Genomic DNA, 142,747 nt, shown 5'->3' with positions numbered 1-142,747 from the left:
AGTGGGATGGTGGAGAGAATTGGAAGAGTAAGAGTGAGAAACGGTCCTGTGTTGAGACAAGAACAGTTTAATAATTGAAACAAAATAATGTACAATAGTAGTAGTAATAATAATAATATTATAATAACAATAATAATAATAATATACTAAGCAAGTGATGCACAACGCAATTGCTCACCACCCGCCGACTGATACCCAGACAGTTCCCCAGCAGCAATCGCTGTCCCCTGGCCAACTCCCCCCAGTTTATATACTGAGCATGACATCATATGATACGGAATAGCTGTTTGGTCAGTTTGGATCAACTATTCTGGCTGCGCTCCCTCCCAGTTTCTTGTGCACCTGGCAGAGCATGGGAAGCTGAAAAGTCCTTGACTAGCACAAGCAGTACTTAGCAACAACTAAAACAGTGTGTTACCAACATTCTTCTTATTCTAAATCCAAAACACAGCACTATGCCCGCTACTAGGAAGAAAATTAACCCTATGCCAGCCAAAACCTGGACAGTGCAAAAGGATTTCTCCACAGACATAAATACACTACCTGGCATGTGGTTCACACTCCCCCAGGACCTGTCTCTGGGCATTACTGAGTAGCATCACCATTTCAGCTCCATCACCATTTGGCAAGTTCTTGCAGCAACATGGCTTTCAAGTTCATTATTATTGCACTTAACTGCAGGCATCGAATATCTAGGAAAAAAAATCTGAGTGCTGCACAAGACTTTAGATCTGACCGAGTAATCGTCCATGAGTCCACGAGTATATTACAGCATAATACACTCACAATTGCTGCTGTGCATTTCTGTGGCCATTTTACAGGTTCTGGGTGTAAGCTCTTCCGCTGCACATAACAGATTGATGTGCTATGGGAGATGGTCATTTCATGAGAATTTGGAGGAAATATTTGTGTGCTCCCCAGTTTGTAAGCACACGACCAGCATTGTGTGCACCAATTTATGCCAAGGACCACTGACTAACTTAAATAGCTTTTAGACGGTTAAACATTCATGTCAGAGCATCAGGAAAGCCTGTGCAGTGAAGTGCAATTCATGCCACTCAGAAGGATGTCATTTCATCAGAGCCAGCAAGCATTTCAGAGCACAGTGCAGCTTGTCCACTTGAGATGAATCTGCATCTTTCTCTGCAGGAGCAGCACATTGCTGCTGCCACTGTTGTGAAGAGCCACTCAAGCAAACTTACTTTTCTGTGTCTTGAGGAAGAAGGAATTTAAGGCACTGTGCCCAGCCCTCACTAGAATCCTTGCCCCAAACCTGCTGAGAAATTGGCAGACAGAAAGCCAACCAAGCCTTGTCTTCACCAGGCCTACCACTGGTTCTGCTAAACCAGTAGGAACACATTTTGCTGAAGCTCTTTGCAACCAACACTTAGAGCAGCCAGGTGATGTTGTTAATGTCTCTGGCATCCCTCAGGGCTTTTCTTTACTAGGGCAACAATTAAAAAGCAGGTCAGACAAAAAGTTGGTGTGTCCCATGAGGGAGGAGCACACCACCTTCCAACAGCCTGTGTCCTCTGCCAGCACTTAATGCTGCACGTCAGTCAGTACCCAGCATGTCTGCTTCCCCAGCTCCTTTTCTCCTGATTCTTTCACTTCTTACGTTTCACATTTTGACTGGGAAAAAAGGTCCAGTCTTCCCCTCTCCTCTAGTTTCAAATACAGCCAATATGCAGCCAGTTTCCTCAGTTTCTTTTTCTTCTTTCCCCTTCTCTTACTTAACCTTATTTTGACTGATTCTGTTGTAATTTTGTTCTCAGGTCTCTTTATCTGCTGTTAAATTAATAACTTCTGGGGATCTGCAGCTTACCATCTTGTTCTTTGAACTGCCTCAGGTATTCTCCCTCTCTGGTCCTAATTTATCAGGATTTCACATGTGAGAGAGTGTGTGTGCATGTGCGCACGCGTGTGTGTGTGCGCGCGCGCGCGCGTGTGTGTGTTTATGTGAAACCTGAACATTTCTTCTGAACTTGACAAGGTCAGGTATGTGAACATCTCATGCTGGTGGTTTAAACAAGCATCCCTTTTCTGTAATCAGAGTGATACTTCTTAAACTTGTCCCTAATACATTCAATACTCTATTGGGGAACACGCAAGAGGAGCAGGAATAGGAACAGTGTCAAAATTGACCTGTGTAAGTAAAAGCCACTGGTTTTGTATAGAAGGGGTGTGTAGCATATCAGTTACGTGAAGCTGTAATAAAAAAAAAAATATTTTTCAAGGTGATCTGACACTCTGGAAGCACTACTAGTTAGAAATCCAGAAGGACACATAGTAATTTTTTCTCTCCTATCATTTCTCCATTCTTCAGTACCTGGCAATTTGAATGTATGTCAGGTCTCTGCTGGTTTTAAGCCATGGTAAAACATCAGAAAAGGTTATCAAAGACTGTCTACTGAAGTGTGAATCTCCCTCCTCCATTCTGGTGCACTGCAAAGTCTCCAGAGGTTTGTAGTTGCTGGGGCAAAAGACAATGCAGAAGCACTGTCATTGTAAACCCTGCTTCTCAAATCTGAGACCGAATGGGAATTTCTGCACGTACAGGAGAATTAAACAGCAAAAATGTATTAAAAATAATTAAATAGCTTTATCCACACCAAATAATTGTCTGTCTTTACATGCACACACACGTGTACACATACACAGAGTCTACCTTCAGGTTTAGATACTTTGGAGACCATGCTGCAGAGCTTATAGGATTTGAGATTGAAGCAGCCAGGGGTGAACTGAAGAAGATAACCCCTGATAACCCCTGATGTGGTAAGCTGTAGGAAGTCAAAGTCTGGGCATTTTCTATAGACTGCAGACTTGCTCCTTGCTGCAGTATGAAATTACTTGCTTTCAAAGGGGAAGCAAAGCTGCAGAGCAATAGCTAATTGAAGAAGAGGCTGCTTGTTAGTTTCCCCCAGAGCCCTGCACTCAAAGCTTATACTGCTTAGTAGCAGTATCTCTATCCCCCTTTCTCTACACAGGGTTGTACAGAGATGTAAACAGTTATTCCTGCTTAAGAAAGCCCTGGCTTTAGAACTGCATTTGTGCTCCCAACCAGGCAGGTTCTCTGAGAGCTGCAAGCATAGGCTGTGATCGCTGAGCCTGATCCCCACATGGGCTGCTGTGTGGGGGATCTTGGGATGCTCTGAACCAATGTTACTTTTTCATTCAGTCTAAATGGGCTGGATAAAACACAAATTAAAAAGAGTAAGTCCTCAAGGAAAAATTCCAAAACCATTTAAGTAGATGGACTGATTCTGGTGGTATAAATGTCTGAAACCCCTCAAACGTCAGCAGACTCCACCAGCTAGAGTAATGCCAGCCATCTAGCCTTCAGGGCAGGCACAGAGAGAAGGAGCCAAATCAGGACACAGCTGAAGCAACAGCTGCACATGAAAACTGACCAAAATCCCTCCTCCTTTTAATTTTGCCCCCTTATCTTACTGTCTCCTCCTTTAATCCCATTTCCTTTCCTACTCTACATCCTGTTCCTGAGGAAAAAGCTTGTGCAGCCATGCTCTGTGTTTGACAGTCTCTCTCCTGCTCTTCCTGACAGCCTTAGCTCGTTTCTAGAGAGGCAGTGAAAAGGCATCCCGGTGATACTAGGTTCTTCCAGGTTTAATGAGAACCTGGAAACAGCACACAGACTCTATCACTGCCCCCACCAAGAAAACCCTCTGTGGTGTAAGCTGACACCTTAGCAGGTGCCAATGAATCCACAGGGCAGTGGGAGAAAAGGGATATGATATGAATGTCCCAGCAAGGAGACATGCAACCACCATGTTTGCATCTTGGTCACCAGGGAATCCAGCAACTGCACCCTGCAGCTGCAGGAAGTGGGGCTGCCTCTTTTCCTGCTTAGCTACTCCCTCTCCATGACATAAGGACATTTGTCCCCAGCGTGCAAGTGATGACTTCAGCCCCCTCCAGCCCTCCTTGTTTGCCTGATCTGCCTAGTGCTATTAGGCTTTCTTTAGTCACATGGTCTTTGTCCTACTGAGAACTTCTCATGGTGCAGAATCCTCTTTTTCTGGGTCCCTATGAACAATGGCGATAAAAAATTACAGTGCTGAAGTAGGAAATGTAGTTACAGTGTTCCATGACATACAAATTTACTGAAATAACCACCCTAAGCAAGAAATCCTAGTCAAGCTCTTTTTTATCTTTATAGCCTTCTTGCCCCACATCTCTCCTTCTTCTGAGCCCAAGTCTTCATTTTAAAATGAACCAAAATTCACCTGCAGGTGCCAAATGTTCAGTAACACTGTCTTTGATTTACTTTAAGCCTAGATATTTATTAATAGCTAAATGCCACATTCTTTATGTTAAAAAATACCAATATGTAATGTAAGTACTTCTTGTTTTAGAAACCGGCTTCTTCTCTGACACTTCTTACCACCGAATACTTGTTTCCAGGAGAGAGGTCTTTATGTGTTGCTTTTCACTGCTGGCAAATGCCATACTGTACAACCTAGCATCATAAACCTGCTTATCTTAATGCTCAGGCACTATTCAACTGTTTAGCTTAAGAAAGAAGAAAATGAGAAAGGCTAGCAGGCATTAAGAGTGCAGGCTGTTTGCCCATTTGCTAACTGAAGTGTGCACTTTGTTTGTCAAATCTGATGCTGAATAGCCAAGCTATCACCAAGGGAGAAGCTGAACCTTTACAAGGGTCCTTAATAAGATGCGTCAGTGGCTGCAGAGAGGTCAGGAAATGCTGCTTGTTACTGTGCAGGCACAGGAAAGAAGAATGTGTCAGGGGGCAAATTATTAAAAGCAAAAGTGTCTGTGAGGGATGAAGAAACAGTCACTTAGCTGTCTTCAGTCACCTAAGGTGACAGCATCGTCAAACTGTGGCATCAGTAAATTCTGAAAGGTTTTCCAGTGCTTATATTTTCAGGATAGATCTCTTCCAATACCCTGTAGCTAGAACTTCTTGCTTTGACAGCTTCATCACCTATTAACAGCCTGCCAGGCAGACGTACCCACTTCCTCCCCTGTGGGGAAGGGCTGGCTGCTCCTGTGTGGGCCAGAGTCATTCTGTATCATACCTGGGCCCACTCTCCTCCATGCCCCAAATCAACTAAAGCTCCAAGACCATTGCTGGGCAGGGGGTTGCCCAGGTTGCTTCTCCAATGGCAGAGTGTTGCGTTTTCTGCGGGGTGACACTGAGAGTCAGCTGTGGCGTGACCTGGGAATGAGCATAGGGTAGCAGAGGGAACTCAGCCTGCCTGGATGTTCATAGGGAGGCAAGCCTGGTGCAGTGTCACCTGATGGAAGCTGGTCCCTGAAACAGACTATCTGCATCACCACATCTGATTTACCTGCTTCACTTCAAGAGGGAACATGGGAACAAATCAAAATACATGTGAGTGTAGATTGTCTGGGACCGAGACCCAGGAGGTGGGGTTTTTGTCAGTGTGGACATTCCTGAGCATGTTACCTGGGCAAGGAGACTCCCTGGGTTTTGTCCCTATGTTCACACCTGCCCACCACAGCTTGGCCAAGAAAACAGTGATTTGCCAAGCAGAAAAACAAAACCATCTAGGTTTTCTACAGTTTCCTCTTGCTTCCCCTACCATTGAGGCATTTATGAAGTCTCATGGATTCCAAAGGTCTAGTAAGACAGAGTTTGCTTTACTGCTTCCAGCCTTTCATAGGTCCTCCCCACTTTACTCAGCCACCTGTTTCCTTAAGTCATGCAGCATTGCTCCTTCTCTGCCATGTTTCTTTGTACTTGACAAGGGGATTAAAGCATTCAGATGGACTGACACTGACATATAGAGACACTATGAGCCTGTAAGTCCTATTTCTAGAGTAAATCAGGCAAGGAGTCCTTACATCTGACCACAGGCTGTTAAGCTTATCTGCAGTAGTAAAATGACAAAGTTTCCTTGTCTAAGATTTCTTTTCATTTCCAAAACAGCTTCTGGCACATCCATCAAGTGAAACAAGGCTTAAGCAAGATCTTTCCCTTACTTTAGCTATTCTCAGTGCCTATTTTCTAAAAGTGTAGATGGAGAATGAGGTTTGGGTCACAGCAACACTGAAATTGGCAGAGGTTTTGAAAGATTTTCAAAGGTCACCAGTATTTCTGATAGCAGAAAAGAAAAAAAGCTAGGAATATTTTGTGTCCATTTAATGACTTTTGAAAGCTTTCAATGAGCACAAGAATCACTGTAACTAAGAATCAAGAACGCTCAAGAAGATGAGATTTCTATATAGCCCTTAGTAAGAATGGTTTTCCATTCCTTGAATGCCTCTACTGTTAAGACAGGCAAATGAGAATTCTCTTCTACTGCAACAGAAGTCTTCCGTTACCCACTCCATTTTAAACTGCAGCAGACTGAACTGTGAGTTTAATTATCAGCATACCCAGAACACCAAAACCACAGAGTATAACAGCTACAACAGGAGGTCAAGATTTTTTTGGTTTTCTCTCTGGTTTGTGTGGGTTTTTACTTGTAACAGTGATTAAGCTCAGTCCCAAAAAGCTGTCTGGTACAACTCTACAAGGAAGAACTAATTATGACAAATCACATCTCTTTTTTCAAGCAAAATGACACAGGAAAACAGATGAAGAGGGCACCCCTCAGCCACTGAAATCATCCCTTTCTCATTGTCTTATATGCTGTCTCCCACAAATCTGCCATATTCCATCTTGCTGTTATTCAGGCTTCTTAGGCTGTTCCAGAAAGATGACTTGCTAGAAAGCTGCTAATTTCCACCCTCAACATATTGGTGATCCCTTGCTGATGTGCCAGCATTGCATATCATCCAGCTTAGCTCCTCTCACTCCCTGCTGCTTTTCCATCCCCCTGCACTGATGACTTTGTAGAGGATACTGTCATTGCACCTTGGCCCCTTTTGGCTGTGCTGCACCTCCCAAGATTATGATTTGTCACACCAGGCCTCATTCCAATATTGCAAGTGACCAGCACTGTGCACCATGTTTCACAGGAGGCCTCAACAGGTCACTTGTGACTCTGAGAGTCTCTTTCCTCTCTGCTGGCAATGGCCATGACATAGCTGAAGAGCTTCTCCACAGCTGTGCTGCATCGGTAGTCTGATCATCTTGTAACTGGCATGCCCTCACATGTTTCATTTCTCCTACACCACCTCTGATGTATTCCCAGCTGATAACAAAGATTCTGGCTGCTGGTTCTGAAGAGCATAGTCTTACCACTTTAGGTCACTGAAACTTATGCTATATCATCTCTCTCACCTCCTTAAATATTTCAGTTCTAATTCTTGTGCCAAAAGCCATTAGTAAAAATGTAAGCAAGTAACAACTCAGAGGACATCACAGATCGGTCCTGTCTGTGAATGAGTTATTGCAGTCAGCACCTACAGCCTCTGTCCTTCCTTCTCTAAATCAGCTATTCCTCCACATCCCAAACCAAGTAACAGTATGTCTGTCTTCCTCATTTTGTTGTTTGAACATGACATTACTAAACAGACATTTTCTTTCTTTCTGAACCTCACCATTTCCCTTACTAGATGAGGAACATCACCCTCTCCACCTGAGAACAGGTTTCACTGCCAGTACACTTCTCTCCCTGAACATTTCTGTCCATTGTGTTACCCTGGTTTTACCTGCTCCTGTATCCCCTTCTTGAGTACTGAATGCAACAATGAAAATTATTCTTTGGCTTTTCCTCAAACTATAGCAGTAGCAATCTTAGTAGTTATTAACAGCTTAAAGGTCCCTTATTAGCTCGTGACTCTATCTGGAGAAAAATGTACTGAAGTGCTAAGTCATCTTGGTTTTCTTTAAGTAGTTGAAGTATGAGTTAGCAATGGAAGCAGTCATAAAAAGACATCAGAAAAGGGAAAGAAACACAAACACCCTTGACAGTAGAAGGATGGAAATTTAGAGCTGCAAAGAAAGATACCAGGTTGTGAGTATGATGCTTCAGGATATACCACCTATCCAGGTACAGTAACATCTTGCTATCAGTTTCTTGCTGCCTGCAATACCTAAAGAATATTCAAAGGTGAGAGAGGAGAAGATCTGTCATGGGAGGAAGGGAGTTGAGGAGAGCAGAGCGTTGTGAAACATTGACAGTCAGAAAGAACGAAGCCATTTCTGTGGGGGAGGCTCCAAAAACACGAAGAAATAATCAATCCCATCAGCAAGCCATGGTTCCTAGGAAGCAGCCCTTCCTTCTACATGGAAGAATATAGCATTTCTTCAAAGACTCTACACTGCCTATGAACTTTAAAAAAAATAAAAGGCGAACAAGAAAAAAACACAAAATGGCCAAACAGTGCCATCTGGGGACTGCTGCCATAAGAATAGAATGAGAAAAAGATCAGTAAAATTAACCAAGGACCTGCTTTTCCTACTCCAAATGAGCAGAACTTTATTCTGTGGGAGGTTTCGATTATCTGCATGAGGCCAGTCTCAGGTCAGGCACAGACCGATGCACGCTGCTGCATTAACAGCCAGGACTACTCCAGGAAAGGAACGCCAACACACCTCTAAATGCAAGAACAATAGTCAAGTGGCAGCTCTGTTATATTTTCTCAGTACAAAGAATTTTTGCATTTGACATTTGTAGGGAGCAGGAGACTACATGGAAATCAAGCAAAGGACAATATGACATAGCACCAAGGGAGAAATGCTTTCAGAACTTCCCGTTTTATTGTGCTATGAAACAGGATTTTATTTTAGAAAGCCTCCAGAGCACAGTGTTCCCCCATTTAAATGAAATATTTTCAAATGAGTCCCTGAGATTTTGTTTAAGGACAGCAGTGAAATGGCAGCAGCTGACAGGTATCTTTTTTGAGAAGAACAGGATTCTGCTAGAAATCCTGCACTATTTTATCACTGCTGGGAGTTGCTGCAATGAAGGTGGTCCACTTCTTGCACAAGGCACAGGTGTTTACATCAGTGTCTCACACTATACAGAGATGGGACACAGTGAGCACCACCATGTAGCTGTTTTTACAAACAGCGGGAATATGCTTATTTTCCGGGCTGGCACAGCTGATACTAATGGGAGCAAAGAACTCTTGGGAGGACAGTTGTGTTGTTTCAGAACTGGCATGGAGCAAAGGAGGGTGGGGGAGCAAAGCACCTGGTAGTTCCTTCAGTCAGCCTGAGATCCCATCTGGGCCCTTGCAAGAATGCAAGCTTGATGGCTGCCTGGAGAATGCAGGGAAGGTTTGCAGGCTTTTCAGCAGAATGTAGAAGCCCCAGAGACGGACCAGATCTGCTGAGCTGGGTGTTGTGCAAACACAACACAGAGTGGCTGCTTTTATCCCAAAGTTGTATATACAAAAGGAAGTAGGAAAGTAACAAAGGCAATAATTTTTTGCATTTCTTTTAGAGGCCTTAGATTTCTTTGAAGGATTATGAGCTGGACTCAATAATCTTAAAGGTCTTTTCTGACCTAAATGAGTCTATGATTCTGTTATGTTAAGACTTTCAGCCTAAGCTGGATCAAAGAGAAAAGAGGAACCAGAGAACATGGTCTTCAGCAAGAAGCTGTAGAAGTAACATAGGCTTTTTGTTTGTTTTACTCTCTAGTAGTTGAAATTGACTACAAGATAGAGAGCCAGGCTAGTTTTTGTAAAACAAAAGTAACAAAACTAGGCTGCATCAGAAGTCTGTGCAATGTTTGGCTACCCATCTGTGGTATTTTAACATCTTCAAGCTTTCAAAATGTTCAGTACAAGTATTCCCTTCTGTTATATTTATAGAATTTATATCACATGCTATTTATTCTGTTTAATATTTATATTGCATTCATTTCAATTCACCTGCTGCAATACACAGTTCATTTTCAGTACATTACTTCTAATTTCAGTTCCTTTGCAAAGTCTGCCTTCTCTTGAGCTAACCCCTGGAACTCAGTTCTCATCTAGAGACCAGGGGCTTGGAAATCTGCTTAAACAACAGCACGTGCTCTGCGTCCTCATGAACCTGCCTGACACTTAGGGTCACCACAGAGCTGATGTTATGCCTGCTGAGTCTGGAGGGAGAACAGTAGATACCAACCTCCTTCCCTCTTACCTGTGCAAGGAAAGCAGAACAAGTCACCCAACCATTACTGTTGGAAATAAACACCACTTTCCCACCTTCCCACTCAGTCTGAACAAACAAACATAAGTGATGTTTTGGCCATCTCTCTGTTGTGGCCACACTGGCCATGGTGCAGCCCTGAAGATACCATGAGCCTTACTGGGGACAGCTCTTTGTTAGAACAGGCACTAGACAACCTGCTCTTGAGGAAACTGATCATCAGTGAAACAGAAATAAAGGCATAGTAAATGAATTCCATCCAGCTCATAGCACTTTGCAGGCAGGGCAGGCAGTTCCTGAAAGGCACATGTGTCCTCCCAGCACTCAGTAATTCCCCTCAGCTACAGCCAGAGCCTCCCTAGGTCCTTGGGGAAAGTTTCTCTCAGCATCTTCTCTAAGGCACAGCTGTGTGTCTGTTCATGGTGTTCTTAAGCTCACGCCTAAGCTCTGTTGCACAGTCTGTTGCTCTCCTTTCTGGCACCCAGCTCCCTGGACAGATTGACCCCCCTGCAGCACTTTTGGCTGTTGTCACATAGATGCTGCACCCTCTGTTTTCACAAAACAGTGTTCTTTAAAAGGTGTGTTACCACAGACAAGATAGATGCACACCCATGGGCAAAAGATGTCTTTTGCTGGTAGAGCTTCTTTGCTTGCTGGAGTTGCAAAGTCGATGCAATGCAGATATACCAGGGGAACTAGACTAACAAGAAGGTTTTAGGTGGGGCCCAATATAGAGTGTAAAAAAAATCACCATCTCTTTATTCAGTTCTTCAGATGCAAAAGAAATACATATTCAGTTCCTTTCGGAATTAAACCATTGACCTCTCTGAATGCCAGAGAGCCTAGAAGTAGAGCAGAGGGAGTAGAGATTATCATATCATTAAAACAGCATAACTCCCAAATCTAGTTACTGTTAGACCTGATGGTAGCTGGGGAGAAGGAGGAAGACAGGATGCTGTTGTTAGAGCAGAATCTGTTTGGAGGGGTGGGGGGTGGTTGCACAGAGGATCCAGGCTGGCACAGCTTTCCTTGACTTTTCGTGAAGCATTTGTTATTTCTGCATGATGCCTGAAACAAGTGGCGCTCTACTAAGGTTGCTTCCGAAATGCAGGAAGCAGCAGTGACCGGAATCAGGAGGGTTTTCTCCTTGGGAGAACCCTCAGAAATGTGTTTCTGGGAGAGGCACTCAGGCGTGGCGTGTTTTCTCCTGGGCTCTGGAAGTCCCCATGGTGGTGGGACACTGAGTGGCACACACGCTGCTGTCAAAGGGGTTTGTCTCAGGGAGCAACCTCAGCTCCATGGCAGGCTGTGCAGAGCCCTTCACCTGCAAGGGGCTTCCTCTGGCCGCTGCAAAGCCCTTTGAAAGGGCATGTGCAGACTCCCCTCATGATTCATAGCAGGTGTACAGGCACCCCATGACAACATAGACCCATAGAATCATAGAATGCTTTGGGTTGGAAGGGACCTTGAGAGATCATCGAGCCCAACCCCCCCTGCAGTAAGCAGGGATTGAACCTGTGAACTTGGTGTTATTAGCACCATGTTCTAACCAACTGAGATAACCCGGCTGGTCACACCTGCAGGTCCCTCTCCCAGCCCACTGCTCGGGAGAGGGTGCAGCGGGCACTGCTTGAGGACACCACTTGTGCTTGGCAGCCTTTGATCATCCATTTAAAGCCAATTTCCTCTCCAGGACCTTTGGAGTTAAAAGAGCTTGGTCTGTGCCTGCGTTTTAAGTGGCACAAGAACATCCCTCTTTAACTGTGTAGGTGTGGACAGCCGTCACCAAAGATGACGCAGCGTTGCTGGTGGCTGCCTTAGCCTGGGACCCAACCTCGTGGTTCACTTGGTGGGACTTGGGGCCAGGCCAGGGCTCAGCTGCTGGAGGTGCCTGGTTTCTGTGCAGGGTGGAGGGCTTTGCGCCTGGTGACGGAAGCAGGTTTGATGCCCAAATATACAAGGGGCAGAGACTCTTCAGAAACTTGCCTTCCCCAGACAGCCCGTGGGTCAGCATAAGCCAACTTCTATAGTGAAGGGAAATGTGGGAGGAAAGGTGGGGAGGAGGCAGCATTTTTGGGAGCCCATTGCTAAGGTGACTGCATGTTCAAGCCAGTAGCTCCATGCACTAGTCACTAGATTGCAGGATTACAGCTGAAAACCAAGCAGACACATGAGCCGCACACTACCTGGTAATGTGGAGTTGGATATAGTTGGGTATAGGCTGTATCAGCACGAACAAGTTTTTCCAGTTTGCAGCTGAGTCTGCCTGCCTGATTCATCAACATATTGGGAGCAGCAAGGACAGGACAGGTGCTTCGTACAGCAAACAACCACAGCTGTAGCTTTCTGCAGAGCGCAGTGGCAGACCAGGGTGCAGCTGCTTGCAGAGATGAGGACCTGTGCCATTTTCATTTTGAGAGCATCCCACATGCTGACAGTAAATGTCCTACCAGGACTGAACTGAAGCCATTATTGGGAGCCATCCCAACTGCTGTGATAAGGCAGACATTTCCTTTCACAAGCCAAGAGCTGGTCATCATTTATTTATAGGTGTCTTCTGTATTGCTGTATTGCTGGTAATCAGATGACATTTATCAAAGCGACTTGGCCCTTGTGCCTTTTTTAAAAAAAAAAAAAATTCTTTCTGCTTTTACCTGTCACCTGTCCCATGTGAGAAGGCATGTCCTAGACAGGCCCAGGACAGCAACAAGGATCAGCTATTTTCACAGGAAGATTTGACCATCTACATTTCATGAAAACTAAAAATATTTTGGAAATTAAGGACTGCTAAGGAATTTTTGTTTCTGCTTCCAAAAAAATAAAACCTGTGTTTATACCCAGTGAGGCAACCAGATTCCTTTACCAACAATGGTGGAATGTATTTCCTTTGGAAGAAACTGGAGTGTACAGATACTAGCGGATACATCCCTACCCATTTCTAGGCTGCCAGGAAGCAGAGCATGGCGTTTCCAGCATACGAAAAGCTGTTTCCCAGGGTTTCTGTGAATAACAATTGCCAGTCCAAGCTGCAGTCCTGCTGACTTGACAGCAGAGGGGTGTTCACAATGAGAAGCTGCTGTGTCACACTCGAAGAGGCAGAGCTGAGGCAGAGCTGAGGCAGAGTAAATATTCAGACTCACCTGTGCCTGGTTTAACAACTGACTCTTGCTTTGAAGGGAGTTGTCTGAAATGCTTACAGGATACCCCAGAGGGGTCCCTCCAGGTGAGAACTGCTGAATGCCAGGGTTCAAAATGCCTGAACCCCTTGGTCGGGGAAAAAACGCCGTGTCCAAATTCACTGTTAAGCAGCTCCCTTTTTTTTTTTAAAGTTACTTTGTTTGATTAGGGTTCGGTGATTCTTGCAGTATCTCTTACGCTAAGTGCTCAAACACCAGCATGAACCAGAGACACGAGAATAGCTTTTGCACTCCTAAGACAGTTTCTGGGAGTCTGCTGAGGAACTGCGGTGTCTCACAGCACTGAAGTTTGTCCTTATCTCGTCTTCTCACTGCCGTGTATTTCCAAGGAAAAAAAAAAAAAGCAAAAACCCAAAAAAACCCAAAAACAAAGCCTGTGATACAGTCACAAGGGGGAAATTGTCCAGATCATCAGTAATGTTGCATTTGGGTTGCCAAAGCTGAGGGAACAATGTCCCACATCCCAGGGTGCATGCAGGGAGCACTCTCCATTCAGGAGCTGTGGTTCACACACTTCTGTGCATTGCAACAGAGGTGCTTAAGGAAGGGCTGCCGGTTACCCTGGAGGTCAGTTTCCTAAATGAATATCCAGCGCTTCTGAGATCTTGTGGTAGTGATAGCTGCAGGTACCAGCTACCAAGGCATGTTTCAAGGCAGATTTGTGTTTTTCTGCAGCTATACTGCCTGAGGATGCACAGAGAGCCTTTGCGTGTCCCTCCCTCCCAACTGCTGTTTGCTGATCTGCTCTCCGTTGCAGGTGTACCCAGCAATGTACTTGTACTGTCTTCCTGCATCAAGATTAGGTCAGGAACTTGCATGATTTTTGTTTCTGTGCAACTAACTCCTACCCAGAAACCTACTGAAAAGACATAGAAACAAAGTGTCTTTATTCCCATCAGCAGAAAGGAGATTTTGTAAGCTACTAGGTAACAGGTGTGAGGGGGTGGTGAGGAGTTACTGCCTTCATAAGATTTTTTTTTTTTAACAGCTGTTGGGCTTGTAGTGTTGCTTGGAACAGCTGAACATGAGTATTAGTGCTGCTCCCTGGGGCTCCCAGTGATTAATCCACATACAGGGATCCAGAGCAGAGCTAAAGACTTGTCTAACAGCTTTAAGCTTTTCCTATATGATGAATAGAAACTTCGTCTCAGGGACTATTGTGGTATCAGTACAGCTCTAGACCATTTGAGACCTGCAAACAGGCCCCCACAGAAAGCACTGAATATCAGCTGGTCGCAGTGCTTAACAGGAGCTCAGAGGACAGCTGCCAAGTTGAAGAGGAGCAAGCCTCTGCAGGTATGTTTGTTGGTCCACAGTGTCCAGCTCTTCACTGCTCTCATTTACAGAATCCCTTCCCAAGAAGAACCTGGTTGTGTTTCATGGATGCAGCAGCTTTCCATGTCTTGAGCACCAGCTTGGACACTGTGTTTGTGCCTGCTTCCCTGCCATTCTGCAACAGTATTTTAGGTATGTGGCGAGAAACATGCTGCCCTGAGTTAGCCAAAGGAAACAGTCTCCTGTTTGCCTGTAAAGTAAATCCAAATCCCTGGGTCAAACACTGTCATCAAGCAGGGAGGAGAACTCCCAGTTCCCAGGGGAACTGCATCAGCAGTAGCATAGAGGACAGAGATTGTATGGATAACCATATCAGAAATACAAAACTTAGGTATGGATGTAGCAAAACTGGAACCAGTGGAGAAGCAGTAATTTGGAGGGATTTGTTTATTTGGGAAGGGATTGAACTGAGAAAGGGAAGGAGAAGGGCAGCAAAGAGGAGGATCAAGTAACAGAATACTAAGGTATGCAGGTCAGGGCTGTCCAAGGGCAACTGCCACGCAGCCCTGCACTTGACCACTACAGCCTGGGGCAGAAAAATAAACCAAACCTTCTTTCTGATCATACCATATTGACTGACTGCATCCAGGAGGGTGAGGAAGAAAGCAGGGAGCACAGGCTGGCTAGCAAGGGGGAACCCAGGACAGATAGATCAGACCCATTCCAGACCTGATGGCCTCAACATCTTCCTAACACCTATCAGACTCCTGTTGTTATAGTGTTAAATCTCCACTTTTTCTTGTGGACACATCTGCATATGAGTGCCTGCATGCTTCCCACCTCCCCATGCACGCATAACCCCTTGGCAGCTTGAAATGCATCTGCAGGGAAGCAGGGAGACCTTCATACTGTAAGATGCTCTTCAAAGATCCAGTTAGGTTGATCATGTCAAATGTTGCAGTGATATAAAACCATTCCTCTCAGGTGCAACTTCAAACTGACACTCTAAAAATGGATTAGAAGAAAAATAGGCACTGTTACCAAACTTGTCAGGAAAGCTGAAACACAGAGAAAAGAGGTCTGCTTGCATTAACCAGGAACAGAAAAAGCAGATGACCAAAAGGAAACCTGGAGTCAAAGCCAGTTGATGAGAGAGGAGACTGATTATAAAGTCTTTCTGAAGAAAAAAACTGAAGTGTGAGCAGCAGTAAGCACCTCTTTAAGTCAGCCTTCAAATGTTCCTATTTTCCATACACAATTAGGCTCACTAGAGCAGTAAGAGCTGCCTAAAGTCCCCTTAATGTAATCATTGCTTGTGAAAAATTTCCTCTTGCATCTTTGTTACAGTTTCTCCCACAACATTTCTCTCTGAATAGGTGATCATTTCAGTCAGAGAGTGGGAGAAAACATCTGGGCCCATCTGGCTCAATTAAAGTGCCTTGTTCCAAAAGTATAACCCATCATTTTCTGTTCATCTTGTTGTATTTTCACTTTTGTCTGAAATTAGGACACACTTGGAAACGCTAATTATTTCATGAACCATCTAACATCAGACTTAATACATCTTTTTTTGTTGTTGTTGTTATGCAGAACCCTTACTTTTGATTCTTTTGTCCACCGATACCAACGTAACACCGTTCAGCTTATCTCATTTCACAGCCCCTAAAGCCTTCCTAGCAGTAAAACTGGCGATGTGTATGGCAACGTGCTCTGCATATCCAACACATCTGGTTGCTAGCAAATTAAGTCTCTGTGTGCTCCAGCATACAGAGAACGAGCGAGGAGGAGGCAGATCGTGCTGTGCAGATAGCAGAAAGGAGATGCTGTCAGCCAGTTCCCACCACCCAGACACCCCAGCTGACTGGGTGCATCGCCCCAGGGCTCTGCATCATTTGCAACCCAACAAGCCTTGCACCCTGATGTGCAGCAGGTCTCCAAAGCACATATGTAAAACATTCTGGGGCCAAACACACTCAGTGCCAGGCGTAGACCTTACAATCTCAGGCCCAGCTGCTGGGCAGCTCCTCAGGCAGAGGGTGGGAAGCTTTAAAAGGTGCCATGCCCCACAGCTCAGACATCAGGGAGCAGGAAGGAAGCCTGTGGGAAGCACCAGCCCTCTGCAGTGCCAAGGAAGTATGGGGCTGAACAGCAGAGCCTCTTGTGTTGTTGCATTAGGCAGCAATGTGTCTGTTGCAGAAGGGCATGTAGAAGACTTAAGAAGTGCAACTTTGGACTGTAAGGAGAACATTGTGTGCCACGCTTTCTAGCTTCTGTGGCAGGAAGAGGAGCAGGGGCAGGGATCACCTCTCTCTCCAGGACATCTGGGACAGGATTTTTGGGACACACAGCAATGGGCTGGCTCCTCTGGTCTCCTGCCCAAGCAGAAGGTATGGCAGGGGGAAGCAGCAGGAGAGCATGTGTCTCCAGAGGGCTGCCTCTCAATTCCTTTTACTCAGTCCCTTGCCCCATGGCACAAAAGGGTACTTTGCCATGACATAACCCACTGGAGAATGGCAGATCCCTTCTCCGATGCTGAATGATTAAACCTGCATTTGCATGGTCAACTGTTCCAATGCTTCAGGCTCTTACCATCACAGTGTATCAGGGAGCTTTCCAGAAGCTCTGATCTGCCCTAGAGCCACAAGAGCAAATGCACCAAGGCCCTGTTCCAGGGGCCCAGACCTGGCCAGGCAGGTGGATCTAGGATGGGGTCCTTGGGGAAGCAGTGTGCAGATCCCCAGGTGTCATATGCCATGTTTCCAAAATATCTGCCCTGAAGTCAGTGGTTCAGGACTACAGCAGGTACCTAGCATCCCAGAGGCTCCCTGCAGCAGCCCCTGCAAGCCCCAGAGCAAGCTCCTGCAAACAGTCCTCCCTGCAGAGACGCTGAGCCAGCTCCCTTGTCAGATTTCAGTGTTGAGTCTGCAGTGGCAGGAGCAGAATCAGTTCTGCCTAGCAAGGTATTTCTGCCAGCCAGCACACCGCAACCTGGTGTCTGTGTAGCTGCAAGCTGCTCATGCAGAGTCCCATGGTTCAACTGGCCAGCAGTGGCTCCCACCACACAGGATGCACCTAATCCTGCTGACTATGCAAACCATGATGTTGGTTTAGTTAGCAGAGAGGAGGGAAACAGCTCATGCCATCTCATCCTCCACAACCCTACAGCTGAAACGTCCCTACTGGCATATCTGAAAGCAGGAAAGATGCTAAGTGGATGCGTTATTTGCTAGAGATCAATTATGGACCAGTGTAAACAGCTGATCTCCTACTGAATTCACTTCTTTATTACACAATTTATTAGATGATTATTCAGATGGCTCAGCTGGATCTTACTAACACTTCAATATTTATTCTGCACTCTTGCAAAAAGCAGAACTGCAAAGCGTAAGCTTCTTATTAAACTCTCCTCCTAGGAAAACAGCATGTCGCTAATGGGGCAGAACCCCTCTCTCTCCTCCACAAAGGCTTATGGCCATCCACAGACCCATGCCTGGGCCCAGCTCAGGGGCACATGCTCGGATGCGCCCATGCATCACCAAGGAAGCACATCTGCCCAAGCCATACCCAACTGCACAGGCTGGTCTTCACTGCAGAAGCCTGAGTTGTAGCTAAAAAGGTAAGTGGAGGTATGACTGCACTTACACTTAAGGCCAAGGGAACCACTTCAGCTTTCCAAAAAATGCCCTAGTGAGAAAAATAGAAAAATCACCACTATTTCAGATGACTCCAACACTGGAGTTGCAGAGAGGTTGATAAGCAGATAATTCTATGAAAGCTGCAAATCTGAAAACAAGGCTCTGCCTCAGTGCATGTTTGCCAAGAGCACCAGGTTGCTTGCTTGTTCATGCTCATTACTCCAAAAGGGAATGGCTTCAGCATCGGTAACTGGACACATAAAACAAGGCCAAACATTATCTCAGATACAGTTAAACATCTGAGTATAGGAAACACACAGGCCTGTAGGACCCATACTAAAGGTACCAAACCTGAGATTTTTTTAGAAGCTAGCTAAATAATCAGAAGTATTGACCTCCCATTGCAAAGTCCATGGCAGTGTAGGTTGTTTGAAGGACTTCATTCCTCCTAACTCTGGGAAGTTCCTTACAGGGGAAGGTGGGTGTTTGCTTGCCACAAATGTATCACTGGCACACAAGAATTTCTGAAATTTCAGATTTTAAGAGGCCTTGGACTTGCCTTTCCTCACCTAGAAATTGTAGCTTTGTAGCTCAGCCATACTCATAACAGACCTTAAGCTTTATAACACTAATTTGCTGTACTAGACCTCAAGTCTTATCAAGCCTTAAACCTATCTTTGCTTGAGTTCAGGCACCTCTGCGAAATAGTTGATGCATCACCTGCACCTTACCGTATGATTAGACACATATTGTCTAGCTTGTCCTAGCTGCAGCAGCAAAATTGTCTGATGGCCAATGTCTGCTCTTGTCCTGTGGTTTTGAGCTTTTTTTCTTTTGTGCTATTGTCTTTAGCAAAAGTTTTGTGCAGTTGTGTGGTTCTCCCTTCCTAGGAAGTCATGTCATATACAAAGAAACAGCAAACCTGAGTAATTGTGGTGTATATATAAAACCCTGTGAACACACAGGAGAGGAGAAAGTATAACCTATTAGCAAGTGTGGGGTTGAAACATACAAAGATCATCTTAAATGTACCCAAGAACATGAAGGAAGAAATTGCCTGCTATCAACAGAGCGTTTCTCCTGGCAAAGGACATAGGATGCCAACGAGCAATGCACAGGAAGGGCTAAGGCAAGATGTTGACACAGTAACTAGTGCTAGAAGTAAAGCATTGTACTTTTTAGGGTAAACATTTTAGTCCTCCTTTTCTCATTTTGGAGGAAGCAGCTCAGAAGCAAAGCAGTGCCCAGAGATGAAGCCAGGACACATCCAGGTTCTGGGGCTCTGAGCGAACACATGCCTTTGGGTTCACACAGGGACTAGCAGCAGCACTGCTCCCGTGTAGACTACCCCTGGCACCCTTTATAATGCTTTCCTCCCAGCCACATGCACCTTCCCCAAGCTCTCCTATACAGGCTTCAGGAAATTTGCATTCGTAAGACTCAAGCCATTTCTAAGAAAAGCGTAGAAGAAAAATGCTTGGTTTTGCTCACGTTGAACTCTAGCAGGGATGGGTCTGGCAGGAGGATGCAGGTGGATGTGTGCCTTCTCCTGTGCACTGTCCAGTAGGGATTATTAAAAATTATGCAACCTTTGTCCAGTTAAGGGATGCAAAGGTCCCCCAGTGTTATGCAGACCTGGAGCTTAATTTCACATTCCTGGGTAAGTGCATAGTCTTTTACTGTCTCCTTCCTTGTATGCTTCTGCACACAAGGATGCTTCTGTTCTGTGCTAGAAGTACCTTTGGGAAATGCATTTGCATTTCAGTCTGTCTATGGAAAAGAATAAGAAGTATTAAAATGCCATCATGGATCACAGCAATAGATCTTCCAGCCTATGCTAATCTTCCAGCAGATGCTGATCTTCCAGCATCAGGAGTAATCTTCTAATACTATTTGCATAGCACTGAAATTAAAGAACTGCATTTATCATTTCTCAGTTGAAGCAGACACATTACACTTGACAGCAACAGAATTAGAACTTGAAGCTCATCTAATTTTATTTACCGTACACAAGATGCTTGATCATATTAAAGATGCAGTTTCCAACCATTCCTCCAGGTAGAACTCAAACTTCACTTTTAAGGTCTTGTCAGTATCAACTCCTTGTGAATTGCTGTCATTTAGGCTGACTTTTATACCTTCCTGCATAAGGGTAAATAAATGCAGATCAAATTTCCTTTGAAGCTGCTGACATCTTTCTTCAGACAGGAAATTTCCCAGGGCAGAACTTAATTCAGCACCTGAGTTTAAGTAGTTAATGTTCTGACCAAATGAATTTTGGGGTATTCATGGTGGGGCACAGGAATACTGGTGAGAGACTGGTCTTCTCTATCAGAGCACGTCAAGGATGCCAACCCTAGTGCTTGACAGTGCAGGCAGGCACCCTTTGCAACCACCCAGGAACAGATGATGGCTCAACAACCTCACCATGGGTGAAACAGCCTAGACTGAGCAGTCACTACAGCCTCATTTACTGGGGGCTTGCAGCAGGTATTGGGACAATATAGCAGATTTCACTGCCAGGAAGCTGTTTAGTCTGCTCTTCCTCCTGCCATTACAGGCAACTGTGTCTGAGTATCTGCACTCTAAATACTTGCACATCTGTACTGAGGTCACATCTACTTGCCACAGCCTGAGCACTTGCAATGCACAGCCTGGTGATCTACCTGCTTACTCCTTAGCCCTTTGCTTTCCTATGCTGTTTTCAGTCGTGTGTCCCATGTCCCCCTCCAATTCAGAGATGCCTCTGGTGTATGTCTCCTTTTCCCCTTTTCTCCAGCTCTAAGATGACAACAGGAAGGTAGATTACTTGCTTCTGCTTCAAGTAGTGGATCACCTGTTGACATGGGGTAGCAGTTAAAAGGCAGCAGAGGCAGAGCCTGTAGACTCCTGGAGGGGGAAAGCAGGCAGCAGTGCCCAAGCTTGAAACGGGAGCAGCTGCACAGCACATTCCCCAGCAGAGCCTGGAGAGATGAGCTGGGTGCCTCTGCTGCTCTTCCAGCTCCACAGACAGCTGTGAGCCATGGCTCAGGCATCATCAGCTCTATGAATTCAGACATCCAAAAAGCAGCCCCATTTCTGCAGCATTCACATACAAAACACAAACAGATGCAAAATGATTAGTGTGGCACAGGTTTGGTTAAAAAAAACCCAAACACAAAACTGTGTGGTACAAGTGGGAAATGCCCATGAACATGTCCTTCTGCCAGCAGATGGCAATCAAAACAAAGAAACATAATTACTTCTGATAAATAATTCCACTTGCAGTCAGGTGCATTTTATTCACAGAAGCAATGTAGCTGCCACCCACCCCGAGGGGGGCATGGCAGAGGGTTGGTGCTCCTTGCCTCCCACCTGCTGCCCCCTCCAGCGGGGACTGCAGCTGCCTCTTCTCCTGGCAGAGCTGCACTGGCCGAAGCCCTGCCTGCCATCAGAAGGGCTGGCTCAGGGCAGGCACCTCCCTGTCACCTCCTCTTGTGGAAGGATGAAGAGGATTATCAGCTTCTGTGGAGCCCACAAGGCTGAGCACAGGCCATGAGGAGCTGTCTGCATTAGGAAAAGCAGAGCACAGAGGAGTCCCTTCTGCCTCTCCCCATTCGCTGAATTCCTAGGAAGATTTTATAGTTCTAGGAAGTCCCCAAACACCCTTTTTTACATCTGGAGATGGTAAACAATTGCACCTCAACTCTCCACAAGAGATGTGCTCCTCATGACGCCCCACGCACTGGAGAAGAAATAGAGGTCTGAAAGCAGCCCATGCCCTGCACATGTGGGGAAGCAGCAGCAGTAGGTGGGCACGGAAACAGATGAGGAACTTCCAGGTCTAATAGGTGTTAGGCTCATGCTGGTAGGAGCAGCAGAAAAGCCTGGTGAGAAGCAGAAGTGGGAGAAGGAAGAGGGAGGGCAGCTTCCATGGTGAAGCAAGACAGTTGTGAAAAAAAGATGCTGGTAATAAAACCCCTGCATTCATCCCAGGTTTCATGATGAGTCAGTAAGGGCAGCAGAGACAAGTTTAGCCATAATATGCAAAAAAGTCTCAAAGTGAAATTATGCACTTAATAGAACATGCACTTAATAGAACATGCACTTAATCCACTGAAACTCTTGTTTGTCAGGGAGGCAGCACACTGACAATCCCATCTCGGAGCGCAACTTGCAGAGTGCTTCTCCTGTCTTGTTGCTCACCAAAACCATGCACAAGGAAGCAAGCAGTGAAGTTCATCAATTGGTAATGGCCAAGTGAGGCCTTACTAAATGTGAGCCCCCAGACACACACACAAAGACAACTACTTAATTCTTGGGTCTGCCAGCAGCATTGCACACCAGAGAACTTCACAGCCATTATTTTGTGTGTGCCCAGACCTTTATGAGCAGAGGCCACCCCAGGAGAACAGCCAGCACTGATTTAGGGATTACAGGAGATAAAGAATCCCTTACAGTTTGTACTAAAAGGGAGTTATCCTTCCAGATCAAGTCTTCACCTACTACATGCTCCATTTTCCCTTCTTCAGTGCTTTTTGCTCAGTTCTGCCAAAGAAGGTAAAAAACTGCCAGAAGTCCTTCTCTCACCCTCACAACAGAGGCAGTGCTGAGGCAGGGCAAATCATATCCTCTTCAGCATTCCTGCATCCACATCAGGTGTCTCCAGTGCAGACTTGGAAGGCTTTGGCTCAGATTGCTACAGGCTGCTCTGCACACCACAGTATACACAGTGTTCCTGCTGCCTTTTTTTATCCCGCATTCACTCTTGCCATTTTGTTTGCTCTGCTTGATACTGAAGTTAAGGCCAATGCTATTTCTAACACATTCTGCCTACCTGGTGTAATTACTTACTGACACCCGCCAGCTTGATACTGCAGATTTCCATCTGCTGTGGATTGTACTCCCAACTGTCTTTTTTGAATACATGTCAGAGTAGCCAGAGGCTTTGTACATGGCAAAGAAAGAAGCAACTGACTACATTATCCTCCTTTGCTGCAGCAGTGCAGGACTGGAAGTAGGTATCAATACATTTTTCAGCAGCTTTGCATGTTAAGAGTAAACAGACTAACAGCAAAAGTAGCAGCATGTTCTGTGTGGGATACAGGGAGAAAGATTATTTGATGAGAAAATGCTAGAAGACCTATCTTAATATTCAGTTCTTATAAACCCCCGAGACTGTTCAAAGTAGTAAGCAGAATATGAAAAACATTACCAATGGCAATGGCCCTTCCCTAACAGAACTTAGCTTTGCTTGCTTCTCAGCTTGCTAATGCTTCTTTTTCCCACCCCATGCTTACCCCACCCATCCTCCATTGGTCATACCCATCCATTCTCCCCATCCTTCCTCCCTGTTTTCCACCCTTCTCCTTGGGGATTCCCTATGGTAATCCTACACCGCTATGCTTTTATTTTTTTAAAGAAACTTTCTCAATGTCACCAAGTGGCTTGATCCCAACTATAAAAGACCCCGCTTTCTGCATTCTTGTTTGAGAGCATGGAGTCCAAAGATGCTTCTGGGCACCTTGTTAGTACTGTCCCAGCAGCAACTCCCTTTCTCCAGCATTCCCTCACAGGTTCCCCAGATCTGCACTCTTTCACCACCATATGTCCCACTCCCCCACCCTCCCTACAGGATGCTCATTCCTCCCTCCTGCCTCAGTCTTGTCCACTTGTTCCTGCACTCCTCGCCTTTGATTACTGTCATGTAATTTGAAAACTGTCATTACTTGCACCTATGCAAGAACTTCCTGTGGGGGACAGGATGGCATTGCATTGCACCAGGTCCTGTGCAAGAACCCCTCACACCCCGACACAGGCAGCAGTCTAAGAAATTCAGCTGCCAAACCACAGAGCACACTGCAGGGGCTCCTCTCCACCAAAGAGACTTCTGAAGAGACACTTGGTTTCCAAGAGGTTCAGTCAAGCTCAACATACTAATGAGAACCATTTCTCCAGCACTTGCATATTGTTCTGAAAGATGCAGTGGAAATGCTTTGGGTATTGAGGTCATTTCTCCCTTGCTAAAGAAAGAAACATACAAAGTAATTTTTTTTGGTTTAATTGATCACAGATTAAGTCATAATACATTTCAAAGCAAAATATTCTGTTTGAGGACATTGTGCCAAACATTAAATCTAACTTTTAAACAAGGCTTAATTTGACTATTACCTTTATATACATATAGGTATAATTTTCATTTCACTAGTAGCAAAATTACTCAATACATTGCATTTCCTGAAAGATGGCAAAAAATAGGACTTGACTATTTCTTCTGTCCTTCCACACACCCCAAACCAGAAAAATCACAAGTATAGAAAGTACAATCACAACTACAGGCAAATACAATAAGGACCTCAGAGCAAGCTCAGTCCTTATCAAAGATGACAATTGCTTCTAGAAGTCTACATTGCAAATATACAGTACATTCCACTAAAGAGAGTTTCAGGAGTTCTCACAATGCCTCTTAATCCTCTTTTGGTAATAAAAGCTTTTATGACAATACGTATCCTTCATAAGAATGACTGAACTTGTATTTTTGGAGCATATGTTAGAAGTTTAATGCAGTCTAAACTGCAGTCTACAATAAGCTCATCCAAACAGAGCTCTGCAAGATTGAACAAGATCAGAACCACAGCTCAGCTGAGTCACCCTTTGCTTCTAGTCACTGGGCATCTGGTAGGTAGAGGTACTCTGCGCCAGGGACAGACTCAAGGGTGGGAAAGGGATACATTCCTTCTACAGCTTTTGCAGGTCAATCGCCTGCAAGTTCTTGACAGAAAACGTCAACTGACTCAAAGCACAGGCAACTGTACAAGACTAATTTGAACTTATTTACAAAGCATTCATTACATTGCAATTGTTACACACAGCTAAGGAGTAACAAGGTTTCCACTTTTATGCAACCCCTGAAATATTCCTATGAGCAGCAGAGAATGCAATGGGCAATGACTATGCAGACATACGGCCACTGCTGGGGAAACTGCACTCTGGCCTTGGGAGGTGGAATGGTGCACATAGCAGCAGTCCCACAGGGCAGCAGTTTTCAGTTACGCTCAAACTCTGCTTTGGTTTGTGCAGAATACTAATCCTGTGCATGCAGCTTTGAGACACAGTCTGCATTCAGGAAGGAACGGTTACTCTGTGCTCAGCAAGACAACGTTGGAGGAACTTTCTAGAATTAGCAAGAAAATGGAGATAAACAAGGCATTTTTCATGAGCACTAGTTACCCTCACAGGTGCAATACCAAGGACTTTGCCAGTGTTCCAAGGAAATGTACTTCATCAGCACTGTTGTAGGTTTTCCATTCTGCACTTGCTGAAGCAAGCTACCATTGATTAGCAAACTACCTTCACTTAACTTCACTCAAGTGACAAGGCAGAGGAACTTTTCCTCCCCAGGCTTGATGTCTACCCACTACACTACTAAGCATAACCCCATGATTTAATACGAATGTAAGTACTTAACTGCTCATTCTCTTCCCTGCTGTTAAGGTCAAGGAAATCTGACAGCACTAGGAAACACCAAACTTAGGCATGCCCAAGGGTAAAGACATCAACTGATTTCCCCCCCAACATGGCCAAAACACTCTTCTCTTATTTCACAGGTTCTAGCCACACACACTCTTAACACCAGTTCTTCACAGATCTCTATTTTAAAAGAGAAGTTGCCTGGCTCTCCACATCTAACCGCGCTGTAAGATAAGCAACTTATTTCAGAAATAACTAGTGGAAACCTGCCCTATCATTTTATAAGCCCTGCTTTGTAACAACTTCTGAAAAAAAAAAAAAAAAGAGCCAAGCACTTGGTGCTGTCACTTGCCTATAGCCAGTCAATAGCACTTCTAAAAGGGCTGGAAAAGCTGGCTACAAACCAGGTTCCTTCTACTAGTCTAGACCTGTTTTTAGCAGAGGTAGGTAGGAATAGATCAATGAAGAGGGAATTAGAAAACAGCATTGAAGATGTAGGTCAGAGTCTGTATGTTCTCTACCCTTCCCTTAATCTATGCTGCATTGTTTTTCTTTGCTCTTGCAACAACCATGTCAAGCTACTCACTTTTAAGAACTGAATCCTGGTAGGCTTCAAAGACAGCATGGTATTAGTTGTCATTAACAGACAAAAGAAATACAAACATGGACCAAAAGGCACAGTGATTTGCTCCAAGAGTCAAGGAGATGCTTCACAATAGAACTTCAAGTGCCACATGTGAAGTCTGGTAGACACAACATCAACCTACTGGCAACACTCAGTCACTCAAGCTTTGCAATCAGCAGAAGCAGATATAAAGTCTAAATTTCAGGACATGATTTCACTTCAACATTTCAAAATTTAACTGTGCAATGAATAATAAGCATCAATGGAAAATATACATTTTAAGCCCAGAGAGAATTCACAGTATCTAATCAAGTCTCAGCTTAATCAATTTTTCTGTACCCTATTCAAAAAGCTTTTCAGCTTGTGGACATGAAGAATACAGCTACAGTGAAATGTGTGTAATAGTTTGAGTGCAGTCCTATCCCATACAGCAGACAACCAATTAACAATAAAGTACAAAGCATGAGAAAGGTTGAAAAGCCCCCATTCCCAGGTTTTAACCATTTTTTATTACTGTTTCAAGATTAATTCAAACAGAACTTCTGGACTTTTTCTTCCAGATGATCCTCTCCTTTAAAAGCAACATTAAGACTCAATATATGTTACATAAAATTTACCTTAAGTTCCCTCTTCTCAGATTCCTTTAACTAAGAAAATTAATATAAGCCTTACATTACAAAACACCTTTCATGGTCCTCATGCTGCTTTATCTTCTGAAGAAAACAAAACTTCAGTTTACTGTGGTCATGTTCATCACTTGAATAGCTGAAGTTTGCTTACAGGGCTTTACTGAAATCCAACTTTTTGCACATTCTTGTAATGCAACACAGCTAAATGACAGAGTTAAACAAAAAACCAAAATAGTTTCATTGTCAAGATTTGAGAGTTTACCAAACTGACCCTCTCCCAGATTCCTAGCATGAAAATTCAGCTACATAGAAAGGAGCAGAATAGAGGAATCAGCCAGTTCCCCCACTGAGGGCCAGAACTGATTAAGCCATAAAATAAGTTGAGGGGTCCTGTCAACCTGACTGAAGTTTCAGTAATTATCAAATGGCTTTTGGAAGAATCCACAGCCAAACTTAATGATTTTCCGTAATTTTAAAAAAGGGGGAATCAATTCAAGAGATCTTCAGTTCCAAACAAAACACTTGCATTCATGTTTCCCTGCTCATGTAAAATCACATTGAAGGTTCTTCTCCACTATTAAAGAACATTTTGCAAACAAGAGTAGACAAAAAAACAGAGGAATGTAGACATCATCCAGAAAGTGCTACCAAACATACAAAGCAGAGAGGGAGATATTATCCTCCCAATTTTCAGTTTTAATTTTTTATACACATATTTCAAGAAAAGAGCAATTAAAAATGTGTCCCTCAAAATTAGGTTGCCTGTATGTGTTGAAAGGAACATGGGTTTTTAAAGTAGCCCTTCCTTACTAAAGCAGCTCCCTCAGGAATGCTTTATCTCTCAGCTGTATACAGGAGTGCAGTCAATCACAGTCATTATATATCTGTGCATGTCTTTTTAAACCTATTACTAGATATCATTTGCCCTGGAACTGTAAGAAGCCATGCAGATCTCCAACAAACCTATCCTACCAGAAGAAGCCTTTAATTTTCATGGATGCAGACCATGAACACAAAGAATTAAATGTTCCAAGGAAAAAAAAAGATTAGCTCGTACACTAAATCAGACAGCTAGTTACCTGTTTTTATTAAGAAATCTACTGGATTTAAGACTGTTTCAAAGCAGTAACTGAAATACAACTGCAGCTATGAATAATATATAACCTTCCTGATTCATAACTGATCCTGGCTTCCATCTTTAAAAAAAATCACAGTAGCAGAATATATATATATGAATATACACACACAAAACCTTTTATCAGAGATTAGTAAGTAACTCTGTTAGATCTGAGCTTAGAGACTATAAGTTGCAACCTATGTTCACAAGTCTCTAACCCATCAGCTCTCAGGCTGGAAGCAGCAGCAGAAAACCTCATCCAACACACTGTTTAGATGGCAGTAGAATCTCATGTTTTCTGTTCACATGTTGCTCAGCTGAACAGTTACCTCTGATAATGGTACAGCTTCCTCCTCAGTAAAGCATACAAAATGTATAAAATGGCAAGATGACCAAAATATCCCCTTGAATGCTGAACTGTACTGTTTCAAGAGACTGCTGCCAAAGCTTTCATACCACAACACTAATTTTCAACGTTTTTAAACTTGATATGAAAACTGCCTTTTGTTACTACACAGAGTGTAACAGTCATTGGTCATTTGCATTCATTCACCCCAGCACTAGTGAAAAACTGCCTTCTCAATAGGGATGAGAAAACACGGCAAGTTGTTATCAAGTTGTGCATCTACTCATCTTTCACTAGCCAGTGCATGAAAGGTAGGTGAGCAGAAATGCAACAGTCTACCAATACACCCCATGTTTTCACAAACACTGATGGCATGCATATCTCAAAACTACAGAAGTTCAGGCATGCAGCAAAATGTGTTAAAGCACTTTAAGCGCTCTCCAGATGATAATGAGTAATGTAGTATTTACTCAGACAAATCAAAGCAGAGTAAAATGTTTTGTGCTTACACTTCAAGTTTCAGAATAACATTTCTATCAGAGTATCTGAAGTCCAATGGAAGGAATGTTCCACTGAAATCAGAAGCACGAAACACCATTTAAAGAACTAGGAAAATAAGCACTGGTCAGAGTACTGCCTTCCAGTTCATAATAAATAACAAAACAGCAGGAACATGCAGACCTTGAAGTCAAGATTTTTTTCTAGATTCAGAGTATGTAAAAAAAACTTAAAAGCCAAGAACAACCCTGGCTGACTTTCCCACATTTGGGGTCTTTTTGGCTAAACAACTGTTAATTTATTGTAAGGAACACAAGTATTGTCCGAAAACATTATTTACAGAATGATTATCAGATTGATTACATAAAATAGATGAAAAGATACACCTTCAGGTTTGAGATAAGCCAAGCAAATTCACTGCTGCTAACTAAAGCACTTTGAATAAGGTGACAGGCACCAAACATCAAAATTGAATCACAAAACTACTGAAAGTAACAGACAAATTGGGGAAGGTAGGGGTAAAGAAAATATCAATGAAATTGGAATTATTTATAATTTACTAGCATACCAGAAATCATGGAGCTTCATTAAAATTCTATTTTACCATATATAAAACTGAAAGGAAATCTTTACTTCCAGACTGTGATTTCTTCAAGTACTGAGCAGCTGTTTTCATAATGCATTTATGTAATGCTTTGTACTCTACATGTTACAAAATACATCACCATGTTTAAGTGCATGATTAGAAACTGTGCTGAAATCATGGAAAAGCGCTTCATAAATCATAGGCGCAATAAAGTCACAACAATGCCCAGCTCCAGTTTTTGGAAGTAGTTCTGTAAAAGCTGAAGTTTTAGAAGAGGGACTTTGATCCCTGGTTTTCAAACTCTGACCATGCATCATTCAATTCCATGAAGATCATTTTGGCATACTGCTCGTAAGGTTGTCCTGTGGCCTGAAAACAAACAGAACATATTAGAAGCATAAAAATATTAGAAGTTATGTGACTTGGGAAAGACCTCGCCCCTTTTAGATTTACTATCTTATTCAACAACTTTAGACTGCTGCGCAAATATAATTTTGCGGACACACAGCCCTCTCCAAGCTTACCCAAAGCTTGCCATGAATATTTTAAACAAAGCCAAAACCTTGGTTTCCTTACATTACTTCAAACTTTTAGTGCAATTCATAAATAACTGAAACTTAGCTAGAAACAGTCTTCCAAGCTGTTCTCTTCATAAATAGCTTTAGTTAATGATCAAATCCAGTCATTTTTGGAATTGCTTCCTGACAGACCTTGCAGTAGTGTACAAGAACAAAATTTAAGCACTATTTAAGAAGACTCCTTTTGGATGGGATTTCCTGGAGAAAAATCTGTTGCTGACTGTGAATGATATTAAGATTCAACATTAATGACATAGAACTTCCTGTGCGTTTGCCTCCATACTCAAACGAAGATAGTATGCTCATGATTCCCTGCCTATTTCACAGCAGCCCTGCCTCTGGGCCAACCCAACCCACATAGTTAGTAAAGATCCAGTCCCACAAGATGAGATGAGTCATTTTAACAGGTTCTTTCCAACACAAAAGGGAAGCCCCAGAGCCTTCTCCAGGACCCTTCTCCTTCTCCTACTACTTCGCTTTTGCCAGCTGCAGTACTTCATAGACCCTTTTAGGGACTGCTGTAACTTAAAGTGGCAGAAAAGAAACAAAGGAAGAAGAAAATGCTTCAAAAAGACCTGTGTTCTGACACTGATGCATTAAGGGGCTTACAGAAAGCACCAAGAAACCACCACAGAGGTGGAGGAAACCACATGGCCAAGAACAGCAAAGAATGGGGACAAGGAAAGAAAGAACAATGTCTTGTTTCTCTGTTTTGGACACAAGAAGATATAGGACTTAGACTACCGCTCACTGAACCACCAGTGAAGGCAAGCCTGAAAATTCAAACCAGGCACATTCAACACTTACCTTTATATCTAAAAGCTTAGAGCAATGACTCAGAACAAGAAACTACCTTCATACACTGGGAAACTAACAAACAGCAACAGAATGCATTAAATATTTTAAAAAGACAACTGGAATGTCATATTCATCAAGTGTTTTCCAACTGCTAGTTTGTTTACTCTAGCAAAAGTTTACTTTTTCTAGTTCCTAGTAAAGTTGTTTAGTAAAGGAGGTTTAGCAGGTTTTTCCCTACCAGTTTTGCTGTTGCAGCCTCTGAGTCTGCATACACTAGTGAACAGTCCTAAAAGACCTGAAGTATCAGCTGGTAGAAATAAAGCAGATTCCAAACCTGCCAGAAGTCAGTCAGAACCCAGTATAACTAACTTTGGTGCTCAGTACAACCTTCATGGGATCTTTCATTTGTTAACATTTATCTGTTGAATTCTGTGCTGTGTCAGGATGACAAGAAAAATCCTGTACTACCTGAATGCAGTAGGACACCAAATTCAGAAGACAATGGACACAAAGTGAAGAGCATCTAGGGTGCTGATCAAGGAGCAAGGCTGCAGCATATGTCAGTGAGTAGTATGGTGTGGAAAAGCAGTTAGTATTCCTTCTAAAGGAAAAAAAGATCAGAGGAACACACTCACCTTATCTGGATGAACTACAAGCACTGCCTTCCTGTAGTACTTTTTTACTTGTTCAGGAGTTACTAGATCTGCCATGCTGACTGGTTTCCACTTATTTTCCCCTTCCCAAAGCACTGTATGAAGAGTGGATATTAATGCTCTGATATTTCTCTCCTTTCCTTCAATCCATTCAAGAATCTGGGAAAAACAGAATATATAGAACTGAATGCAGCACTGCAAGCATTCTCAGTCTATCTGGAGACATAATCTTCACTCTGTACAAGACTACAAGATTAAGACCCAAGTATAGCTGTCTTGCTGCATTCAACACCCCCAAGTCCAACTGTCTTAGTACGTTCTTCTTTCTGGCACACAGATCATTAGCCACCCAAAAGTGATATTTTGCATCTGCCACTAGGGACTAGCTCATTGTTATTAGTTTATGGCAGAAATCTAGTCATTGCAAGAGCAATTACTGAGATAGTTACATATTATAAAACCCTGTATAATTAATGACAAGAGAATTGACAGGAGTAAACACATCTGTTACAATTAACATGAACTCCCTGTCAGAGCACAACATTAATTTACTAAAATTCTTGATTTGTACACAAGTTTCAGATCACATATATTACTAGTTAATCTGTACTTAAGCAACCTGTAGGGGTGCAAAAACTAAAGTATTCTTTCAGATATCCCCATGAGAGCTGATTGGAATAACTGGCCATTTCAGACTAACAGCAATAGTCAAGCCACTGTGATATAGTGATACAGTGTCCTCATTAAACACTGCCTTATGTAATATGAAAATCTCTGCCCTTTATCAGCAGTGAGTATGGTAAATAAAAATCTGTATTTATTTCCATTTATGGTGATTTGTGTTAAATGCTACCCATGCAAGCTGTGCACACTCTCTTCAGGTAAAACACTTTATGAAAGCAAATTTCAGCATCCCTCCAAAGTTTTTATAAACTTTCCTAAAGCACCATAAAGGCTACAAAACTGAAAGTATGTGATGTTATCAACAATACATCAAAAAAATCTGAACAGCTGATCAGGTAACACCCCACAGACTAGTTCTATAGCCCATATCCAGAATTGCATCTTTTAGTAATTCTTTAGGACAGCAGTAGCACTTGTTAACCAGTAAATACAAGTAAGTGGTACCCTGAAGACAGCTATTCTCACCTGCCTGTTTTTTAAAATGTCATTTTGTATTATCAGCCAAATCTATCTTTTCTAAGACAACCTTTGGGAACACTGGAGATAAAAAGCAGTTCTAGCTTCAAGAAATGGACTCTGGCAAGAAAGCAGATTCTGAAATTCTCCAAGCTCAGCTGAAACAAACAGGAACTTGCATTCCATCCCCACACTTTTTGTGCTATTGTCACTGTTGCTTCATTGCCAACTGACTCTTGTTCATGCTAATTAACTTCCACAGGTATACGATTTAAATACAGATAAAATTTCATTTTGCTTTATCAGTTTGCTCTGTTAGTCATTGTATCCTTCTGCTCTGTTATCAGCAGTTCTAAGCATAACCTTGGATTTACACTTAAATCAAAATCACTGTTAAACAAACCTTGAGTTTCAAGGGGTCCATATCCTTAGACATTTCTTGTTTTCTCATCTCAGCAATGGTCTTTGGTCCCTTTTTATCAGATTTAGCCGAAAACCCTTGATTAGATAAGAGATCCTCAAAGTCATTTTCTGAAACTTTTGGCTTTTGACCTATGAAAGGAGAAAAACATGGAAGAATACATTAATGGGGAAAATATATTGCACTTAGATACACCTGCATGACTTTTCTCATTACCATGACAAATATTCTTCAGTGGCTTGATAAACTCCACAACACTAACAGAAGGATAGGAATAAAAGGGACCACTGACAAGCTTTCAGTCCAGCAGAACAGATAACCTCATGTGCATACATGTGACTAAATACTTGCATGTCCTCTTTTTTTCAAAAATGGAGTAGATTTTGGAAGTCATTCAATTTTTCCACTATAAAGTAATTTTAACTGCTGTGCAGCAGTTTTTCAAGTGACCATATACTCAATATTCTAGTCAAAACTATGTAGTCAATATTTAAGTATGTTGAAACTCATGCAGAATAATGAAGGAATAAAGTATCAACATGAATAGTCATTATAGAACTAACACATTTTAGAGAACTGTAGAATGACGGAATTCTGAAGAGGCCTCTGGATGTCATCTAGTCCAACCCCCACTCAAAACAGGGACAACTAGATAAATTTCTCAGGTACTTTTCCAGTTGAGATCTGTTTTCAGGGATGAGGAATCACAACTTCCCTTGCCCTGTTTCAGCATTTCATCATGCTAATTGAAATTTTCTTCCCTGTTCTCCAGTCAGACTTTCCTGTGCTGCAACTTATGCCTCTCCATTCTGTCACCTCCTTCCAGACACAGATCAACAGAACCATTTCAACTTACAGAAATAACTGCTGCTCACTTGGACATCAATGAAAGGGAGGCATAATCCCAATACCAACACACCAGGAAAATGAAATTTTCCAGGAAGGTTAATGTAGAAGAGGCCATGCCCATCCCTATACCTCTAGGTTTGCCTATTCAGTTGGAACATTTTAAGGGACTGGTTCCAAGAACGATTCCACCTGCTCCCATCCCCATTCTTGTTTGAGACACAAGAATTTCCAATTTCCAGCCTCAATCTTTCTTAACACTAGCTACTATTCTTCAGCAGGAAAAGTGTTGCATCCTTTTACCTGTGTATCACAAGTGGACTAGCATGAAGCAACATTATCAACCATCTCTCCTTGGACCAAATCTACCTTTCTAACCCAGTGATACAAAACCAGTACCCATGTGGGTGAATAAATATAGCCTTGAGACTTTATGCACAAACTTACAAATATTTGGGCCATGGTCAGCTTGTTTCTGCAATATTCTAGTGTAGCTTTGCAAAAGCAGGACACCAGATTTGCCAAGCTCTTTTCAGATTTCTACTAGATACAACCTAAATGTAAATAAAAACATGAAGGCACAAGAGTTTCTACAGCTAGCAGCACATCTGACTAACTTCACATAGGCCATTGTAAGTAATGCCTTCAGAAAACTTACCAAAGCTTGGGGTTCTGACTCCTCTTTCTTCCCGTCCTCCAATAACGCTGAAGTTCACTGTGTAATTTGGTTTAGCTGCTGTGCTGGATTTAGTCTGGGACTGCCATGAAGTACTTTGTGGTTTTGTGGATTTCTGCCACTGATTTCCCAACTTCTGAGATGGAGCAGTCTTCTGACCAAAGCCACTACTCGAGAGTCCACCACTGGAGGAACCTAACAATAAATACCAAATTAGTTGTTCATCTCTGTATCTGTCACCTGTTTAATACAAGACAGAGGACACTGAAAAAACTAATTATTTCATCAACAAAATGTAATATATATATTGAGAATATTTTCAAATGAGTGCTTTCAAAGTCTCTAGTGATTTCTTGCACTACTGTTTAAGAAAGATGAGAATATTCTACAGAAGCATTAGCAGGCAATGTTGCACATGGTAAAAAAAAAGCACTGAAGCCTGCAGGGGATACTGTTGTAATCACCTTGGTGTGATCTATAGAGCCTCTGTCTATCAACACAACATGGACTCAATTTTTAGTATCCCATTTCCTTTCATTAAACCAGTATAAATAATAACACTGCTTAGCAGCTTCACTTGCTGCTCACTTCAGGAAGAACACACAGGGCCTTTTCTCCACTCTACAATACTCACTGTAAACAAATTGAGCAGAATAAAGCTCCAAACTTTTAAATTCATTATTCAGCTTTTTGTTTCACTGACGAGAACAAACCTGAGGTTTTTTTTTTTTAATTCTAAACCAAGCCACCATTAACTTGCCCTTAACTGAATTCCTTTGGAAACATTCCTAGAAACTCAGCTCCCTTGACAAGTTGCTTATACTTATCACAGGGAAAAAACAGCATGACGACTGAATTTAGATACATCTAGATCATTTGGAAGAGAAACATTTTATACCACACTTACAGCATCCTAAAACAGATTAAGACCTCTTCATCTTGGAAGAATTCCCCAAAAATGACAGAACGCAATTCAAAACTATTGGTCACTTCCTGGCTGGCATCAGGTGTATTAACATGAATGAAATACTGACATTTCAAAACCAGAAATCTTTATCACTTGGTATTGAATGACAAACTTATGATCCCATCTCATTACTTCTTGGAGGAAGGTGTATTAGTATTTGCATCTCCATATATATTATTAATCAGCTGCTGCTGATCAGAACCTAACTTTAAGCTCAAACATATTCCAAGTGAGTTTAAACTCATTACTTGTTCTTGTTTCTATTTCCCCCCACCCCTTTTATTCACCCTAAAGCCTCAGAAAAAACACCCAAGCTTATCTGGGTATACACAACAATGCAAACTCAGTTTCCTCCTTCAAAACTGGCTCCCCACACTTCAGCTCCCCTGATAGCTCTCTTTTGTAGCTGCTGCTCATAGTTATAACAGCTTACACAAGACGATGTCTCCCCAGCACCATGTGCAAGATACCACACTACACCTCTAAATACCACACCTGATAAAATCTAGTATTGCAATACACCACCTGATAAAATCTATGGCTGCACTGTTTTTTCATGAAAGCACCCAACTGCATAGGCAACTCAGTCTTCAGTCACTTCTAACATGTGAAATTTACAGAAAAGTTATCTGTGTTACTAGTCAGAGTACATGACCTCACACACTGAAAAATAATCTAATTCTGCTACTTTTCCAAAGCATTCTACATTCATTATTTCAGTCTTCAAGGCCAACCAATTCTTCCTGTAGGACAAGCCAATGCCTCACTATCAGCAGGAACTTTTCAACACCACACTCCTACTTTCTGGTACAAGATCATTCCTAGAAGTGAAGAGTGTGAGAACACCAACTATCACAGAACACTCTTGGTATCCTACCACTAGCCTAATACACTAGTAACTACCTTTAGATATTGTTTCTTTTATGTTTATATAGCATTCCCAATTAAGCAGCTTTCACTCTCATAACTCTTCTTTGCAGAATAATGACTTGTATGTAAAGGCCAAAACACACCTATGAAAAATACACCACCAACTCTAAACTCCAGTTGGAACTCCCTCAAAATTCAGTTCAAGCCTGAGAAGATTAACTAGCACAGTGACATCTGGCTACTTTTTAATGCAGTCATTTTTCCTATTGCAAGTTAACTGAAAGACTTATGAATTGATCTAAATCCTGCTAAAATCAGTACAATTTCTTCCACTGGTTTAGTGTATGCTATACCTGCATCTCCAAGTCAAAGAGAAATTGATTTTTTTTTTTACCATCACACTATCTGTAGATTTAACAAGTCCATATTAACCTGAATTATTAAACTAGAAAGTTTTTGTAAATTGCTGACTATAGAGCAGCCTTATTGGTACCGCTTCAACACTAGAATTTTGTGAGTAATTATGCACAGGCAACATAAAGAAGCCAAACATCGTATGTTACCTTGGTGGAATTATCTTATATAAACACAAGAGGATACTCAATTCAATACACAACGCTAACTGCCAAGGCAACAGGATAAAACCTGTCAGCTCTAAGCTAAGGGAAATGCACATTTCTGCAATTCAGCAACTCAGCAACTATAGGCTGTTCCAAATCATTCCTTAGACTCTTGGCAGCTAGTCACATTTAACAGCTACAAATCAGCCATTTGCTATGGTAGTCTGGTCCTGAAATGCAAGGACCTCAGGTCTTTTTATTGCCCTTAGTTTTTCTTCTGTTTGACAATGCTGCAGGGCTAATTCCCAGGTTTGGGGTGAATATAACATCCTGGGACAAGTGTTACTCGTCGATGCGTCTCATCTTCCATAACTTCTTGTTCATACCACTGACAAATGTTCATAATGCTCATGGTACTACTAGTGTACAAGTATGGGCCTGATTTGTGCTCATCTTACAAACATGACAGACTTCAGTAGTGGAACTATGAAGGCCTACTGAATTCAAAGAAAAGTACTGAATTAAAAAGAAAACTGTCACTTTGGACTTAAGGAATTTAATCCAGCTATCCTTCAAAGCACAGTATCAATCAATGCCAGATAAGAAACCTTATGCTCAGTTACTGAATCTGCGACCCCTGGTTTCTCTTACCTTCTCTAGATTTTGAAGCATTATGTATTTATACTGTTTCTATATCACAGCTGTAGTTATCTTCTCAAATATTATTCTAGATGTATATTATTCTACCTGTTTCACACAATCACTGCAAAAATTCAATCTTTTCTTGTTACTTGTCTGTCTCAGCAACTGCCTCAAGCTGGTTGTTAACAATTAAAAGGAAACGCTGTCCTTTATAAGCTATCAGTTACATTTATTGGTACAAGAAGCAAATCAAACCATAGAGGCATTAAGTATAGTCTCTTACAAAGTAAGATCTTACCTGGAAGACCAGATCCAAGGTTGGCAAGATCAGCAAAAGGATCAAAGTTCTGAGATTTAGCCTGACTGAAAGACAGGCCTGAAGACACACTGGACTGGCTCCCTGTGGTAAAAGCTTGACCTGTACAATAAAAAAATGTATCATGCACTTTGTGTATTTGGAAATTGAGAGAATGAATAAAAGTACTATTTCCACAACACCTCGTGTAAACCTTCCCAGCATTCTGTTCCAGGATATCTCTTACCATGACAAAAATCACTACTACTACAGACAACTGAAACTATCTGGTTCCTCTGCCTTAAACTTAGTCTGAAAAACTACACAAGTGCCTTACTAAAGGGGCATTAAAGCACAAGACCATGGAGTCCTTTAAGCAACAAAGCAAAAAGGTATGAAGGCATGTTCAGCAGTTTCAGGTGATTAAACTGACCAAGTCTGGAGTGTTCCTTATTCCTTCTAATGGAAGAATTTCATTTCATAATACCTTCAAAAAGAGGCTTCAACTGTGGTGACGCTACATTGCTGGTTGCTGAGGAATCTGCCCAAGAATCCCATCCACCTAAGAGATCTGGGTGGCTTGTAGAAGATGATATTTTAGGTGGCTCTGGTGTCAAATTCCCTACAGAAGAAAAAAACTTGTGACTTTTGGTACTGGCAAAATATCAATTATTGCGATGGTTTTCTTAAAAGAATAGAGCTGTGTACCACACTGTCAGCTAAAATGGCCAACTAAACGGCTTGCTTAAATTTCTCCACAACACAGTCATAGAATCATAGAATAGAATCATAGAATCGTTTAGCTTGGAAAAGACCTTTAAGATCATCCAGTCCAACCATTAACCTACACTATCAAGTCCACACTAAACCAATTAAGGGTAGACTGGACTAAACCATGTCCCGAAGTGCCACATCTACCCGTTTTTTGAACACTTCCAGGGATGGTGACTCCACCACCTCTCTGGGCAGCCTGTTCCAATGCTTGACTACCCCTTCCATGAAGAAATTTTTCCTAATATCCAATCTAAACCTCCCCTGGCACAGCTTGAGCCCATTTCCTCTCATCCTATTGCTAACTACTTGTGAGGTGGGTGTTGGTCTCTTCTCCCTACAACCTCCTTTCAGGTAGTTGTAGAGAGCGATAAGGTCTCCCCTCAGCCTCCTCTTCTCTAGGCTAAACAATCCCAGTTCCCTCAGCCGCTCCTTGTAAGACCTGTGCTCCAGACCCTTCACCAGCTTCGTTGCCCTTCTCTGAACACGCTCCAGCACCTCAATGTCTTTCTTGTATTGAGGGGCCCAAAACTGGACACAGTATTCCAGGTGCGGCCTCTCCAGCTGCGAGTACAGGGGGACAATCACCTCCCTGCTCCTGCTGGCCACACTATTCCTGATACAAGCCAGGATGCTGTTGGCCTTCTTGGCCACCTGGGCACACTGCTGGCTCATGTTCAGCCGGCTGTCTACCAACACCCCCAGGTCCTTTTCCACCAGGCAGCTTTCCAGCCACTCTTTCCCAAGCCTGTAGCGTTGCATGGGGTTGTTGTGACCAAAGTGCAGGACCTGGCACTCGGCCTTTTTGAACCTCATACAGTTGGTGTCGGCCCATCGGTCCAGCCTGTCCAGGTGCCTCTGCAGGGCCATCCTACCCTCAAGCAGATCGACACTCCCACCCAACTTGGCGTCATCTGCAAACTTACTGACGCTGCACTCAATCCCCTCATCCAGATCATCGATAAAGATATTAAACAAGGCTGGCCCCAAAACAGAGCCCTGGGGAACACTGCTCGTGACCGGCCACCAACTGGACTTAACTCCATTCACAACAGTCTTAAACAGGACTAAGAAGGGTTTTACCACCGGAATTCCTTCATTTGTATTTGAAATATCCCATGCACTTCACAGAGAAGATATTTTCATGCACAGGCAATGCTATGAATTTAACAGCTTAGGTCTCTGGGCAAAAGGACTAGCTAAGGGATGGCTTCAGGGCACACTGCTGTTCCTGACAACACAGCAGGTAACCAGAAAGCAGCAGTGCTTCATGAAATGGTGCTCAGCATCACTCAGCAGTCTAGGGGCTACACAGGTGGAGCCAGGTCACTTCAAACTGCAGGTTTGCCTACCCCAGGCCTCATGTGACAAAGGGAGCTCTTGAGAAACTAATTGCCCTTTTAGGTTCAATACATGAATGAATACATGCAATTAAAGAGCAGCATACAGGAAGAGTGATCTCTTCTGGGAAAAGATTGAGAATCACTAGCTCAGTGAATAAAAGATGCTTTTCCATGTGCAAAGCAAAACCACCACACCAAATCTGACACAGGGTTATCACTGCCATCCCTTATGCTTGCAAACAATTCCCCCCTTCCTCACTCATACACAGTACGAGGTGAGCCATCCTCAGAATGAGAGGTCCTAGGTAAGGAACACTGAAAGCTGCATGCCAGCTCTGATCATTCCCTTTGAGCACAGTTTGCAGAGAGTCATAGTGAAGCAGGACAGCTTTTGAATGTAACCACCCCTTCAATGCTATGAAAACAGTCAGTGCTACAGGGAGAGGTGATATTTCAGCAAAACCAGTACATTTAGTGGTGCTCTAAGACAGAAAAATGTTGCAAAGGAAGCAGCAAGTGGGATGATCTCAGCAGAATCAACCACAGCTGGAATATAATGCCTAAATACATGGTAGAGAAGGCAATCAGCTGGCTAGCCTTTTATTGCAAGGAGGAAGCCCTCATCTCACTAGGCAAATACTGCATCTTTTTTTATCTAGTTTCTCTGTAGCTAACACTCAGACTGCATCACCCAGAGGCAAGGTCAACTAGACCAACTGTCCAACAAGGAGGGGCAACTCAAAACCACATGCAGTAAGCTCTGGGCAGAAAACGCTCCTGGATTCAGGGTGAGGAATGCAATACCACCATTCCTAACTGCCTCCAATTTATAAGGGAGGGTCTGCAGGGGTGGCCTCTGTGAGGAGGCCTAAGCTGCTCCATGCTGGACACAGCCAGCTCCAACAGACCAACCAAAGGACACAGTTGAGCCCCACAGCCAAGACAGTGGCACCTCTGGGAAAATATGTAAGAAGGGTAAAAAACACTGCACAGCAGCTGTAAGAGGAGTGAGAAAAGTGTGTGAGAAAGAGCTCTGCAGACACCAAGGTCAGTGGAGAAGGAGGGGGATGAGGTGCTCCAGGTGCCAGAACAGAGACTCCCCTGCAGCCCATGGAGAAGACCACAGTGGAGCAAATACCCACACTGCAGCCTATGGAGTAACCCATGCAGGACGACATGCCCTGGAGGAAGTCGCAGCCCACAGAGAGGGGCCCACACAGCAACAGGCTCCTGGTAAGAGCTGCAGCCTGTGGGGGGCCCATGCTGGAGCAGTCTGTTCCTGAAGGACTATACTGTACAGAGACCCCTGTTCTTGAAAGACTGTATCCCATGGGAAGGACCCATACAAGAGCAGGGTAACAGTGTGAGGATGAAGGAGCAGCAGAGAAAAGCTGTTACCGACTGACCACAACTTGCATGCCTATGGAGAGGACCCAAGCTTTTCTCTGAAAAGCAGATTTAAAAAGCAACACTTCTGGCTCTAGCACTCCACCATTTTTGCAAGTGCATGTTTCTTTTTAATGAATGAGCGTGCTTAGAAGCTCTGTTTAGTAACACTTTGGAAATAACACGCTTAGGATGTTCAGTCTTCCCGTATCTCCATATCACAAAGCTTTTTGTTTAAAGATGAATAGATTCTAAAATAAACACATGAGGAAAAGGCTTCACCAGGAATACATCACAGAAATTAAACGGAACAAATAAGAGTAGAGTATTACATAATGTCCCCATAAGTATATTACCAGAATGTATTCAGGTCAAGAAGGTCCAAGCTAGCCTCAGCTTGCATTTTAAAAACCTGCTGTACTATAACTTGACTTGCGTGTTTCTTTTCTAAAGCTTCAGAACAATCTTTAAAATCTGAATACAATCAAAATAGCATTCTGCTATCTAGAAAGTAAGTTTGCAGGTGTTTGTGTACCCTCAGTTCTAAGAGCTCTCAGAGGAAACTCCAGCTCCTAAGAGAAGGCTAGCAATGCTAGAAATCCTCTCGCATCGTAAGTATCAGCACGGCATTATACAGGAAACCCTTGCTACTTGGTGCATAATGTATCTACATTCCCAGAATACAGAGCTAATTAAAACAGCCGTCACAACAAGTGGATCTATTAAGACACTAATTGACCTTGACTAAGCTGAAAGACAAACACACAGAGCAGCAGAAACTGTTGAGAAACAGAACATTGGAAACATACTTACCTAAATTCAAGAAATCTGAGCTGGAAGAAGGAGGAAGTGAACTGTGTGTGGAAGGAAATGTACTAGCGGTAGATGTTGAGCTTGGATTAAGAAAGTCCCCAAAGAGGTCTGGACCAGGCAGGGCTTGATTCTCTGAACTTGATGACATTGTGAATGGGTCAAAAGGATCAGCTAAAAAAGATGCAGAAAACAAAATTATGTTATGACAAATTTTAGAATAAACAAAGTTGAAAAACCCTTATTCCTCTGGGGACATAGACAAAAAGTAGAGTTCATATTGGTAACTGCAGCAGCCTTCTGAGAATTTTTTGTGGCGAAGAGTCACCATCTGTTTCTTCCTCTAGACTTCTGTACTTTCATGTTAGTACAAAAAGTATTTCAGCCATACACAATAGGAATAGCTATGTCTTCAAACACAAATCCTTAGCAAGACTGCATATATTCAACAACATTTTTAATTTCATCCATGTAAGAGACATTAAATTTCAGTGATCAACTGCATACAAACAGAAGAATTACATTTGTTAAATATGCTCTCTAATTCCAAACATCCAAAGAATTTAAACAAAACAGACTATTAAACTACTAAAAAGAATATGAAGTAAAACATTCATACTACCACTTTGACTTGAAGGCATTGGTGACTCTGGGGCAGAAAGTGCGTCAACTCAAGAATGAAAACCAACAGAAGCAAGGCTTTCAACAGGTCTCTAGTGATCACAATGAAGAAAAAACTAATTGGAAGAGTATTTATAGGCAGCATGGGGTAACATGTGACAGTCAGCTGGAATCATGGCTGGAGATCTTCCCATTTCTGCTGCCCTCTAGGGTCAAAATCCTCAAGAGCCCATGGACTCCTGCCAGATTCACTCAGAAGCTGAAGAAAAGGAATAATCCTACCATAGTACCCTAGCACATCCTGAGGTGATGACCACATTGTACAGGACTCAGTAACACTTCAAAAATCAAACCCTGGATTGTCATCAAGCTATCTTACTACAGCATCACACATACACAAAACCTCAAGTACAAGTTTGATGTGCAAACTGAAATACAACAGTGGCCAAATATTCTCACTTCTGCAATTATCCTTCTCTTATCCAATTCAGAATGAGATATATACATGACTACTGCTCAGGCGTTTTACAGAGTAGTATAAGAAAGGCATAGTTAAAGAAAGAAAGTAATAAAGCTTCTCTTTCCTAGACTTCTGCCTATGTAAAAAGGTAAATTAAGTCATTCCTGACTGACCACAGTAACAAAGTTCAATACTGAATTGCTTCAAAAGAAATACTTGAAATCACCAAAATGCTCTACAAAAACACTTTGCAGTTGTATGTAGATTAAAGCTTTTAGTCCAAGTGAGTTACCTTTGTGCAAATAAGCTAAAGCTTCTAACAGTTTCCCACATTATTTGATTAATATTCCCAAAAATCTTACCATCACTTCAGGCAGAGAACTGCTATTCCCAAAAGTTTAGTCATGTGACAAAGAGCTAACTATGCATTGGTAAGAGGAACAGAACCTCTAAACTAAAACACCTTGTTTTAAATACCAAATAGGTAGCAGTGTGTAACGTTAATTGTCTTGCAGGATACAGACCTCCAACAACGTCAGTAAAGCCAGCAAGAAAACACCTTTCCGCAGTACCATTACCCTACTGGTTTGAACAGTAATCTAAAGGATTTCCAGTTGTCTAGCAGTCTTACATGATTAACACTCAAAAATCCCACACAGACATTTGACCTAAGCAGCACAGCTCTGTACCACATTTAACGCTATTGCTTTACATAAAGTGCAAGAAAACAGTAAGTTATTATCATTCTATGCCTCAGCGAGAGAAGTTATTTACACGTGGATTTACAAAAGGATCTAGCATGTAACATTTGTATGGGAAAGCTATAGATTCTTCAAGAATACTGAATCTCCTTTAGATTCAAAATTTGGTACTTCTGTTTACATGGTTTAAAGGTTATAGGATATTGGCAACATAACAAAACACCTGGATAATATACAGCAATTTCTACCCTTCATGCAGTAAAACCACCTATTCTTGATATATACCAACATCTTCAGCATACAGATCAAAACATGGTACTCATTTTCAAAGCACAATGCAAGCACCAGTTTTTAATCTGCTGGCCAGCTGAAGAGCACTGATGTTAAATTTACATACCTGAAGACATAGCTGCTGCTGAAGATGTACCCTGAGTAGCAGCTGGACACTGAGACTGATTGGTGAAAAAGAAATCTGTTCCTTGTCCAAGAAGATCTCCAGTGGGCTCTTCTGAAATCTGTGATGCATTACCCACAAACAGATTGTTCAACAAGTCTGCATTACTTGATGAAGAGTTTATTTCTGAGATAGGTTGTTTCTGCTCTGGTGAAATATCAGAGTCTAGCCCCAGTAAGTCTACATTCTCTTCAGGAAGAGATTTTTGTAATGGTGCAGATGGAACTTCAAAATTGGCTTCAAAAAGCAATTCTCCTTCTGGAGTAATAGAGTCTTTTTGATCAACAATTACTGCACTTTCTTCACCTGGAAATGTAGGGATTTCCTCATCTGAAGGGTCACTTTCCTCCCTGTCATCAGATAGTTGAACACGATCATTTTTAGATGAACTGTCCTCTATTCCACTTTCTGGACTTTTTCCTTCTTGAATAAAAAGAAATAACAGCTTTAGATTACCAGGATTATTCTGCCAACTAGGATAATACAGACTTGTATGGTGAGATCATAAGAAATCAATCCTTAATTAAAGCTCACAAAAGAATTGATGAAAAAAGAACTAACTGTTGCCTACCACCTTTTCGTACAGGGCAGGCAAAGGGGCAGCTCACTACCATACTTACCACTTTGCAAGGGCAGGTACTACTTTGAAAATGAGACTGACTTGGACATTCACCTCAGTACATCATACCACTTATGGCTTAGAAGGTCACTAAGTAAGTGCTGCTCCATTCAACGACGGCAGTTAACGACAGCACAAGCAGTTACTGACATTTTTGCCAACAAAACAGAACCCAGAAAAAAGGACTTACACATGCACTATCAAGTTACATTTTCTCAGTCAGTACATACTGATCTGGACCCCACTGGCTAGTCTACTTTGTTTCCTCTGTTCCTCAGCCAGCCTAAGTGGGGCTATGGGAATGCAAAGGCTTCCTTGCAGACCTTTACGGTTAAGATTTTTGCAGAAAAAGAAAAATTTAGCTCAGCATTTAAGTCACACACGATACCAAAAATCATTATTTGGTGTTTATCCAAATGAAGTGGAATGACCACTTGTTAACCTGCAGAGTTCACTCTTTAAATAGTTTTTTTTCTCATGGTCTGACTTTTGCTGCATAAGAAGGCTTAAGCACTCATTGGAAGGTGTACCAGACAAATATACAACAAACAGTTACTTCAGAGTAAAATCTGTACCTTTCCAGTCCAGAGAATGAAAGAAGTTATTTGCATCAGTACTGCTGCTGTGCGGGGATTCTGTCTCAGTAGGTGCACTTTCTGAAGACTGGTCCAGCTGGGATGCTTCTGCTTCATATTGTGCAGTTGAACCTGGTTGTCTAGGCAGCTCTGGTTTCCCTATAAGATAAATTTTAAGCCAGAATCCTTAGAGAGAAACTTCTAAAACTCAATCCTGCTCATAGCACCTGGTATTTGACTTGCAGACTGACTGTTATAGCAAGACAATGTCTCAAAGTATTTATTACTTGGCAAAGGCAAATTCACACCCCCACCCCCCTATTTGAAATTAGCATTAACTTTATTTCAACTGCAAGGGCTGGTAAAACCCTATGGTCAACTATAACATTAAATTAAATGAGACTTACAGCAAAACACTCAAACATTCTATTTACTTTTGTAAGAAAATGGAGTTAACACCTCACTTGTACCAACCATCCCCTAAAATAGGCAAGATCTATGAACAACCTCTGCAATAAGGAACAGAACATCAGAAAAGAGCAAATGCAGCTATAGAAAAAAAACAGAGTATAAAGCCAGAGAAGAACATGGAGCTGATAAACATCTCAAAGGAATCCAGTCGCAGCACAAAGTGTATTACTAACTACTCCTGACATTTCTTATTTTACTGAGACCAGACATTAAGTGACTCTTGCATAAGACTGAGTTGGGCTGAGTTACCTACCACTATACCATCTCTCAAAAAGGAGGTTTCCTTAAGGCAAATAAGACTGTTCCCTAAATTAGTTAATGTTCATCCACTATTTGAAAAGAATGGGATGAATGCTTGGGAGAAGGCTGTTTGTCTAAACATAAATACCAAACTGATAGAGCACTTTTTCACCCTCCTTCCACATACCCAGTTGCAGCTTGCAGAAATGCTGAAAAAACAGTCTGTTTCGGAAAACATACATAAAAGATCATGATTAATGAAATAGTGCAAAACCAACTTTAATAAGGCAAGCTTTATAAAACCAGTTCACAGCACTTGCTTTTGTCCTATTCCCTTCCCACTAGTTTTAAGAAATATTTTCAATAGAATTTGAAACCCTTACATTTCATTTACCAGTCAGAAGATTAAAGTGACTCAAAAAAATAAGTAATTTTTACAGATCCTTATTATCAATGAAACACCTTAACTTTAGTGAGTAAGAGTTGTGTTCACAGTAGGATCTTTAAAATCTATACAAACTAACTTAAATAGAAAATTATGTAAATCATAATACAAGCCAAATACATCCTGCTAAAAAAGACAAGGCAGCAGCAACTACCTTGTATCAAAAGAAATGTAATTCAGATGTACCATACTGACAGGCTTAAGAGCCTTAGTGAAAATGTCAAAGCTAATTACTGATACTAGGAGAAGAAGAAAGATACTGAACAGCATTAGCTGGAATTAATGCAGGCATTTACAGATGAAGCACAGAATACATAGTATTAAAAAATTTGAACATCTGCTAGACCACATTAGGAACAGTTGAGAAGCTGAATTGCAACATTACTTGGCTATGCATAAGGACCTAGATAAAAATGTTTTTAGTTAAGGCCATTTGTGAGGAATGCTCATGGTGCCAGTTCAGCCAAATACAGTTCTTTCAAGACATTTTGCCTACAAATCCTGGCTGTCACAATCCCTGCAAATAGCATATTCATAGCTTTAAAGCAAGCAAATGTAATGACAGCAGAGGTAGGACAAGGATAATTATAATCCATTATTGGAGGATAATTTATACTCCTTCATACAATGCAAATTTTTAAGTGATATTTACAAAAAAACACCTTTTAAATTTCTTTCACTTAAAGGAATGTCAGAAATTAAACAAAAGCCTCAAACACTAAGTCCATTAGAAACTTCATCATGTTCTCTAGTTTTTCAAGAGATTCATTACCAAATTTTGATAAAATCTCTTGTTGCTCCTCTCGGGTGGAGAAAAGGATCTTGGGATTCAGTCCCTTTATATTCATGTTATCCCACGGTGGCTGTTCACAGCTAGGTCTATCTCTGGGCTCCACCTCTACTTCCAGATTGACTTGAAATAAATCAGGATATTTTTCTTGTATGTCACAGGCATCCAGATCATACCTGCAAAGATGCATACAAGTCGATTCTTGATACTGATGGCTAACTAGATTAAATTCACTGCAGCCCAAGACAGAACTTGAAAGCAATTAGAATAAGGCTTAAAACATGCTGTATTTGTTTACTTTTCCCATATATTTTAAACAGGTGGTATTTTGGTACAGAAATTTTTTTTGCATCATGAACAAAACCTTCAGTTTCCTTGAGCTGAGAAAACAAAAGAACCTTCTTACTGCAATCCAAGTCATCTACTTCCTACACTGACTATATTTCCTCCCCCCACCATACGTTGATTTGGCAGGTTAAACAGTTTCAAAGAAAACTTCTTCCAGTCTCCTACAAAAGGGTCTCAACATACTTGGCAAATTTCACTGTGGTGGCATTTCGGGGCACAAAACCTGTGTGGAACTGAATCTGAAACATCTTCATTGAAGCCATCTGTTGAAAACAAGAAATACAGGGAAACTGCATAAATCCACATGAACAGTATGCAGTGTTCTGTCTTTACTATAATGCAAAGTATTTTCAGTATTAAAATATTTTTAAAACTGTTTTGCTACCATTTCAGTTAATTCCACGTACACTTTGTCTTGAGAGGTTTAAATGCCGTTTAAGACAGAATGTAGGTAAGTCTACTACTACCAGAAACAAACCAAAAGATCTTGAACCAGATACCTATCATTGCTAACCTCAGACTATCAAAGTCTTAAGTATTTCCAGACCCTGTTCCAGGGGCTGAAACTACATGACCCATATTACTTTTCTGAATAACATACTCAGAAAAACGCATTGTGCAATACACTAATCAAGAAATATATGTCATATATAACAAAATCCATTCAGGACAGTTTTAAAGGTAGCACATTTAAAAGGACACTTCATAAGACCCGCAAAGAGTTTTTTCCTGTGCAACTTCTGATGTTAGCCATTCATCCCAGACAGAATTATAGGACTTTTCCAAACTGATTCATGATAACCATTCAACTTTCCAAACTCTTTCTTCTGCTGAAGAAGAACTTTTCCCATGCCTGATCAGCATGTCAGAATCCAGAAAATGCTACTATAGAAGGTTCATGTAGCTCCTGGTCTTGCACAAATCCAAATTACAGCAAAGTGATAAATCCACAATGTATTTGCTCCCTGGCTTTAGTTATAACACACGTGGAATAGTCTGCCAGTCCTCACAAAGCAAGTCATACAGTAATAGTCCAGTAAATATAATAAAATTGAATGATGAAAGCTTTCCTTGTAAGCAAGCATTTATTGAACATCATAATCCAAAGTCAATTAACAGGCAAAGCATTGCTAGGCAGGTTGAGGGAGGTGATCTTTCCCCTCTATCCAGCACTGGTTAGGCTGCATCTGAAGTCTTGTGTCCAGTGCTGGGCTCCTCAGTACAAGAGAAACACAGACATACTGGAGTGAGTTTCTCTGATCCATCCATTCCTACCCTGAGCTACATATGAAAACCTTAACACCCTATTAAATCAGTTTTCTTAATCCCTTGCTACGCAAGACATTTCCTACAACATAAACTAAATCCTCTCAAATTAACTGTAAGCAAGTGGGAGACATTCACAAAGCCCAGCTCTAGGCACTTAACATCAATATTCAAATGTGGTGGTTGATCCCTGTAAGAGTTCTGCAGAGCTTCAGGAGGCAATTAAGACCACGTAAAACTAAGGACACATTGAATACTGATCCATCAAAACTCCAAACCAGGATCATCACAAACACTGTTGGTATATCATGTGTTATAGCAGACAGATGAGAAAATTCTCATCTTTTCCAGTTAGTGAATAAATGCCAGGGAAACCACAAAGAAACCCTATCACCAGTGAAACTGAGATTGCACAAGGAGTTTAAGCTAACCTTTGCTGAATTTTCCTCAGTTGTATGCCTTCTTCACTGATGACCTTGAACCATACACTAGTTATTTTTGTGCATTAGAGAATCATTTCACTGAGCTTTCAGTTTTAGGATGTTCTGGAAGATCTGGCCCCATAGCACTCTGGGGACATTAAGAAAGTCTTGAACCTCTGCAACACAAGATTTGATACTCACCTCCCTACACACAAAGCAGAAAAAACATAGGGGAAACCATTTATTTCAGTAATAGCAGATATATATGAATATCTAGAATCATAGATATAATATGCTTGTTTGCGTCAAATGTATGGAAACACTCTGAAGATTCATAGAATGCTTTGGGTTGGAAGGGACCTTTAGAGGTCATCTAGCCCAACCCCCCTGCAGTGAGCAGGGAGAGCTTTAACTAGATCAGGTTGCTCAGAGCCCTATCCAACCTGACCTTCAATGTTTCTAGGCATGGGACTCCACTACCTCTCTGGGCAACATCTGCCAGTGCTTCACCACCCTCACTGTGAAAAATTTCTTCCTTATATCCAGTCTAAATTGGAACAGGCTGCCCAGAGAGGTGGTAGAGTCACCATCCCTGGAAGTGTTCAAAAAACAGGTAGATGTAGCACTTTGGGACATGGTTTAGTGGACATGGGGGTGTTGGGTTGATGGTTGGACTGATCTTAGAGGTCCTTTCCAACCTTAATGATTCCCACTTTTTACTTTCATTAAAAATAATCCAGCCACCAAGCCAGGAAACACGAAATTGCTACTCTACCCTTAATTGGTTTAGTGGTGGACTTGGTAATGTTAGGTTAATGGTTGGACTGGATGATCTTAAAGGTCTTTTCCAACCTAAAAGATTCTATGATTCTATGATTCTAAATCTATCCTCCTTTAGTTTAAAACCATTACTCCCTGTCCTGTCACAACAGGCCTTGCTAAAAAGATTCTCCCCATCTTTCCTATAGGCCCCCTTTAAGTACTGAAAGGCCACAATAAGGTCTTCGCACAGCCTTCTCTTCTCCAGGCTGAACAACCCCAACTCTCTCAACCTGCCCTCATAGGAGAGGTGCTCCAGCCCTCGGATCATTTTGGTGGCCCTCTTCTGGACCCGCTCCAACAGGCCCATGTCCTTCTTGTGCTGAGGACTCCAGAGCTGGACGCAGTACACCAGGTGAGGTCTCACCAGAGCAGAGTAGAGGGGCAGAATCACCTCCCTCGACCTGCTGGCCACGCTTCTTTTGATGCGGCCCAGGATTCGGTTGGCTTTCTGGGCTGCAAGCGCACATTGCTGGCTCATGTCCAGCTTTTCATCTACCAGTACCCCCAAGTCCTTCTCTGCAGGGCTGCTCTCAATCTCTTTATCCCCCAACCTGTATTGATATCGGAGGTTGCCCCATCCCAGGTGCAGGACCTTGCATTTGGCCTTGTTGAACCTCATGAGGTTCACACAGGCCCTCCTCTCCAGCTTGTCCAGGTCCCTTTGGATGACATCTCGTCCTTCTGGCATGTCAACCGCCCCACTCAGCTTGGTGTCGTCTGCAGACTTGCTGAGGGTGCACTCGATCCCACTGTCTATGTCATTGATGAAGATGTTAAATAGAACTGGTCCCAGTACAGACCCCTGAGGGACTCCACTTGTCACTAGTCTCCATGTAGACATCGAGCTATTGACCACGACCCTCTGGATGTGACCATCCAGTCAATTCCTTATTCACCGAACAGCCCACCCATCAAACCCACATCTCCCCAATTTAGAGAGAAGGATGTTGTGGGGGACTATGTCGAACCTCTGGATCAATTCTCACAACACTCCAAGCTATCCTAAACTTTGCACTACCCCTTCCTATTTTTTACATGGATGTCCACAAGCTTAATTTGGGTTACTCATCCAGAGAACACATGTTTATTTTTTAGAAATTTGAAGACAGGCTTCACTCAAGTTTTTTGTGATCTTACAACACATTTGCATCCATAGTTGAATTAGAAAAGGAAACATGCATTCTCCCTAGGAGAACAAAGACTAGTAAGAAAATTGGCTATAAAAACTCAACCCGGCTCTGGCAATAGGGTACAAAACTACATGGATTTTTGTACAGGCAGTCCCTGGAATTCCACTTTTCTATTGAGTGATTACTTCTCCTTTCATTGCAGTTTGTGTGTACAGAATTAAAAAGTTCTGGCTTGTTGTACAACTTAATAGATAACCATCACTGCCTCAAACTGGCTAGAAGCTCTCCATGCAAATATAACAACTATCACTACTGAAGTACTTTCCAGAAATGCTTACCAAAGCATCTACATGCAGAACACTAAGAATGGACATACTTATTAGGTTTGAGAAGGCTGAATTCTGAAGTACATGAAATCTCACACACTCCTTTCAACAAAGAACAGCAAATAAAGACATATGCTTAAGATCAGATACAAGTATGATACAAAACTGCAACAAGAAAAAGCAAATCCTCCATGTAGGCTGTTAAATTTATCATTACCTTGGCTTGTAGTCGGCCTCCTAGTGTTGACCTGGCATGATAGATCACAATGAGAACATCTCCCTGGACTGTTATACCTAGTGGAATTACTGCTTTCCCATCTTCAATTTTAAACTCCCTGAAGAAAAACACATAACCACGGTTAATTTCGTTTTTAAAAAATAGTGTATTACCTTATGCTTAGTTTAGTTTCTCCAAGGCCTTCAATATCAACCCATAAAAAAACATCTGCTTCAAGTTCTTATTACAAAGAAGGAATTCGCTCTAAATAATTAAAACTTAAAAGCCGCTCAAAAATAACAAGATTAACAGTTGCCTACAGCAGAGCAACAGACAGACCCATAGTTCTCAAATCAAATATGGGAGAAATGTGTCTTCAAGGAGCTGCTGGGAAATGCAAGAGACGGGATAATGTGAAGAAAGCTGTTCCAAAGAAAAGTACAGAGAGAAACTGTAGTTGCACTGCTGTGTTATGTTAGGACTACCACTTAGGGACAGTGGTAGAGAAAAACAGGGGAAAATGTTACTGTAACACCCCACAGCTGTTTCTGTTCCTGATCTTTTCAAATTCATTAAGCTCCTTACAAGGCTTGGATTTGTAGGAAAGCTAGAAGTGCTTTGGTATTCCCTCTTCTTTCCTCTATCTGTGATTATCTAAACCTAGTAGTGCTAGTACCATTTGCCATTCCTGTGCTGTATTACAACAGCAGACACCAGAGCTGTACAGGGGCTAATGAACACTCCCCTTACAGCTACTGTGCCTGAGGGATCTTTACTGTTTCCATGACTGAGATATGATGTTCTGTTCAGTACACATACACCAGGGATCAATCTTCCTAGTTTACACCACATGGAGTGAGTGGTGCCACCCTACCATCATCCCCACTTTCTGCAGGAACAGATCCAAGCTGCTATTACATTGTCTCTTCCCCATGATTTACCTTTGAAATCAGCTAAAAGGGGACAGAGGAGCTGTTCCATATGTTAAAGAAGCTTTCTGCCTAACTGGCACATGCAAAAATCATGCTTTCTTCTCACAATAAGGACTTCATATTTAACTTAGTCTAGAAAAACATAATGTGCTGTTTCAGAACAAATCATAAGCTGTACTTACTTCATTTTGTCATACTCCTGGGAGGTCGTGGTTACTCTCTCATCTCCCACATAAACTTCACAGAAAGGCCTGCAGCCATTACGCTGCTTACTGAAAAGAGGAACTGGAGTCATGACGATTGATCTGACAAGGATGGGCTTGCTGTGAGGAATAATGGGTTCTTCAGCCATCATGTCACACATGTATTCAATGTATCTGCCAAAATCAAAAGGCACTCACTTAGCCAGAGCACCAAACTGTAAAATTGGGTGAGTTACTTCTGTTCATATCCAGCCTCTGAACAGTGACAAATGATAACAATGCAACACTTGGAACACTTAACAGCACTTCCAGCAAACAGATTTTCAAATCTCATAGAATTTCACAAAAGGAAAATGAAATAGAAACATGAAGAAATATTTATGATCCCTAGCCAGCCTCTCAATTTAAGGACAGCAACACAGTTTCTGTACAAGAACCTGATGGCTACATCATAAAAGAAAAATATATTGCCCAGAAAATTGAATACAGCACTGCATATGAACTCATCTGCACCTGTGTCTTACCCTCCAGACAACTCCAGACATTGCCTTAGGTCTGTAGCTTTACACATATTCACTTGTAAAACAAACTAGCCACTCTTTCCAAAGGCCTTAAAACACTGAACTAGGAGAACTACTTACTTTGTATCTTACACATAATGGATCAAAGTTGCACAGGAGTTCTGAAGCTAGTAACTCAAAGCTTCCTAAAGGCTTTAAATTTACCCTCATTAATATAAGTTATCTTGTAGAGGACCCATTAAATATACTCAAAAGTAAATCTGTACAACAGCATAATCTGTCATTTACACTTAACTAATCCTTACTTCTCACCTTTCTAAATCTAATCCTTTTTGTAGCAAACACCCTTACTACCAGTGTCACTTGCTACTGAGACTTTATTGTTATAAGATCTATCAAATTAAATCAAATAATCAGTTTAAAACATTTGTCAAAGTATATCAAAGTCACCTCTGCATGCACTCCTTTAAAAAGCAGAAGGCATTCTTACCTAAACAGAAAAGATTGACAGAAATCATTATTGGTCTTTCTATAGAACTTGCAGTGTTCTGACAGAGTAAACCCTATTGTAATAAACTAGTAAACATGGAGTAAGTCTTACACATGTGGAAGAGGATTTTATACTTGAGAGCATTCAAAAGCACTGCATACCCTTGTTTTCATTCCTAACATCTCTTCACTACAGGTCATACTTGACTCACTTTGGTAAGAACATCATGAGTAACATAAGGGCTCAGAATTCAGAACTACTTTCTCTATTCATGATACACCCATTTTTCCAAGCATTTTGCCATTTGAACACAGACACTATTGAAATAATTTGTCCTCCTAAAAAGCATCCTGCAAAAACAGTAGCATATTCACAATTGCATAACCACGTGCTTCAGCAGTACCCTACAGACTGATACCATACCTTTTATGGGAAGGCCAAATGCCAGGAGGACAGCGTTTCATACTGAACATATAAACTGCAGCTTCAGCAGTAGTGAAGAGACGACAGAAACACAGAAAAGAACAAACTACAACAGCAGACGCTGCTCTTCCATCCTACAAAAAAAAAATTGTAACTTTTTAATTAAACCTAGTGGAAAAAGCATTACAGAAGTTACTGAAGAACATGCCGTCTCCTTATTTAATGTAATGAAGTCCAAAGTCTACTGTGATCATTAGATTTGAAGTTTGTATCTGAATGTGAAATGTTTTCATTTGACTTCCACACAATACAAAAGACACTACACATTATCTGCTTGCTCAAATGTGAATACTTGCTTTAGCTTAACACTGTTTGAAATTTTAACTTCATGTTTACTACCTTACTATCACTAATACCCATTTTTCCTGGCTGCTACCTGAAACCCAAGTTCAGTGCTATTTTTGGCTGATAACCATGGACTTCTGCTACAAGAAGTCCTAAAATTCAGAAGAACTAAGCCACACTAAACTCTTCTGTCTGAGTAAAACTGTGTGAGATTAATAGCTTGCCATGGAGCTAAGAGAATGAAATTAAAACACTGAACCTCCTTCTGCCGGGACCATGGCTACTCAGTGTCCCAGATTCAGCCCTGTATTACAGAAGACTGAAGATTCAGAAGAGGTAACGGTTGACAGAACAGGACCTCTCAAGTTTTTTTTTGCTAGCAACATGGAACAGATTTTTTTGTGGTCATTTGGTATATGAGCATGGAAGTGGGGAAGAAGGAAATGTTTTTCCTCAACTTGTTTTAACAGGCATTTCCTTCAAAGCCAGGCTTCTATTCTAACCATTACTTAGATAAATGAGAAGGTCTGCCAGCACCTTAAGAGCCAGATCTTTAAAGAGCAGTTCAGCAAATCAATATTATTACTGCTGGTGTAACTAACAAGCCCAATGATTTCCACAAGTCACTAAACTAGTCTGTGATTCTATGGGCTGGACCCTGCCTTTCAGTTAAATTTCACACAGATATAACAAAAACATGGTCCCTACCCTGAGATGCCTGCACTTAGGACAAAACATTAATTAATACAAGGGAAGAATGAAACAACACTGATCAGCATGACAAGCAGTGACCTGTGTACACTTGCATTACAAAGCCACTTCGAAATTAAAGCACCACACCGAGGGGAGAAAAATCATTGTACAAAGTCAGCAAGTCACAGCAAACCCTTTGCAACTGTGGCATGAAGTCAGAGGACAACCTTACAAGACTTTAAAGATCTCTTTACAACAAGTAATACAGCATTCAAAATAAAGGGCATCTTATTGATTAGTAAACAAATCTGATGACAGAACCTTGCACTTCAGAAAGAAGCTTGATAAGTTGCAGAAGAGGAGCAAAGCAAAAGAAACACTCCCATACAGGGATGAGACAGTCAACATTTCAGTTTTTCCTAGTATGTTTTTACAAGGATGATGGATCTTGGCTACAAAAATAAACAGTCCTCAGGCATAAATGATCATGAAGGCAGCAATAAAAAACAATGATTGGAAAAAGCTAGATTTTGAGCATAAGTTTTTTCCCAAAGCTTCAAAAAGCTAGATAGAGGAGTTTTGTGTCTAGACTATTTTGAAAAGGAATAACCTTCAAAAAACAAATTAAACATAACTTTTCCGAGTGTGTGTATAATTATCTTAACTTGGTTCATTTAAACACAAGTCAAATACAGCTATCTGAAGGAAGCACACTTCAAGAGCTCCAGCATATCTGGTTGCAAGCCTCCTTGCCATTAAGTTCCACCAAGATGATCTTGTACTCACACCTTCTTAAAGCAGTGAAAGTTTTCAAGGATGACTATCACTGCACGACCCCAAATAATTACACAGAACAAAGCATTACTGCAGATGTCCAGGAGTTACTCCAGCCGCTGGCATATGTGCTACAGTCTTGTGATATCAACAGAAGAGGATGCCAGTTAAAAACAGATCCCAGTCATTGCCAGTCCAGAAAGAGTTAACTGTAGCTGACATGGGGAGCTGCCATTTAAACCTTGTTTTCAACTGCTTGTTCTCACCTGGATCACTCAAATTACAAAGTAAAAATTTAACAATTCACTCCATTATTGCAAACCTCCACAGTGAAGATCAGAAGACCAGGAAGCCCTACCTGGTTCTGAATCCCAGCTACCTAGAGGTAGTTTCACCTTCACAAGAAGCAACTCTCATGTTCTGTTATCCAAGCAAGCGTATTAGACTAAAACATTCTATCTCTACCAGATAAATCATTTGTTTCAACCTAGACTTCCTAGCTTCTAAATCTACAAAAATTTCCAGTTAGATGAATCCAAAGCTAGATTGCAGCTGTAATTCATTTCTAGTAATTCTGGTGTATGCTCTTCACATCACATCTGGCATGCACCTGTAAATATACAAGCTTCCCTCACACCTGTGGAAAAGGAATGAGTTAGGTACCTTAAAGGAAACACTTCAAGGGAAAGATGTTACAAAAAGTGGTGCTAAATCATCACATCTGCTTCTTACCTACTTGACCAGCAATCATGTGATACTGAGACACTATAAGTATCACTTCAATATAGAATTAGATTCTGAACCTCACAGCAGCACTGAAAATCCCATCAGTTTTCAGGAGCTGGCATTAACTGTTTTTTTTTTTTCCCTTGCAAAACTCTGTTTAAGTACACTTTGCCAGATTACCAAATCCTCTTTTAGACTGACAGTGATATTCTATATAGAGTACTATACCATATCAAAGGACTGGTTATGAATGCTTTCCAGCATAAGTATTGTAACAACTGTCATGTTTCTCTCTTTTTACTGTGCAGGAAAATAAGAATGTCAAAATTTCACCTGCAATTCTCTTACACAAATGTAACAGTAACCTCATGTTTTCAAATCTTGAACATCGTAACTGTTCTTTAAATTCATTTCCTCCACCCACCCCCCCATGTTTGACATGAGGTGGCTCTTTATCAAGAATTTTATTGCTTTTGTGGGTTATATCAAGGTTAATGATACCTTACAGAACAGTGGAAGTTACACAGCAACCTGCTGCCAAGAAAAGCAAGTTCCACCAAAAATCTCATGGTCAGTTTCTGCAATTCTGTGGATACACATTACATTCTAAATGGATAGTAGTGGAAAATGCAGCACACACCTAGCTGTCACTCAGAAAACATGAACAAAAAAATAGAGCAAACACTGAAATAGTAGAGCAGATTCTTTCTTCCAAAGGCTACTTTGCCTTAATCCCTCCTATATACCACCTTCTATGCTACATGCAAGAAAGCATTATCCTTCTACTTTGCCTAAGGAGAAAATTTATGCAAATAACTTTCCTAAAGACATAGCGGGATGGAATTGCCCCCAGGCCCCACAGTAAAGCAAGCCAGTAATATTCACAAACCGAGCAGATATTAGCAACCTTATTCACAATTTAAAGCTAGATTGAGCAAAGCACTTCAGACTTAAACCAATTTCTTACAAGGCAGTGCACAATGCAAACATTTTTCTGGTCTTGTTTCAGCCATAAATGCATGTTCTTGCATATGCTGTAAAGATTCTGAAGGTTTGGTGCTCGTCTTGCTGGCCAGCCACATTCAGAAACCTGCAAGGAGACAGCAGAGGTGAGAAACAAGATTAGTCACATACATTTGCATAGCATCAGCTGTGTATATAAGAGGCAATTTTATACTTTAATGCCACCTTCAGGCAGAAATTAAGCAAGATGCTTAAGAAAGGTAGTCTCACACAGTGTAAGCACCACTTTATAGGATGAAGTGCAATAAAACTCCAGTTCTGTCTACAATCTGCTGCACTAGGAGCATCAACAACTCAGATTACTATCTGAAATTTTCTTAGAGCAAGGAATAAAGTAAAACAGCTTTCAACTTGATTTGTGCACATATTCTTAAGCAAAAAAAAACCACCTGTCGTGGTTTAGCCCCAGCCAGCAACTAAGCACCATGCAGCCGCTTGCTCACTCCCCCTACCCCGATGGAATGGGGGAGAGAATTGGAGGAGTAAGAGTGAGAAACACTCCTGGTTGAGATAAGAACAGTTTAATAATTGAAATGAAGTAAAATAGTAATGATAACAATAACAATATAATAATGATAATAATAATAATAATATACAAAGCAAGTGATGCACAATGCAATTGCTCATCACCCACTGACTGATACCCAGACAGTTCCCAAGCAGTGATCACTGCTCCCCGGCCAACCCCCCCCAGTTTATATACTGAGCATGACATCATATGATATGGAATAGCCCTTTGGTCAGTTTGCATCAACTATTCTGGCTGTGCCCCCTCCCAGTTTCTTGTGCACCTGGCAGAGCATGGGAAGCTGAAAAGTCCTTGACTAGCATAAGTAGTACTTAGCAACAACTAAAACATCAGTGTGTTATCAGCATTCTTCTCATCCTAAATCCAAAACACAGCACTATGCCTGCTACTAGAAAGAAAATGAACTCTATCCCAGCTGAAACCAGGACAAAAACCAAACAAAGGCTTGGTTTGCTCTTGCATTTGTCCTTTATTCAAAGAGCCTCAACAATTAAATAATACTCCATCTGCAATTGGTGCTACAAAACACTACAGAGTCTATATTCTTAAAATCAGCTGTCCCATAAGAATGGAATATAAGAAACCTGAACCTTGAGCACTTTCAACACCTAAAGAGTAGATGTTCTGCCACAACCAAGGAAACAACTTACAAAGCAAGCTTTTTCTATTTCTTTTTAGCCCGGACCAAAATTGCTGAATGTGGAAGACCAAGTTTTGCTATCAGCAACATGTTTTCTTACCCAGAGAAAAAGAGTCCAAGGGTTACTCTGAGGTGAAGTACCTCAACTGACTATCACAAAAAATTCTTAACGAGATTGTTTCGGTGCTAAGCTCAGGAAAAAGACTGAAAGAAACAGTATGCCATACAAAGTCTCCTACAGCTTTTCACTGTATTCTAGTATTTTTTAACTTAAAAAGAGGGCAGTTTCAGAAAGCGTCACTTGAGAGATTTACATTTAACGTTCTTTTGTTAGTGAAAGCTTATACAAAGTCACCACTGAACAAATGAGAGCTAAGGCAAGCTGTCCTTTATATTCCTGTTCACCACAGGACTCGATGTGGGCTTCTGTACATCTCAAATATTACAATAACAGTGAAAGAATCATATTGCAGCATTACAGCTACAAACCAGAAAACAGTCTAGAAAAGCAGGTGTATTCAAAAAAGCAAAAAGAACTGACTTTTTTCTGATTTACTGCTTACCTTCTCCTCAAACACTAGTTTTGTTACAAGAGGTATACCCTACATTACCTTCTTTTCCTTTGACTATGTTTTAAGCTCAAAATGTTCTGATCATTAGCAGAACAATGGAGAGTGCACAACTTCTGAGCAACCTATTCCAAGGAGGACTCAAAACTAGCAGAGAAGACTTCAAAACTACAATTAACTTTAATCAACATTAAAGAAATTTGTAACAGTTCCATACAGATAGCATACAGCAAGAAAGCAAGAATATATAATTTCATAAATACCTGCTAAGCGAATTAGAATAAGAATTCAGAAGCTGTTCTCCTCTGATCAAGTTTAAGGCTCTCCATAATCAACTTTTTCAGGCACTAAAGAAAAACTAAGATTCCTTAGCTTCTTACATGGCTGCTCTCACCCAGCACTGAATAATGAAGTTAAGTCAGCCGGTATTGCTCATTGTGCATCTGGATTTCAAAGATGGACAGGGAAGATTTCCCCAATATATTTAAAGAGTTTGTTTTCCAAGTAAAATAGCTGTCTTTTTTGTTTTTAAACAGAAGACGATGTTTTGTAGAAGCTTCCTAAATACACCCAGCCAATACAGCAGGCAGGAACCTACAATGTTTTGACAAGTTATAATCTACTATTACTTCCCTGCAAAAGAAAGATCCTAAGATAAAATGATTGTCAAAAAGATAAGTGTAAAACAGAAGAGTTCCAGAACACTGGTAGATTTAGCTGTGCTCATATTGCCATTCACAGTACCAATACATCAGGAATATCAATGTATAGGCACCTCAGACTTGCATAAGCAAAAAAAACATTCCCAGGGTAAACGATGTCCTAGTCACCGAATTTATCACTCCATAAACACAGATAGCTTTGATAGCTTTGCAGGATAGGGAATAAATTTGTTCACCATGTCAGTCTCAGTGGACTTTCCAGCAATCTAGTGCTAAAAAGCATTGCTGAAGATTTTGCTTTGAGGTATCTGCTCCAAATAGTCATGCAGGAGGTTTCTGGCATGATTAAGCTTTGCCTTCCATGTTGAAACAGCCTCTACCTGAACCTCATACTGAACCAGATGCAGATAAAGAAGTTGATTGCCTCCAAAGAGGCAGTTTTTTCAGGTGTGACAAATCTACAAGGAAACAAAATGAAGTGACAAGCACTAGATAGAATACACTAAACATATGTCAGCCTGACAGTTTAAGTGAACTTGGATAACTGAAGTAATGCTAAGGGTTGGTCTGCAGGATAAGGCCAAAAAGGGGTTTCCTGTAACAAATAATGCTTCTAGACTGTCCGCTGGGCAGTCACTATTGTGAGGAACAGGCATGATCACTACAGACCATTTAGGTGAGGTCTGATGTGGCCAGCGCTAGATAACTCACAATACAGTAATAGTCTCAACTGCTGAGCTACTTACAGGACAGTTGAGGTGTATTTAGGAGCAGACACTGAAGTCCAGTATCTCAGCACCTAACAAGCTGTCCTCACTACCTTGTTACTGAATTAGGCACATGTCTTCATTTCAGTGTCACAGAAATAGCCAGAAAGGCTAACAGAGACTCAGCTAAGCTATACCAATATTTCAGGCAGTAGCAACAAGCAGTCAGCTAGGGCTGAGCCATGTGGGAGTCGAATGGTATAAAGTGGGACAAGGAGAAAGTCCAGTACACAGGTTGTGCAATTCAGTCACCAAAGGAGTACTATCTTTGATAAAGGAAAACCTCTGAATGTAGGAAAGATTGAAATTTTAGTAAGATTATGTAATTATGTTAAGTATTCTCCATTTAAATCTGAAACATCTAAGGTACCTGTATATGTTTTCAAAGATATCACAAGCCTAGGAAACAGACTTTAGTAAGATTAAGGAACAATCTTTAATCAGTTAAATTTGGATTGAAAGCAAAGACAAGCAGAATATAGGTTACTCTTCAACCTTATGTTTATATTTATTCTTTGGTCAACTTTTGGATTATGAAGCTTACTTTAACATATTTCACAATAAAAAGCTGAAGGTATAATCAAGACATTGTGTTGAGAGATCTCTTAGAAATACACAAAAACTACACACACCCTATTGTGGAATCTTGAAGACCTGTATGTTCTTGGAGAGAGATTGTACACAGCATAGTGGCCAGGATGTTTAGAGTCCAGACATAACCGCACATCTTCTATGTTATTTTTGATGGCAGATTCTACACCTTCAGCTGGAAAGGACATCACTGAAAACAGAACAAACATCAGGTGAAGTATTCACTTTTTTCATATATTAGGAACAAACAGAAATTATTCTTAAGACAGACATAACTATCATACCAGCAATTCTGGAAGTGATGTATGATATATCCAAGTCTCCTTTTGCATAACTGAAACAGAACACATTGGAGTTAATACTGGGAAATAGAACCATTCAAGCCGTAAGTCTAAAACCCAGATCTCTCAGGCTACAATAATTATGCCAATAACTTACTATTTTGAGACCACTATTATTTTTTTGTTTTGAGGGTATCAGCTATGTAGCAGGACAAAAAAGCTTGAGATGACTGAAGAGTCCCAGCACAGGCCAACACCCTTGAGTATAGGTCTCACATAGGTCTGCACTCCTGACTGGCAAAGTAAGAACAAACCTCACCTACAGAATTTGGTTTAGACATCTCTAACTTAAATAAGTCAGTAGCATATTATCTCCAGAATATCAAAATGTCATCACAACACTATGATGCAAGTTTAAGGAATGCAGAGGCACTAACGAAGCAAAGCTTTTCTATCACTATGAAGTTTCAAGATACTGCTTGAAAAAGCAGACCTAGGGCACTGCACTGAAACTTTGAAACGTCAAGAGAGAACATTATGCTTCAATTCCTTACTGTTTGCTAGTAAACATGAAGGAGGCTGGAGGGATTGATTAAAAGATTATTGAATTTACAAGGTTTGGGAGGAAGACTTTAGACAAGGCAAGAACACCTGTTCTGAAAGCAAGGACATCAACCAGTATTTATGCAGAATGGTATAATCACTGTCCTAACAATGATAACCCAATGTCTAAAGAGAAATTGAAAGCACCACAAGGAAATTTGAGTCTCACTAGTCAAAGCACTAAAACACTCAGCCTTGGAAAATCTTGCATAAGAAGGTAGACAAAATGGCCAAATAAACACTATTTCAAAATTCTTTGCACCTTTGGAAGGACATAACTTCATCATGTAGCTCAAGTGATAACACTGTTGCACCCAAACTAATTAAGGTAGAAATTTACATGCAGAGCTAATCATTGTTTCTTACTAAAATTAGTGATGAGCATAGTCCTTTATATCATTGAGAAATGTCAAATGTTATTTGTTGCTTACACCCACCAGCTTCAAGCAAGAAAACATGCAGATTATTCTAATGATATCAATTTTTTTGATATCAAGATAAAGAACCACTTAATATGGTAGTCTGAGAACAAAGAACCATTATCTCTTCAACGCTGTAACACTAAGGTTAAGCAGCAGCTTGAAACAGAAGTTAAGCTATTAAGAGCAAAAAAACCAGCAGTCCTCACACCCATTCCTTTGGGAACACTTTCAAACATTGACTTCTTACTAGCACCACCACTCAATTCAGCTTTGCTTTTAACATTTGTCTAAATTAAAATGCACCATTATCAGGAACGGGGACCTCACCATACACACATTGCTGAAAAAGTGCAGCTTGGTATGTCAATAACAGAGCACAGCCAACTCAAGCTTGCTGTTTTGCAGGAAAAAAATCTGCATGCCTGTTACAACTCAAAAAGCTTCAGAATGTTTGTGCTGTCTTAATTAAAAGGTAGCTGCTAAACTGCAAAATCAGCACAAGACTCCTAAAACATGTGACCTAGTCCTTAAATTACTATTCCTTGAACTTTATTCAGAAGACCTCGGAGCTATTTCAGTAGTAAGACTTGAACACAAGTACTCTTTAGTGGAGTGTTTCATGTCAGACTGGCAACTGAGATTGCTTTATATGGCAGGAAGGTGAAAAAATGCATATTCTTCACACTGGTAAGCATTCCTACACATTTCAAGACATAACTCTTAACTAAACATCAGGAATAAGGTCTTTCCTTTCATGTTGTTAACAGCAGAACTTTTGTTTACATAGCAATGTTGCTGGCAGGTGGTAAGAATAGAAGACCACACAAACAAATCAAGAGACTGCATGGAGGCTTACTGGTTTGTGATACATACAGAAAACTCAGTGTGCTTTTTAAGGCTCTAATTAAAGTAAACAGGAAAGTATGCTATGACACAGTCACTTTTCTGATGACACCAGGCTACTTCAGGCTTTTTAGTGAAAAGTCTAGTGGGAAATGTAGCAAAAAAGATATGAATTCTCATTTTACAGAATAAATACCTAAACAAAAATCAGAAGTTTTCATTAGATGCTAAAAACTTTTCACTGTGTAAATGATTGACACTATCAATCTTGCCAGAGAACAGCTGCATTTAAAGACAAACACTAGTATTAAACAAAAGATCATTCCAGCAAATTAAGTTAAAAACAATTAAAATCAACAATTAAATTCACAAAACAAACTAGTTAGCATACAGCACAAAATTCTGTAACAGTGCCTAGTTACCCTGTGTTACTAACAGCAGAAGATGGGAAAGAATAAAGAATGACAGACTAACCAGCACAGCTACAATGTGAGCATGCAAACTGTTATCTTCAGTTAAATAATGCTCTAACACTAAGCGATCTTCCTCCAGACATCTCTATACTCACAAAAGTAGAAAAGCATCTATTCATTAGCTAAGTACCATCATTTTTGCAGTTTGTTTTTTAAAAGCCAGGAAGAAATGCAGCACTGAAATTCAAATCAACCTGTTCATTTGGTTTTGCTTCATAAAACTGAATTAATCATTCAACTACCTAGTGCAACACAAAGATCCACGAAATAAAACATTAATGCAGGATCAAACCAGAAACAAAGTTACCTTAGAAGGAAAGAAAGCTAGCAATAAAAGGCAGCTCATTGTTCCCTAGATTACTAGATCATAATCTCTCCAGTGCAAAAGACAGTTCCGACAGAGCAAAACAAGATTTGATCAAAAGTTTTGCATGCTTCTTTCAATACCAGTGAAGACTGGATACTTAAAACATTACTATGTTTTTTGGCAGGGCATCTGCACCCTGTGTGGATGCAGACCTCAACAAGCACAAAAGCTGGTCAAGGGCACAGCAGTGTCAAGTGAGAGATAGACAAACTAAACAGAGGTATGTTGAGGCCACACAGCTGCAGACTGAGTTATCAGGCACACATGGGTACATCTGTGGAGCAAAGTTCCCTTTTATGCAGACACTGCTCTGCCATATCAGGCCCCTTCAGAACAGTGCGTATCTGCTCTAACTGTGTATACACCCTAGCATTTTCTTTTAGGTCAGTTTGTATCAATAGAGGGCTGAACCTCTGTTGCTCTGTGTTCTCTCCCACATAGCTATAAACTGCTTCTGCCTGACCTGAATCTGCAACCTGCAAGTGAGGTGGGCTGGGCAACAATCAAGATGGCCCTCATTCACTCTCCGGTTCCTAGTAGCCTGTGACATGCATTTTAGTTTGGCTTTATGATTTATTCAGATAAACAAGAGACCAAAATTTTAATTGAGATAAAGGCAGCTATGGGAGAGAAGAAAAAATTAACTTTTTTGTAGCAACCACAAAACACTAACTCTTCTCCTGTAGCTTGGATTCAATGAGAAAGAAGTCTGTCTGCAGATAAAGGAAGTAACTCCACAATTCAGAAAAGTGGTAAGTAGGAAGGAGAGAGCCTACCTAATGAGATGACAGACTCCAACAAGGGGAGTGCTTAAGTGTGGTGAGGAAAATGCACAACAAGGAAGAAACATTTTAGTTGTCCAGAATGTCTGCTTCTCATGCTGGCTGAAGAGTTTTGGAAAGGTAGTCAGGGATGCAACAGCAGAAGAGGTATTCTCACATCCCTGATGGTATCAGCTGTAGCCACAATGTAAGTTTGTAAAGGCAGAGAATGACCATGACAGAAACAGGTATGTCCTATAGTAGATGCAAACAAAGAATTAAGAATTCAGCTTGGTTAAAGCATACATAGTTTAAGAATGCACAAGCCCAGTGGTGGGACTCTCAGCAGCACAGTGAATTCTGCTAAGGATGTTAAATGCTAAAGAACTTGAGACTACCTTTGGGCCTGCACAACATTAAGTATTGCTCACGCCAATTCATGTTTTGCCATTTCAGTGAACTGTTAAAGACAGTTAAGACTCAAATATACATGACAGACTTATCAAGGAATGAAAGTTACAGCACTAAGGGCCACTAAAGAATATTGGCAAGTTAAAAGTGGAAAGCGTTCTTCTGTCAGTATTAAACATTATCTGGAAAGTAAGTATTGAAGTAACTGGTTCTCACTAGCATGATTATGTGCTTGGTGCATTCCCTGCTCTTCTTTCACTCCCCAACCCAGCAACCAATGCACTTAGATAACACAAGAAAACAAAAAGGCAGGTGTATGAAGACAAAGGGTCCTCCACAAAACCAAGATCTGTTTATGTTAGTGTAGAGCTCAAACAAAAACCTGGCGGTCTCACATGCTCTGTCAACAGAGGTGGTGTGCATAAGTCACCGAAATATAAACCTTTATTCAATCAATCCAGTCCAAAGTATCTGTGAGGGACTGATCTCCTCATGATGAAGCTTGGGACTTAACATATACTGTCTGACAATCCTCTGTCAATCCATCACAGCACATGAAGTGCTGTATCCCCATTAGCTGGAAAAGGCTGGTGGCTCAATCTCATTTGGATATTACACCACTCCCACCCATTAAAACCTACAAACCAAAACCATGTTAAACAATTACAGTCACAAGCTACTTAATTCTAGCAAATATCCACATGTGACTTTCTGTAATTAATACAAATAAGAAGTAAAATTAAAGAGCTTTTCTTTGACTAATATTTAGTAAGTTCCACAAGACATGCACTGAAATGTCTCCAACAGCGCTCACATTCCTGGCAGAGGCTTAAACACTACCACAAAGTAAAGTCATGCCAGATAAGGTTTGAAGCAGTTTAGAGAATTCCAGCAGTTCCTTATGTCTCTCAAATTTAAGGCATAAATGACCCCGCTGTGGGGCTCCATGCAGAACTCGAGAGCCTCAAGTTCCATCTCAATCATACTTGCCCATGTTTGTCAAAACAGGGATTCTAACTGAAGAGCCAAGCATATAGTTCAGCCACAGAACACTAACAAGCAATTCAGAAGTAGCATAGTAATTCTAAGAATAAGACAGATGCAAGACTTATTTTGGGCAGTCAATAATCATAATCTAAACAATTGTAGAAAAGAGCATGTGAACTGAACAACAGCTTTTCAGACAGCAAGTACTTGCTGTCCTATTCTTCAGAAGCTGCCAGATCAGCTCTGCAGATGTGGTTGGATGTACAGTTACTGTTTTACTCCTTGCACACTACACTTACTATGGAACCAAAGGAAATCATACAAAGCAAAAAGCCACACACACCTGTTAGGTAACAGAAATAAAAATAAGGTGCAGGCACAGCATAAGCCATGGCATATTAACAAGTCAATTTTAGACACTCATAATCCACCACTACCAAAGGGGAAAATGGCACAAGATGAAATCCAAAAAAGTAATTAAAACTCCAGTGGCCTTTAAGGAAGAAACCGCTTGCAAGAGCAGGAAGAGGAAAATTCTTCAAACATAACTGATAAAGGCACAATTCAGAAAGTCATGTGGAGACAAGAGCACAAGAAAGTGAAGTGCAAGAGTACTTCAGAAGCACGTAGCGTACAATCAAAATATAGTACCAGAGTTTGTATAGTACCAGATCTAATACAGGAACACAGGCCTGGGAAAGTAGGGCTTATAACTTTGTCAAAGGTAAAGAAGAATTTCAGTGTTATCTGTCACAAAGGAAGAAAAGTAATTTCTCTGCTGTGAGACTTAAATCTACGAAAAAATGGCAGAATTTAGGACAAGGAATTAAGTACCTTCAAGTTTATAAATAGTAGAGATGTCAAAGGCAAGGGAACTGCAGAATGCTTCCATGTTTTACCACACAGTAAATTTCGTTTAACAAGATACCACAAAAGGAACAGAAGTAGGACCGAAGGAGGGGAGAGGAAGATCAGTTCCACAGAAGGTAGCAGGTACAAGGAGATAAAGAACAGAGGCCTGCAAGACAGCACATGCCAAAAAAATAAAACGGAGAGCAGTTGCTTAAAAGTTGTAGCTCGTCATGTTACTTCATCAATCTTAATGATTCCTAGTTTTTACTTTCATTATACATAATCCAGCCACCAAGCCAGGAACCATGAAATTCCTACTATACCCTTAATTGATTTAGTGATGGACTTGGTAATGTTAGGTTAATGGTTGGACTAGATGATCTTAAAGGTCTTTTCCAACCTAAACGATTCTATGATTCATATATGGAATTCCTACAGTTCTGCTAAGCTGTAACAAGTCACTGCTTTTCATCATGTAACAGTTTATTCCCCTCCTACACCTCCCTGTCTTCTCTTCAGTCAGTGTGGTTTCCCCAGGGTGAAAAGTATGATGCTACTGTGCCAATTGCTTCCGTAGAAAGCTTAAGGACAAACCAAAGCTACAGAGCTTTCGCAACCTTTAAAAAAATAGTGCACCTGGCCTTTCTAAGCCACACACAGGAAGTTTAAATAGACTAAGTGTAAGAGCAAACAGCTAGAAATGCACTTGAAGTGCCTACAGAGCTGCAAAATCTACAAACCTAACGTGATCATTACAAACATTTTAGAGCAGCACTAAGCACAAATTACACTCAGTGACATTAAAACATGTTGCAAGCAATAGACTTCACAAGTCATAGTGCAGTATCCCAATTAAAGGACCACAAACCCTACAGTGATGGACAAAGTTCAGTATTCCTTAGGAGGCTCTAGTTCAGTCACAGTATTCAGTAGGGACTTACCTGCTCTTCCTAGAATTGAAGAAAAAAATTTTACACTGCTTAAAATATTGTTATGAGTTAAAAATGTATGAATCACACATTGATTAATATTGATCATACATAGGTACTAGAAACATTTGGAATGGAACTGAAAATCTGATTAGAAAAAAATAATCACACAATAGGTATCTGCAAACACATACATCAAAACAGGAGAGTATTCTTCCATGTAATGCAGGGCAAAGGAGACAGTGTCCTCTCACCTTGCCTTGAGCACATAGGATTCCACCTGAAAACTGAACTGGACAAAAGAGCTGATACACTATTTCCCTGCAGTTTTTCTTCTCAGCTCCATTCCTTTTATTTGTACCTTCCACCGTTCCATCTTTATTTTTTCCTCTCTTATTCATGGAGGCCCTATCTACTAATTCCATTAATTCATTGGGAACCATGATAGCCCTATTCCGTAACTCTCCACCCTGCTCCAGCCCCCACCTGCTCATCTCTCCCAAGCTTTCAGTATCTAAAATACAGCAGGGAAAGTAGTACTTATGGACAGGCTTTTGTCCCCAGCATTCTCATTTCTAGTATATGATTGCCAAAGTAACTTCTGTATCAATATCTCAGGGCTAGCTACCAGCTATTACAGCACATACTTGGAAAAGTATGCTGAATTTGATCACTTCTGGAGTAAGCTCCTGACCCTTCATTTAGAACTCTTACCAGCACAATTTTAATTTTTTTTTTTTTTGTTTTTTACTCACTTGGCCACAGACTGGATAACTTTAGAAGATGTATCCTTAATATTAGTGAAAAATCGCTCTGTTCCACCCCTCAGAATATCAAAGAACCCTCCATAAGTCTGGTCACATTCCGCAACGGTCAGGCCTAGAGCAGTCGAATAAAAATAATTGTACTTTAAGTCATATCCTGGAATGGGGTCCATACTAAAGCAAGTTGCCTACAAAGCTGGAAGTGAATGCACATACAGACTACACCTTGCTTTAAGGCTCAGAGTTCTAAAGTTCTCCTTAACTATGACCTATGCAAAAAATAGTACTTCCTGCTGTCAGGAGGTACTAGCAAACTACTTAACACATTAACTGACTGTTTGCATTTAAGAGAAAACAAGGTAAAAAAAATTCTGAAAGTAAAGCATTTATTTCATATTGCCAGTGCAGCAAAATATTGTCTTTTTTTAGTATCTGTCTCAAAGTGCAGATTATCACTAGCAAATCTACTTAAACACCCCCTGTAGACATTTTAATGCAGGGTTTGAAAAACAGCTAGCATAATTAAGTTACTTTTCAAGCACAACATCCCAGCTAGCACAGCATCCCAGCAACACATCCCTGTTAATATGATTGTATACAACAAACAGTACTCATTCTTGCACAAAGCAGATGGCCAGACAGCCTTTTGATTATAATCTTTTTAGGAAGCTGGCTTCTTCCACAGAAATTGATAGCATTACTGCAATAAATATTACCCAATTTTCAAGTTTTTCCTGGAACATTAATACCCTTTGTCTCATTGACAGTTCAGCATAAGTAATGTCAAGCAAGAAATATCAAGCGGGAAGGAAAATGGAATACAGTATGAAATATTCCCTTGATGTCTTCTACATTAATTGAAATGTTCCACATTCACGTATGATATATGATAAGATGGGTACAGAATTTGCCTTTTAATAAGAAATCAGATGCAAGTAAGCCTATCAAGATTCTCATTTTCTTTACTATATTAAGTGCAAATATTTTCAACTGAATGAACTCTGGAATATCTATTTTTACAGAACGGGTATGTCAGCTTTTAATTGTGCCATTTTGGAGACATGTTTTGGTTGACTCAATTTAGTACTGTTAAGTCCAACTACTGTTTTTCCTCAGACGGTACAACTCCTTCTCCTCACCATTGATGTCCTATGGTGCAACCATCTCCTGAAGTCCTCCCTGCCCAATCCTCCCATAATTAGCTGGGCTCAGTGACTATTTCTGAAAGTACTGACTGGATAGCCAATAAACTGAGTTTAGGCTGCTTCTTTTTCCCTTTGAGGTTGTCAGACATGAGTCTTTTGGGAGTGGCAAAACTAAATAGCTTTAGACTATGATCACTGTCATATGCGCTTCAAACTATTGTGGGGGTCAAAAATCTTGGGGGGGGAGGGCAAGGTGGGCCCCAGGTGCTTACAGAACTATTTCTTCCTCGCACAGGCTTTTCGCAGCCTAAAATAAACACATCAGGTCAGTGACTCCTCCTCATTAGTGAACTACTGTGGTCCGTAGTCAAAATCCCTGCAATTGCTTCTGTGTTTCTTTATTGGACTACTTCAACCATTAGACACCAACAAGTGGGTTTTAGCATAAAGTTATAAACTAACAAAAGTTAAAAGCCACAGAATGGCTGCTACCTTTTTAAGTTGTAACATATCTGATGTTAAGTAGTTGTTCTTGGAAAGCAAAGATAACTGTCACTTTCTCACACCAAAGACCCAATATTGTGCACAAACTCAGGATATGTACTGATTTCAGGAGCTTCGGCCACAAAGTAACAAGGTTTCAGTTAAAATACAGCACTTCTGAGAAGATTTAACAGTTTAAATTTAAACTCCTCTTAAATTCTCCTTTTACACGAAACGCTTTCAAATATCATTGCCTCATTGAGTTGGAAAGTTCTGGGTTTAAACTAAACCATTTTTATTCGTTTGTCATAACCTGAAGACTACTTTCTCTACAGCTCTTGTTAAGAACATTATTGCTTATTGTATCCACCACTTTCATCAAGTTTTAGTTCACTTATTTCAACTCTCCTGCCTCTATAGGTCAATAATTCATTTTAGTTTTAATTATTTAACATAGGAAACCGAATTTTATCTTGCCCAGCAATGAACTTGAGAAGTTCACATTTGCATGTCTCAACACACAACCAAACCCTGTGAAAATAAAACAAGGTTAGAAACAGTGATATAAATGCAAAATAGCTAGTACTTGTGCAAATGTCTAAAACCCCCAAATGATTTTTTTTCCCCCCCTCCTACATAGAAGAAACACAATTGCTTTTACACTATGATACTGTCTCTTTCTGCACTTACCTGCATTGTACATATTGTTTAGCTGTCCTGCAGGCTTGGAGCTCTGTGAAACAGAGGTCACAGATGTCCGAGGCTGAGCATTGTTTCCATAGCCTCCATTTTGTTCCAGGAGCTGAGGAGATTAATACTATGAGTATTTTCTTGCCAATTTAGCCAACTTATGTTTTGTAAATTACTTTCACTTGTTGAGAACAGGCAAACTGAACCTCAGGAGAGAGCCAGGAAGTTAAGATACCCTAACTGATTCACTTGTAGTATTGTGCAAATTAAGTATCGAACAGAAGACACATAAGTGGGTTTCACGTTAGTGTAGGCAGAGCCTTTGTATACTAGATTTTCTGTGCAAGTTAATTACAATTAAATGCAGTATGTCAAACAGAGCGCTTGCATACAAAAGAATGACCCAAGATCACGAGAAGTTTTTCAACAAGCAGTAAGAACTACAATTAGTTTCTTCTAATGTAATGCAAGCTCTCTGCTTTAAAAGGCATAATTTCAAAGATCCTACAAGTGATACAGATCAATTCAATTGAATTTCAAAACAAGTTAGTGTGAAATTTTCAAAATACTAAGGAACAGGGAACTGTTACTAAACTCACACTCACTGGATAAGAGACAAAAGAAAGGGGACCTAATCAATAATACTCGTTATGAGACATCTTTACCTCTGTGATGGGGGATTTAGGATTCACATTCCTAGCTGCTGCAATCTCCTGCAGTTGATTCACAAGTTCAGTGATTGACAGTCTCTCCTCTGGGTTCACCTTCAAAGTGGAGCCTAAAAAAGGAGATTCAGACAATGCAAGAGATACCCTTCAGAGCTTTTCTCGCAGCAGATATTCGTAACTTCTTCAGTGCAATAATCAAACACATGAACAGAGTGGGCCACCTGCTAAATCCATATCCAAATATCAATTGTCATAACAGTTATCCACGAAAAACCACCATTTAGGCTTAAGAATATACTTTAGGATCAGTTAATGAACAACCTCAGAAGCAACTTTATATCTAATACTGTTGGAGTTGGAGGCATATTTCTGTAATTAAAGTTTCCAGTAATCTATTTGAAACTTAAAGAAAATAGAATTTCTAAAGCAAATTCAAAGAAACCTAATCAAAACGCTAGTTGTTCCTATGGACTAATTCAGATCCTAAGCAAGACAGTCAACAGCATTAAAAACCCAAAAGTTTCATTTAAAATTTCCAAGTTCTTTTGATAATGGATTAAAATTTTTAATAAAACAAGAAGTTGCTGCAGTTAACCTTTTTGACCATCAGCTGTCAATAACATTTAACTACCAGCAATACAACACTGTTAATAAGATGTATCCTTAAAGACACCAAATTAAATAACATTGTAAACTTACGAATGAGATCATGAAACACAGAATAGCGCGCGTCATTTTGTGGGATGACATATTTCCCATTGACTATGCGAAGTTTAGCTCCATCTTCAAATGGATGTTGGCTAAAGCACAGCAAGTACAGGATACAGCCCAGAGCCTACACAGAGATAAAGGCAGAAATATTTCATAGAATCATGGAACCATTCAGGCTGGGAAAGACCCTTAAGATGAGTTCAGCTGTAATCCTAACACCGCCAACTCCACTACTAAACCATGTCCCTACACACCACACCTATTTGTCTTTTAAATACTTCCAGGGATTATGACTCAACCACTTCCCTGCAAAGCCTGTTCCAATGCTTTACAACCCTTTTGGTGAAGAAATTTTTCCTAATATCCAATCTAAACCTTCCCTGGCACAGCTTGAGCCCATTTCCTCTCATCCTATCACTAACTACTTAGGAAAAAGAGACTGACATCCATGTTCCTACAACCTCCTTTCACATAGCTGTAGAGAGCAATAAGGTCTCCCCTCAGCCTCCTTTTCTCCAGACTAAACCACATTTCCCTTAGCCACTCCTCGTAAGACTTGTGCTCTAGACCCTTCACCAACTTCTTTGCTCTTTTCTGGACACGCTCCAGCGCCTCAATATCTTTCTCACACTGAGGGGCCCAAAACCGAACACAGTAGTAAAGCTGTGGCCTCACCAGTGCTGAGTACAGGGGGACAATCACCTCCCTGCTCCTGCTGGCCACATTACCTCTGATACAAGCCAGGATGCTGTTGGCCTTCTTGGCCACCTGGGCACACTGCTGGCTCATGTTCAGCCAGCTGTCGACCAACACCTCCAGGTCCTTTACCACCAGGCAGCTCTCCAGCCACTCTTCCCCAAGCCTGTAGCATTGCATGGGGTTGTTGTGACCAAAGTGCAGGACCCAGCACTTAGCCTTGTTGAACCTCATCCAGTTGGCCTTGGCCATCAATCCAGCCTGTCCAGATCCCTCTGGAGAGCTTTCCTACCCTCAAGCAGATCAACACTCCTCCCTCAACTTGGTGTCATCTGCAAACTTACTGAGGGTGCACTTGATCCCCTTGTCCAGATCATTGATAAAGATATTAAACAGAGCTGGCCCCAGTACTGAGCCCTGGGGAACACCACTTGTACCAGCCACCAAATGGATTTAACTCCATTCTCCACAACTCTTTGGGCCCAGCCATCCAGCCATTTGTTTACCCAGCAAACAGTACACAGATGTAATGGTGGTGTCACAGCAGGCAGAGCATTGGCAGTGGCAGCTGGTGACACCACCAGCCCAGGCTGGCAGATGAACAGCCAGGTGAGCAAGGACAGGGAGAGGAGGACAGAGACGGGCTGCCCATGGTGATGAAGGGTGGCTGCTTTTACTACAGTTGGACATCTGGATAGGAAAAAACCACACCACAGCACACTCTTGTCCTCTTCCTCCTCTGCCACTGCGCTAGAGAGTTGCCAACTGTCTAAAGGACAGGTAAGACCACCATGGGGTAGGGGCTGGCGTTACAGAGAGCTGGAAGCTCCCCAAAGCCACGGGCAAAGGGAGGTCTGTGCCCTTTTTCACTGGGTACCCTGGGACTGAGCTCCTGGCACTAGCCCTAGTGATGCAGTAGCCATGTCAGTGGGCAGAATGCTGGTGGTGGCCAGCATTTTTGGCCCAGGATGGGTGTCTCCCGGCCATCAGGGAGGTATGGAATGGAAAACCTTGGTGTGAGGCTGGAAGAGCCCCAGGCAGGGAGGCAGGAGCTGCCCGTGGCAACAGAGGGTGGCCGCTCAAGTTGGTGGTTCTCCTGTCTTTGACAGCTGCAGCCCCGGACAGTGACAGGAGCAGATCATGGCACACTTCTGTCCTCTTCCTCCTCTGCCACTCAAAGGAGTGTTGCAAATTTATAGAAGGTTATGGACCAAAGGATAAAGAAACACCTTATCCTGTACCTCTCCATCTTATCTCATATCCTGCGTTAAATAGCATCATGGTCCTACAAGAAGCTGTAAGGTCCCCACAGCCATGGACAAAAGGATCTCTGCAGCACCCACCTTCTTTGTGTGAAACATCACAGAATGCAAAAAGTTTATAAATACTAATTTTCCAATTGATGAACCCTTTGGCTGGTTGTTCTTCTTTGTGTTGTCTTTAATTCAGGCAATGATATCTGAAGCACAATTTTAGACTATGAAATTGATTAAGCTTCCTAACACTGCTTGCAAATCACAGGTTTCAGTCATCAACTGCTGACTCATGCAACTCTATATATAACCAGTGCTTTAGAGATCAGCTTCACACTCCTTTAGAAAGAATTAGTCTTGATGTTTCTCTGAGGACAGAACACTTCTGAAACATTCATTTGTCTGGCATGTCAATTAGAGAGCTCCAAGCAGCAATACTGGTACTAAATAGGTTTGTGGTGTTTTCTTCCCCTTCCATGGAAGTTTTCAGGTTCAGGGATTCTCCAGCTCCTGTCTTTTTAAAAATCATTACAATAAATCCATTTTATAAAGTGTCACAGTATAAAAAAAATCAGTTGTCTTGCAACAATTAACATGCTCAAGAACAGAATTTTTCTTCGAAAAAGACTCAGAAGTTTTATTTCATATCTTCATCCTGTGCTTCAAGGAGACTCATTTTATTTGTGGGGACAGAATTTGGTCTTTTGTATTTCTAACTCTGATCCATTCTGTTACGCAATGCACCAGCTAGGTAAGCATTTCAGTGTTAAGTAATTTGTTTCAATGACACTAGGGGGACACAACACCATCTCTAAAACACTTGTTTTGATAAAGATTTAAAGAAAACAAGCCTGAAATGACAGTCCCTTTATTTCCAACAATCAGAAGTCTATTCCATTCTTAAAATAAATAAAATTTTAAATAATTTTCAGACAGGTTCATTCATTTAAGCCTCAAAAATCACAAAACCAGGACTACCACATTCTGGGAACTTCCAAGTTCCTTGGTGTGCCCAAACTTGAGACCTGTGCAACCTGACAAGAGAACAACCACCAGAGCCAGAAGTCAGTTTTGAATTCTAATCTCTGAATAGTCCAGGTGTTACAGATTAGTTAGGATAATTCATCTGTTACTTAAGTAAATATAAGTTGATATATATTTTCTGTAAGTTTACATATGAAATATACTGGCAGACTTATGCTATTGTAATAGAACCATGATCCATCTGCCCTATGAAAGTTTGATAATAAAGTATCCAATACCTCCAAGAAAATGTTTGTACAGCAAACTGGAAAATTCCTCCTCGAAGTTTCTTCTGAACCCCAGCTTAGTTGCTTGAGTATATGGGCTTTTATAGCCCCCAGAAATAAAATAAGCCAGTGAAGACATTAGCTAAGAAATTTGCTCACTACCTCCAGTCCTCTGCATGTGCTATCTCCAACTGTCCTTGGCTGTCAATTTATCCCAAGAACAGTTTCAAAGATTTGAATGTTATTAAAGTCTCAAAGGTTTGAGATTTAGTTACTCCAAAACACCTACTGAGTCTCAATCCAGGGCCAGAAATAAACTGCACATATTAATTTGTATTATTGTATAGCAAGTACATTTTTGTCAGTCTGTTGATAAAAAGGTCTCCACAATGTATACACTGAAGCATCATACAGTCCACATTAATTAATCCAGCAGGGGAGTACAGGAAATACCACCTACTCTGCCACAGAAATGCTGTTTACAAAGAAGTAAGGCAGATCTTAATTTAGTTGGAGGAACAAAACTACTCCCTGCACAGTCTGAGACACCATGCACATCAGAAGACAGCAACCACAGCCCCAGGGTGGGAGAAAAGCACAAAGGCAATCACCTGAACACACAGAAAGTGAAGAGATCACTTAGATTTGATCTTTGCTTTAATTACTAGAGAATGTTTTTCATTCCCTCTGCTTTATCTGTAACTTAGAATTGTAACAGTGATATATTTTGAATATTTTAAACACCAATTGTGATTCAGTTTGGCTAAAAGGCAATTCCAGTTGCAGCAAGACAATTCCTCGGAGCCAACACCATCCACATAGCCTCAGCATCAGTACACTTAGCAGAAGAGCCCACTTCCCCAAGATGTTGCCCCAAAGCTGCAGTCCCTCTTCAGAAGCTGCCTAGGTCAGTCTGAGCACTCACATGCCAGCAGGTAAAAAAGCAACATGACAAAATGGCCAAAAATAACTAGGAATAATTTTTTGACCTGCTGCTGGGCCTTTACAAGCAGCCAATTTAACCCTTCCTTAAGTGGACAGTGGGATTTTGGGGGGTTTGTGGTAGCGTTTAGGGTTAGGGGGAATTGTTTCAAACAACTCGAAATACTGTTATTTTTCCACTGACCAGCTTCAGGCATTAAGCAGCACACTTAAAATGATGAAAAGCTCTACAGTATAGCTGCAGGATGACACACAGGATTACACCAAAGTACTTTCTGAACAGAATTAAACTACATGAAATCTAAAGAGATCAGTCAGCTCATGTAGAATTAAAACCTGCAAGACATCTGGACTAGAAGAATTTTTTAACAGATATTGGTAAGTAGAATCCAACTTTCCAATTTTGCTCCCTAATAAACATATTCCAAAGCCCACTCTTTTGCTTTTTCAGAAATTTATAAGAGTGGTAGTGTATGAAGGGCCTTCCAAGCCGAAAGATAATTTCAATGGAGAAAAATCTTTATCACAACATAGAGCCTGTTACTTCAGTGGAATTCAGTTGCATTTCAATTCAGGAAGTCACATTAATTTGGAAAAATAGAACTAAAGGTATTTGGGTTTAGTGTTTATTTTCTGAAGGTCTCTAGGTAGGAAGTGTACAGAAAGCAGTTGGCCAAGCCCAAGAACCTCTGATCTTACAACCGATATCTAATCACATTCCCATTGTGGAGTCTATGTGGTTGATAACTAATGTTTCATCCATGCTGCAGTTCTAAGACAGACATTTCTATCCCCTTTATACTTCTAAGCTCACACAGTAACAAGCACACAGACCACAACCATGAGTGTTACTCTCCCTGCCCATTTTCTTGGGAAAACTGTTTTACCCTAACTACAAACTGCAATATCAATTACACTTCCTGAGACAGTGCCATATTCTATTGCCACATAATTTCCATGTTTTAATTGAACCGAGAGCATAAAGGAAAAAACACAGAACAGGTCCCAGTGAAGGCATGGTAAATGGAACAGATCTTCCACAGACACAGCAGGAGACAACCACCATGTAATACTAACGGACACAGTTATTCTAAACAAGAAATAAATTGCAACTGCCCTTTCGAGTGAGGCTTTTGTTAAATGCATTTCTAGCTTTGTGTTTAACTGGATGTAATCTTGGCTCAAACTGCCAGTATTTAACTCATGTGAAGTGACCAAACGGTCAGAAAAATGTAGTTTTCTTGGTATTTCTTCACATGCCAGAAGAAAATCACCAACAGCTGTAGAAAGCTGAATAAGAGTTTCCACAATGTCTTGTAACTAATTTAAGAAATTAAATGAAGTTCTGAGATTCCAAATAAAAACTTTTAAAGCACCACTATTACATTTTCTCAATTTGTCTTTTGACACATTGCCAATACAGATTACAGCTGAACAGCTTGACACCTGCCTTTGTAAAAAACATCCAATAAACTAAGCCCCCAAGCCCAAAGTCACTGGGCCGTACCTCAGTACTATTACAGTATTACATAACTGAAAAAGGTACAACTGAGGATTTAATATTTACCTTTAATTCTGGCTACAGATTTTTTAGTGAATGTTAACAGTTTATCATCCTTTCTATACAAAGCATGAATGATCTTTGCATCATTCTCATCCTTGCTATCTGTCAGTATTTCACCTAGATGTAATAGCTAGACATAACCATTTTGAACTCAGCAACAGGCTGTCCCAGGATTACATGCATGGCAGAGCATGAAAGGCAAGAATTTGAATCTAACGACTGTATGTATTCTGGCTCTATGGTGGCAAGCTCTAACTAGCAACAGTTCTACTTGAATGAATGTCAAAAAAGTTCAGCATTGCCTCTCACGGTGGAAATCAAGCTGGATCTGGGAGAAAACCTCAAATACTACATCTCATTCTTTTAATATTCAGATACACAGTTCATACTATTTAAGTTTATTTTGACATAAGACAGTCTATCCTATGTTTATTTTTGTGTTTCTATTTATTTAATCAACAAATTAACATGAAGACTGCAAAATAAGTTCCACTGTGACGTTAGCAGCTACAATACAGGAAGAGAAAAATTTCTTACCCAAATGTCCTGTTTTTCACCAATTGGAAAATTTGAATACAAGTCTACCATTTCTGGTGTCCGGTACATTGGCGTTGTATTCCTTGTGATCTGCAGAAGACAGAATTTCTTGAAACAGAAACTTGAATAAGCTCTAATGGCATTCAACCAAGGAAACAGCTATGTAGAACAATAGCATTCTCACTTTGAAAATTAATTTCAAAAATACTTGTCAAGGCAGAAGCCGTCAACTGAATCCTGCAATAGTCACAACAGCTTTGATATAAGGCCAGATAAAGACAGTAGTAATCAAATAAATAACACTGTGATAATTCAAGAGTCCTTCCAAACTGCAAAGCACGTAAAGTAAAATGACTGTTCCACATGAAGCAAAAAGGGATATGGACACAAATACAGAAAATCAACAATAAACCAAGAAATTAATTCATGCTCCAGTGTCTATTTCTCACTTCCTCATCATACTTAAGTACAGACACATCCAAAGAGTTAACGCACATTCACAAGGATCCCTGAAGAGACCTTTTCTACCATCTTTTTGCATAAACTATACAAGATGGTGGTACAACATCATCTTTTCTTCTCCAGAACCCAATGGATTGCTCTCCAAGGGTGCTGGATTCCAAAACAGGGGAAGTTTACAGGAACTCATGATATCAGAAGTTGCACACATGAATTCTAAGCATCACTATTTCTCCATGCTTAAAAGTCCCATTGATGTATTACATTAGATTTACCAGCATTACTCTCAACTCGAAACTAAGAACAAATGCACTTTGTGAAAACACACTGTGTGCTTAACACTGTCACTGTAGTCCTAGAGGCACTGCAATACTGCCTATTCAAATTCTGCTGAACAGACTTGCCGCTTCTTTATATATCATTCAACTGAGAAAAACAGATGAAAATGTGGGAATCACTTTGGCATAACCAATTTTTCACTTCTTGTTAGGAGCACAATTAGAAGTAATCACTTCTATTTTCACACCAGATTGCAGACTGGACATTGCTTAAGTTGAAGCAGTGTTTGTATATGCAGCTACAGAACACAAGCTATGATTATAACTGCAGACAGTGTTTGAACTCTGGCAACACAAATACAAAACTAAAGCTTTACGAACAACACTACAACTGAAACAATCTTCTGTTGTCTTAGAAGTCCCATGAATCAATATCAGATTAATAGTAAGAGTTAAATGAATCCACTGTTGATGTTAAGATTAATCACATTAAAATAGTCTCACCTCTTCTTCAACCAGTGCTCTCTTCTGTGCAGACCAGTTGTAGTCAGGATAGTAAGCTATAGTTGTAGCACTACCAAAGTCACAAAGTTTAATTGTCCCTTGGTTACTAATAAGCAAGTTTTCCACCTTCAAAAAAAAGGTAGAATAATAAATTAAAGAAGTCTTCTTTCCTGTACACTCATAGACATGCTTCTAAACATCAATGCACTTGTGCATATATATAAAAAATACTCACTTTAGCCCAGAATGTTGTTTACAGGAACACAAAAACAGTACTGTAGAGGTATATGGTAGCAATACAGCCAATTTTTAAAAGGAAGCAGGAAACAAACCCCAGGCAAAAAATCATTTCATTAGTGCCTAAGAAGCCAGTTTTTCAGAGGACCACTTGCAGAAGCAGATATCGGAATCCAATGCCTAAAACTGAACATTGTTAGCTTAATTGCAGTGGAGTGGAGGTTAAGATGGCTGTAGACACAAACCAGGAAGGTAATAGTAGAGAAACAGGCTGCTGGGGGACATTCAGAAAGAGGCAGCCATGACCCTGTGCAGAGACAGAAACCAGCTGAGGACCATGTGCTGCCTGAGTAGTTAACTGTCATTCCTCCCTTTTCCTATTTCATAAAATCCAACCTTCCTGGCTTCCTAAATGCAATGGGGAAGAAACTTAAGGGCAGGGGGTGGGGGGGAAGCAGGTATTAGACAGAAGCATTGTGGGATCAAAACCACAAAAGGGCTGAAAAAGTAAACTTGTATCTCTGTATGAAGTCAGGAAAAGGTGTAAAAGTTAAGAGGCATATTAGTAACATTACAACACCATGCTTCATGTAACTAGGTTTGTCTTCCCTTTCCTTTTGAAATCACATCATCTCTGGACTTCCTTCTGTAAACCCTCAGTTTTCAGAGCATCCTACTAGCCTCCCTTACACATGCCCCTTCCAACTTCTTTCACCACAAAACTAATTTTGACTACCCTGCAGGAAGATACAAACTCTGTTAATGATGTAGTTACAGCATCAGTCTCAATGAGCAATCTGAATTCCCTCCTCTGCTGGATAACCTTTGTTTGTCTTCATGTACAGTAAGAAGGGTGGGCATTCAACAAATTAAACTTATATGCTAAAAATGGTCACAGTAAGACCAGAGATCAAGCTTCTGTGCACGTATGTTCTTGGTTTTGTGCCTTGGTAAAGGTTGCTAATGTAAAACATTCCAGCTGATTATTCAGATGTTAACAGGCTAACGTGGGAAATCCTGAAAAGATCAAATTCAGACAGTTAAATATCAAAGAAGCACCAATACTTTACAAATCACCCTTTAACTAGCTTAGAATTTTTACAACTCAGTAACTACCTGGGTTCTTAGAGCTGTACACACACTGTAAGTGCAAACTTTGTCCAATAGGCTTCAGGAACAAAGAATGCACTACACTGACAAGCAATAGGAAGAAACCACAAGAGGCCAGAAACAGCCACCACTACAAAGGTGAACTTGTTTTTAAGCTGCACTGTGGAAGTTCATGAATCCTTATACTTTTAGTCAAAATAATTGAGAAAAACATGTTAGGACTCCACCCTACTACACCCCTGCCCAAAACCTACACTAGCATCTCAGGCCTCATTTGAGGTTGGCTCAAAACTTCGACCTATAGTTTTTTATGCTGCTGACCTAAGTCCAGCCTTCTGGAAAGGGTAGCACAGTTAAATGATCCTCATTTGGCTCCTAATTGTAGTAACATCTCTGCCTATTGCAGCACAACTATCACTTAACCTTGCTTTGCAGCTCCTGCAACATGAAACCAAATTCCTGCCTTTTTCTATATTTTATCTCTGCCAGGAACTTACATTACTTGACAAGAAAAAAAACAGACCTTGAATTACAGCATTAGCTCAACTTCTGTGGAGCTGGCTATGTAAGAAATTGTTTATTTATTTGTAAATAGTTTTTTACCTGTTTTTCAGAGAAGAGATGCACCTTTTCTACAAGCTTTTCTAGGGGCTGGTGTACAGAAATTTCAGTGAAGAATAAAAGATTTTATTCTAGAAAGTAACACCAGCTTGATTAAAATGTCTTTGACATGACCTAGGAGCCCACTCATGGTACTGAGAAAAAGAGTGCTCCCTCATCACAACTATTTTTATATTAAGGGGCTACACCAGTGCCTATCAAAGCTTTCAACAGTGTTGAAAACACTTAGCACACATTTACTTTTTAAAAGTGGTTTCATTTTCCTTTCCCCAAAGCAATCAAGTACACGCCTACTTAAGGAGGAACAAATTTTCCTTTTTCAGCTCCTTCAGCTGATACCACACCAAGCAGGAAACAAACATCTGTGTGAAATCCAGACACTGTTGCAGGAATAAGAATCTTCTTTCTCTTATCTATGTTTACGAAGACCACCTCCTTCCACTAGGTTCAAATGTATTTGTAGTACAGCAGAATCTCACTGATGATTAGGGCTCCTTCATCTAAGGTATAGCATACATGTAAAGGTGAACCCCTGGCTTCAAAATACAAAATTCAAACACAGATGGAGTCCTTTCAAATCTCCAAAGCTTCTAAGGGTACAACACTTTCTACAGCATAACCCTATAGCATCTTGGTAAAGGCTAACAGAATGAAAAATTAAGAAAATCTATCATGAATTATGCCTGCCAAATTTTAAAATTCATGTTAAAATCAAGCTCTAAAATGCAAGGCAAGTTGTTAGTTCTAAAACAAACAGCTTGCTACACATTGTCAAAGGCTATGTAATCTTTCACAGAGAAACCAACATTGCCTTCTCTCCTTCAAAGCTTTACCTCTTCTATTTAGAAAACCTGCTCACCCCAAAACCGCAACTCACAAGTCATAACTGGTTATTTTATCAAAAGCAAACTACTTGAAGACTAACTTAATCAGCAAACCATGATACACTACTTTTCTGTCAGCTTGCTCAGATGCAAGTAGTACTAACACCACAAGCACAAGGAAAAGATGTTGAAGAGATTCAAGTATTTCAGCAGTGACCTTCACTGATGTCCAGCAGCCTTGGCAAGACAGTATGTGTAAGCATTATGCTCAAGAGTGTCCACTGTATTTGATCAACAGCCTTAACACTGATTCAGCCCAACAGGCTCCTTTGCTGTTTAAAAATTCAGCCTTTATTTAAACATTGTAACACACCTTTAAATCTCTGTGGATAATAGGAGGCTTCTGTTTATGCATATGCTGCACCGCTCTGCAGGTCTGATAAAAGATCTTCAGAACTGTGTCACAGGAGATGGGTCCTTTGGATTCTGCTTTCTTTAAGAATTCCACCAACTGTCCTGCAGGAAATCAGAGCAATTCACATAAGCACACACAGAACACCACAAATTCTGAACACTTGGCATGAATAGACAACTGCTTTTCTCATCAAGAAAGATTTAGTCTTGAGTTGTAATATTAGATGGATATTCTGAAAATGGCAAATCCACACTGACTGCAATGCCAAAGAAAATGGTACTCTAAGAAACTATTCCTCCTCTTCCTTCCTCTGACTAGCCTCAAACACAAAGAACTTAATGATTATCCCATATTTAAGATGAGGGTGAACTGTAGTCTCAAAGAACATGATCCTTATCCTATAAAAGATGAGGCTGAACTCTAGCTCCCCTGAACTATGCTACCTATAAGAGGCTTTCAAAGCTTCTAAGCTGTGAAGCAACCTGTGCAAAACAGCTGTCAGAAGCAAAGTGCACTGCTGGGAAAAGATATGAAGTTTACCTTTACACAGTTCTGTAAGCAGAAGAAACTCTCCCTGTCCTGTGTCTGATTCTTCTTTTCCTATAGATGCAGCAGAGCAGAACTGGACAATGTTGGGGTGACCTGAAAGTTTTTTCTGGAGGTAATATGTTCAAGGAAGACGACTGCCAATTTTATTGATGCTATCGTATACAGCAGTTCACAGACACCTCATTGAAATGTTAGCTTAAAACCACTGAGAGCATTACAGCTGCAATTAAAATATTAAGCAGAACAGGGAAATCCATGCCTCAGCTAAAAAAAACCAGACTTCAAGGGAAGCCACTGAAGGTAATATAATAAAACCCCAAAATAAAACATTAAAAAGGTCCTTGTGATTAAGGCTCTGAGGAAAGTGGACTTTGTAACGGGCCTAGTTACTTCTTTATGTCTTTTGACAATAACTGCAAGGCATTAGCACAAGCACAAGACCTTTTAATTATCAGCTGCTTCTCTAGCTGGCTGATCAAGAAAGGGCTATTGTATCAACACTTGTCTTTCCAACGTATGTTATGTTTTAATTTTAATTAAAATAAAGTTCAAAACAAATAAAAGCTCTAAAAGACCGAGGAACTTATCCTCCCATCATTATAGTAGTAATTCTTCATATTAAAACCTGTGTCATGTTTCACTTCCATTTCAAAACTTCAAGGTATAATTTTTGAACTATGTAAAGGGGATTAAAATGTAAGTGATCTCAACTCCTGCCAGTGGAAGTTACATTGCATTATGCCTGTTCATGTTGTCCCTGATGTGCATCAACGTGGTCATATACTGAGACTCATACCTACGAGACAAACACACACTATTGACAAGATGCATTCGGCAAGCCTGAAAAGAAAAAAGCAAAGACATTGTAAGTACAACAAAGCTATAAAAAAAGGGCAAGTTGGATCCACCAAATTAGAATGAATTCAAAGTACTATTTTATATCTTATGCATCTCTTTACAACCTTTTACTCAGACCTGCAGGAATTCATTTCATTTCACAGTTATATCTTGTGAAGTTAGCAACAGTTAACTTTCATGTTGTGCATGTGCTTTAATGAGCCTGAGCTGTGAAAAAACATCCAAAGAACATTCAGTTCTTTACGCCTGGCAAGATACAGTCAGAGTAGCTAGAAAATGTATAGTGCTACAGTAGTCCATTCTTTGCAAGTGTACTTCTAGTGAACTTTGTTTAGTGTAAGATTTTGCCAAACAGTTCAGTAATCATAAAACTAAATATTTGAGTAGCTTAAGATCAGTGGTTTTGCCTAGTAACTCAAAGTGAAGCTGAATACTCAGAGTGGTAAACAAAACGACAGCATACCACAGCTACTCTCTGACTCTTGAAACAAACTGACAGTCTTAGAGCAGATGCTGGGGAGCAAATACTGAGTTTACTACAGCCAAGGACTGAAAACACTCCAAGATTACATTATACCCTACCATCTAACATCACTGAAAATGAAAAGGACAGCAACAACGCTGAGAAACATCTGCTTTTGTTTCTGATGCATGTGTTCTACTGAAATTCTTTCCTTAATATTCAGTATTATTTTTTAAAGCCAGACGCCTGAGGCAGAAATTAAGAAACACAGAGTAAAAGCAAAGTTTTGAGTAGTCAAAAAGGCAATAAATCCAATGTATGTGAGGGAAGCCTACATAAGATCTAAGTATCATCTGAATAGTCAAAAGGTCTCTTGACCATAGTCACAGGACTGCAAGAAAGCCCAAATAAGAATTTCACTTCTTGCCTGATGAAGTACAACAAAGTCTACACTAGCTACAAAAGTTATCTGCACACATTAAATTCCTGCAGTTTTTGAAGAACTGAATTTGCTGGATGTTGGTGTCAGAGTCATGACAAACCAGGAACCCAGACCTTCCTCAGGATGTCAGTCATCTTAAGCAGTGTGTGGCATGGAAAGAACTAAATCTGTAAAGCAGTTCTCCATTTCTCAGAAATGTTTGATATCAGGCAATTAAATCAAAACGTTAAAATATGTTCCAGAAAAGGATACCATAAAACAAACTTCCTGAATGATGGCTTTGTTCTTTTCTTCTTCATTAGACAATAATCGCTGTCAGAAAACAGAATAATTGAGATGATATAGTTATTACAGTAACTTACAGAAAAACAGTGCACAGATTTTTTTTCAGAACAAAGGATAAGCTACAGTCAAAAACCTAAGGAACTGTGATGGGACAGTAAACAAAGCAGGCTTATTGTACATTTGGACATACTGCCATAAATATAGCACCCAGTATTCCAGCTACCTATACTGTTCAGGATTAGTGATAACCAAGCAGTTGTAACCTTTGACACTCAAGGTAACTGCTCTGACACCTTTCTGTTGTATAAAACACTGAAGTCTCCCAGCTACAGCATTGTGCACTGACAAGGAAAGATTCAGCTTTTGCCTCAAATCTTTAGGAACTACCTTCAACCCACTCCAACCAAAACCTCCCCAAATTATGTAGCCCAACTTTTTCAATGGTATCTGAGTAATCAACAGCAAAACCAAGCATGACTATTTCCAGTGTCACTTGGATTTGGAGTCAACATTTGACTAGAATCAATCTGAGCATTTGCTACAAAAGTACTAGTTTTACAAAACAGAGGAAGTACAGTAATGGTTCACCTTTTATCTTATTTTAAATGGGGCTACTTCTAGATGACATTTTGAACACACATACTATATGGGTGTGGTCACATGTTTTATTACTGTAGGATGTGGTATGAAAAGGAAAAAGCCAGACCAAGTCATTACTGGTGGTATAATGCCATCTTACCTCTCCAACCTCTCATATTACTACCCTTTTCACTTTCTCTCCAAGATAGATGTCTTCGTACTGACACAGCCACAGAACATCCCTACTCCAAAAATGAAGCCATTTTGTGGTGAACACAAGTGACATGATCTTTTTTTTGCAGCAAAATATGGCAAAGTAAATTACTTTACTGTCCTTTCCACAACACTTCAGTTTTTCAGCTGCTACATGATTATTGTAAGGCTTCAGGAAAACAAGAATCCAGAGGAGTGTCTCTGAAAAGTGCCAAGCTGAATGTTTGATCAATGAGTCAAAGTGTGGAGCATTATTTTTAATATTGATGAAACTTACTCTGGAAGTACAAAGGTAGTCTAACCAGTAGGCTAAATCTGCTTCTCAGGAGTGAAACTATTCCTGTACCCTACTTCAGCTATCTAGGAAAGGTGGTTCTTACCCATGCAACAAAATACATGGGGCAGGGTCATGAATTTCTAGACCAAATGAAGACAAACAGCAGTAGTACCTAATAGAGCAACTCCCATCTTTGGCATCCAAGTATAAAGCGCTGGCTCCTAACAGGAATGACTGTTCTAAGACAGGTACAGTGTGCTACAAACACCACTTTATCATTCTGGATTTTTTCCAAATTACTTGTTCAGTGGCATACATCCAGAATTAACTGTCGTGCTAAAGCATCAAAGAACAAGACAGACCTTATAAACCATAGTGAAGTAAATTCATTTTACCTTTAAAGCATAATCTTTGCCACTTCCAAGATCTTGAGCTTCATAGACAAAAGCAAAACCACCTACAAGAAGAAGGCATATTAAGTCAGTTTGAAATTCAACATTCAGGTAAATCATTCTTTTTAGTCTACCAGAGCTAATACATGAATTTAGATGCTTTTCTGAATGTAAGAAGTATGCATATTTTTCAGTGGCTTGCCAAGAGTATGGGTAACCTACACACAAAAGCTAAAATATTCTCTTCCTTTTATACATGCCAGAACCACACTGACTTTATTGCTTTCCTGCATTTTGTTAGTCTGCATATACAGACTTCCTATGAAGCATTTTTTTTTTAATGCAGGTACTTATAAAACCAAGATTCAGTACAGCCAATATTACCTAATGATTTTAATCAAATCATTACACTGTTTTTACATTACACTGGTCTTACACTGTTAGGCTGCCTATAAAAATAGCAATAACCAAGGGAAATAAAATGTTAAATATACACCTCCTTACACTTTTAGGATAATTACCATGCTTCAAGCTTCATATTGAAAGCAGAAAGCGTTTACAACCACTGAAGCACACATTTCCAATAATGGTGATGGTCTTACTAAATTGCAGTTTGTCATTCCGTACTACAAGAACACTGTGCAAAGCAAAAAAGACTGAGAAAAAGTTACAGGTCTGCTAAGTTTCCTCAATTGCTAATTATGTTAATCTAATTGTATCAAAAGAACATATTTGTACAGTTCTACTCCATTTTAAAGATCCTCAAATCACTTCCATTTCTTCTGACAGTGTTGTCCTTGTGGTTACAAATATGCTCTCCGTCTATTGCAGAGTATCTCTAGTAGAGTAACAGCCAAAGTGACAAGCTTCAATGATTTGCCTTTCTACTCCTTTAATATAAATTCTGTTTTCATTGAACTACATAGCAATGTTCTCTCTAGCAATAATTTGGAGAATAAGCACAGAAGACATCAGTGAACTACAAAATTTTACTGGTCAAAAAGGCTAAGAGTTAACTAAACTAAACTAACTAAACTTATGTTTAGTTAACTAAACTAAACATAACTAAAGAATGAACCACCACAGACAAGAAACAAGTTGCCAAGGCACTTTTTTTTTTAAAAAGATGCAGGATCTGAATCAGTACAGTTACATTAGTACCCAATACCTTCTCTGTGGATAAGGAATATTAACATCAGGCTGAAGTGAACACAGTATTTGCTTTCTGCAATTCAATCAAATACTAAGCTTTTCAAGAAGTGCTCTCAGAAGTTTTATAAGGCAATTGACCATCACAGTATTCTCCAAGACTCCTGAATGGTACTGCCTGCACATCTTGTGACTTTGCCAGTAGAATCCACAACATGAAATGAATAAATGACAGGCCCCTGGATATTGCCTTTGTTTTTGGTATCTAAAGGGGTATTACACACAAAAACAGCAAAACCAAGATCCCAGCTGCAGGGAGAACAAGCAAAAGACAGTAACTAGTGCAACACAGAAGAGTTAAAGAATCAGTGAGAATACCAAAGATGACAGACAGCAAGGGCTGCAGTTCAGTCCCACCATACATTACTCATGCATGCACTGCACTTCTCCATTTACTTTGATTCATGCTGTAAAATCAGGTTCCGTACTTCCCACAATAGCAGTTCCTTTAGCTCTTCTAAAACTCCCAGCGCAAATGTTCTGATCAGCAATTGCCATCAGCATTTTGGGAACTGATGGGACAAAGGCTGGAGGCAGAATGAAGTCCACTCTTACCACCATCTTAAGAGCATTACCTGAAGACACTTTGCTCCTTTCTGAATGAGAACATATGCAAGAAAAACATGGTTCTGGACAGTGCTGACCAGTTGTGACTTCTGTTTCCAGACTTCATAGAGCTGGTAAAACAACCAAGATAATCTGCGAGTCATCCGTCCACTGAAGCTGGGTGCTGAGAAACCATGGGTTTTGACTGCTCTTCCCAACCAGTTCCGTATTCACACCCGGGGCATGGCCCAGGTTTCAGAGCCCACTGTCCCAGTGAGTTGCCCCTACATGAGTGTACACCCGTCACTGTAGCAGAGCTACTGCCTCTGTGTGTTTGTCCTACACAGATCCCACAGACCTTCTACACAGTGAAAGTACTGCTGGCTCTACAGAAGAAAGTCTTTACATTCATCTTGATAAATACTTCTTTGATTTTATTCTAATAACCCAGCAAGCTGCATCTTGAAAATACATGCTTCGATTACAAAATTAGGGGTTTGGGTCAGCACAAATTTCTAGCACACAAAATTACTGCACACTTAGTTTTCTGGAAGGTACTCAAGCAAAATAGTGACAGAAGCACCCCAGATTACAGAACAGTTATTCTGCAAGCTCAGCTCAGCTCTGTACACTGCCCAGGGTTCTACCAGGGCTGGAATGCGGCAAGCGTACCCTGCATTTCAAGCATACACCTTGCTAGTACTTCTATAAATACAAATGTCCATAGACCTACCGATACACATACACTCCAAAATATAATTATGCTTCATGCAAATGCATCAAATGCCCTCCTGGAAATTACAGAGGTGAAAGCACCTATGCATCAGAATTAACTCATCAAATCAATTCAATCTACTGTTTTCAAGCACATATCTGATTACCAACCAAGCTGATCCAAATTCTGAAGAAGGCCCCTAAAAGCATTGCTACCTTTCCAACTATTTCAACTGGTCTGATAAGCTTTCCTACAAGCTCTTCCTTGAAGAAACTCTTTTCTCCATGAATGCTTACAGCATAGACGAAGTCGCACATTATCACTAAGCTTAATCCTGTCACTGAGTACAAAGGAGTAAAAGGAGGAATTAGTTTACCTGACTAAAAAAAGATGATAGTAGGTCTTCAAAAAAAAAAAGATACATTTTAAATTTTCACAGAAGTGCTGAACATCACACAGTTGTGTGAGTTCTCCCAAAACTCTAGACATTCACAGTTGCCCTGAAATTTTCTGTCAGTTCACAAATAATCTTGAAATTCATGCCTAAAACTCAACCACATGTAGGAGAACTACACAAGTTCACTTCTTGGTGAAAAAGCCTGGGTTTTTTAACACTCAGAATCACAATATTACAACCACCTCAGAAAGGCTTCTGAAGTTTGAGTAATTTTTGCTGCGTTTAAAAGAATCACATTTCCAACCAAAAAAATTCATTTCAGTCCTCTTAATTGCTAGCTAGGAATCTAAAGAAATTTTATATGCAGCTTCATAACTACTTTAAAACATATGCTGGTTGTAAGTTTCAATACTCATTGAAAATTGTAAATGTTCATTTTGGACTACAAGTACAAGTGAACATGTTGAGCAATGCAAGCCATCTAAAAATTATAAATTCTTGTTACCAGAAGAAGTTAATACAAGCTCTGCTTTGTTTAAAGCACAGCTATTTGACTTTAAGTGAAGCATAACTCACCTTCTCTGGAAATCCAGTGAAATTTGCATACAAAGTGTCCAAACTAAGATTTTGCTGAGGTTAAATTTAAAGCTGGCCAGACTCAACTTGTGTATTAGCAAAATACTTGATTTAATTACTACATTTTCATAGCATGGGTTAACAAAAGGAAAAGTAATGAAGAGAGTCTTCTTTAAGGCCATTTCAATGGTGGCATGACTTACCAGATATCCTAGCAATAGTTATGCAGTAGGATCTCACAATTTATACAGAGGTATTAGAAAAGTAAGCTGAAGGGAGAAACTCCATCAATCCATCAAATAGTGATAGCTTGAAAGTACACAAGTAGCTTAAAAGATGCACTTTTACTTCAGCAATTATACCTTAAAATCAAGTACTGAAATGCTAAGCACCAAGTTAAGTTCATTAAACTTTTCGGAACTCCAAACAGAAGTATCATGCTTGGTTAAATTCCTATTTCATTGCACCCATTTCATAGAGAATTTCACTGCTATGGCTGCTAACCTCATCCTTTACAGCTATACCCCTGTCAAAACATCAGTTTTACGTTTCTCATTCTGTCATTTCATTGTTTCAACTGAACACAATTCAGTTCCATATAACACTGCTCGTTCCAAGTGGTGATCGGTTCACTACTACTGCAGCACTACAGCTGATACTAGTTTTAAATCTATGGATTTTCTGGGATACCAAAGGAGGTAAGTTGTGAAGGTACTTTTATTTTTTTTAAAACCATCTGTTATTGGTGAAAACAATTCTTTCACAAAAGGCAAAATTAGTCTTACTGCTTCATTATTAAAAGCAGTTTCATTTAGGGTTTGATGCTGTCTTCCTTGTAGAGCTCATCTATTAAAACAGTTCTAATATACCCTAAGTAAGGACAGCTTTACTGGCAAAACTTCTCCTTTACTCCAGGCCCCTAACCAATGTAGATTGCAATATAATGTGCAAAAATGAAAAAAAAAAAAACCAACCTGGTTTCACCTGTTCAACTACAACCACACCAAGGATTTCACAGTCAATACAGCCATGTCAGTCAAGGATCACACCCCTACATCAACATACCTGTATGAACAAACACCTGTAGAGAAGACCCAACTGAGGCAAATGAGGAAATGAAAGTTAAGAGTAGAAAGACTGCTTTGGTTTCTTTCCTAAGGGTGCAGAAAGAATGTAGTTTTATTTGGAGTGTTTTCACTTGTTATGTCCACTTATGTAAATATCTGTAGGTGGTTTTAAGTCACTTTTCTGAAGCTTTTTATACCAGCAAAATCATCTTAGCTTTTCCCCATACAGGTTACCAGTGTGTATATATGTATGCACCCATCCAAGCTCTTGCCCCAAGAGACAAGTTTTTCACTGCTGAAGCAGTTGCTGGCTGGGGCTAAACCACGACATAGTCTCATTTTCAGAACACAGCCCAAGATCCCAAAAATGGTCTCAGATTATTATTTTCTGCCACAGAAATTATGGCAGAAAAAAACTGGTTTTCTTTCTTTTCTGTAGACATAAACTTACACATAACTGGTTCACTATAGAGCACCACACCAAATCATGAAAATGGAGTAGCCAAAGTACAACAGCCAGTCCTGGAATCAGTCTCACCCCATAGCAGACCCAGAGAAACACACTAGAGCACAAGGTTTGCCAGCCTCCCCTTCCTGGCCCATATTGAGACCATCTGATGACGTCCTTTGCATTAGGAACTAACCCCACCTCATTTGCTTTAATAGTGAGCACTCCACACTCATCCTTATACCACCACAGCCCACAGGCATTGTTCCTGTTAGTACTTCATCACCCTCTTAAAGACTAGAAGACCATTTCTTTTCCAACCAAGAGATTTGCCTTCTCCCTCAAGTTAAACCTAGTCATCACGTAATATCAAATAAGTTCACTGCACTATAAATCAAATTGGGTTTAAAACTGTTCTTTTTTTTCTCCTGTCCCTGTTTTTCTCATTTTCACTGTTTTTTTCAGACAAACCATTTACAGTGAAATGACAGTTTTCCTACTTGTCAGTTAGTGAAGCATCAAAATAGGGACATCAACCACAATGTAAAACTGCTTGCTACTGTAATGCATTGTTTCATTACACACTTAATTAGTCATGAGAAAGGGATGGTGTGAATAACTTCCTGTTTATAACTACCCAATATGACTTATTCGCTCCCCTCCCAAATACTGACCAAATTTGTCTCCCTATCAATTTTGAGTTGCTCATGTTTCAATTACAACTTGACTGAAACACCATTATTCTAGCCTAGACTGTTACAGGGCATCTTACCTGAAAGCAGACAGACTCTCTTCCACCAGAGTACAAGCAACATCCTTACTCAAAACAGAAAGGATGCTCTATCACTGTTGCCAAGCACTCATAAGCACATTGTTTGAAGTCCAGTCATGCATTTGTGTCAACTGCAAAGTCCTAATAACAAGACAAAACTGCCTCAAAAATTAAGCATGGCTCAAACTCAAAGATCTGGACTTTTTTCCACAACCTTGAGAAGTGGAGAGGTAGAACACCTTGAAACTTTCAGAGCTCCCCTGCAAGCAGGAACTGCTATACCCAGGAAACACTGGCTTTAAAAAGACAGCAATGTTCTGCTTCATGTTGGAAAACTTCTCTACATCTACATTAAAGGTAACATGAACTGGAAAGCTGCTAGATCAGGGTGCTTCAGCTCTTGTTTAGAGACTGTCAACAGCAGTACTCAAGAAATAAATTAAAGTCTCACTTACTGGCAGTGGAGTATTTGTAGGGATATTGCATTATGCATTGAGTGGCAGTAGGAACTACTAGTGAAGTTGTCAACTGTTTTTTAACACACTAAAACCCCTTAAAAGCATTACCTAATCTAACCGAACATGTAACATAAAACTTGCATAAGATCCCTTTATCCTTTCAACCTTACAAGAGATTTAAAAGTATCAGGTTTTGTTCTCTATTTTACAGAAGGATCTCCAGAATAAAGGTTCTCTATTTTTATATATTCTATTTTCACTTTGTCAACAAGAGATATAAAATAATTTATGAACTGCTGTAACTGTTTCTGCTACTCCGTCAATGCAACAGCTAGCTGCTTTTACAAAAAAGGGTCAAGGAAAAATATGATATATTTAAAGATTGACTAATTTTTAAGCACATAAGCAGTTTTGTCAATATCTTATTTAGCTACCAAATTATCATCCTGCCTTTCATTTGTGCTCTAAAGGTAGCAATATTTCATTAAACATTCATTCAATACAGCAAAGAGGACTCTCTTCAGTTACCTAGCTACCAAAGCTATTCCAACAGTACAATTCACAATTCTCAAAAAATTCAACTTTCTTTGTCATTTTGGAACTTGACAGCGCATGTCATGGAACATGCTATTCTCATATCAGTTTACCCCCTCATTGGAGTAGCATTACTAGACAGAACTGAGGAACAAGTTCCTGTAATTCATTGACCATCTTTGGCACCGGCAGTCTCTCTCAACAAATACTGTGACAGTGAAGTGACCAGGTTCTATTCCTTCTACACTGTAGATGGAGATCAAGAAATTTCCCATATTTACTTGTCCATCATCTTTGTCACCATTAGCAGGTAAACAAACATAAGGTCTAGCAGAAGAGACACTTTGTCCAACACAGGCAAAAATGAAAGCCAGCAGGGTCTAGCATTTGAAAAACAAATTTGCAAGGTTGTCTGTGCAAATATGGCAGCTTTCAGGAGCAAGAAACAAGAAATTTCTGAAAACTACTGTTCAGCCTGCTGTGGCCACCTGCTCTCCCCACTCTCCCCCAAGGTCAGATCTGCAGGCTATGTCAATCATTGACTCAGTAAGGACCATCTCAGACCCTCAACCATCTGGTACAGACTGATACAGGAACATTGACATTCCTGAACAAAGGGGAAGTACACTCCAGGATGTCAACTGAAGAAGCAAAAAAGTCAGCATAAAAATGCACATGCCATTCACATGAACAGCAAGGGATGTGACAGAGACTACAGTTTAAGCCACCCTCAGCTAAACCTATAAAAACCAAACATGCTAGTAAGCATTTGGAGAACTCTTATAACATGGAGCTGGACAATGTGTACGCAGATGCCCATGTTGTGATGGAGACAAGTACAGAATACTCACAGCCATACAAGAGAATGCCCTCTGTCACAAAAGTGTGAGATAGTCACATTTACTAATAATTACTAGTTAGGTATGCAATCAGTGACTATTTTACTTAATTAGAACTGTGTGGCAGTCCGCACCTTAACTGTAGGACCCAAAAGAACCATGACACCTGCTGAAGCAAGCATCACATCAGGGGCAAGTAGGGATTAAATGTAAAGGCCCCAACCCATTTCCTCGAAAATTTCTTAACTGCAGCGAGCTACTGAAACATGCAAGTAGAAAATACAGGAGACCATGTTCTAGGAGCACTCAGTCCATCCTGTGACACACATAGTCTGTTCGTGCATTTGGAGGTAGTATCAGTGCTAGAGATCATCACCGCCCCGTCCCCACCCCGGGTTGCTCTCAGCTTCCTGCAGCAGCACAGCACGTTTGCAGTCAGCCTGGTCCTACCCCTAGCACAGCACCTCTGCAAAATGAACGGGGAAACATGTCCAAGTGAACTGTGCAGCTGATGTCTTGGCTTACAGCATGGCCAAACATGTATTTGCACCAACACAGACGGGCAGCACAGTACAGAGCTGGAAAGAGTTGCAGCGTGCAAGAACAACTGAGCTTGTGCTGCCATATGATATGACATGACACTAATCCATGGACTCTGTTCACATCAACTAAAAACAAAGCAGACTGCATGATCTTACAGAAAAAGCTATCTGTGCACTGGCGGATCACATGTAGTTCACCATGGATTTGAAATCTACATTCAGAAAGTAGCACTTGACTTTCTAGTAGGGAATTTGGCATGAAAGGACTCATTTAGAAGAAAAACAGATTCTGTATTTGTAAGCATGGAAGTGAATGCTTATAAGCCACAGTTATGCAAGCATGTATCAGAAGGTGTCAAACACAGGTCCACAGCTCAAAGATAAATTCAATTTTAGGAACAAAATAAGTTATATGCTAAAGGAAGAAACATTCTAAATTAAAGTCTGAAGACAGCAGGAGAGGCTGGGACTTTTATATTTATACTGAATATACCCAAAGGGCTGCTTTAGCCCAGCTATGTTAGTTTAGAAAGTCTTACTTTCTAGCAAAAGAGAACAGTTAGGCCCAATTTCAGTTAGTGAAATCCAGAGAAAACAACTTGAAATAAAATCATAATACTGAGACAAATGTGGAACACAAAGTGGTGGTTACAGATAAATTCTCAAGACCACTAGACATAAAGCATGTCCCCATTTGCTTTAAATCATGTAACCTGGCACACTTCCCCTGACATTTTAGAAAGCCTGTGTCAGATCCCAGGGAACATTAGGCTGCTGGTAAAGTAAAGCATGAAATACTTGTTTCAGAACCAAGAACTAAACAGCAAATACATCTCAAACATAGCTTTCTGCCCTTCCTTTCCTTTGCTGTTCTCTGCAAACTGCCATGGTCACTCCTGGCAGGAATGTCACAGTATCAGCAGCACCAGCCAGTTCATTTAGCATTCACCTTGCAGTCACATCATATTGAGTGCTTACATTTCACTCACAACTCTGAATGGATCTTTTGTAAAGAAGCTGCCAGTAAAGACTGAGGGCAGAATAGGACTTGACATTTAGTACTGTTTTAAATGCAGCTTACTACCTAAAAAACTGCCAGGTTTTGTCTGAGATCATACACCAAAAGTGCTCAGACATTAAAGTAACAACTTATGTGCCCTTAAGAATATAAAACAGTGATGATGACCAATGTCCTGTTGTTTTACACAAGCAAATTTTTGTAAGTTTAACTAAGTAGCTAATCTTGAAGAATCAAATTTTTCTTCCATCCTGATCACTAAGATTTCAACAAAAAAAAATACTCAGAAAAAAACCCAGTGAATCTATTTATAAAACCACTTAAATAGGAGACAATTACATGAAGCAACTACAGAAAATAACTTCAATAACGAAAAGGAGCTCTGAATAGAGCTTTGGGGTATTTAACCTAAATAACATCAACCACCTGTACAAAGTTAATGAATTATGTAACTGCATTAATATGGACAAATTCACATTTGAGTCTTCTGAGACAAGCTTTCAATATCTCTTCCATTTGAAGAAATAGAGTAATTCCTCTGACCACAAGCACTGTAAGATCCAAATTTCTGCTAATTTCTAAGTAATTTGCACACACCAAACATAGCACCTACTTTAAAACAGACTGGCAAGTGGTGTGCCAAGATGCCCACCCAAAAATGCACTGAAACCGAAAACCATCCAGGCATACCCCTGCTATACATTTAATTCCTGTACTCCAGCAAAGGCCATATAGAGAATGAGATCAGCCTCCTAACATCTGTGTTTAGAGTTAACGTATTTTCCTGCATTTCAGAGTTTTCCAAACAACCCAAAACCGCAGCGGCAAACTTGCCCCTTGGGGATAATATTATACATCGTAATTTTTTAAAAAACATATATGCCATCCGCTATTTCCACGAGGTGCTCGGTAGCTCACAAACTCCTCTGAGATCTGTGTTACGTGGTGAAAGTGTTCTAAACCATAACGCAAGTGAATTAGCGGCCGCTCAACACACTGCCTTCTCCAGGGGTGTTCCCAGGGCGGGCTAGCAGCAAGAGCAGTAAGTGTTGCTCCTGCACCCGGCCCTCGCCACTCGCCTGCCGTGGCACTTGCATTAAGGCGGAGCACCCGTGACCCCGAATTAGAGCAGAGGCAAGGAGGCAACAAGCCCTTCGGAGCGGCCGGCTGCCCGCGCAGCAGGAAGCGGCCGGCCCCGGCCCCGGTCCCGGCCGGCCCCGCCGCCCGCTCCCCCTCGCAAGGCCTCCCCGGCAGGGCGCGGCCTGCCGGGGCGGAAGCCCTCCCGGCCGAGAGAGGGGAGAGGGGGCAAGGGGAGCGGGAGCCCCGGGGCCCGCGGGGAAGCCCAGCCCAGCCCCGCCGCGGCGGGGTCCGCCCCGCCCCGCCGGCCCGGCCCCGGGCGCGGCCTGCCGCCGCCGCCCGCTCTCACCTTCCGCGATGACCCGCTTGATTCGCAGCTTCATGTCGCCCATCTCCACCGTCTGCCCCACGAAATCGTTCTGGTCGCGGCTGGCGGCCCCCAGGGAGCCGGGACCCGCCAGGAAGTCCAGTGCGGACTGGAAGAGCGACATGGCCCCGGCCGGCGCTGCCCGGCGGCCGGGCGGGGGTGGCGGCGGAGGCTGAGGGCAGGGGAGGGGAGCGCGGCGGCCCCGCCAAGCTACCGAGCGCAGCGGCAGGAGGCCGCCTCCTCGGCCGCCGTTCCCTCCGCTCCAGGCTGCTTCCGGGAGCGCTGCGTCATTTATGACCTCACGGTGCCACCTCCTCCCAGCCCGCCCCCCCCGCCCGCAGCCGCAGGCAGCCGGGGCGCCGGCCGGCCGGCCCCGCCCCCCGGAGAAGCCCCGCCCCCCGGGAAGCCCCGCCCCCGGCCGCCGCGGGGCGGGGCGGGTCTCGCCTTCCCGCCCGGCAGGGGGCGCTTGGCTCCGCCCCGCGGGCCACGGCGCTCGCTGCGGGCGGGGCGGCCGGGCCCGATCGCGCTGCGGGTCCCCGGCGCGGCCGGCGCAGGAGCCGCAGGGCCGGGGGCGGCTGCCCGGGCGCGGCCGGCTGCCCCTCGAGGCGCGGTGCGGTGGGAGCCGCCGCGGCCTGCGGGAGGCGCCGGGGGGGGGGGGGGTGGGGCGCGGCTGGGCCCTGCCCGGGGTAGGAGCACGGGCGGGGCGGGAGGGCGTCGTTCGCTGGGCTGCAGCTTTCCCGCCCCCGTTCAGACTGGGAGCTTGGCAGTGGCCAAGAGGTGACGTTCCTCGCGTCAGCGAGTCAGGCCTACGCAGGCGGGCGGCACGCGGGCCGCACATGCACGTACCCCCGGAGCATCGGCGTGGTCCTTTCCCTCCACCTGCCCTCGGGATCTTCCACCTCCTCCACTTTTCCCCACGACCCGACACGCCAACCCGCACCCTCCCCGCATCCCCGCTGCCGGCGCCCGAACGCGCAGGTGACGGCAGCGGTGCTGCCTTTTTGATGTGTCACAGTGCGGCGGGCACGCCAACGTTGGTCACAATCGCTGTAATCCACGGAGAGCGTTAGCCTGCGTGTTCAGGTGCAAGGCTGACTTCTCCGTGTGTTTGCACCGGCAGGTCACGCACCGGTGAGGCTTATCTGCTGCATAAGGCTGTGTGACCTGGGACAGCAGATCACTAAAAGCAAGGCTGTCTCAAAACCTTTTTTCTCAAAAAGAATGCTGCTAGCCAGGGCTCCTTCAAAAAGTTAAATCTCTGATATCACAGTCTGCTCCCTGCCAGCAGCTATCACTCTGAGATGATAATAAAATAAACATCCCCAAATTCTGTAAGATTTCAGGTGGCCATGCTTACTTTGTCCTGCACAGATCAGTAGTTAAATATTTTAAAGTTTTATTTCTCAGTCAACTTCCATAAACTAAGAATTTGCTGTTCTTCATGCTACTGTTTAAACTACAGGGGCATGGCATCTTGTGCTTCCCTCACTGTTCTGTAACACCTTACTAGTCAAGAAGTGTGGTCTTAAAGGCCAGTAGATTTGTACAGAGATACCATGGTTTTGTATCTCTTATATTTAAAAAAAAAAAAAAAAGTTTAAATTATCAAAATCAGATTATATGGAGAACTTCCTTCTACTGCTAACAGAGGTCAACTGCTATTTTTCTCTTTCAATTCCCCCTATAAGAAAACCACTTTTGCTACCGTAAATCATACCACCATTACCACTTTGAGAACAGCAGACTGTGCTCACAGCAGGAGCATCCTACCTTCAATCCCATTTTGGCTTCTGACTTTTCCAATTGTCTTTTTCAGGCAAAGGCTGGAATTATTTTTGAGGATTACAAACACTCTAGTTAGGCTTGCTACACCATACTGTTCTGCTCATTGTCTCTTGTCCTATCATTCACCTGCATAATTCTCTTCAAAGACTCATTCATACAAGACCACTGGAAAAGCAACAGGATCTTTTATACAGAACCACAGAAGCAATCCTTCTGTGTTTGAAGGGCTGGATTTTATGTTAGCAACTTTCGTATTCCCAAAAGGAGGACTCTGTTGCAGATGGAATAGGAGGCAACTAAAACTCATACTTCAGCTTAAACAAAGACTGAGGTTTCTGCTCTATCTTCAGTAACAGACTGGCACTCCAACTACTGCAGGTACGCTAGGAGAGCCTTGATGTAGATGCAGCTTTTCTGGCCAAAGAGTTTAAAAGAATGCCTGGGTAGTATTTTACTGACCTGTCTTTTTAAATATCCAGGACTATACTGGAGATGTCAAGCAGACCACTAAGTAAGATACGGTTTGAAATGTGTGCAGCTGTCTAGAAGGCTCTCCATTAGTGGAGCTGACCTTTTTATTTATTGCTGAGACAAAATTGTGGTAAAATGCTCCAGTTTTTAACAGTACTTGGCCAGAAAGAGCAATGTATTCTTCTTATTTATGCAGCTTGAGAGACCTACGGATCTCTTTGGAAGTTGTTAAAGGCAGTAAGGCTTATCCATTTTTACACTGGCATCATTCCTGATGGAATTTCCAGAGGAAAACAAGGTTGTGCCATCTGTTACTAATTTGCATCCCAGTTCTGACAGCCACACTGGACTGCTGCAGGATGGTTGAGCTCCTGATGAAAAAGCTCTGCCCTAGCCTTCCCGTTCTAACTCTCATCCAGTCCTCTTCCTTCTACAGCTTCTCCCAGAATGAGCCAAGAGTCATTCTGGCCAAAAATCTTGGGTGGGGAAGGTGGTAAAGAAGGGATTTCCTTTTGCATCCTAAGGTCAAGGCAGGGCAGAGCTATAAACTGGGGAATTATTAAATGAAAAGTTCATTTCTGTCTATTAGCATGTAGTAAAGATATGCACTTTCATTTCCATTCCAGTAATTGCTTTCAGCTCCTTAGGAATTAAATGAATAAAACAGTAATGAATTAGCATTCTATTTTGCATTTCTCTATATAGCATTTACTCGAAATATAGCTAGGAAAATGGCATATACGATAATGTCTGCATGGCTCTAGATAGGGTTTATTAGGTTCAGCACAGCTGAAAATCTATTTCAGAAGTACATCTTGGAAGGAAGATTAAATACATCTCCAAGGTTTGTACTTTTTAGTGCAGCTGCTCTTGTGATGTACTCTGAAAGCATGAATCACAAAGTTAATCCTGACACAAAGCAAACAGAACAGGTTTGACCTTTCTCAATTTAATGTCTTCATTTCGCATGCAGAAACCCTTCATCTCTTCTGAGACCAGAAAGATACGAAAGGTACTTTCAGAGCTGAGCTGGCACTTCTGTTTCATTCATTTTCTTCCCTAATTAGCTAGTCTAGGTTTGAGTGAACCTATACCCTTTTGAAAGATTTAGGTTTAATTCTGCCTCACACAATCCGGCAAGAATCATCAGCTTTTGGAAGTGCCTGTCCAAATTCACTTGCTGAAAAAATTGTTTTCTAGAACAGCCACTAATACCTCTACATGTTACAGTATATGGTATACCCAAGTAATTTTCTGCAATACAGATTTTTCATTCACATAGCATTTTTGTATTAGCTGAATATGCATACAGCCTGCTACTTTGGATGAAGTTGCAAAACACAATGCATAAACTATTGTGTTCTTCTTCTGATGTGTGATTACAATTCTTTTTCTTACACAGATTATGAGCCACTATATATATTTTGGGAGATTTTTATAATATATTGTAACTACATATTTCAAAGAAGAGCCTGTTCATTTGATACTAAAGTATCAAGTTTAATAAAGTAATAGTTGCAACATTTGGAAATAAAAAAGTATTTTGATTGATGCTTGTACGTAGGCTACATTATAATTCAGCTAAACTTCTAGCAATAACTGCCATCTTAATGCTTATGTCTGATTTGGGCACCCTTTTTTATTTTTGAGGTTCCAGTTTAAGTGATTCATTTCTCGAATCTTAATGGCAAAACATGCCAGTCATTTGAAAAAAATGACTTCACTGATTTTGTGGAGCAATAGTTTTGTCTCTGACTTCAGATTAGATGCTACAAATTTAGCAGAGGCAGCTTTTCTCTCCTTGCTTGCTTCAAACAAGACATATGTCTTTCGCTGTTCTTAAGGAAAATTTTATGTAAGGCAAATTAGCTACCCTATGTAAGTAGAATTAATTCACTAGTTATTAGAAAACTTGCTAAAATTTGTAGACAGGATCTCTGGAGATTGGATGTATACTGTACCTGTTCCAATCTGTGGTTAGGGATTTCTTCTGCAGCTGGTGGTGCTCCTGGCTGCTTTGAAACATCAACAACAAGGGGAAAGAAAGGTTTGTGCTCTGGAGACAGAGACTATCCAACTCCTTGAAGAAAAGGTCTGTAACTTTGATCTCAAGTATATTTATAGGAAGCCAGAGAGCAAGGTGAAAGAAGTGTTGCAGAAATGTGTTCTTATTGTCTGAAACACACTGAGGTCCAATTTGCCTCCTGTAAGCTCCAGCTGTCGAACAGCTCAAAAGCTCTGCTTTTTTTTTATGATGAACAGCGATTAAGAGACACGTCCATTGAACAAATCATTTCCTCATTAAATTTAACAATAGACTTTTTCTCTATCAAAATGATCCTCTCCTGTGACAAGCAAAGCATCACAGCTTCTTACCAAAGCACTGTTCAACTTTGGAAAGGTGAATAATCACGACAGTAAAATGGATACTAGCTGTAATTGAGTAATTGAGACAGCTGTAAAATTGAGACTATATTCCCATTTACTGAAATCTCTTTCAAAAGGTCATTATGGTCAGTTTACTGTACAGTGATCTCTGCAATCCCTTGCCATTTAAACACTGTATCACTGTATTACTGAAAGTGGAAGTTATTCTGACATTTCAAAATTTTTAGCAAGCTGTATTACTATTTCCTCAACAATACCAATTTGACCAAATTTTAATAAAGGTTAATGACATGTTTTATGCCTACATGGCCATATGCATATTTAACTGTATTAGTTTCAGGCAAAGACAGGGTCCAGGGTCCTGTGAGGAAAACTTGTCATTAGATAAAAAACTGAAAAAAAGCACACAAAAGGATTGCAGCTTTTATTCCAGGAATGAACTTGGTTTTCTTATGGAAGAAAAAAAAGCTTTTTTTGTAGGTCACAAGACTGACTGCAGCATGACTGTGCTAGACCGGGTTAACTGTACCAGGCCGGGTAAGGTTTAGGTACAGCTGTGCAATGACCTCACTTCAGCTCTAGTCTATCAAAAGAGCAGTGGATCGATCAATCAGTTTTTATGTGAAAGGAAGCAGCTTTTTAAAACTTGCTTGAGACTGACGTTATATTCAACTGCTTGCATTTGATTAGACGTACTGCTGAAGCCTATATTTTTCTTTTATTGGGGATAGGGTAGTCATATTGCTTAATTGTCTACTAAAATTCCCTGGTATTAAGTAAGAGCAGTTACAGCATTCCAACATTCTGTCTTAGTTCATAATTTGATCATAAATCTGCTTGCCAGAATTGCTACTTTCTGTATACAAGCCTTTTCATCCTCTCTAGTCCTTGAAGGGAAGCTAAATGATTTTGAATTCTGTTTCCATTTTGTGCTTTCAGACAGAGAAGTCAAAAGAAGGTAATGTGTTTTTTACAAATTTTTTTTTACATTTCAGAAGTGGCCAAATGAAACTTAATTCAGACTATACAGCCAATTCCAATTCATGCAGACATGGAAAATTTCAGTTTGAGAAAGAGTAACTATAAATGAGTAAAAGAATTACAACATAGGAGTTCCTCAGTTTTCACAGATACATCTACAAAACTATAATGTTAAAAGCAAACAGATAACACTACCGCATAGCTAAGTATATTTAGGGTTACAATGAACAATGTTCCAAAACGGGTGTTTTTACTGATTTCCTTGGCCTAGAAGGACGATAACTAAAGCTGTAGTTGTGGAAGTCCTGGCCCAAAGAATTATGGCAGTTTGTGCTATTACTGCTTTCCTCTCACAGGAAGCTATTGGAAGTTACCTCACCAACTTCATCCACTTCAATACAAAGTTAACTGCGTAAGCAGTAGTGGGCTTCCCTGGCAGAACCGGAATGACTTCAACTTCCACAACCGTCTGTGCACTTAATATCTGACTGCAGCCAAAGGCCTAAATTGTTCACACGTTACCAAAGAGAAAGGAGAAGAGTAAGTTAGAGCAACGTGCATTTAAAGTGTAAGGTCACTATGAAAGTTAGAAATTAAATACAAATAATTTTCAGTAAATCTATTAACTACAGAATGTCATTTTAAAAAGAGTAGATACAGTCTTTTCTTGAACAACTTGAAATTTTACCTGATTATTAAACCACCTGTCAATTACATGAAGCATTCTGAAAAGCTTAATACACAAGCTTTTTGGGTATTTCCCATGTAAATTCTTCTCTCCCGAAGTGCCCATAGCATGCTGTTTTTTGATAGATTGGCCTCTTCAAATCCAGCTCCCTTAATGAAATGAAAAAAAAAAAAAAAAAAAATCAAGTCTTACACTTAACTCTACTCCAAAGTATATTATGATTTAGACATATCAGAGGGATAATCAGTATTATCCCTGGAAGAAAGACAATAAAACCTAGGTGTTGTTTCCTTGCCCAATCACCCAGATTTACAGCAGGAAAGGTAGTAAGCTGATGGTTTCAATTTTAAAGTGACTAGAAAGTGTCAGCTTTCTTCAAATGCATCAGAGATGCAGTAAGTATGCAGTTAGGCTTTTTAAGCAATGATCTCAAAAGAAGCAGCCAAAGATGATGATCTAGTAGACTGAACAACTGTGGAGGTTTAACTGCTTATATAGGTGCACAAAGTCACTATTTAGAGTAGGGCTTAACACTGATTATGACTAGATAAATAATAAAGGTGAAAGTCATGATGATTGCTTTTTAGCCTGCATAATATAGCAGATTGCAGCTGTGCTAAATGGTTAGCCACAGGTATCTACACAGAAGTTTCTCTTCATTTTATGGAAGACCTGAAACATTTTCCTCTACTTGGGCTTTCTTCTATTTGGTATTATGTTGTTTAATTACCTTTGAAAGGACATTTAAAATAGATGATTCATATCGTAAATTGCTGGAGAGAAAGGTGGTGGAAGAATGGCAAAGTAAGGAAAGAAGCACAAATACTAACAGCACAATGAATACACTTCAGATGGTGAAGAGATTACACATTCTCGTGCTTTTGGGGTCATTTATGTTATGATGTACAGCAGCTAAGTCTTGTTTCAAATAATATTTTGTGCAACAAGATCACATGCTCCAATGGCTACTACAGTCATTTGTACTTGACCCTAATACAAAAGCCAACATAATGTGAGTGCTGACTAAATGAAAAGTAAGACATCATGAAGTACTTCAGTGCATAGTTGATTAGAATGGATAGCCAGCACCATTTACAGAATTTTAAAAATTGTGAGGTAACATTTAACATGGAAATATTCACTAAACAATGCTCACGTTTTTGCCTGCTTTCTTCCCTTCTAACTGCCTTCACCACTTCCAGGGTTATGATAATGTATTTTAAAAATGAAGCATTTTTGAGCACACCAAATCAAGGAAAGTGTCTGTGAACCACCACATACATTACAGATGCCGATTAACTGCCATAATGACATAGGCAAAGAAGAGTTTTGATTATACTTGTGAACTGATAACACTTGGAAGTTGCCGTAGTGCCTTGTGTTATCTCAGACTATTAAAAATATGTCAGCTCTACTCTCAACATATCTGTTCAGGAAGCATTCTGAAAAGGAGTACAAAAGGCTGGCCACACCAGCAAAATGTTGATATAGCTTGTCAGAAATGTCTTCCCTTTTTTAAGCATAAAAAGAGACTTCCTATTCACTAACATGTTGGTATCTCTCCCCTTGGAGTCAAATACACTCAAGATTCCTCTGGAATGTAGAGACTAGAATGATATTAGTAGCTCTGGATTTAAAAGAGAAGTGAATCATTAAAAGCATTTTCCTCAAATAATGAGATAGCTCACATGTATGTTTTAGCATCTTGCAACAGAGGTTTTAAAACCCGCATTGCTCTACGTGACAAAGTGGTTCCTCTGCGCATAGAGTCAGTTCTTGCTGGTATCTATCTCAGGCTTGAGCTCCTATGTCAATTTCACAGAGTTTAATAAGGGCTGAACTCACAGGGTGGCTGCTCCCTGGAGAGAGGAAAGACAGAGCGTTTCTCTCCATTAGTTGTGCATTTCATGAAACTTTTAAGAAGTCCAGCCTGCCAAGTTTGGTGAAAATCAGCCAAGAGATTCAGAAGTTCTTCAGGACTGAGGATATGAGCCTGTACCATTAGGTCTTAGGAAGCTGTACTACAAATAAGCAAGAAGATCTACCTCCTAAAAGTTCACATAAAGAATCATATGAGTCAGCCATGAAAGGGAGAAAAACAAGGAAAAATGCTAGGGTTGAATTACAGCTCCCTGGAATGTAGGTGGGTAACTGCTGATAAGGACAGGTGCTGATCTGCTTCTGTCCTCCAGCCCTTTCTTCTCTCAAAGAAAAGAGTAATTCCCATGCTTCTCTAAGTGTAAGGATTATGTTTGTGTAAAAGACCTGCTTTTTCAGGTCCAGAAATATTCCAGAAAGGAATATAGCTGGGTTGGCTGCAAGGAGGCACTGTAAGTAGGTTCGGGTTTTCTTGTCCTCTCTGACTGCATGGTAGCCTCAATGAGGCTTCTGGTCACAACTGAATTTTCACTTCAAGACAGCTCATCTCATGGCAGGATTTTTATTCTTGTTCTATTTTTTAAATGCATACAATATTTCAATGGCTTACCAAATCTTAAGAGAGCTTTTAAGAAACCCGGATTCTTTTTAATTAAGTTTTTTGACTTCAAACAGGCTACACAAGAGTGCATGACAACTAGAGACAGGCTCTGGATGTTCAGTTTTTCTGATGCAGAGGGTAGGTTACACTTACACCTCATGAAGAGGCTAGTCACTTAAGGGTGTTCTTTTCTCGTCTGGGCAAATGGCCAATATCCCCGGAACAGCAACAGCAAACACCATACTGCCGCTATTGTGAGTGACACTCAGGTTCTGTGCACAAGCAAGGGCAAATTACAGCACATAACGTCCCACTCATTTCAATGGGATTGCTTGTGAAGTGAGGGCACCAGAACCTTTCCATCTTGTGGCAGCTGTCTCACAAGTTCTTGCCACCTAAAGATCAAAGGCAGGGAGACATTACTTACCCCAGTACTTCTTTCAGAAAGAGCCAATATTTCTGGTGCCTTCCAGATGAGGCAGGGATTGGGAGCCTTATACACCTTGTAAACAGACTGGAAAGCCTAACTACATCTAATGTTAAATTTTAATTCCACTTTACCAAGCACACTACCACCTGGCTAATGAACTGCAACGTAGCACACTACCAGGGTTACTGGGAGATATAACATGGTATAATTTAGACCAGTCTTACTTTTTCAGTACATATTGTCACCAGATTTGTGAATCGGCCCTTGTATGTTGCTCTGGGTACATTGGTGAGGGAAGAGCAGAAATGACAACAATTAAAGATTTATGATGGTGACTTGCATGAGGTTAGGAGCCAGAAACATTAAACCGTTGAAGAGAGCATTAAAAATATGATTCCCTTCAGTAAATACTAATAGCACACAAACCTTATGATAGCCCCAAGGCGTAGATCAAAGTTTTTCCGCACAATCTCAAGCAGTTCTTCTTCAGATCTGTCTGACGTTCCATAATGAAACACTGAGATCGCAAGAGGATGACTCAGACCGATAGCATATGATAGCTGTAGAACACAAGCATACAACCCAAACACAGTTAAAACAATCCTTCCTACTTTTTGCTTAAGAGAAAGGAAAGGCTGATCTTATGTATCAGAGGAAGATTTTACTGCCTTTTCTGCATAAAGAAAACGAGGAGATATGTTTTTGCTATTTGTCTTTTATGTCAGAAAATTACCTGTTTTCCTCAGAGAATGCTCAGCCTCATCAAATATCAGACCTAAGTGACATTCATTAAAAGCAAAAGAGGTACTTTCTAGTCATCCTGAGGTACTGCTATTCTGCATCCTTCAGCCTCAGCTAGACACAAGGATTTCATGCCTTTGAGGCTGGAGACTGAGATCTGCAAATATTTCTGGGGTTTTTTTCTGAGGTAGAGAAAAGATGATCTATGACAAGATGAGAAAAAGCTCCATGTTCCTAAAGCACTTGCAGACTTGTTTTCCCAGAGTGAGTTATTTCCATGCACTGCCTGGAATTTAATCCAGTATTTCCAATTTTTAAAACACAGCTATCAGAAGTAGACAAAGTAACCCAGGAAGTATTCCCTGTAATTTCACTTCATTCAAAGGAGGACAGAGGAGCTCTATGGCTCCTTTCTGACATCCAAGAATCACATTAGCTTCTTTTCACCACAGCACTGCAGAGCACAGTACTGACAGGTTCTCCTGAAATGTATTTGCTTTTATCATTCAGTCCCTTTCCAAAATACAGTCTGCTGCAGTATAGGCTAACATACACTTCACTTTCTTCCATCATGGAGTATTTGGAGGAAAATATGTTTTGCTTGAATGTCACTAAGCAATGCAAACTGTTCTGTGGCTTTCACTGGTCTTCCTCATTGTGTCTGCTTTCAACAGATTTCAAGAAGTAATAGTCCAATAGCTCAGTTCTATCTATATACTTCTTAGTAACCAAGAATTGATTTTTGTTAGAAACTGCCCTAAGCATGACTATCTTCCCCTTAGCTAATTTTGAGATCATGCTAAGTCTGTTTTTCATTAACCAATAAGCTGACAATTCTGTATCACACAAAATAAAGCCTACATGGTATTTGTGATAACGTACAGCTAATTAGTCTGCAGTTCTCTCCATTATCCATTTTGCCCTTTCAGTATGAAAAGCTGGTTAGCATGGAAACAATATCCATAGCAGAGTCAGCTTAGTTGTCAGACTCAGTGGAAGCTGGCAAGGTCTTAGTGTAGCACACAGACACTAATAGGCTGAAAACACTTTCGCATTTCCACTTGATACATTTTTGCTTTTGTTAATCTTTAATCCAGCCTTCTATGACTTCACAGGACATTTTCTGTCCTCCCATCCTCCTCTCTCCTCCCATCTTACTTTCATTGCTAATATCTGATATCTCCATAGTTTGCTGTTAACAAAATCAGTCTTGTCTTGTCTAGAGTCAGGCCCAGGTATTTAAGGAGGGTCTCTGGGAATTACTGGAATAACACCATTCCCACCTAATTTAAGAATTAAGACAATGATGTATGTTCAAAAATGCCACTCAAAATGTGCATGCCAAGAAATCAGAAGTTTGTCTTCTGTCCCCTCAGAAAAAAAAATTATCAACAATTTGCTAACCATCACTATTTGTGCTTGGTATTCCAAGTCTCCTCTTTCCTTGACTAACTCCAAACTTTAAGATTAATCAGGTATCAAACACATGCACAACATCTAAATCAAGGGGCCTTGTTCCTAATTGGGATGTCTGAATACTATGTCATTGATCATAATCACATCCAGTAGCCCTCTCCTCTGGTCCACGGACAAAGTGAAAGGTTTTAAACACACCTCTGCAGGAAAACATCAGCCAGATGTCTGCTAGTTTTTACTGTAGTAATCTGTTGTACTGCGTTAAAGTTATTACACAGCAGCTACTCAGAATAAGTATGTGTATAAACTAGTACTGCAAACTGCCTAGACAAACCTCAATTGTTTAGCATTCACATGGAGTTCATGGTGAAACTGTCTAGGGGTCAATAAAACACCTCTTTCGACTTCTTAGACTTAATAGTCCCAAATATTCATGCACATGGAAGGAAATGCATTTCTTCTGAGCATATAAGACTGATGAAAGTTGTTTGTGTTTAAACTCTTAAATTAAAACAATTGAATTTGGTTTTAGTCACACCTCACACCATAGTAGTATACTGGGAACACACAGTAGAGAACTCATAGTAACTTTAAGGTAATTTCAAATACAGCTTAAAATGGTTTAAGTTACAACTAATATGACCATATAGTACAGCAGGTTGCACAACTATGTCTAGATAGTGCTAACATAGCTGTCTGTAATGTGCTGTGCAGCCCAGGTTGGAGTGCTGGGTATGCATGTGTGTGCAGAGGATCGCTAGAGTTGCTGGAAGTAAAAGCAAGAATGATGCAAAGAAGTACCTAGACCAGGGATGGGAACAGAGTTGGAGAAAGAATACTACTGAGAACACATTCCTTGTTTCAGGACCATCCTGCCCTGTGTCTTTGGCTTCCCTCATAGGGCTCCTTAATAACATACCCCCAAGAGGAACTTCCTGGAGCCCCATTCTAGTATGAGAAATGCTTTTGTAAAACTGGAGTGGGGCTGTGATGGTAGTATGTATTCTGAGGGGGTGACCACTCATGGGACAGAATTTCTGTTATGGTGTATTACTTTCACCATTGCTCTTACCTGAATTAATACTCTTTTACAGAGACCAGCTTTCACTAGAGATTTTGCGATCCAGCGAGCTGCATATGCTGCAGAACGATCAACTTTGGAGGGATCTTTTCCAGAGAATGCACCTCCACCATGGGCTCCCCAGCCTCCATAGGTATCAACAATGATCTTCCTGCCAGTCAGTCCAGCATCACTCTGCACGACAAACAATTGAATACACTGATGAGACACAACAGTTTACCCAATCCCATACTAGGTTATTGGGTACAGCTTTGTTTTGTATTTGCCACAGATATGACTCATTGTTCACAGTGTTCGCCTTCACATGCAACTGTTTCATGAATGAGGTCTACGTGACTGGAGTATTTTCCAGAGATGTACTAAGCCACTTTTGAAGACTGATAAGAATGTGGCACAACTGTAAACATCACAAAAAGTGTGCTCCCTTCAAATCAGCAATCATGAAATACTGTCTCTGGATTACTGGCCAATGACTTCACTCAGTAACACTTGATGAGGCCAAGAACTGAGAGAGACAAAAGCCTTTCTGAAAAACAGATCACAAATTACCTAAAAGGTTACAAGCTTCACTTAGATACACGTACCAAGGAGATGCAGGGGCTTCGTAGAGCTGCAGCTCAGTGCTGTCACCACAAGAGTACTGAGAAATTCTAGCTGAGTTCACCCTAATGGTTCACTAGTGGCATAAGGACTACTTGGTACTACTACTCTTTCTTCTTTCTGCCTGTCTGTGCCCCCAGTAATGGAGTCCCACCCTCTTGCATGGACTTTTGTTTGCCTCCTACAACTTGATGAGCTGATCCAACTTGTTGAACCAGCAGAGAATTACTGCCTTTCTGTCAGATTAGCAAAGCTGGTAACTGCAAGCCATAAATGAACTCCAGAGTGTTGAGAAACTCCACCCTGAAAGAGGATAAACTGCATTAATCCAGTAATTTTAAATCTCCAAGTAAGTAATATGGCAGTAAAGCTAACATTTATTCCTAAATTAAAGCAGTGTCCCTACATCATCCCAGTGTTATCATAAGCACAGCTTGTAGTTTTAATCCTTCATTGAACTCTTTATACAAAACTAGACAGTCTTGTGTAACAAAACTTTTTACAATTTCACAGCAATGACCTGCTTACCTAGTACCAGTATCTGGAAAGCAGAACGCATGCCAAATTTTAATAAGTATTGAGACTTAATACATTAAGGTCTCCCTTGAAATTTGGTCAGCTTTCTAAAAAATTTCAATGTAGAAGATCAGGTCTGTTGTTATTTCTGGTTTTGATTTTTACTCTATACTTTCAGTCAGGCATTTTAGCATATAACTTAAGGGCTGGCTTTTGGTTATTTAAAATACTTTCTGGAAGAAAGACAAAGATCCAAGAATCTGTACATTTGGCTGTCCAAGCAGGTATAGCTTCAGTTTAGATGACAGCTGTGCAGTAGGAAAGCTCTAGTTTTAAAATGACTGAAGCTTCCTTAAAAATGTATAGACTTTCTTGCTTAAAGGTATACCAGTTCATTGCACTTTTGTTTAAGAGAACATTTACAAGCATGTGGCAAAGTACAATCCGCATCTGTATAGGCTGTCCTCTTTCAGAGTACCATACCTTAGGACCACCTTCTATAAACTTTTCACTTGGAAGGAGATGATAAATTGTGCCCTCATCAAGGTACTTCTCTGGAATGACTTCTTTAACAACTTTCTCCATTAGCTCCTTCTGTATTTGTTGTAGAGGTATGTCCGGGGCATGATGTACCGAAATCACAAGTGTGTGCACTCGGATGGGCTCCACTGCGCCATTACTCTCCTTGTATTCCATTGTGACCTAGAGAGAAGAAAAAAGGACAGTGAATATTCAAGGCCAAGAGCACCAGTGTGAAAAATGAAAATGAACCTCACACTTATTTTCTGCAGCAAAAAATAAACAGATGAAGGGAAATGGGATGAAAAATTATGAATTGTTGCCTATGTTTAAAATCACTGTAAGAAAAAAACAAATACAGAAAGTACTGAAGTACCACTACCAAAAGAGTTAACTAAAGGATGTTACATGTATCACCACAGAGAACCAAAATAACAAGAAAGCTACAGAAGCCTAAGATTTTACTGGCAGATGCTAAAATTATTCATGGTTTGGCATGATAACATAACTTCAAATACTGAAACACCAAAGTAAAGCCAAAATAACTTTTGGAGAACCCTGCTAAAATGAGCAACTGTAGATCATTATGGGATGGGCTGTATCCTTTGCTACCTATTGCAAGGCTTTTATGTACATGCAAATATATACTGGCATTTCTCCATCCTTGGTATTGGTTTTCTTACAGACTAAGATGACCTGTCTACTTTCCCACCCTTCTAAAATGTTTGGATAGATACATCACAAAGAAAACAGTATATTCACATGTTCTATGCACTGCTGACAAAAGGTAGGGACACAACCCATGTTGCACTGCAACAACGGCAGCAGTGTAACTCAATGCAGTTCATCCCCACTAAGCAACAGAAATTAAGATTAAAACACCTTGCTGTCTTGGAAATGCCACATATATGGCTTTCATCTCCTCTCCTGCAGATTTCACAGCCTGGAAGACAGAGAATTTACTGACTTTGAGACTGCCAAAGTGCATCACTCTTACAGTAGGTTCAGTGACTCATCCACTCAGCTCTGCAACACAGCTGTCAGTGGCTCTGACGATTGATCAGTTATAGTATATATGAGGTTTGAATCAAGGACAGCCCTGTTTTAACTGAGAAACCATAGCACTATCCCAGTTCATGTTTCTGGAAGGCTGATATTTATTCAGAAAGAAAACAGCTGATTGTCAGTAATTTGTTAATCATCTTAATCTCCAGGGGAAATTAAGCAAAATACAAGTGTTACTTTGAAGAAACCTGCCAAGACAAACGTGTGCTACACACAAATGTACCATATGATACTCACACCACCTTGGAATGTGAAAATGACAGCAGCATTTTTGACAAACATAAATTCTGATTTAGTAATAGACAAGGTCAATGATTTCTCTTGTTTCTCACCCTTATAGTTTATGCATCTATGTTACAAACCTGTGTTTTCCCATCTGGTCTAACCCAGGGCCATGTTCCATTCCGTTCCAGAGCCTTTATCCTTGAAGTCAGTTTGTGTGCCAGGAGGACTGTTAAGGGCATACATTCTTCAGTTTCGTCAGTGGCGTAGCCAAACATCAAACCCTGCATTGAGAAACAGGGAACTGCACTGAAAACCAGTGAAATGAGCCACTCGTTTCCATGTTCTCTTTCCATTTCTGCACCTGTCTTTGCCACATAATACTTTAAAACCACCCAAGGCTAGAAAGAGACAGCAGTAACATGCAGGGTGAATACACTTTGTCATACAGCCTCAAATAATATTTATGTATCTGCATGCACAAGAATCAAAGCTACAGCAGGGTCAGGTTCCTAAGAATGACTCTGCCTTAAGTGTGCATAAGAATCCACTGTAAAGGCTTAATAGACAAAAAGCTTATAAAGACTGTTCAGTCTTCTCCCCATGCATGACAACTAAAATAACAGAGCATTTGATGCCTAAGAAGTAAAACCAGGGTCCCCAAAGGACAGTGTTTAGCTGCTAATTCTTAACACTTTGCACAAGAGCTTTTAAGGAAAGGCTGTCGTCCAACACAATTCTAACTGCTTGTGCTTAAACTAAATTTGAGTAAGTGCCTGGAATTAAGTCCCATTACCTGATCCCCTGCTCCAATGTCATCATCACTTTTGCCATGGCAGACAGCATGCTTGATCTCTTTACACTGTTGTTCTAAGGCCACTAAAACGGTGCAAGTCTTATAGTCCAGTCCTAGTGAAGGCAGTTTTGTAAAGTTAGTTCATACATTCTTGAGAGTTCACAAATTGCTAGAGAAGCTTTTAGGGATTATCTAGTTATCTTGACTAAAAATTTCAAAAATCTAAGCATGTAAGCTTCCTATACTAGGTTTTGTATTGCTAATAGAAGCAGACAATCAGCATATTTATGTAACAGCCTCAGGATGTGGGCAAGTTAGTGGTATTAGTTGAAACTTGAGCTCTTGAAACTGAGAGAATAAGCATAATCCTACAAGCTACCCCACCAAAGCTTGTTACATTGCTTATGATGACTAGGGTTTAAACCATTTAGGTATTAAAGCTGGGAGAGGAGAGTGGAAAGTGTTACCAGAAACTGGTATTCAGTTTTTCTTGTAGTAGGTTCTAGGGTTCAATAGAATTAGAGAAAAGACGTATATGTCATGCATGAAAAGGGAAGACTGAAGGGGAAGAGTCAGGTAAGGGGTTCAACAGCTGAAAGGAAGCTGCTTTGGGAAATATGTTAAAAATACGTAAAGAATTCCCTTGGGTGTGAACTTTAAACTTCATAGGCTTATGCACCCCAAGGACAATGAACATCAGTGTTAAAGCATTCACCGTACAAACCTGCAGATGTAACCACCTTTTGACATTTGTGCAAACACTAGATCTGCATCAGAGAAGCAAGAGGTACCTGGCACTTTCAAGAATAAGTCTTTTTCAAGTATGCCGATTTACTATAGCTCCTTCAGTATCAGGCACTGAAAAATGCATATCAACATCTGTGCAGTTTTCTGCTAGGCCTGGATACACATTTAATTTTATTTTCTGGAAGATCATAAAAAACATGGCTTTGGCCACATGCAGAACAGACCCAAGAATGAACACATAAAGGATCTCACTCACCTTTGGAAGAGTCATCATACCCTATCCTCTTAAGGGTCTCTCTTACAATTTGTTGGTAATCTACTATAGCCTGGGATGTGATCTCTCCACAAAGCAAAATCATTCCAGTTTTTGCTACACACTCTGCAGAAAAAAGATAAACAATCAGAATTTTACTGCTGCTATTTTACAGTTACACAGGGAGTTCCTCCAGATGGTTCTATGAACAGAGAATTACTCATAGGGGAAAACTCAGTGTAAAGCCTTAGCATACATATATGTCTGTGAGCAACCACTCTTCTCTTCAGCTGCTACAAACATTAAAATGCCTCCGGGGGGCGGGGTTTATCTTACCCAATTATCCTATCTCCACAGTGGCCAGCAGCAAACATCTATAGGAACAGATCAAGTATATAGTGCTATTTCTTCAAATACTTTCCTGGTCTCCAACAATTTCAGCTCAGGGTCTTCCTGAAGTTAAAGGGACATCATTTATTAACAGATGGCATTACCAGTCTTTGACAGATTTTTGTTACAGTAATTCACCCAGTTGCCCTTGGCAACCACAAAAACTTTTAGCATCTACGGGATTCTGGAGCAAGAAGCTATGCAACTTCATTACAAATTTTGTGCAGAATCATTTCATATTTTATTTAATTGTTTGTTTCAAGCACCCACCTGGCCTCCAAACTTTTCCGGTTTGTGATAAAAGTTACAGCAAGCCATCACAAAAAATTCACCACATCAATACAACCTACAACTGTATAGCTCTATTTCATATCTAACTGAAGCCTCTCTTTTCCAGATGGAGGAGGCCTAGGCTATTCACTGAAAGACATTGTGCAGCTATGATCATATTCATTACTCTTGCCATACAATCTTACTATAGCCTTTTTTGGGATGGGGACAGAGAAATAGATTGCACACAGTATTCAAGACAGGCAAGCATGGATTTATATGACTTAATGATGTTACTCAGTTCCACTCTTCATTCCTTTCCCAGCAAGTCCTAACAGTCAGCTTGGGTTTTTACTGCTACTGAGCACTGACTTTTTTTAACAGAAAAATATATCAATTACAACCCAAAAATCTCTTTTCTGAATGCTTGCAGTGAATTGCAAACTTTACTTTCTATATACAGGGATAAGATTGCTCCCTTCCCCCTTGCATTAGCCTACACTGAATTTCATCCATCACTTTTATCATCCAGTCACCATCTCATTTCAGTAATTTTATTTGATTCCAAGATTAAGTATTACAGGCAGGAATATGCTATAAAATTGCACAGCTATGGACTGCAGCATCACATAAAGAGCTAGCTTTAACTGGCAGCTTAGCTTAGATAATCCAGACAAGCAGCTGAGAATTTAGCACAGGGCAAGCTTTCTGTCTGTCTGCAAGAAGAATTAGTCTATATTGAACTATGAAGCTACACCCTAGCTGGCACAGTACCCCTGAATTACACTGTGGACACAGTGAGAGTCCATAATAATATAGTATCCCTCAATGTATACAGCACATCAACCCCAGGTAGTGATACTACTACAGTGCAGGGTATGCCGGCACCATTATTTTCACACTCGATCTTGTGCCCCTGCTCTACTGACCAGCAGTGCTCTTCCTGTCTCCTACACCCTAGCAGACGACCTACATGTGTGAGGCACGTATGGTGCTGTGAATCCTGCACTGGGGGAAGAGACCTTATATTACAGGTGTGAGGCAGAGAAGAACAGCTCTCAGCTTTTCCCACGTGGTCACTACAAAAAGGGGAGGCCTCTCTGGAAGAACACAAAGTTGGGGAACTGCGGCTTAAAGACATGGAAGAATAAGGCTGCAGTGACCACCAACAGTCCCTAGAAACTCTCCCAGGCCCATTACTGCGAAGCAAAACTTGATGGTGATGCAAGACTTCATGGCATGATGATGCTTTTTTAGTATCAGGATAAGAAAGATTCATCTTGCTACCTTTGACTGCTTTCCATCCTGACTGAAATTTAATTCAACCAAAAGAAAACACAGCTCAGGAGCTGCACTATATATAGCTGCAACTTGTAAGTGAGCCCAAGCAACACCCCCATCTGCTCTACCCAAGAGAAAGTTACCATATAAAGTTTTGGGCTGTTCAATGGGGGGTAATATCTTACATGCTTAGTTCTCCTCCAAAGAATATTTTGAACACCATTAGTAGGTAGAAACTTCCACCTTCTCTTTTGTACTATCTTGACTTATGGTTAGTTAATTTTCTCTCTTGACTCTCATTTGTTGGGCACACTGGGAAGGACTTTTTTAAGAAAGCATTTGGCTTCACTTAGAATCACAGAATTATAGAATCATTTAGGTTGGAAAAGACCTCTGAGAGCATCAAGTCCAACCATTAACCTAACACTACCAAGTCCACCACTAAACCAATTAAGAGTAGAGAAATAATTAATTAATTTCATGTTTCCTGGCTTGGTGGCTGGATTATTTTTTAATGAAAGTAAAACTAGGAATCATTAAGGTTGGAAAGGACCTCTAAGATCGTCAGTCCAACCATCAACCCAACACCACCATGCCTACTAAACCACGTCCCAAAGTGCGACATCTACACGTTTTTTGAACACAAATCAGAAAAAATCCACTTAATCAGAGAGGAAGTAGAATAATTTTCTGCCTTCTGCTTTATGCTACTTGCAGCCAGTATTCTCTTGCTTGACTTTACTGCTACCCAGTCTGTTGGCAGCACAAAGAGAGACAAGCTCCATCCTGTGGAAATGAGGTAGTGCCAGTGTAAGAATTCAGAACTTCGTATCCAAAACTTGCTGATCCTAGAAGTTCAAGCAGCAAATAGAACTCAGAGAACCACAGATATATTTTTCTACTGGTAGATAGAATCTAGTTTTAACATCTCCGTAAACTACATTTCATAGTTTTGTAAAATACAGTGTTACAGTGACTTAGTACTTACATAACGCTTTGAGATTTTTCTCTGAAATTTTGAGGCAAGGCCTGCACGACTAAACAGAAATTCTAATTTTCACCCAGTACACCCTGTATTGAGTGCCATAACTGCTTTCTGTTCTCCAGCCCACTACTTTCTGGAAAACTCTGTGTCTGGTCAACCAATTTATCTTTTCCAGACTTATGCTTTAATGTTACACTCAAGTTTTCTGACTCCAGTCAGCAGTTTTGATATGTTTTTTTCCCAACAGATTACAGAGATCAGGGATTTATCTATGTAATCATGGCACATCTCAGTCATCTTTTTTGGTAAGAAAAACTGATCATGTTTCTCACATCTCTTATGACACATTTTTCAGTCCTTGTCATTTTTGCAGCATTTCTCTGTTATGATCTCCAGCTTTTCAGCAGTTTTGGAAGCATCACTGCCTGCAATACTGAAATACATGCTTCATCAAGTTGAATGCATATGCTAAACCGTTCCCCCCTTATATCCTCACTGCTCACATCTATGCATCAAGGACCACGTGAGATTTTCCAGAATAAGTGTCATATTAGATCACTGTATTTGTGGGATGCAGCTAGTCCTCTGTGCTGTAACTATGGCCTTGATGGCTTGTTCTAAGAACAAAATGACTGCATTCAGAAAGCTCTTTAGAAGCATTCCCTTTCTGTGTCCATTCCCCACTGGCAACCCAGCTCATTCGAATTTGATATGTTCTTAGCCTCTGGAAGAGGTGATGTTGCTAGTGACAATGTCCATGTAAAACACAGGGTTGTCCTAACAGAAAGTCCCAAGAAAAAGGCAAGCCACTTTGATCAGAATCACATTCAAATGAACTATGCACTTATCTTCCTGTGAACCAAGGGCATCACCCTGCTTCTGTAAAGGGATTTTGAGTTTTATTAACACCATTTACTCACTCTATGAAGAAATGCATCTTGACATATATCTTTCCTCAGTTCTCTTTTTCCCTAATTTTCTTAGATTCCTCATTATCATTAGCCCTGCCAACCATAGTTTTCCTGATACCACTGGCTTCTCCTGATCTACTTCTTATATTTCATAATTTTTAATTTGTACTGGAGTACTATGTATTTCCTTTTTTCTGTTCATTTTTTGCAGCTTTTGTCCTGCCTTCCCTTCTCCTCTGAGTCAGTATGCCAGAGTTGGCCTATTGACTGACTGTGGAAGTGTTGACTACCAACCAGCTATTGCAAGAATTTTGGATCGTGGGATGTTATATCAACATGGATTACTTGTACTTCATTAATCTGTTTTTCTATCTGTATCGTACTTACCACAGGCAACCTTGGCATCTGGATCAATACTGAGATGAGCATCTAGAACAGCATCACTTATCTGATCACACATCTTATCTAGAAGATAAAAATAAGACAGCTATAACATTTCTTTTTGTGATAAAAACAAAAAAGTGATTTATTAATATAATTCCATTTCCAATGGACAAGAGACTTCTGTTTATAGAGCATCTGCCAAGAGGCAATTTTAGCAACTTATATTCTGAAAGGTATGTCTTACCCTGTTTTCACTCCTCTCCTCAAATGAATCCTAACTGACATTTTACTATCATCTGCCCAGGCCAGTAGCCTCCCAGGTGAGGGGACAATGCAAAAGGCCTGCAAAGGCATCCTGAAATATTAGTTTCAGGAGAACAGAAGATACAAGAAGTACTTTTGGAAGAAGTATTTAAGCTAAGACCTTTCTGTAGGGGTTTTGCATTCTTCCCCTCTTTATTTTAAACTTTTGTATTGCATTTTCTGTGTGAATTACCTGTTTTGATCTACATTTTATAACTATCAGAGGTCTGCACTTACAGCCGAAGGGTCACTACCTCCCGTGTGGACCTCTGAGATCTCGTGTCAACCTTCTTTGATGGCAAGAGGCATTGCTCTCCCTGCAAACAGGTACACTAGATTGAAGTCCACTCCAGCAATTATCCACAACTATCTGGCTCATTTGAGTTTAGAAAAGCATCTGCAGACATTATCTCAGGGACATGCATTGGCCACTCACAACTTTCCACAGTTATATTTCTGAGTTTTGGTCTTTTTTATAAGGACAAAAGTACTGGAGAGAAAAGTTTTTACCTATTGTGTCCTTAGCACCTATGACTTACTGTCCAAGTAAGATCTGAGTATGCCAAATACATTTGGTTTGTTAAAAGATAATGAACAATTTAGGGGACAAATTGAGATTCTTTGTCTCATCAGGGTAACTGAACAAGGTAAAAGCAATCCATATTACTTCTTAAAAAATACAGCTTTGAAAAGTTGCATACTCTGGAAACAACATGATGAAAATGCACCAATCTTCACGCACCATCATTACAAAAAAAGGCATCCAAAACATGTTCAGCCACACAACTACACGGCTGGATCTACAACACTGTCTGTGTCAAACAGCCAGGTACTTATGCTGTTTGCAACAGCCTATATAATTATCTATGTAATTGCCAGTCTAAAATAACTTCTCTTGCAGGAATGAGTACCGTTACATATGTGCATAGGCTTGAGGGCCCAAAGAAGAAGTTAATAAAGAAGCATGATTGAATGTCCACCTGAAACTACTAATTTACTTTTAAAGACAATCTGGTCTGGAAGCAAATAAACATCAGAATGAAATTAAAGATAAGTAGAGTTATTCTGTACCCCAAAAAGATCTGTAATTCAATGCAAAGTTTAAGTGCAAGTTTAATTTAATAAAAGAACTGTAGAGTAATAACTTTCAGTATAATCAAAAAGAAAGGAAAAGTGAAATGTGCTAGCCTGTAGCTTTGAATGGATGAGCCATTGTGCCATCAATACTACCTCACTCAAATACAAACTAAAAACAGGCTAAAAGCAAAGCACAAGTGCTAAAAATGTATGTGCCCCTTTTATTCACAGAGGCTACAGTGATCTCAATGTCACATGAGATTTGCTTACAGAGGTTCACAGGTTTTTTCTTCACTGGTGTAATTTTCAGCAATTACAGTACGTTTATGTTTTGTTTCTAGTGTTTTCCCCAGTCAAGCTGAAGCTAAACATTTAACTGTGCATTTCATAAGCATTTCCAAGTAAGTCCAACAATTTAGAGGCTTGAAAAAAGGCAAAACAACAACGAAAAAGCCAATTTGATAGCTGTAAAGCCTCTCTTCAGCTATCTGTACTACATTGATCCCTACCTCATGCATTATCTTACTGAAATTTCTTGCTAGTATGTTTACTCAGAGAATCAGAATCCTGATCAGTTACTTAAGTTACTTTGCACCTTCACTGATAAAAATTGACCACAGTTTGAAGACACAAGAACATAAGATGAAAGACAGAAACATCATGTGGTCATAACTTCAGACCCAGAAATCATTTGTGCAATCAAGAATAAAATAAGTAATGCCAAGTTCCAAAGTTTGTCATCTGGCTAGTTAGTCAACAACCCTGAAGCAAACTGAGTCCTGAAGATTGCGAAATTCATTCACAACCAGAGGATCTGATTCCTGCTCAAGCAGGAATGGCATAACCTGGAACAACTGGTAAGTTTTACTGCCTTCAGCTATTTGCACCATTACAACATACAGTGCAATGTTTTAAAGCACACAAGTGGTTTTGGTCATTCAAGATATGATGCTACATGCTGCAGTGGTGTTGCAGCTGTTCGACTGTTCACTAGGGGCTGGACAGACAGACTAGTATCACTGGTCTCATACTGTGCCATTCCCACCTAATGAGTAAGAATCCTGAGAATACAGACACACAAGAAAAATTCGGCTGCAAATTGTCGGCTGTTTGACATCACCCTCATTTTCTCACTAGATTTTTTGTCTTTCCTTCTACTATGGAAAAAGGAAGAGGTAATGTTACTTTTAGTCTTAACATTTCAATGGTCCTCCATAAAAGGAACTGTTGCTACCTTTACTGTAATTTGAGTCACTAGTATGTCTGCTGGAGGTTCAAACTTCCTCCAGTCAGTTAACATAGCTTCTAGATACCTATTTGTGTAAACAAAGCTGTGTGGAAAATAGCTGAATTTAATGAACAGCAATTAGAGCTGAAGCATTGTCTTGCAGTTCCAGACCCAGAAGATACAATGGCTTTGTACAGCCTACAGCATATGTAAACTTGTATTAGGGAGAGCAGCATGGCAAAAGAGCCATATGTAGTATTACAGCAGTATCTGGAATGTAGCTCTGATGAGAATCAACACTTAGTATGCCAAACATTTCAGAGATTCAGAGTTCAATGATCACCTATAATAAACGTGCATAAAGTAATATTTTTTCATTACAGAATTAAAAATGAAATTGTAATTCCAGTATATGTGGCAGCTCCAAGTCTACCTGTAGAAGACCTGTCCATAGTTTCTTCTCTCAAGCAGAAGTTTAAAGTTGTCTATGCCAGATTATATTGCATACTAAACAAATAAGACAAATTCTTGTCAAACAGACGAAGACACTAATCTGAGGTCTATTCAAAATAATTTGGTTCTTTCTTTTCTCCATTGGGGGAGATACGACTGAACTGTCATCATATGGCATTCTTCAGTGCAAGTATTAATAAAAGCAAAGATTCAATCAGCATTTTTACTTACCAGAATGTCCTTCAGCAACAGATTCTGAGGTAAAAAGAAACCGTTTTTCTTTTTTTGAGGTATGAATTGACATGTCTTGGTATCTTTAGCGAGCTTGCAAATGAGATACACCCAAACTGGACTACAAAACAAGCACAGGCAGAAGGTGAAGTGGAAAGGTTAATGTATTTATGCAAACAGCTGATGTAATTGCTTCTGCATGTTTGTTCCTCAGAAGTTCAATAGATTAAGACTGATCTGTGTGGATTTTACAACGCACTGCTACAGAAACTCCTTTCATAAGACTTTTGTGTTTGGTTAACCTTGGTCCTGCTAAACTCTGCTGCTAAACTCTGCAGAAGTGTTATCATTATGTGAAACGTGAACACAGCTAAGCCAGAGTTGAGCGCTTTTGCACATTTCCCCAAGCCTCCACTCTTACTCTTTCTTCTAACTAAAAAGCACTTCAAGATAGTAACAGAGCACAGAGATTTTACCCAAATTTGTAAGGGCAAATATCACTTTCTCTTAGGCATAACATCCACACATTATGCTCAGCTGCAATAGTGAACTGTGCAGAAATATATCTCTCTTTATGTGAGAACAGATATTCATAACAGCTCCAGGTAGTAAGCTGTGCTCTTCTTCCTGAATACTGTTTGTGTCAGTGGCTAAGTGAGGAGCTGTAGAGCAACCAACAGCATGCTCTGTAGAAACAGCGGTGAAGACTGGGTTCATTATAAGTTACTTGGAATTCTGAGACTAAAAGCTACGCCCTAACTCAATAAATCATGAACTTGTCAATGGTCAGACTCTCACAATTAATTTTACAGACCCCTTTTCTCCTACCGTTTGCCTTGATGAAGAGATAGTACTAGAAGACAGCTGGACTCCAAGTATCTACACTAAGTGAAGAAGCGCTGCCCCTGTAGAAGCCCTGTTTGCCTTTGGCTTATTTCAGAATGCAGAGCAACAGCACACCGGAGCACCTGAGTACAGTAGAGTGTTGCAAAGCTACACTAGAACGACAATGGGTGCATCTGGTCTTAAAAACCCTTGTCCTGCTGAGCAGCTCTACACTGCTGCAACACATTACGTTGAGCTCAGCTTCTCTAAATCAGTAGCCATTTCTGAAAATGTTGCTCCATAACCTAAGCATGTTAAACACTAACAAGAGCGGTACGGAGATGCAGGTACAACTTCAGCTACAACTGAAGGCTTTACTATGGGCCATCAGAAGCAACCACATCCCCTACCAGGCCACCAGCAAACATCTCACAAGAGATGTGTGTTCATTCTGCAAAGAAATCTTCACTGCTAGGAAGCAGCATGTCTTCGCTTTAGGACACTTCCCAGTAGTGAGGTGTATGGGGTAACAAAAGCAGTAATGAAGGCAAAGCACTTAGACAAATGAGTCAAAGCCAGCGCTCAGAAAAATAAAGGAAAACTGTATTTTAGCTGCAAGAAGGACTGGAGAAGGCACTGCCTAACTGTGGTCAAGTGGTAGCTAGTGTGCTGCAACAGGCCAGTGACTCGCGGTGAAAATCAGACCTCTACAGAGTGATACACAAAGAGGTGACTTGGTTGGAGGAAAGAGACCATCTGCACCCCTTTTGGTTTTGCCTTTTTTTTTTATCCTAGGAGCAAAAGTTCCCAGCACATAACACCACAATCCACCAGTTCTCAGAGGACAATGATTGCTTAAGTGTGTGTGAAGGAGAGCAATAAAGAAGGAGACTTTAAACCACAGTTAACCATTATCAGAAGTGCCCTATGAAATCCATTAACTCATCTATTTCATTGCCTTTCTTTAGCTTCAGAGTTTATTATGATACAATACAAAATTAAAGTAGTCATACAGAGATTTGTGTGCCTGGAGGTATTTCAGTGCTGTGTAATAAATACTCTTTGGGCTCAAAATATATGTTCCATAACACACTTCATACAAAGCATAGAAAAACATTCATATGAAGAATTTCAGTCTCCTCCATCATGAAGTTGTATTATGCAGCATTCTAAAATACTTGCGCTTTACATTTACACACTATTCTCATTCACCATATGCTCCTCAGCATGTTTTGTAATGCAGGGTGTACACATATTCCAACCCCAGCCCTGAATATTTAAAAAAAAAAAAAAAAAAAGAAAATACAAAGAACAGTCAGCCTTTGTGAGAAACCAAAAAATCAGGGGCAAAAGAGACCAGAGCAGAGGGGAGAGGTGCCAGGGCAGGAGGAAGAAGTGAAGGCAGGAGGACGCTGGAGAAAAAGGAGGCATAAGAGAAGTTTCCTGAGGAGGACTAGAGCAGAGAGATACCCACGCAGGGGCAGATGCACAAAACAAGACACAGGGTACACCTCCAAGAGGTCTGCAGGCAGTGGAGGAGCCCATGCCAGAGGAGTGGAGACAGAAACATGGAGGAGCAAAAGAAAAGCAATCACAACACACTGAGCCCAATATCGTGCTCCCCATCGCCTCACCCAAGGGACTGAGGCCAGGAAGCAGGTAGGAGAGACATCCAGGTGGTATTTGGGGTGTTTTCCCTAAGTGATCTTCTGTCTTCTTTATTCTTCAGTACTAGAATCAGTAACTAAAAGTTTCTTAGTTGGCAATAAATTAAGTCAAATTCCCTGCAACAAAACTGTTCGTTGCCTGTGACAGTGGGATTGTGTTTTTCAAGGCAGCTGTCCCAGCCAAGATTCATCTATCACTGGTGAATTTGTTCAAGGAATATCAATTGTTTCTGTAGGAGTCATGTTTTCCTTTGCCTCTTTTGCTGATGTTTCTCAAGCAAGTGTGAAAAACACCATCAGTGTCACCAGATTCAGAAAGCTGCTATGGAAAATAGATGAACTGGAAGACCTTTTAAAAATGGGATCACTTCAGCAGCTGAACTTTCAATATCGCTCTGCATCTGCTCACAAAAAAAATACTGTTGGAGGCACAGAACTGTATCTGTCCCAACTGAAGTCCATGCATCTTCTGCTTATATTTGGCATACTAATTCAGTATTTCAGCCAAAGGCTTGCCCCTTTTTGTTTTACAAATTTATTTTTGCCACAGTTCTGCTATCTTCTGTCATCATCTATACAATACTTCAGTTCAACTTGCTTACGAAAAGAGATTGAGTTCTGAGATCTCACAGTTGAAGTGGCTCTTGTATCTCAGTCAGTCCTGTGATCAGTTGTCCTGGTTTTGGCTGGGATAGAGTTAATTTTATTCCTACTAGCAGGCATAGTGCTGTGTTTTGGATTTAGGATGAGAAGAATGCTGATAACACACCGATGTTTTAGTTGTTGCTGAGTACTGCTTATGCTAGTCAAGGACTTTTCAGCTTCCCATGCTCTGCCAGGTGCACAAGAAACTGGGAGGGGGCACAGCCAGAAGAGTTGATGCAAACTGACCAAAGGGCTGTTCCAGCTCAGACCACTCACATCAGCCCCAAATGAAAATGCCGTTTGTTCACATACCTGCCTCAGGAAACTTCTGCAGAACCAATCCTGTTCTCACAGGCAAATGTACTCAGGCCCTTCTCTCTGGACTGTTTCTGGCACTCCACCAAGATCTCCCAATGTGATTTCCCAGCCTGTTCTTTGCTGAGGCCCATTGCTAGTGCCTGATGAGAGTCTCCCCATACACATGTTAAAAAGCTACTTGGCTGCTGCTTTTTTCCAGGTGAGGCCTCCCAGCTTTTCAGCTATTTCCTCTAGCCTCTTCTTGATTCAAGTGCAGCCAAGATTCCTGGATTTTCTCACATCCTTCTTTCCAGGAAGACCACCTGAAGTTTCAGGCTATCAGTTCTGGTATATAGGCAGGTCTATAGCATCCACCCACTTCCTTGCAGACCCCAACTGGTTTAAGAGCTGACTTCCACCAGTCATAGAAACACCTCTCTTGAGCAGCGTCTGGGGCGCAGCTGAGTGATTTCCACAGGTTCTTCCAGCTGTTTCCTAGATCTTATTGTATTATTTCCAACTCTTATTTATGAATTTCAGAGGTTTCCACACTAGTTCTAGCGTATCTGCTGGACTCTTCCTTCCCAAAAGTCTGTTCTAAATTCACTCAAATTTGTAGTACATACTCAGCTGTGTATTTCTGGTCTTGGCTCTGTACTCGTAGGTTCAGTTGGTACAGGAACTGAGGAAAATCAGTTGCCGTTAATTGGAGGCAGCATCCCATACTACAAGAATGTCACATCGTGATGTTTTTCAGTCTAGGGCATCTTGGATATCCAACTTCCATCAGTAAGCTGAGCCAACTGTTTATGAATTAAACTGCATTCTCAACATATTTTCAGATTGGAATTTGTCCAAATCTAGAACATCTTCACCTCATCAGAGCGTGGTTTTGCTCTCTGCAATTTGAGTTCTTCACATGAAATTTGAATTCTTGGCTTCTTTGGATTTCTCTTATGAAATCCATTATTTAGTGAATAGCCTTTCTAGAAACTGAAAATACAAAGTTTATGATGACAAAGACACTGCCAGAGAAAAACCTATCACAAATTCATGTATGTTTCCTTTGAAGAGCCCAATTCTCTTTCAGTTACAGCAAAAGACTTTAAAAATCCAAGTATTTCTCTGCAATAAAACCACTTCACAACAGTGTTTGAAGCACTTCAGTTAGAACCCAACTTGACTGGAAACTGTAAGCCCTATGTATTCCAAATAGACTATCACTATGGTACGAACTTAACATGCCGACAAAATAAAAACCTGAACATCAACCAAAAGCCTCCAGTTCACAGCTACAGAGGACAGAAGGTGGCACATAAAACAAATGCCAAGTGGTTTGAAGCGTCGGGACAAGGTTGGTTAGGCTTGTAAAAAAACAAGACAAAACAAAACCACGGGGGAAAATAAGTTACTTTGGAATTCAGATACGGATTTTAAAATACGATCTCTAAACAAAGCTGAGAATCTCCTGACACTGCAGCCTCTAGTAAGGGTAATCTTTGGTGTATATACATCAGCTGCAAGGAGCTTTGGTGGCACGAATAACACGGTTTGAATGCTGCAGCTCCCCCGCAGCGCGCCCACCCATGCCACCTGCACCAGCCATCAACTTTGATATTCCCAGACGCCAACACAGACATTCCCAGATGTAGGGAAAGCCACCCTTCGCTCGTACGTGTTTAGTTATTTCCAGCCGCAGCACGAGTTACCGCGGCAGCGCTCCTCCGCCCCCCGGCACGGCAGACTCGGCGGACGCCCCTCAGGCGGCGACGGCGGCGGCGGTGGCGGCGGCGGCTCCCCCCCCACCGAGGGCCGCCGGAGGGGGAGCCCCACCTCGCCCCGCCCCGCCCCGCCCCGCTCCGCTCAGCGTCCTGCCCCGCCGCCGGCGCCGCGGGCGGAGCGCAGCGGGGCCATGTCGGCTCCGCGGGCCGCGGCCGGGCCGGGCCCCGGCGGCGGGGCGGCGGAACCCGAGCCGGTGCCGGTGCGCGGCCGGGGCCTGGAGCTGGAGCTGGGGAGCAGCACGCAGACGTCGCACCGACTGCTGGCCTACAGCGACGCGCTGCTCTCCATCATCGCCACGGTGATGGTGAGCGCCCGGCCCGGCCCGGCCCGGCCCGGGCCGGGCGTGGGGCCTGCCCGACCCGGCTCCGCCGCGGTTCCCGGGCCGGCGGCGGCGGGGTGGCGCGGCTGGGGGCGGGCTGGCGCGGCGGGGAGGCCCGGCGGGGCGGCCAGGCCCGGGGCCCGCCGTCGGGCGGCCTGAGGGGCAGCAGCCGGTGCGCTGCCCGCCTGGCGCATTGGAGGGGCCGCGTTCGCCTGTTCCCCGCTGCCCCGTCCTGGAAGGTCGGCGCCGGGCCCCCCGCCTGGCAGCCGAGTGCCGGCGAGCGCGGCCGGCCGTCCCCGGGCAGCAGTGCACGGTGGCGGGGGGGATGGGAGCAGCGTTGTCCCTGTGCGGCCGAAAAGTGATTCTCTCTTCCAGAACTGCAGGCTGTCAGTAGCTCCGTGATCCAGGAATATCTGCGGCCGTGCGAAGTTTTTTAAATAAAGCTCGCCATACGAAGTTTTTTAGATTTTAATAAAGCTCTCGATAAGGAAAAGAGTGTCACGTACTAATAAGGTTTTGTTATTTCAGATTCTGCCTGTGGCGCACACAAAAATACATCCTGATCAGGTATCATGTGCCTTTTGTTCTGTTGTTTCTCGTGTCCTTGCAGGTACATGTAACATCCCCATTCAGCATCCCCGCTTCATTTCAACTTCCAGACTTTCAAAAAGCTCAGACCATTAAGTAACATTAAAGCCAACAGAAATTTCCCCTCGGAGGAGGAGCTGTTGAACTTGGGGTGAAAAACTTAAATACTGAAGATCTGTGTAACCTGCAGAAGTTGTGATATAAAGCCTGAATGAGCTGTATATTGTAGGCCATAGATTTTTATCCAGTTACTTTTGTACAAAAAATGAATTGCCCATCTGACCAAAACATCTTTCAGAAAGCATCTACGGTTTTTGGTAATACACCATCACTTAGAGAAGCTACTTATGTAGTGCAAGCTCAGTGCTGGTTTTAAAATCCAGTTAATAATAAAGGTAATCAAAATAAGCAAAGGTGGAGGAATAAGACTACAGAAAATAAACTAATTGTGAAAAACAGGAATGTTAGGAAACATAAATTAATCATTTGAGAAAGTTTACAGGTTTTTTTATCATGATTTATTTTTCTGCTCTTAAAAACAGACCTAGATGCAAGTATTTTGTCTCATTTAGTTTAGGAAACTGAAGTATGATCCATAACATGGCAAATACGCTGCATTAGTCTATTAAGCCATTGTGGCGATACATGCAAAATTTGCTGTAGTTAAGCCCTGCCCTTCCTCACTGTTAACAATCATCACATGAAAACCTGTGTGATGCTTCTACTCCAGAAGTCAGCGCTAAGAAAATAAAGGAGGCATTTTGTGGCCAGCCCTTCTCTGAGATGCATTATCATGGTAACAGTGACGAGAGAGTGCATAAATGAATCACAAGGTGAACAGAGCATTGGGAAGCCCTTTTACAGGTTGAAGAGATGCGTTTGTAGACCACATGCCACTAACTACACATTTGAGCATACTTACAAGTGTCTAATAAACCAGTTCCTTTGCATGGTAGTAAAAAGATTGTTGGAAGAGAACTTCATTCTTGACAGGCATTTTCAAAAAATCTGTTACATGACTGCATGTCCTTCCTCTTTTGCAGATACTGCTAATAATTTCACAATTTATTGTGAAATATTTAATGTTCTCTTCACTTTGTCTCTGGGTATCACTTTCTGTTTCAGAAACTAGGTGAAAGTGTTCAGCAACTACTTCTAGCAAAAATTGCAGTCTACTTGATGACCTTCTTAATAGTCACAGTGGCATGGGCAGCTCATGTAAGGTAGGAACACAGTGTTTAACTCCAAAGTTAAAGAAACGCTATTGTTTAAAAGGACAGGAGGTAACCATGTGTCTGATACATTTCTGTCTTGCTGATATATTTCTGAATTGTCTTTTGTTGGGTAATATAAAAAATTTGTTGTAAAGAAATGCTATCCTAAGCAGTGAATAATGGTACTCTTATGCCACTGACACAGTGAAACACAGAAAAACAAGCATTATATATCTTTTAAATTAGAGTAACTCTTCATTTTACTTCATATTCTAGATGGAATTAAACTTCTAATTATGCTGAAGAAGTATGACTTTGTAACTTGTGTGCTACACAAATAGGGGAACTGATATAGTACAGCTGGCTTAAAACTTGTCTCTCTCTCAGTCCTCAGCAGCGCTTCTCACAAAATCAATTGTAATGTTGCAGATGCTGCATTTTATAGAGCTGCGGACACTGCCACCTGCCCGTGTCTTGGTAGTTAAAAGGAAATTGACATGCAGGCATCATACTGGAATCAGCGCGGTTTTTGTTTGAATTTTGAAATTTACAAATGTTACTATATTCTTTCCTTAAGTAAGTGGATTGACTGCATTCTAATAGAGGTCTGCAACCTGTAATTCAATACTCGATGCTGATACCTCACATCAGTGCTTTTATCACATTGCTTTTCTTTGCTTGCATAAGTAAATGCTGAGGCATAGTCTTTCAATAGTTTAGGTTTTTGTGGAGTGTGATTGGTTCTATTGATTCTAAGTGACACTTCTGTGGATAAGGAATGTCATTAACAAGGAGAAATAATTTTAAGCCTTAAAATTCTGAAAATACTCTGGCCCTAATAGCCTGAACTTGCCTCTGTTCTCCCAAGTAAAACTCAGAGAAAATCAGAATAATGGCTTTTCACAATGGCATGTGAGACAAATTAAAATCTGAGGCTCTGGATGGATTCTGAACATCTGGATCTGCTCTGGAAGATCTGTGCAGTGCTACTGCAGGGCTCAGATCCCTACATGGCATTGCTTTGTCTGACAAGCTGAAAGTCAGTCTGGTGCCTATATTTTTATTTTGGCATCAGGGTATCAAATGGACTGTTCATGTTCTTCTGTGAGCAGTGAACAGTGTCTGCTGGTGAAAGTCTGCCTTTGTTCATGCTTCAGAAGCATTTGTTTGAGCAGTGAGCACAGGCTGTCAGTCTCCACTTAGTTCTGGGCCTTGCCCGTGTTTAAGTAAATAGGTGATTAATTGACAGCTAACGATAGTTGTCCTGTGGCTCCCAAGCCTTGTGCAGCTCACTAGCAGTTTGCTGGCTATCCTGTCCCAGGTGGCAAAAGATAGAGCTGTTCCGGAACAAAACTGCTGTGGGAGAAAGCAGACGAGCGGCCTGCCCTGTGACTTGGCTGCATTTCATCCTGTAGTGAAGTGGCAAGTCCTCCAGAGAATCGTCATCGACTCCTGCTCCTGAATCACCCCCATATCTTCCATTTTCCAAGGAATGATACCCATTTGTAGCTCACTGCCTTGTTAGGTTTTTGGTATGTGACTCAATGGGTCAGAACTGACATCTGGATCACTTCTTCACAGAAGAATTGGCTCTTAAGAACGGTGAAATTTACTTCAAAGTAAATATATAATTTCAGGTGTAGAGGAACGATAGAGCAGGGGGAAAAAAAGACAGTTTGCTACATCATATGCCGCTTGTCCTTCAGATAGAAATGAGGTTCTTAATAACTGCTTCATGATTGAATTGGACTGTTCATATCTTGCTTTTCAGATTTTTCTAACAGATTACTTCTGTGTTTGAGCTAATGAGTTTTGGTAGCACCTGGACTACTTGTATAAATTCTGGAGAAAAGGAAGTTGAGTTCCCCTATAATATCATAAGTGTACAATTTGTATACAATTTTGTAAAACATATTTTGGGAGCTGGCTTGTTCATGGTATCTTGCCTTGCCTTGCCAGGTTGTTTCAGGTGATAGAGCTTATAGATGACGTCCTCGCTCTTCTAAATCTGGTGAGTCTTATTGGACATGCTGGATGTTTCACTAGCAAGTACAGGTCACTTTTTCTTAAGTCCGTATCTACATATCCCGAAGTTTCTATTTCAAATAGGATAACTGCCAAATTTCCAAGTCAGGAGGATACAAAGAGCTTGAATTCCTCCTTGCCAAAGTGGCTGATTGATAACTAACTTGCTTTTAATTTGCACATGTTTTACTGTAAGCCAAAAGAAGCCCTGCAACAGGTCAGTCTAAAGTTCATCTGAGGGAACTGAAGAGGCACCTATGGCAAAAGCTTTTGACTCTGTTTGTCTGTGTCCAGCTGAAGTATCTGTCCTCCAGGCCTAAGAAAATGAAATCCTATGTCTTTTGTGGCAAAAAACATCTTAGTGGTAGGTTTGAATTACAGTTAAGTTTTCAGTCATTTCTCTGTTTTAAGTTGTTCAGAAATTCATTCTGAAGCTTCCTTGAAACAGAGGATTATATGCTCTTTCAAAATCTGCCCGAGAGACCAATCTCTGAATCAGTGTTTTGAGCTTTACACTTGCCTAAATCTTATGTCTTAAAAATTCTTCGTTTATTTGAGTATGTTTTTTAACGATCCACTCTGTAATATCTTGGTTACTAATGGTTGTAATGAGATGCTGCAATGGTGAACATGTTCTCACTTTCAGCTAGACCTTTTAAAATTCTGTTCTCTGACAGTGTGCAACCACACAGTTAGTTTACTTTTCTTAGTAAAAGTGAGATAACACTACAGGAAATTATGTTAGAGGACTAGCTTAAGGTGTGTAATTCTTATCAAATGCTTATCAAATTCTTATTCAAATCAATGCATTTCTTTGTGCTTGAGGTGTTTTTTTTAATTTGGCTTTTTTATATATGAAATATTTGTGATCAGAGATTAATGGTTTTGACAAATCAGAAACACCTGTTTAGGAAGTGTGGTACTTTTGCCATTGCTACTTTAGAAAGAATCTGTTAAGAACCATAGCAAAACTTTTACTGTGGTATTGGTAATAAAACTGTAGTGTTTTCTAAAATAAGCTGGTACAGTTTGGATAGCAAACATGGAAGATGTGTACAGAACTAGCCATTTGTTATAATCAAAGCTCAGCAACTTCAGAAATGTGGGGTTTTTTGTGACACAGCATGAGTATTTGATCTGTTTGCATTTCATTCTCTGGACACATCTTTAATGAGGGAATTGCTTGCTTTGTATTTTACCTAGTGTTTCAGTAAGCTTTTTTTTCTTTTTTAGGCTTGTATGATGATCATAACTTTCTTGCCATACACAGTAAGTACTTCTAAAATTTCATATCTATTTAAATTACAGGGTTTTTTGCTTTATTTATTAGAAATACTTTACGAAAGTATTCAGAAACCCAGGAAAGTGTTATTATAGTATAAACCCTGAATCCATTGTAATAGTTAAGCCTTTTTTAAAATTCGTAAGGACATTTTATAACCTTCAATTACTGCATGTTATAGACCTGGCAGAAAATGAGTATTCTTGAAGCAAAATTATAATAATGGAAAGTCAGTTTCCCATGATTTCTTTTTAAAAAAGCAGCTGTATTGAAAAATGTCAAAGTTGCCTGATGAAAATTTTGCATTTTGTAAGGGAACTAAAGCTGTGTTTCTAACTCCTCTTTAGATGACAGAACATTTTCCTTTTATAATCTAGACAGACTTTTTGCTATCATTTTTGACTTACTCAGCCAGGTTGGTTCTGGCAGCCAGTCATTCATTTTTCAAATCTGCAAATTTGATGTTCTGCATAATTTCTGGACAGATAACCTTTAGACCTAGCCAGAATATTTGCAACTGAACACCATATTAGCAGAACACAACAGTTGCTTAAAATGCATCTTGACTTCTATTGTATGTGTAGAACAGATTTGTATGACAGGCACCTGTTTCTCTGTGAATGTATCTGTGTTCCATATTAGTCTGCAAAGAATAAGGCTGTGGTCAGTAAAACAATATATCAGCACATACTTTTTACTTTGCCTTGAAGCTGAAATAATTTTTGGAAAGTTGTCAATGTTACCCTAATACTACTCCCTGCTTTCCCCACCCCCCGCAATGAAGCTGCAGAAATTAATACAGCAGGGAGCCATGGAGGTAGAGAAATTAAAAGATTCAAAAAGGTATCCTAATATCAAGAACTTTCATAGCTATGACCATCTTGTCCACTGAAAACGCTGTTAAACTTTATGCTCAACTACAAGCCAATCTATAGTTATTATGGAGACATAGTGTCAGAGAGGTTAAGGTTTTGCAGTATCAACATGAGAGCAAAGCCATCTCTCCAGATGCCTTTGGTTGGGATGCCTGCATGTATTTGTGGCTAGAAATTACATTCAGTGGAATTACGTTGAAATGCAAAGTATTATTTAGGTTTTTGAGTTTCGGTATGGAATGAAGAGTGCTTCCAGTTCTCTACTGTTATTCCTACATTGCTTCTTAATTAAATATTTGATTTACTTGCATTTTTTTCTAGTTTTCCTTAATGGCCTCCTTTCCAGAGGTACCTTTTGGCATTTTCCTGTTCAGTGTCTGTGCTGTTGTCATTGGCCTTATACAGGTATTGGAGCTATCCATTTACATTTTCACTTCTAAATAGATTTTCTTGGGTAACACTAAAATTACATTTCTTAGCTATGCGTATAAATTGCTAAATGTCTTTTTGTTTGTATAGCGTGTTTTTCAAAGTTGTTCCTGTTGTGATAATGCAGTATATGTATATAAGATGAAAGTTTGCATGCCACTGTCCCATGAAGCTGATTTAGGCAAGTAAATCAGCTGATCTCAAAGTCCACAGAATAGTAATTCCTTTCCCACTCTTCAAAAATGCCTTGGGGAAATAGCAATTGACTGACTTTTTCTGCTGAGGTTCTTACTGAGTAGTGCAGTGATGGCTGAGCGAACATGGGCTTTCAGCCTCAGTCCAATGGCACTGGTTTTCTCCTGGTGCAGTGCCTTGTCACTTTCTGTTCCTTATTGTGGAGGTCTTCATTCCTCTTCATATAAGATCCATGGCCATGACAAGTTCTGCAGAGGAGGCTAAAATCTTGACATGCAGCGTATTGTGAAATCTCAGAGTTTCTAAGACCAGCCCTCCATGTGGGAGTGAAGAATAAGGTTGGAAGTGTTTTGGAATTTGTTGATTTATAGTTTTACAGTTTTATATTTGAAATGCTGCATATACTTGTATGTAATAACTTCAGTAATGCTCTTCTTCTTGCAGGCTGTGATAGTAGCATATGGATTCTATCACCCACACTTACTGAATCAGCAGATACAGGTGTCTGAAAATCAGAATTTCTATAAACGTCATATCTTAAAGATTATCCTAAGAGGACCAGTTTTATGCTTTTTAGCAGCCATCTTTTCTTTTTTCTTTATCCCTTTGGTAAGTTCTCCCAGCTAACCGAAAACTTTGATGCAGCAGTTTATATTAGTTGTATTTAGTACTGTTTATTAAAATAATGATGTCCATGTTAAATATGCAGACTTTCTCAGTCGCCAGTTTTGTGGTGTTGTAATCATGGCTGCTGTTTTGCACTGAAGGTGTTCAGTTCACAGATATCAGTCCGTAATTTGATCCGTGAGTTTGGATAGTTTTGAAAGAATATTCTGCTACAGTATTTGCTTTACTTGCTCTGCCTGATTTTTTTTTAATGCTTCTCTTAATTAGAAGCAGGTCTTCTAAACTGTAACTTAGCATCTTGCTCATCATAAGTAGGTGAGGTAATGTAGCAGGTTACATGAAATAAACATCACATTGCACAAACTGAAGACAAGTGAATATAATTGCTGCACTAACTCAGGGTGTAAGAGCAAATAGAATAAGCAGACCAGTTAGCCAGCCTACATCTCAAAACAAATGTTTTTGGCTAAGGCCTGCTCTTACACAGCCTTTTTCTCTGCCATCTTTATTAAATGGCAGTGAGTTGCTCCTACTTATTAATAGCTTTTATCTTTCTCAGAAACCCCGCTTGGAACTGAAATCTAGTTTTTGGATGTATCCTGACCTTCCTTTCCCCCATCTTGTTCTTTAGGAAAAGGTGGATTTAACTGAACTTTGAGAAAGATTCCATAGGAATTAGCAGTGTTTAAAGAAGCCCCAAATTTGGGAGGAATCAGGCTGCTGTTGATAAAAGGGACAGTTATGAGTCTAGACATGGAAAGGCCTAATTTTAACTGAAAATATGTTTTCCTCTTACACCCTTACTTCCCTCTTCTCCCTTGCCTTGTTCACTAGTGTATTTTCTTTTAATATTAATAACAGTGAAATTAGTCTCCAAGTTGCTCTTGTGCTTAGATCTGTGCAAAGCCTGTGAACCACTTATGACCCACTGAGATGTCTTCGGGACACAAGTAGTAGAATCATAGAATCATAGAATATACTCAAGTTAGAAGGGACCCATAAGGATCACATGGGATAGTTCTCCAACTTCCAAAGAAGTTATTACTGCATTTTTGTTAGCAGAATTATTTCCGTTCTTGTTTTAGCTTGCTTCACTATTACTACTAAATTAGCTATCAAAAAGCAGTATTAGGTTGCACACGCAATATTCAGGAGGTGCATGCGGATTTCAGGTGAGCCTTTTCCATGTCATAAAGTCGAGATTTGTTTTTCTCAATTATACCTAAATATTGAGAGTAATAGTTTCATATTAAACTTGAAGGTAATTTGTATTTTGATAACTAAATTTAAACTGTGTTCATTTTCCTCTCCGTAGTCTTATGTACTTCTTGGTCTCGTAATCGTTTTTCCGCATCTCTCTCGATTCATTACATGGTGTAAAACCAAGATTGTTGGTGAGTAACAATATTCATAGGAGTGTGTTCAGATATGTTATTAGGTTGTCAACATGTTATCCAAACAGCCTAGAATGAAGTAATTTTAGTTCTACTTCCATTTTCAGTCTTGGAACATAGTGATTTTGGGGTTTATTGCTGTGCTTCCAAACAGTTTCTCCCTCACTCCCTGGTTTCCCTTAATTTGTGACTAGATTTGTTTAAGGCATAACACATTCAAAGGTCATTTCTGAGTGCCACACCTCTCTGGTTTGTCCTGAGTATGTACGTGCATGCACATGCACACACAAGTACATGAATGATGGCTGCAGGCCATCTATCCCTTTTCCCTCCTAAAAAGGGAGCATGGGGATTGAAGAATATAGGAAGCAAGCTCTGTGCCTTTGTCACTTTCTTCCCAGCAAGACTGTATGGTCCTACATTTTCAAACTGGCAAGCAGAGCACCTATAAATCAAACTTTTTCAGGGTAATTAACTGTTTAGGGTGTTCCATCTCATTAATCTGACTGCTGTGGTCTAAAGCTGTGCCTTCACACATGGCTTAAGTCAGCCTAAATCCACGGTTCCTTCCCTCCGCTCCTTGCTTATGTTCTTTCTGCCCCCCTTGTGTCAGCATTAACAATTGCACAACCACACCAACAGCCAGAGCTGCTCTTAAACTCTGCTGAGAAGGAGGTTGCCAGTGCCAAAATAAAGGAGGAGGTGGTATCATGCAACCTATTCAGCCAAAAGGTGGAGTGTCACTCTTTGAGAGCAATATAAACTGACCACAAAACCACTGAACAGATCATATCTTTGGAATTGGCACTCCTGAGGCGAGTCAGAAGAGTAACACCTTTGTGCTTCTGCTGCTGTTCAGCCTTGTACAAGTCCATCTGTGTATGCTGCAAATGGGAACATACTTTTGAATCCCCCATGTGGCAGAAATAATAGACAGGGAGGCAGAAATGCTCTGAAATGGCTAAAGCCAGTCTCTTAAGAGCCAGAGAATAAACATAGAAATATTGCCTGTGCCTGCTGCGACGGGGGCACTGCAGTTTGCAGTCAGGTCGTGTCTGTGTACGTCTCACCCTGTCAGATAGCTGACATAAATTACTGCTCTATTGACTGAGTTGTGATTACACCTGCTTTTCATTCAGTTCCTCTCCTTACTTCCTCTGGAAGCTGTAACCTTTTTCTTCGTGCAATCTATACTCCTGAAGTGGTGCAGCTTGGCCAGCTGGGCAGTTCAGAGTCCAGTCTTTAGGGTTGTGTTTGGCATTTCCTATAAAAGCTCCAGAGCCCCATCTTTTGACCAAAGACTGGATTTGTTTTAAAGCAGGCCATTTGATGTCCCAGTGCAGCCCCCGTGCTCCAATGAGTTTTTTCTCCCATGCAGTGTAAGTTCTTCACACTGTCTTAGAGGACCTACAGCTATTAGGGCTTCCCTAATAGGCACACATCTGATTTGTTTAGCTCAAATGTTTTGTTCAATTACAGCTTTGAGTCATTATTCACTTGGTGGAAATGGTCTGCCATACAGTTTAAAGGACAGGGCTTTTTTGTCCCTGAAGCACTTGTTGTCCTGAAAGCAACATGAATTTCAGGGAGAGGCCCAGCTGCTGAAAAAAGTGGAGTGACTGACCTGTGTGGATGAACGGCACCCTTCTTTCTACAGAAAGATTTTGGCAGGTGGGGAGAAAGAGAAAGGGAGGTCACAGTAGGTTGTTTAACTACCTTGTTTTATACTGCCTGATTTTGTCTTTCATTAGTAAACATCTGGATTTGTTTCTAGGTCAGAGAGATGAAGAGGAGGAGCACCATAGCTTAGAAACTTTCACTTTTTACCTCAGTGAGCCTCTGAGTAAGGAACGGGTAGAAGCATTCAGTGATGGAGTCTATGCTATTGTAGCAACCCTGCTGATTTTGGATATATGGTAAGGCCTTACACTTTGTGTTATTAAATATAATATTAACTTTTGTCTGTATGTAGTATTTGAGGACATAAAATTAACCAGACATTGTCTTTGACTGCTAAAACCTGCAGTGGTTACTTTAAGTATGATTTTCTGCTAAGATACAGAACACAAACAAAAGATATTTCTGACACCCACATTTCAGCAGCAGTGATCATCAGTCTATTTAATGTATGTTGGGGTGGGGAGTCTTGAAGAGCAAAGCTTCCTTTTTGCTGTGTCATGTTTTCAGATAAAAGGCTTTTATCAACAAAAGCTGTTTAGTCACTGTGGCAACTTTATTACATTAACCTAAAGGAATGCCAACTTACTTTGCAATTTCCTTTCAGATCTAATTTATTTCCAGAGCTGTTACTTGAAGTGCTGTTTTTAAGTTACAAATTAGAGAACTACAGAGTGGATGCCTGTTGTTGCCTATGTGCTCAGAGTAAAGCAAGATAGTTCAGTGTTGCTCCAGGTGTGTTTTTGTAACAGTAATATGCAAAGTAAAGTTTTCTCTCCACAGTGAAGACAACGTCCCTGATCCCAGAGAAGTTGAGGAGAAGTTCCATGGCAGCCTTCTTGAAGCTTTAAGTGAATATGGGCCAAACTACCTTGCCTACTTTGGCTCATTTGTAACAATTGGTCTCCTGTGGTTTGTCCATCACTCACTTTTCCTTTATGTTACAAAAGCTACACGGTTAATGGGACTGCTTAACATACTTTCATTGGCTTTCATTGGTGGGCTTCCGCTAGCTTACCAGCTGACCAGTGAATTTGCAGAGAAGTCTCACAATGAAATAGAAGCCATTCAGGTCAGCTGTGTTATCACTTTCTTTGCCAGCATATTTCAGTTTGCAATATGGACTACAGCCCTCCTCCATGAAAGGGAAACTTTGCATCCTTTTGCTAGATATGGTGGCAAAGAGCATGCCTTCATGTTTGCCAAGCTGGCTCTCTACCCTTGTGTAAGCCTTGGGGCCTTCTTTCTAACATGCGTGTTAAGTGAATTTAGCACAGCAATTTTCCATCTTATGCAGATTGTAATCCCATTTGCTTTTCTTGCCTTGCGCATTTTTGTTAGAATTTCTTTAACTGTCATAAAGTCCATGATGTCTCTCTCCAGACGGGAGACTGTACTGTTAGAAGAAGAGGAGGCATGTTTGTCTCCTACTGAAACAGTGTCCTAAGTTTCTGTGCAGTGTATGTGAAGTTATAACATGAACTTCAGTTCTTCTAACTCACATTATCTTCATGTGTGGGTTATATTGATCTAAACCAAAGCCTGTGTTGTCCATAACTAGGGTGTATTTAAGTTTTAGCTGGTCATGCTTGAGACCCTTTCTCCAAAACCTACAATTGAAAAAATTGGGTAAATAGGTGATACAAAGAAAAGCATGTTCCCCTTCCTTTAGAGTTACCCTTTTGGAAAAATGCTGCTTGACATGTAACTGCAGTGATGATCAATTAAGAAGTGCACAAACAGATGCCCAGCAAAATACCCTTTTTTCTGACAACATATGGCAGTGGTTATGGCAGCCGGTATAGAAGCTGGTTGTGCTGCTGTAAGATAGGGAGGGAGACTTGGAAGACATGGAGACCTTTGGATTTCTGGATGGTGCATCATGGTAGAACGTTTGTGCATACCGGTTGCTGGTCTCCCCTATTTTTTTTTTAATGGTTAGAATGTCTCTTCTGCATAGTCACAAACTTCTGATAGCAGTTTGAAAACTACTTGTCTTTGAGTGGCTCTCAGCATTAGTTTAGATGGGAGTTGCAGTTGTGACCCATATGCGGTCTTCCAGGATACCTAAACACAAGTTCTTCAGGCATATCTGTTCTTTTAAAAAAGGATGTATTTAACAAATGAGGATTCATGTGGCTATGTGTCCAAGGTTTGAATGAGCTTTGATATCTCCCAAGGAAGACATTCAGAGAGCTGTGGGACTAGAGGTAAATTTGTTCTCAGTTCTGAAGCAGCTGCTCATCTTTCTCGGGCTTTTTGTGTCTGCTTTCATGCCTATTGAAAGGAACATCCTTCTGTCATTCTGAAGGCATGATGTTCTCTTCCATTAGAGTATGAGACTTTACTGCCATGTGTAAGAGTTCCCCATCAGGTAAGGGAGTTGAGTTTTTCCCGAGGGGCTAAGGGATCCCACAGATTTCTGAGTCTCAGCAAGAGCAGCAAAGGAAACTAACCCTGTAGAAGTTCCAGTCCATGGCATGTTGAATTTTTTTACACTTAAGTGTAGTTTGATAAGCTTTATGCTTATCAAATGTTACCCTGCAGAGAGCTGTACAGATGGAGCAGGGAAAGTCATCTAGCCTCTGGCTGCCCTGGAAGCCTTTACATTTCTTGTCGGCAGAGACGTGAGTTTGTATCTTGAACTGTCTTAGTGCCTGATAACTTTAATGCCATATTTAAAGGCATTTGAGGGATTTTGTTGTTCCTCTTAAAAAAAAAATTGAAAAATACTGTGGCAAAGTGTGCCTGGAGTTAGTGAAAACAAATTCAGGTATCTTGTTTCAGTTGAGATCAGTCTTGAAAGCACTTGTGCTTTTGGTTTGAAGCACCTTGGTACCAATATGTAATTGTGAGTATTGTGTACTTGTGAGAGTGTATGTTCAGATATTCAAGGGGTTTTATACTTGGTTGAGGTTAAATGACTTGCAGTAGGATTCTGCATTGTGTTGTGTATCGCAGGGTTTTTCTGATATTTAATAAAAGCACTTTTGGTTCTATATATATATAGCAGGCACATAATAAGCAGTGAATATGTGTATTTGTAATAAATTTCAATCAGTGAAAAAACAAGGCTTCTAGCCCTTTATTTCTGCTCTGCAGGTGAAACTTAAATCTGATGCCTACAGTTAAAATTCTGTTGGATGTCCTTTTATTTTTTTTGTCAGAATCATCATCAATGTCCCTTCCAATCTCAACCATTCTGTGATTTTGTGTGAAACACCCAAAAGCTTTTAATGTGATGTAAAGAAATGTTGTTTCTACTTCTGTTGGTACTTGAAGAAAATGAGACCTGAAACTGGATCTGACGAAGGAGTTTCATTCCAGTGTTGACAGGGATGAAGAGCAGTGAATTACAATGTATAAATACTACAAGGAACTGTATTGGCTAACTAATGCATTTTTCCTTTTTTTTTTTTTACCCCACTTGCAAGTAAGTAATTTGTTCATCAGCAAGAACAATTTTTTTTTGCTTGTAGTCAAGATACCATTATTCAAACCAAATTTATCTCAGAATATTAATAATATCTCAGAACCTAAACTTGAGGGCAAACTTGACCTGAGGTTT

At 40.7% G+C, this 142,747-nt stretch overlaps 3 protein-coding genes across 6 annotated transcripts; 1 reads left to right on the top strand and 2 right to left on the bottom strand.

Annotated features, from left to right (window-relative positions):
* Positions 1-25,538: 25,538 nt before the first annotated feature.
* GAK (cyclin G associated kinase) lies at positions 25,539-98,771 on the bottom strand. Of its 4 annotated transcripts, none has more exons than XM_075727075.1 (29): positions 98,630-98,771; positions 88,086-88,147; positions 86,589-86,648; positions 84,565-84,679; positions 83,983-84,125; positions 80,818-80,943; positions 79,577-79,666; positions 73,323-73,458; positions 72,621-72,733; positions 71,956-72,067; positions 71,743-71,796; positions 69,629-69,752; positions 62,229-62,278; positions 61,986-62,134; positions 58,131-58,253; positions 54,626-54,759; positions 53,171-53,365; positions 52,057-52,174; positions 48,057-48,136; positions 47,508-47,701; positions 45,580-45,738; positions 44,329-44,808; positions 42,153-42,323; positions 38,327-38,461; positions 37,843-37,962; positions 34,488-34,700; positions 32,966-33,114; positions 31,405-31,581; positions 25,539-29,762 (listed from the first exon to the last, which is right to left on the bottom strand). In XM_075727075.1, exons 1-29 carry the CDS (start codon positions 98,769-98,771, stop codon positions 29,661-29,663), a joined length of 4,026 nt encoding a protein of 1,341 aa, XP_075583190.1. In that variant the 3' UTR covers positions 25,539-29,660. The 4 variants fall into 4 exon arrangements, with proteins under 4 accessions (XP_075583190.1, XP_075583191.1, XP_075583192.1 ...); XM_075727076.1 differs by having other exon boundaries at positions 44,329-44,805; XM_075727077.1 differs by lacking the exon at positions 71,743-71,796.
* Positions 98,772-105,006: 6,235 nt separating this feature from the next.
* LOC104024197 (S-adenosylmethionine synthase) lies at positions 105,007-123,411 on the bottom strand. The gene is made up of 9 exons (XM_009481774.2): positions 123,339-123,411; positions 120,050-120,127; positions 115,829-115,951; positions 114,826-114,938; positions 114,170-114,313; positions 112,707-112,925; positions 111,099-111,281; positions 108,296-108,429; positions 105,007-105,109 (listed from the first exon to the last, which is right to left on the bottom strand). Exons 1-9 carry the CDS (start codon positions 123,409-123,411, stop codon positions 105,007-105,009), a joined length of 1,170 nt encoding a protein of 389 aa, XP_009480049.1.
* Positions 123,412-130,593: 7,182 nt separating this feature from the next.
* Positions 130,594-140,966, top strand: TMEM175 (transmembrane protein 175). The gene is made up of 8 exons (XM_009491985.2): positions 130,594-130,684; positions 132,635-132,686; positions 133,934-133,969; positions 135,179-135,262; positions 135,926-136,090; positions 137,424-137,502; positions 139,277-139,418; positions 139,963-140,966. Exons 1-8 carry the CDS (start codon positions 130,641-130,643, stop codon positions 140,624-140,626), a joined length of 1,266 nt encoding a protein of 421 aa, XP_009490260.1. The 5' UTR covers positions 130,594-130,640; the 3' UTR covers positions 140,627-140,966.
* Positions 140,967-142,747: the final 1,781 nt, after the last annotated feature.

This window comes from Pelecanus crispus, chromosome Z (assembly GCF_030463565.1).
Source record: "Pelecanus crispus isolate bPelCri1 chromosome Z, bPelCri1.pri, whole genome shotgun sequence".
In the NCBI taxonomy this organism is placed as follows: Eukaryota; Metazoa; Chordata; class Aves; order Pelecaniformes; family Pelecanidae; genus Pelecanus; species Pelecanus crispus.
Note: the sequence above shows the minus strand (reverse complement) of the source record. Positions and strands in the feature narration are given on the sequence as shown.

Coding starts and splice junctions, on each gene's coding strand:
- GAK (XM_075727075.1), bottom strand. CDS start 98,771: ATGTCGCTCTTCCAGTCCGCACTGGACTTCCTGGCGGGTCCCGGCTCC. Junction 58,254..61,985: donor CTTCAAGATTCCACAATAGG/GTGTGTGTAGTT, acceptor GTCTCCTTGCAG/GTTTCTGAATGTGGCTGGCC. Junction 53,366..54,625: donor ATTTGGCCTTCCCATAAAAG/GTATGGTATCAG, acceptor TGATTTTGGCAG/ATACATTGAATACATGTGTG.
- LOC104024197 (XM_009481774.2), bottom strand. CDS start 123,411: ATGTCAATTCATACCTCAAAAAAAGAAAAACGGTTTCTTTTTACCTCA. Junction 111,282..112,706: donor TTATAGAAGGTGGTCCTAAG/GTATGGTACTCT, acceptor TTTGTCGTGCAG/AGTGATGCTGGACTGACTGG. Junction 105,110..108,295: donor CGCCTTGGGGCTATCATAAG/GTTTGTGTGCTA, acceptor CATTTCATTAAG/GGAGCTGGATTTGAAGAGGC.
- TMEM175 (XM_009491985.2), top strand. CDS start 130,641: ATGACCTTCTTAATAGTCACAGTGGCATGGGCAGCTCATGTAAG. Junction 136,091..137,423: donor CTTTTTTCTTTATCCCTTTG/GTAAGTTCTCCC, acceptor TCCTCTCCGTAG/TCTTATGTACTTCTTGGTCT. Junction 137,503..139,276: donor GTGTAAAACCAAGATTGTTG/GTGAGTAACAAT, acceptor ATTTGTTTCTAG/GTCAGAGAGATGAAGAGGAG.